Source organism: Anser anser, assembly GCF_964211835.1.
Source record: "Anser anser genome assembly, chromosome: Z".
In the NCBI taxonomy this organism is placed as follows: Eukaryota; Metazoa; Chordata; class Aves; order Anseriformes; family Anatidae; genus Anser; species Anser anser.
Genome location: NC_139723.1, coordinates 31,364,636 through 31,508,814, shown reverse-complemented (window position 1 = coordinate 31,508,814; position 144,179 = coordinate 31,364,636). Strand labels below are relative to the sequence as shown.

Sequence of the window (144,179 nt, the reverse complement as noted above, 5' to 3'; positions counted from 1 at the left end):
CTTTGCTTGCTGTCAGTAACAGAGGAGATTTTGAGAAGATTATAAAGTGGGGCTGGATTCTGGTCCACCCCAGATCTTCCTGGCACAGACCTTTTTACAATGACACACAGAAATATGTGCGAGTCTCCAGTGACTGAATCCTGCTATGAAGGACAAGTCTTGCCACCAAAATGAACAGGAAAAAATACAAGTATGTTTATCTTTCAGGATAGTAACTTGGGAGAACCTTTAACATGGTAACCAGTTTGTTTATCACCCTTTAAAACTCCTTTCCTTATGAAATGCCACTTGGTCTTTCACACTAACTCGATAAAGGATCATTAGTGGGAGTGCCAGAGCTTAATATTCTTTGAACTCCTGATTGTTAGTCCAGATGGTTATTATGTAAGAGGTACAGGGATCTGTGTTCCATGAACCTCCTTAAGACAAAGCATGGAATAGCCATTATGGTCCTTAATTGCCATTAATTTTCTGCTAATGATAATGTAGCCCACCTCTTTATGTTTTCATTGAATGCAAGAAATTTCTGTCTCATTGTAATCTTGTGTATTCATCTGCTACTTTTCCAAATTGTCCTATGATGTCAAGAAGAGAGGAATGATTCTTACATAGTTACAAAATGACAATAGCATAACCGTTCCTGTAATCAGAATACAATAATTGATGTTTTTCTAGCAATAGAAGAGCCGGTGGGGAAAAAAAATGCATTTTCCTTTCAAAGGAAACCGTGCAATTTCCCCGTTGCATTGTGGCATGAATCATAGTGAAAAGTCAAAGCATACCCGAAATACCGGAGGTAAAGAGTAAATCATTTATTTTGCAATAGAATCATAGAATAGTCTGAGTTGGAAGGGACCCATAAGGATCATTGAGTATATGTAAATACATGTACAGTACAATACACATACAGTGCAGTACATGTAAGTAAATAAATAGTAAATGAAGTAAGTAAATAAATTCCATCTCCTGATGTTATAAAAATGAGTTAAAAAAAAAAAAGTGATAATAATCACTGCAAGAAAAACAGAGATAAAAAGACCAGTCTTAATCCATACTTCCCTGTTGAAAATTTGCAAATAAGCCTCTCCTTTAAGTAAACTGTGCTGATTGACAAGACCACAAGTTACAAATGTTTCTTAACAGTTGAAGCCTGCATAGGCCTATGAGATTTTTAAGATGTAGAGTTTCAAACCACCTTTCTGCAAAAGATCTAGAGTATGGCAGAAAGACTATAGACATCCTGCTCATTACTCCTGGGAATCCAGGATCAATCACCACATGGGCTGTGCTGTCCCACCCCCTGTTCTTGACTCTAGATTTATAATCATTTATAGTCATGAGTCCAAGCACTTCTTCCTTTTCTTCTTCCTTATCCTTTAATATATTCAGTATCGTTGTTCTGGTCTCTGCTTGCACCATGTCTCATTCAATAATCTTCCATACCAGTTTGCTGCAACGTAAGATCAACTGAACCAATATATATATGAACACCAAAGTTAATAACAAAATATACTTTAATTCTGTCTTACATAGTTTGTCCTAACCATCTTTCTACGTCTGGGAGCCTTCCCCAACAGCCAAATAGTTTTTTCCCAGTTATTTCATACACTGTCTGAAGTTCACCTTGAATATTATATACGTCCATTTCAATTCTCTGATCTTGGTCTGCATATATACAGCAAATGGTGTTAACTAATACACAGATACCTCCTTGAGTGAAAAACACATAATCTAATGTCATTCTCTTTTGCAGGGTTTCTTGAGATGCTTGTTTTACTACTAATTCAAGGCTGAAATTGTGTTAAGCATAACATTACCCATCTCTTTTAATTCTGATGCTACTAGTCAGGAGATGAATGCTTGAGAAATCTGGTGGAAGCCTGTTCATCAAATAACAAGTAGATTTTGCACAGAGCATTTTGTACTTCTTTTACTGAATTGGGTAAGTTTTGCCTGTCATTCCAGAAGAGGTCTGAATGTGCTGAGATGCCAGGAAAAAAAACATCCTAACGTATGAAGTGCCAGTCAAATTAACAGGCTGTATGTTATGGCCTTTGAGCCATATACCCTCATAATTCTTCATTCCCTGAGGTCTGTTCATATAACAATTCTGACAAGTTGGTGCATGACCAGTAATAATAAAAACACAATGCAAAATCCCAGAGCAAACGAAGCTACAATTTCTAAAAACAATCAAGAGGTTTTTGATATCAATAGGGTCATCAAAGTCTGTTTTCAGAGTTGTAAATTATACTGTTGTCACGGTTTGATCAAAAGAAGTTCCTACAGATCACTCAGCTCTGCTGTGACAGGTGATACACCCCGCGTTGTGTCTGAAGGTGGCGTGATCCCTTTACACTGGGAAGTGCAGATCCAGCTGAACAGGCCCCTGCACTTTAACACAGTGTTAGCAATTGCAAGTACTTGATAAGGTCCATTTCGGCACTGATGAAGTGTGTGTTTTCACTGGCACATCTTTATGTAGATCCAGTCTCCTGTTTTCGAGGAGTGACACTTCAGTGACGGGTTCTGGAAAAGGTTCTTTCAGGTCTGTGGAGAGTCTTAACACATTTCAGTAACACCCAACAATATCAGAATAGAAGTCTGTTACAATAGAAGTCTGTTTTCTGTTAGTTTTAGGTTTGACTGTATAGGAGTTAAGGGTGCTGTTTGAGACAGTCACACGGGTCTGCCCATTAAAATGTCGTTGAGGTGACAACCCATAATTTCTATTCACGTTGCTTCTTATATATTTAATTAATGGGAGAGATAACATATCTGGACATTTCAGGTGTGTCTCCAAAAATCCTTGACAATTTAGTTTTCAAACCAAATTTTTTCCACTCTACAACCCCAGTGGATTGGCGGTGATAGGCACAACGACACTTTGGGTCTATTTGAAGGGCTGTGTGAATTTTCTGCATTAGGTAAAACGTGCCAAGGGAATGATATCTGGTGTAAGTGGAATACCACATCCAGGAATATGTTCTCCCATATTTTTTTTTTTCCCAACAGTTTTTACGTCTGCATGTTTAGAGGAAAAAACATCTACCCATCCTGAGAATATGTCTAAGATGAGAAGGACATGAAGTACTAAGCTTTGGTATGCAGATGTAAGTGCCACAGCTGAAGTTTTAAAGTGATCTTTATTTTCCTTTTTAACTTATTTTCACCTTTTTAACTGGTTCTTTCATTTTGTGCATTTTGTCCTGAAAGCTAGCTGTGATAGGTTTCTGCTGGTGACTTTTTTTGCTTCTTCGTACCACAAAAACTAAGAATCCCTTTGTCTCTATTTATTTTCTTTGAAATAATGGTGAAGCTAAGTTTATTTATCCATGTCAAAGGTTCCTATGTCTGGAAATTACAGTTCTTTAGAATAAGTATAACAATTACACTGCTGGGCAAATTGAACTTATCACTTGATCCCATTTTTTCCCAGTCATGTGCCATAATCATGGCACATGGAATGTAATGACTTTTAGGATCCAGACAAGAGGAACTTTTGTTTGTTTTCCTAATTTGTCTCTGATTTTTCTCAGTGAGGGAGTACAAAGGTAAGGCAAGGGAGTACCATTTCTCAGTGAGGGAGTACTGAGCAAAAAGTTCTGAGTTCACAGCAAAAAGATAGAAAGAGAAGTTTGAGCATCCTCAGGAAGATGGAGATTTAACTTTATCCCCTTGAAGTCAAAAGCTCTCAAAACCTGTTACCTTGGGCTTCTGGGCCCTTGCAAAGCTGAAGAAACACAAAGCTGAGGCTTGTACTTGTAAGAAGTATAGGAGAGGTTTGGATGTCTCTGAGAAGACAGAGCTTTGACTTTATCACCTCAAAACCTGGGCTCATAAATGAGACAGCTCATTGTCACTCTTGAAAATGTCTCTGGAGCTTGATTTGAGCTTTCAGAAGTCTCAAACTTAGCCTGCTGTCATTCAGTTAAACAAAAGACTTATAATTCAGTTTCCCCTTAATTTCTCCCTCCTCTTTATATCATAAAAACAACCTAAAATAACAAGGAATTTGCTTACTGCTGATGTGATGCCCAGCTGGGAGACATGGTAGGGGATAAAACCACATGCAAACAAGAATTTGAAATGAGAATTTCTCACCTCTGTGTGGTGGTGTCATATTGGGCCTTCCCTCCAGTTGCAGACTAGCTGATACCACCAGTGTGCAGGAATTACTGAACACTTAGTGACAAGAACTTGATTTGGCTGTGCAGGAAAAAGTCAAGTCATCTGTAGTAGGCAGAACACAAGATTTCTGACTGGAGACAGGGTCTTGCAGGTTGCATTCCCATCTCTCACAGGCATACCCACAGAACTGAAGATTACTGGATTTTGGAAATGGAGTCTCTGCCCCTTCTCTAGAAAAGCTTTCGTGATGGTGAGCTGCTGTACTGGGTTACGGCATGGGTCACACAGCCACCCAAACACAGTCCTGAAGCAACTGTAAGGATCACAGAAGCACTGAATCACAGAATGGCCGAGGTCGGAAGGGACCTCTGAAGACCATCCAGTCCAAGTCCCTGCCAAGCAGGATCACCTAGAGCACATTGTGCAGGATGGCATCCAGGTGGATTTTTGAATATCTCCAGAGAAGGAGACTCTACAACCTCTCTGGGCAACCTGCTCCAGTGCTCTGTCACCCTCACAGTAAAGAACTGCCCCCTCATATTCAGATGGAACCTCCTGTACTTCCGTTTGTGCATTTTCCTCTTGCCCTGTCACTGGCCACAACTGAAAAGAGACCAGCTCCATCCTCTCAGCACCCTCCTTTCAGATATAACACCCTCTGGTCTTGCTTCGTTAGCTCCATGTCTCTCTTGTACTGCGGAGCCCAGAACTGGACACAGTACTCCAGGTGTGGCCTCACCAGAGCTTAGCAGAGGGGGAGAATCACCTCCCTAGACCTGCTGGCAACACTGTTCCAAATGTAGCCCAGGATACTGTCGGCCTTCCTGGCCACAACAATGTGGGAAAAGGACCATGGTTCCCTTCCCTGGATCTCCAGCTTGACTGTAGAGACTTTTCAGCCTTCTTTTTCCACAGCTGTCCCTTCTGGTCTGTAATCACAGTAGGCTCAGTGGAGAGTTCCCAGATACGTGATTAATACAGGTAATGCTATGATGGATCAAGAAAAAAACATACTTCCTTAAGTAAGAGCTGTCATAATATCCAGGCTGACTATAGATAATTGTCATTATGCGTAAAGTAGGGATGAATCATTTTCCTCAAAGGAAGCTGAATGTGTTCTGTGTTCTGTGTTCTGGCACATGTGAAGTTGCCTTAACACCCAGTATTTTCATTGTAATTTCTGCATGGGAGGGAAGCCTTAGCAGGAGCTCGGATGTCAAAGCAATAGGCAGAGAACTTGCTAGCTGGAAGGTATCTACACAGAGGGCAGAGGTTATGTAGGTTTGCGATTTACTCCATCTCTCTGAGATGTGTCTGAAGATTGTTTTGTCACTTATTGTTTGGTAGACATCAAAGCCAAATGCCACACCTTAATCTCCCTATGGTCCAGAGCTCACTGTGTGAACCCTTTTACATGCACTGCTATGACTTTTACCTTCCCTCAGGGGCTGTCACAACTGATCCCTGTGGTCCAGGATCTTGGTTATCCTATGCATCTAAACTAGTATCTGAGTGTAGCATATATTTGCTTGGTGTTTTTTATCTATTTCTTAATTTTAGTTGTTTATTTATTTATTTTAGTTATACTAGCTAGAAATTTATAAAGCTGCTAAAGAACGAAGTTCTGGAGGGGTTGTGTGTGCTGGAAACACCAGAGTAAGAGGAACAAAATACAGTAGTGAGGATAAAAAGCCATAATCATCTGACTTCGGCATCTGTAAAAATAGTTAATACTGTTCAAATAGAGCACTTTAACATTCTGTATAGTATTGAAAGGTCAGAGAAAGCAATGAATATGACTCACATCTGTTGAGATTTTCCCTGGCACACTGTTATTCATGAACGGGGAAATTTCATTTTCAGACTAAAAGAGGCAAACTGTGTCAAATGAAAGTCTCTGCACTTCTCAGCCCTTTTCTCCTTATCTGTTTGATTATTTGTATTGGAGCAATACCACGCTTGATTTTCCCCCTCTCTAATCCAAAATTCAATCTTTTTTACTTATTCTTAATCTTTTGATTTGTCAGTCAGCAAAGCTGATGTTCAAGTATACGCAACTGCAAGCTGACTGCATATACGTGGACTTAGGTACCGCAGGGGTAGATTCTCTTTGGTACACAGATGGGCGTGTGAAAGAGACTCAGAAAGAGGAGGTACACCTATCTAAGGCTTTCCTGAATTTGGTTTTCAAAAAGTATTTTAATAATCTTGTAGGCAAACGATACATGACATGTAGGTAGGTTTGTTTTCTATCCTCTTTGCTGTTAGAAATCAAGAAGTTTCAAAGTTATTAATAATAACAACAATAAAATTAAATATCTTGACCAATGTTGAATGTGCTTTATTATCCCTGATGAAAGATTGTGCTCACTGAATGTCCTGAGGCCAACAGGTTTGTCCGTGCAGGTGAATTGACTCACCGCAGCACCAAGAAGAGAAGCCAAGCAGGGACTGGTGGTATCTTACTTGTTACTCCTTACATGGGCTTATGTTACTTCTTACATGGACTTCTACAACTCTGGGATCATACTTGCTACAGAAATGTGCCTCTGCTGGAGGACAGCATTGTACTTCAGCACTAGGTACCATTATTGAGTTAGAGGCTGTTGGGTAGATGGCTTGGTTTCTTGCAATTTTGGGTCCCTGAGGGTTCTCAGCATTGCAACACAGTGGGCATTTGCACCTGGGTAGAGGCAGTCCCCACTATCAGTACAGACTGTGTGATGAATTTATTGAGAACAACTCTGCAGAGAAGGACTTAGGAATACTGGTGAATGAAAAATTAGATATGAGCTGGCAATATGCACTTGCAGCCTAGAAAGTCAAGCGTATTATGGCCTGCATCAAAAGAAGCATGGCCAGCACACTGCTCACTCCCTTTATTCTGCTCTCATCAGACCCCACCTGGAGAACTGTGTCCAGTTCTAGGTCCCTAGTACAAGAGAGACATGGACCTGTTGGAGTGGGTCCAGAGGAGGGCCACTCAAATGATTAGATGTCTGGAGCACTTCTCCTATGAAGACATGCTGAGAGTTGGAGATGTTCAGCCTGAAGAAGAGAAGGCTCCGGGGAGACCTTATCGTGGCCTCCCAACATTTTAAAGAAATCTTATAAGAAAGATAGTGAGACAATTTTTACTAGGGCCTGTAGTGACAGAACAATGGGTGATGGCTTTAAACTGGAAGAGGGTAGGTTTACATTGGAGATAAGGAATAAATTTTTTACACTGATGATAGTGAGACACTGGAACAGGTTGCACAGAGAAGCTGTGGATGCCCTTTTCTAGAAGTGTTCAAGCCTCAGTTTGGATGGGACTTTGAGCAACTTAATTGAGTGAAAGATGTCACTGCCTATAGGCAGGAGGGTTGGATTGGTTGATCTTAAAAGGTAACTTCCAACCCAAACCATTTTATGATTGTACTGTTCTATTTGGCTACAAACAATAAAGAAAACAGACATTATGGATCTTGCAGAAGTTTCATAGCAACGTTTGATATGAATTATGCTTTTTGTTCTATACACAGGAAAGGGATTCTGTGAGCAAGATTTGTCCTTCTCTTTAAATCATTAAGTTGTTTTATTATTACAAATATCTCAGGGTCCAAGTTTAGCAGATAAATTATCAAAATCCAAGTACCACTAAGGCAGAACAGACGTTCTTTTTTGCTTTCTGTTTGGAGGTCGTTTGGGTCCAATGGCTGCTTGGTAGAACAGTGAATTCCCACTGTCTGTGCCTGGATATCTCTGTTGTCATGAGTCACCTTGTTACACATTTGGGAGTCAACCAATTATTTTTTATTGGTCTTTGTTCTTTTCCTTGATATCCACCGTGGTAATTTGGGCAGAAAAGTTTGGGAGTGTCCCAGGATTCAGAAGAATCTGGCAGAGCCCTTTTGAATCTCCTTTTCCTTAATCCAGGGAAGTTTCTGCATGGCAAACCGAAGTTTTTTTTGATTGAAGCATTGATTCATTCTTGAGCAGGTATTTCCTGTGGCTAGTGACGTTAGTGTCTCAGCTGGTGGCTTCCCTCTTTCACGTCTCACCTTCATTAGAGCTACACCAATTACTTTTGTTCAGAACTGCACAGGCAGCAGATAACTATTCCATGTTGATCACCTTCCAATTTGTTGCTCTAGCTGCAATCATGACCCTGATTTCTATTTTATGAGCAATCCCAAACCCAAGCAACTGTGTAATCTCTGTAAATGAGAAATGACATAGTCAGAAAGAAAGGGATATAAAGATCCTATATCCACTCACCGCACCACTCCAATTAACATGAGATACCCATGTGAATCTTTGAGTTCAATGACATTATAATCCTTCAACTGCACATAAACTTCTCATTCCTCTGTTTATTTCTTCTAACTCTTCCTAATACTTATTTCTCATACTGCATGGATGAAAGAAACTTCATACAGAAACTTCAGAGAGGCACACACTGATGCTGATTTCTCACAAAAGATATGAGAGTTTTTCCCAAAATACTGCTTTATAGCCACTTCCTTATTTATGCACATATACTTGGAGTGGGTCCCCTCAAACCTTGTTTTATTGATTATAAGGGCCTAGCTGCTCACATTGCTCCACACACTTTGCTTGGCTATCTGGTTCACCACTTCCTCACTTGATTGCTGGTCCCTCCCACGTCTCCCTGTTTTGAAATTAGCTTTTAGCTACTCTGTTTAATCACGGCATTTATTTATTTATTTATACATATATCTATTTATTCTGATACTGGAACCAGGAAACCATCCTACAGAGTACAAACTAAAATGTATTTGCTCATGCAGTAGCTGCAGAATATTTTTGGATCGGTTTCAGGCCCTTAGGAAGAGCTTTCCTGGCATGAAATTGCCCCTTTTGGCTGTCTCCGAGGAATAAATTCTACATGGACCAAAGTCACAATCCCAGCTGAAACAGCAGAATTCATGTTGTCTTTCAGATCTCATCCCAAATATTACATGGGAATTGAAAATATTTATTTAAATCTTAATGAATTACCCTAAGTTGAATGTGTGAGAACCTAACTGAATGACCAGGTTCCTTCAAGTGATCATGGTGCTTATTATTTTGAACTGTGGTGATAATGTTGTTCCTCTTCATGAGAATTGACAGAAATCTACAGACATGTATCCAAGACATTCATTCCCCCTAAGAAAGAAAATTGCCTTGTCTTTCATTAATCAGGGATAACTCTTCGGACAGGGGGTCCAGATGCCCCCAGCTGTTTATCTGCTCCACAAGTATGGTCCTGGCCATTCTCTCGTTCACACAAACCTTTCTAGAAAAAATGTAAATCAATGAAAAAGAACATGGAATGAAATTCCCCAGACATTTTAGACATACTGAGTCCCCTCTTTGAGGTTTATCTTTGATGACAGGTGCTAATCAGAAAAATCTAGGCTACTCCAGCCAAATGGACTGTGGATCAATTCTCTGCACTTGTGCCTTCATTTAACTTGGGTGCACACTGCAGTATTCATTATTAAGAACGTATTTTTTTCCCTGTCCCATCAGAGCTAATCATTAGCTTTCACTGTCATTATCACAGATTGCTCTGGTCTGCACCTGGAGCGTCATTTAGCAACAGCTCCACCAAGGACTCGTACCATCAATGTGGAGTAGGAAATTACTACCCTGGAGGAAGTCCATCTGCCACCCTCACTGGGGATTGTAGGAATTCTGAAATCATTCTTCTGCATGCCAAGGCTGGAAGCATGGGAAAGAGCAGACAGTTCCTCCCCCACAGGAAATCTCTTTACATAGATTAAGCAATAGCATTTTTTGATTGCATGGGGATGGGTGAGCGGAGCTGCCAGGTTTGGATGTTCTCATTCCTCAATCTTTGTTCGTCCTGTGAGTCATGTAGTACTAAACATGTTAGTAAATGAAACTAGATCCAGGTAGATAGAGAAAGCAAATATTCTGCTATTGCCAATGTCTCTGTACAGGACTGGAAATTAATCAGGAATTTCATGAGTATATTGTCTGATGACCTCAGCTAGTAGAATTTCTTTCCTTTCTCCCACACTTCCTTCTGCCCTCAGATTAACATTTTCCAGCAAAGGCTATCATTGGTGAAAAGTACTTCTTCCCTTCTGTTGTGGTTTAACCCGGCTGGCAGCTAAACACCACACAGCCGTTTGCTCACCCTCCCCCCTCCCTCTCTGGGATGGGGGAGAGAAACAGGAAAGTGAAGCCAGTGAGTTGAGATAAAGACAGTTTATTAAGACAGGAATATAATAATAACAATAATAATAATAATAGTGATAATGATAATAGTATTAATAATAATAATGTGTAAGAAAACAAGTGATGCACAATGCAATTGCTCACCACCCGCTGACCGATGCCCTATCCCCGAGCAGCCGGCCCCCCCCACCCCGGCCAGCCACCCCTATATATTGTTTAGCATGACGTCAGATGGTATGGAATACCCCTTTGGCCAGTTTGGGTCAGCTGTCCTGGGTCTGTCCCCTCCCAGCTCCTGCTGCACCCCCAGCCTGCTCGCTGGCAGGACAGAGCAAGAAGCCGAAAAGTCCTTGGCCTGGTGTAAACACTGCTCTGCAACAATTAAAACATCAGCATGTTATCAGCGCTCTTCTCATCCTAATCCAAAACATAGCACCCTACCAGCTACTATGAGGAAAAATTAACTCTGTCCTAACTGGAACCAGGACACCTTCTCCAACAGGATTCTGCTATACAGTGCAATGGGAATAGGAATTTTTGCTTTTAACTTAGTCATGACAAAGAGCTATGTTGTGTTCCAGTTTTACTAAATACATAAGCCAGTGAGAAGATTACTGCTGGATTGAAGCAGGAGTCTCTGGAGTTCAGAAACCGAGCCACTGCTGAATTAGCAAGGTCCTTTTTTTTGAGTGCTGAAACTTTCCCACTCTGCCTGAGCAGAGTAGGAGGTTGAGAGGGAGAAGACAGTGCTTGTCCTGGCATAAGACACTCAACACAGAGCCAAGTGGCTGCTCAGGATGTGAAATGGTTTTAACTGTGCATGAGATGCACAATGCGAGAGAACCGTCTTGTAATTCACAACAGTTTGTTGTTGGGTTTCTCTCAAGTGTGTTCTGGATTGGCCACTTTTTTTCGCAAGCATTTTCATTATCATGTTTAAAAATGACAACTCTACTGAAAACTTAGTCTGAGACCTGCACAGCTCCTTCAGACTTCTTCAGCACTGTACTTGACAGGAAGCAATGAAGAAGTAAGGCATCTTTTCCCTGCCAGTTATCAGAGAATAAATAACATGCCTGACAAACCTCTCAAGTGTCTTCCTCAGGGAATGCAACTCAGAGATGTGCTACACTCTCTTGCCAAAATACATGTGTCAAGGTCCAGTGCCTCATATGTTAAATACATAGGCAGAGGGTCCCTGAATGTACAGCAAAAGCACGTTTTAAATTTGAATGGGCCTGGACTCAACCTTATTTATTAGAGACGATCTGATTGATTAGGTCAACTTGGAATCACCAGAAAAAGCCCACATAAGCCAATTATCTGGGTTCAGAAAGAGTCAAAACAAGGTCTGCTGGTGGAAAAACTACTTTTGCTGAGGAATTTAAAGCCTTCACAATGATAAACATAAATAAATAAAATTCTAGTGCTATTTTAGGGTGGAAATGTGGCCTTACTTCTGCTGTACCGAGGCAAATGTTGTCTCACATACAGAGAAGTGTTTACTCTTTCAAAGCACAAAAAAAGACCCAAAGCCTCACTCCCAGGTACTAATGACTGGAGGAAAGTAGATGGATTTACATTTGTTTTGGCAAAGATACTTCAACATAGCTTCCAAAAATGAAAATCACTTCTGTTATCACTTTAATTGTTACAAAATCCAAGCAAAATATTGGTACCAGAGCTGTGAGTAAATGCAATCTAGGATCTAGTCACAGCTAATTTCAGAGCAATACAGAGTGTCCTAAGCACAGTGGAACCATGAGGTTAGTCACATGAGCTCCATTTTACAGTCTGTTTGTAAGATTTCTGGGGAAGGTTCAGCACCTTCCCTGGAAAGTAGTTTTGCTGTAGCTCAACTTAGCTACAGTGCCTAGAGAGGGTGGAAAGTCAAATCAGGTTCTGGTCTAAGCCCAGTTCCTCTCCTAAAAGTTGGTTTATTATTCTCCGGGTCCCAGGCAGAGCAGAAACCATCCTGGTGATAGTGGAAAGGACTGTATGTCTCAAGTATGAGTAGGAACCTGAGCTATTACAATATGGGGGGATTCAATGCCTGTGGAATATATGCCATCTGTTCCCACCTCTGCCTAAAAGCTCCCTGTCCATCTCAGAGCACTTTGCTCCTCTTTTCCCGTTTCTACTCTGTAAAATAGGATTATTAGTCTACATTTCCTAGAATGATGCAGAGACACATTTGATAATGTCTGGAAGATAAATGCTTGCTGCAATGGCCTGAACTGCGCATGCTTAGGAGGAAGATGTGCTGCTGGCATAAATGTTTCAGAGACTGTTCAGGAACCTCATTTATTTACTTTATTAGATCAGTGAAAATAAATACATTACAAAATGTGTACCGGTAATGTTTAAAGAGTGCACAGTACTATTTGTGGGAAGTAATTATGATTACTGGCAAGACAGAATTAACAAATGTCACTGCAACTGTTTCTATGCATCATGTTATAAGAAAGTTTGTGTTTGTTCTGGCACTTCCTTTCTGCTTTTGTGGTAAAGGAGGAATATGAAAGACTTCAATACTTGCTATATTGCAATCAAAACATTGCACCAGAAGAAAGTAATACATAATGTTGTTGTTCTCCTATACCTCTAGCACAGCAAAGCTTGTAGAGTGAATGAGTTTAAGAGCAAAATTATAAAAGAACCTGAATAGCTATTGTTAGGAATAAACTAATGTTTTTAAAGTGTCCTTGAAATGTGTTTTCCTCTGCTGCAAAGAGACACACATTGATTTATTCGCAGTGATTTTTATTTTTCACATTCACATTAATGTTTCTTGCATATTGATTCCTATCAGTGGTCCAGATGACCTGTCCCCAAAGGATAACAGTATTCAAGGACATAAATGTACTTCATAAAGCCTGTTTTTGTAGGCACAACCAAAAGTTAAAGTCCAAAATTTACATTCCCCTTACCTCAGTTACAAAGGTCTCCATGGAAAATTTCAGTACTGACGGTTTGGCAGCTGATCTCATCCAGACAATGAGCAGCACAGGATACATGACTGACAAAAAGTGGCCCAACAAAATTGTGAGGGTTTTTCACTAATCTTGGGTTGGTAAAAAGCAGCAAGAAAACAATCATTATACTAGATAAAGAACTACCAGAAAATATGTCTTAGCTGCTACTTTCCTATCAGTTTTGCCAGGGAAGAGAATGATTTAGAGCAGGAAAATTTTGATTTTACTTTGTAGTGGTTTTACTCTGCTGCAGCTGAGCTCCACCAAAACTGCTCTTTCACTCCCCCTACTCAAACGAAAACGGGGAGAAAATCCAATGGAAAGAGCTCAGGGGGTGAGATAAGGGCAGGGAGATCACTCAACAATTATCATCACAGGAAAAACAGACTCAGAAGAAAGAGATTAATACAATTTATTGTCTATTACAAGCAGACTAGAGCGCTGAGAAACTCAAAGCAAACTGAAAAAACTTTCCTACCCATCCACACTACCCTACCCTCCTCCCCCCGAGTGGTGCAGGGGAACGGGAAATGGGGGCTGCAGGGCTGGTTCTCACCCCTCTCTCCCAGCTGCCGTTGCACAGCAGATTTACCCCCCACCCACCCTACCCCCTCTTCCATCAACCTGTTCTCCCAGAGGCCCACCCAGCATCGCTCCCTGGCTCAGCTCTGGCCAGCAGCAGGTCCCTTTGGAGCCGTCTGGAACTGGCTCTGCTCTGACATGGGGCAGCTGCTGGGCTCTGCTCACAGAGGCCACCCCTGCAGCCCCCTGCTACTAAAATTTTGCCATGCATCTCCGATGAATACTTTCAGTTTATTTATTTTAGAAGTGGTAGATTTGCTGTTCCAGAATGTCAATAATCTTTCTACTAAAAGGGAAAACCACTGAGATAGAAAGAATACTAACAGAAAATATCTCATCTTGATACTTGAGAATCTTAATTACATATAAAAATTAAGGCAAATCAAAGACAGCAGCAGCAATAGTAATTGCATTCCAGTAAAATACGTAGTACTTTCTTAATGACTGAGGCCATCTTGATTAAAATAGTATTACATAATAAGTAAGGCAATACTTATTCTAGGCTCTGCTACACTGTGATTATAATTTCAACAATAGATGGATTTTTTATTTTTATTTTTTTCTAAATGAACCTGTCTTGGAGTTTTTTTATTTTTTACTTTTTTGTATCTTAACACATGAAAATCTGTCAAATACAAGCAAAAGAAATCAGTATTTAATATGTCCAGAGAACTTAATCTCAGCTATAGGACCGAGCTTGTCTTTCTTTCTCTTAGCATGACCTGAGCAGAACTTGGAAATAGATATGAGACAGAGCAACACTCAATTTATTCTTATTCATTTTTATTAATGTGAAAAATGGGCATGTACTGGAGAGCCAAAAATCATTTTCCCTACCACAAAGACAGCTGGGCTCTGTTGTTATCCTAAAGACTAAACCTGAAGGAGATATGCACGTGGAAGTTGAAGCAGAAGAAATCTGAGTGGAGTTGAGGGCAAGCCATTTTAACTGTAGGAGCACATAACCCATTAGCAGCACCTTGCTATGACACTGTTAACATGTTCCTATTTGAAAGCTCACCGTGACAGTTTTTTGGTTGGTTTTTGTTTGCTGTGTTTTCACAAATTGTTTCAAATGGGAATGAGTTCAGGGAGAAGCTCTGTGTGTTATACGGGGCTTCTCAGACTAGCTGCTCGCAATTTGGAACCTACCCACCTTTTAATCTTGTAACCTACGTTTTGCTAATGGCCACTGGATTAGTTTAGGTGTGCTAAAATTCTTACTGTTCCACAGTACTAGCAGTGAGTAAGTGCTTTGTAGAACTTACTTGGGTTGCAGCACTTCACCATATTTCAGAACAAAAAGGCTGGTCAGGAGGAAGACGTCCTGTCGTGTGGGTCCTTCAGGACAGAATGAGGCATAGTGTGCTGTACTGTGCCAGAAGCAAAGCGTTAAGGAGCTCTGCTGCAACCTCATTCACCACCTGTGCCTCTCGCTGCTGTGACTGGGGAAGACCTGTGAGTGGTTGTGGCAGCCTGCAGGTCTTACTGCTAGACATGGGAACCTACCGTGTTGGTCTGGGTGCTGACTGTGTGGCCAAGAGGCTCAGCACAGAGCCTGGAAGCCTATCTCTGTCCTGAGCATCACAGAAGATGTCAGTTCTCACTCCAGATAAGTTTCCTAAGCTCACAAATACTTGGACTACCCAGAAGGTCTGTGAGTAGCACCTATGCCATTAAACAACTACTCCTTTTCAGATTCAGTCTCTGGCATTCAACATTTGTGCTCTGAGGAGGGGCAGGAGAGGAACCAGAAGGATGCCAGGACAGGAGAGACAGTATAACAGGAGAAACGCTGAGGTAAAACCCATCACCCAGTTCAGCCACTCTGTGCAGGGCTGGAGCCTAATGGGCTGCCCCAAGGTGGGCAGGAGCAAGGAGTGCCTGAGCAGGGACAAAGGGAGGATGAGGGCAAATAATAGATAGGTCTTGTATGCTGCATTAGGTGTACATTAACTTCAGAATAAAGTCTGCTTTTCGATTGTGCCACACATTTGAGAGGACTAGGAGAGATAGGCTGATTATATGCATGTACACATTTACTTAGGAAATTCTCTCTTTAACAGATTATCTGCTTAACTTGCTGGGGAGAAGGAACGTTCCAACATGTCTTCACTGCATGCATGCAACTGCTGTTACTTTTGTCATTATAACATACAGCATGACTTCTTTTAGTTCCATCACCTATCATAACTCTGCACATAAGAAATAACTCAAACTTGTTGACTAATCGCTTACACACACAGTATAAAAAATAAGTGTGGTTGTGAAGATTGATAGTCCCAATAGAAAACCACAAGACTGGGTGGCATTTTGAGGTAAGAAATAACATTTCTGAGTCCCAGGATGAATCTGGGAAGCATGATTGTTAATGCATATGAAGGATGAAAAAAGTTCATTATAAACACCTCCATTTCTACCACCCGCTGCTGTGCTCCTGGATGATACTTGACAGAGCAAGCTGTAGGCAAGAACAATCATTTCTTTGAGTGAAATGTCAAAAATTGGCTGAAGAGCAATATAACTGAGGAGAGATTTTCCCCTCTTCCTTTCCTTTTTTGTGTGGTATGTGAAGTCTGAGCTTTCATGCACTTCAAGTCAGACAACAGGCAATAACTTAAAAGAACAAAGAAAAAGTGTGCAAGCTTTTCATACAATTAACTTTTGTCATTTACCGAAACTATTATGTGAAAAAAGAATCTACCATCACATCAACTAGTTGAAGTTGACTGTAACAGTTCCTAGAGAAAAATAAAAAGAGATTTGTTTTTGCAGGATACTTAAAATTCTCCTCCAGTTATATATATTCAGCTAGGTATATGCCTCTCACTATATATATCTCTGTGTGCACGTAGATATGTGTATAAATATGCACATGGACACATATTTACACTGGTCCTGAAGCACTGATACTGGGATGGGGGTGGTGTCATGAAAAGCAATTGCAGGGGGGAGAGGCCAGAAAGCTCTAAAAGTGTCACTGTCACCTAAGGCAAAGAAAATTTTGCCATAGTCACAATAAACCTTCAGTGTAAAACTTCTCATATTTATGTATGCAGGTACATCCATATGCATATATATGTATGTATAAATGCATATAAAATGCAATCAGTATTATCTCTGATATTTTTACCACCTCTATTTCTGTAGTAAATGTAAGGGAAGTGTGGCACTTTTTAACTACAAATATGGTGTCACTTGTGCAAGAGAAACTTACCACAATCATAACCCTTTATCCTACACTTCTACTATGTTCAACTATCCAGACTTTTTTCACCATCTGGAATTAAAAGAGTCAAACTGCGTGTACTAACTACCTCTTTTCCCCTGCAAATGTGAATCAGAGACCTCTTTGACTCGAATTCTATTTTTTTCTAAAGGTAAAACGAAGCGATTTGTTTTATATTTATATCATCTAGAATTTGGGTATGGTTTGAAGTGGAGCATCTAAAAGTTTATTCTATCTACTGACTTGGGACAAACAGTATCAATATGAAATTTTTCTGTATTTGGAGGTTAAAGTTAACAGGGTTTGGTTTGGTTTGGTTTGGTTTTCCCAGAAGACCCACTCTTCAGTGCCAGGAAAGGACTTTGGGGACTTTGTAGGTTCCACACCCAAGGAACCTACACCTACAGCATGCCTGGAACAGTCACTGCATGTCTATGGGTCAATCCACCACCTTGGTTCAGATGACATTTTCTTTTTCAACAGAAAATTGCTTTACAGCAATTTCAGTGGGGCAGTGGACTCTGCAAGGTGAAGTTGTCACATAACTGTGGTCAAGGAGTTATGCCTGTCACTGCTGTGTTTTCTAGGAGGCCTGTATGTGCTACTCATTCCTCTGAGAATTTGTCTGGAGCAGGCTGACCACAATTTGTAATAATCTGTTAATGGTGCAATTTGTGACACTAAGTTGTTGTCCCAAATCTGTCCCTTTGTAACTACTCAAGAGCTAGGCAATATTATTTAACAACCTGCAATTATCTTTTCAGGCAAGAAGTGGAGAGCAAGAAAAACTAAGAGGCTTTATTTCAAATGCTATGGACGGTACTGCAAGACTCTTGCAGTGAAAGGACACGTATCTGTCTCCTTTTATTATGTTTTATGAATTATGTTTGCCTTGTTCAACAGACTCAAACCTTCCTGTCTTAGAAGAGAGTTGCAAAACCAGAATGGAGGCAGTGAGGATGAGCAGGTGATTTTGGCCATGGGACAAGCCAGCATACAATGACACACAAAGTACTTGCTTTATATTAAAGATCCAAAAATATATATAGCACTCATTTTCTCTAATTTATTAAGAAAAATTCCATCAGAGGAAACAATGGGTAACTATGTCAAGGTAAATTACTTAAAAGAACAAACAAACAAACAAACAAACACACACACACACACGAATAAAATACTGATGTATGGTTCTCTTAGTAAAATTAATTAGATAATATTTTTCCAATCTATTGATTACCTGCAGCTTGGTATTAACAACAGCGTTGCTGTATTTTTATTAAAAACGATGATTTCTCCATTTCTTTTCTCTCTCTTTCTGCATTTATGTGTATGTATGCATATGAATCTATACTCTTTCACACATATCTCTAAAAATATCACACACCCATTTCTGGGTTTACTGAGGAATACCATATACTAACACTATATTTCATTTCCCTACCATTGAAAATTACATGGGCTACAACAGACTTCGAAAATGTTGTGTTAATTTCAGGCTGCTCCTCCTGAAGAGTAATCCAAGAGTCAGAGCAACACAAAGAGGAAAAAGTACTTCTTTGCTGTTGTTACTAGTCTTTTCAGGAGAAAAAAAGGTAGAGAAAGGTTCAGTTAATTAACAACTAGGAAATAGCATAACCTTCAGCTTGTCATCACCTAGTTGAAATTGATAGATGTGGTTAACACAAAATCTCATAATATTAAAATATTATCTGAAGACACTAATCCATGATATCAATTACTTCCAAGCTACTTTAGAAAGTCTTATAACATGGAAAATCACTACTTCACTATGCCACATCCAAACTCCTCTTTTTTTTTTTTGTGTGTGTGTGTATGTGTGTGTATGTGTGATCTTGGAAATACCTCATGGGAACTGTGGAGGCTTTTTCAGAAGTGTTTTAGTGATCTGACAAATTGCCTGTTGCTAAGTCTGCATGATTACCTTGGGCCATGAGTGGACAAAACTTCATCACACTTTCTACAAGTTAGGAAATAGCTTGAGTTATGACTCAAACCATACTTAAGCCCTGCCATTGAACTATCTATAGATGAGTGTGGCAGTTTAGATTAAACTTGTCATGACTCTTTCTTGTATTGCTATACTTGTTAGGCTCCAGTGTGTTTCACTGAAGCTATCATCTATATTGAAGCCTGATGTCTCATGGAAGACCTTGTAAATGAGGATTAAGAGGTGTTTTGTTGTTGTTGTTGTTGTTTGTTTTTTATCTGCATTTTGAAATTTGAGTTTTTCTTTGAGATCACTTTTTGTTCCTGAATATCTTGAAAGAGATTCAAGATGAATGAAGTTTGGCAGTTCCCAGCTTTTTCTAAATGAGAATATTGATGAACATATTGAAAGGAAGTACTGCCAAACTCAGGGTGGTCTTTGCTGCTATTTTTATGCTACTGTAAACACTGTTTTATCAACATTAATGCACTTATGATGAGGTCTTTTGTATGCTTATCCACTGTGCAATGTTTTCCTGAGTATTTCTTTGATAAACAGAAGTACTGGCTACCTTGTTCTTTTCCTCCCTAGGTTATGAATTTCACCCTTCACTGTTGCCGATTGCATGCCCTGACATTTGAAATCCTATTGGAAACTATGTTTAAGTGCTGTAAATGCTAGGCTTTGAGGTCTGGTTTGCCCTTTATTGTCTGATAAAACTTTAACTAGTCATTTCCTGTTGCTTCCAAAATGCCTGAGAAAAGAGACTAATGCCCTCCTCTCTGCAACCTCCTTTCAGGTAGTTGTAGAGAGCAATGAGGTCTCCCCCCAGCCTCCAGTTCTCCAGACTAAACAACCCCAATTCCCTCATTTGCTCCTCGTATGTCTTGTTTTCTAGTCACATCACCAACTTCATTGCTGTTCTCTGCACACTCTCGAGCAATCTATGTCCTTCTTGTAGTGAGGGGCCAAAAACTGAAAAAAAAACCACACACACCTGGCTCCAAGGCCACTTCATCCAGTAACAGATTGACTGACCTGACATCCACTAACAGTCACACCATCACACATCCTCACTCCCTCCAGTCATTGACAAAATGGACATGAGTCCTCTGGCCCCTAGTCCTACTCCAGTGGTTTGCATTTCTTTTCTCTCACTGTGGGCTCTCCAGTTGCCAGCAACTGAGACCTCTAGTCTACCATCCCAGCCCATTTTCTCCCTCTCTCCTGCTGAGGAGGGGGAGTAAGAGAATGGATTGCTGGGCACTTGGTGACCGGCAAAGGTCAACCCACCACACCATGGCTAGGCATCAGTGTACTGGTGGGTGGTGATGAATGATTGCTTTTGTTTCATTTGCTTGATTCATTTTTCCTTCTTCCCTCCAACCCTCCCTCGCTCCCCCCCCCACCCTTACACTGTCCTTATCTTGAACCACGGGGTTTTTTTCCTTGCTTTTGCCCTTCTGACTCTCTCTCCCAATGCATTGTGGGGGAAAAGATTGTGTGAATGACTAGGGAAGCACTTGGTTTCTAGCTAGGGTCATTCTACCACACCTAAAGTTCTTCTAGTTCAGTTCAGAAAAAAAAAAATTCAATATGAAGAGACCAAGGAACATGAGGATCTGTGGATCAGGATGGAGAAACAATATCAAAAATACACTTTAAGATATTTTCAGGTTCAAATTACATGCATAAATTTTCATAACTGCCTACATTTTATTTACATAAAATGGAAACATTTAAATCAACACAGTCTAAATTCAAGCATATATTAGAATAGTTCCATAATCTTGTTGGTTATTATAGCAACATTACAATATTTCACAGTTCCAACGGTATAAATTATATAAAATACTGTCAAGACTAAGTTTAGCAAGATTTTTAAATTGGGTATTTTGAAAGTCATGTTTTTAACATAGTCTTGCCTTTTTTCTGGATGATGTTTATGACTCACCTAAACTCATAAACTAGAAGGCAAGTAAAAAGTAAGTTCTAGATTTTGAATGAAAAATGCTGTCATGAATGCCATAAAATCATAGAAGCATGGAATCATTTAGGTTAGAAAAGACCTTCAAGATCAAGTCCAACTCTCTCAAGATCATCAAGTCCGACCATCGATGTGCATTTTTCTCTATTGTTATTAAAGAAATCAAGATATCCTCACTAATATAAAATATATGATTGTAAGCATGTATATATATAAATACAAGTAACTAAGAAGGAAATAAGCTTGACTGAATACCAGTGCAAATATTCTAATTCTATGGGCAAATTCTCCTTTTAATTATTCATTATTATTATTATTTTAAAAAAAAAATCATGTCTGTTGCCCATTCTAAAAACTTCTTTTCCTTTTGCTATAATCTTTTAATTTACAGAGGTCCATGAGTCACAGTATCACAGTATCACAGATTTCTAGGTTGGAAGAGACCTCAAGATCATCGAGTCCAACCTCCGACCTAACACTAAGTACTCCACTAAACCATATCGCTAAGCTCTACATCTAAACGTCTTTTAAAGACCTCCAGGGATGGTGACTCCACCACCTCCCTGGGCAGCCCATTCCAATGCTTAATAACCCTTTCGGTAAAGAAGTACTTCCTAACATCCAAACTAAAACTCCCCTGTCGCAACTTTCGCCCATTCCCCCTCGTCCTGTCACCAGGCACATAGGAGAACAGACCAACCCCCACCTCTTTACAGCCTCCTTTAAGGTAACTGTAGAGAGCGATAAGGTCGCCCCTGAGCCTCCTGTTCTCCAGGCTGAACAAGCCCAGCTCCCTCAGCCGCTCCTCGTAAGACTTGTTCTCCAGACCCCTCACCAGCTTGGTCGCCCTTCTCTGGACTCGCTCGAGCACGTCCATGTCCTTCCTGTAGCGAGGGGCCCAAAACTGAACACAGTACTCGAGGTGCGGCCTCACCAGAGCCGAGTACAGGGGGACAATCACTTCCCTAGACCTGCTGGCCACACTGCTTCTTATGCAGGCCAGGATGCTGTTGGCCTTCTTGGCCACCTGGGCACACTGCTGGCTCATATTCAGCCAACTATCAACCAATACTCCCAGGTCCCTCTCAGCCAGGCAGCTTTCCAGCCACTCATCTCCCAGCCTGTAGCGCTGCTTGGGGTTGTTGCGCCCCAGGTGCAGGACCCGGCACTTGGCCTTGTTGAACTTCATGCAGTTGACCTCAGCCCATCGGTCCAGCCTATGCAGATCCTCCTGCAGAGCCTTCCTGCCCTCGAGCAGATCGACATACGCACTTAGCTTGGTGTCATCTGCAAACTTACTGAGGGTGCACTGGACGCCCTCATCCAGATCATCGATAAAGATATTAAAGAGGGCCGGCCCCAGTACCGAGCCCTGGGGGACACCACTAGTGACCGGCCTCCAACCAGATTTGACTCCATTCACCACAACTCTCTGGGCCCAGCTATCCAGCCAGTTTCTAACCCAGCGAAGCGTACGCCAGTCCAAGCCCCGAGCAGCCAGTTTCTTGAGGAGAATGTTGTGGGGAACTGTGTCAAAAGCCTTACTGAAGTCAAGGTAAACCACATCCACAGCCTTTCCCTCATCCACCAAGCGCGTCACTTGGTCATAGAAGGAGATCAGGTTCGTCAAGCAGGACCTGCCTTTCATAAACCCCTGCTGACTGGGCCTGATCGCCTGCTTGCCCTGCAAGTGCCGCGTGATGACCCTCAAGATAATCTGCTCCATGAGCTTTCCTGGCACTGAGGTCAAACTGACAGGCCTATAGTTCCCCGGGTCTGCCCTGCGGCCCTTCTTATAGATGGGCATCACATTGGCTAGCCGCCAGTCAACTGGGACCTCCCCCGATAGCCAGGACTGCCGATAAATGATGGAAAGCGGCTCGGCCAGCTCCTCCGCCAGTTCTTTCAGTACCCTCGGGTGCATCCCATCCGGCCCCATCGACTTGCGCACATCCAAGCTCCGTAGCAGGTCGCCAACCATTTCCTCATGGATAGCGAAGGCCACATCCTGCTCCCCATCCCCTTCCACCAGCTCAAGGCACTGGGTATCCAGAGAACAACCGGTATTGCCGCTAAAGACTGAGGCAAAGGCGGCATTAAGCACCTCAGCCTTTTCCTCATCCTTAGTAACTAGGTTTCCCCTCGCATCCAGTAAAGGATGGAGATTCTCCTTAGTCCTCCGTTTCGCGTTGATATATTTGTAAAAGGATTTTTTGTTGTCTTTAACGGCAGTATCCAGGTTGAGCTCCAGATGAGCTTTGGCCTTTCTAATTTTCTCCCTGCACAGCCTCGCTACATCCTTGTAGTCCTCCTCAGTGGCCCGCCCTTTTTTCCAAAGATTATAAACCCTCTTTTTTCTGCTAAGCACAAGCCGCAACTCTCTGTTGAGCCAGGCCGGTCTTCTTCCACGCCGGCTCATCTTTGGACACATGGGGACGGACCGCTCCTGTGCCATCACGATTTCCTTCTTGAGGAGCGCCCAGCCTTCCTGGACTCCTCTGCCCTTCAGAACCGCCTCCCAAGGGACTTGGCCAACCAGCGTCCTGAGCAGCTCAAAGTCAGCCCTCCGGAAGTCCAATACAGCAGTTTTACTGGTCCCCTTCCTGGCCTCGCCAAGAATAGAGAACTCTACCATTTCGTGGTCACTCTGCCCAAGACAGTTTCCGACCACCACATCTCCCACCAGTCCTTCTCTGTTTGTGAAGAGAAGGTCTAGCGGGGCACCACCCCTGGTAGGTTCGCTGACCAGCTGTATCAGGAAGCTATCTCCCACGCTCTCCAGAAACCTCCTAGACTGCTTTCTCTGTGCCGTGTTGTGTTTCCAGGATATGTCCGGGAAGTTGAAGTCCCCCACAAGGACAAGCGCCGACGATTTTGCAACTTCTGTCAGTTGCCTATAAAACTCCTCATCCGTCTCCTCATCCTGGTTTGGCGGTCTATAACAGACCCCGACCAGGAAGCTAGCCTTGCCGGCCTTCCCGCGGATCCTAACCCACAGGGATTCAACCTTATCATTCCCAGCCTGGAGTTCCACAACATCAACATCAAAAGATTCTCTAATGTAGAGAGCCACGCCACCACCCCCTCTGTGCTGCCTGTCCCTCCTGAAGAGCCGATAGCCAGGCATTGCAGCACTCCAGTCGTGGGAGCGGTCCCACCACGTCTCCGTGATGGCAACCAAGTCGTAGCCTGCCTGCTGCACAATGGCTTCCAGCTCCTCCTGTTTGTTACCCATGCTGCGTGCATTAGTGTAGATGCACTTCAGCTGGGCCATCGCCTTCTTCCCCGGCCTAGCCATTGTTTCCCCCGGCACAGCTCCAACAAGCCTTGTTTGAGCCCCGTCCCCCTTCTTACCTAGTTTAAAGCGCTCTCTATGAGTCCCGCCAGCTCCTGGCCTAGGATCCGTTTTCCCCTTGGAGATAGGGACCCGTCTGGGGCCATCAGGCCGGGTGCCAAGTAAAGCTCCCCGTGGTGAAAAAACCCAAAATTTCTGTGCTGGCACCAGCCTCTGAGCCACCTATTAACCACGCGAGCTTTCCATGTCCTCTCTGTGCCTCTCCCTTCCCCCGTAGGGATGGACGAAAACACCACCTGCACTCCCGCTCCCTCCACCAATTGTCCCAGCCCCCTATAGTCCTGTTTGATAGCCTTGAGGCTTCTCTTTTCAACATCGTCACTACCAGCCTGGACTATCAAAAGCGGGTAATAGTCAGAGGGGCGAACCAGGTTTGGAAGCTTCCTGGTAACGTCTCTGACCCTGGCCCCAGGGAGGCAGCAGACTTCCCTATGTGTGGGGTCAGGCCGACAAATAGGGCCCTCCGTTCCCCTGAGGAGGGAGCCGCCCACAACAATCACCCTTCTTTCTTTCTTGGTGGAGGCAGTCCTGAGCCGTGGAGTCAACTTCCTCACCTCAGGCATCCTCCTGGGTAGGCTTCCTACCTCATCCTCACCCACCGGCCTCTCCAGCTCCAGGGCCTCAAACCTATTGTTCAAGGGCACCTGGGAAGGCGGCACCGGAAGGGGAGGGCATCTCCTGCGAGGTCGAGCAGGGACCTGTCTCCATTCCTCCTCAACTCGCAGGTCCCCTCCCTCTGCCCGATGGCGACAGGGCAGGGGGTCCACCCCCCTTTGGAGCGTCTCACCCTGGTCCCCCTCCCTCCGGTCCTGCAGGGAGTCACTCCACCAGTCTATCTCCCGCTCGCACTCCCTGATATCCCTCAACCTCTGCACCTCCTCCTTGAGTTCCGCCACCATGCGGACCAGGTCGTCCACCTGCTCGCACCTCACGCAAGCAGTCTCTCTGCCTCCCGCCGATGGCAGCAAGAGGCTCAGACACTCCCCGCATCCGGAGACCTGAACTGCCGCGTGTTTGGGCGGGCAGTCGGTCTGGGTGTGTACTGACTTCATAGAGAAAGCACCGTGCCTGGTGGAGACCATCGCAGCCCAGCTGACGGGAGAGTGCCGTTGGAGGAGTTGTCCCTATGGGCGGGTGTGAGCGCTCTGCCCTTCCTGCCCGCGCTAACTGCCGCGCTAACTGCCGCGTCACTCCCCCCGTGTCACTCCCTGTTTGCCGTCCCTGTTAACTGCCGCGTCACTCCCCCCGTGTCACTCCCTGTTTGCCGGCCCTGTTAACTGCCGCGTCACTCCCCCCGTGTCACTCCCTGTTTGCCGGCCCTGTTCGCCGCGCTCCCTAAGGGCTGCCTTTGAACGGCCGGGGGGAGGAGCTGTCGCTGACGCTGCTGGCCCCGCCTACGCCTCGTCAGCCTCCCTCACGAGGGCTGCCGGTGCCTGGCGGCTCCCTCACGTAGGCTCGATGCCCGAAAAATAGCCCTGCCTGTCCCGATCCCGCGCTCCGCTGCAGCTCGCGTCTGCCCCGGAGCCGGTCGCCTCGGCAAGTGGCTCTCAAAAAAAATTTAATTATCTGCCGAAGCAGAGCCTCAAAAAATTCCACGACACTCGTGCTTGTTCCTCTCCACGGAAATCTTTAGTAAAAGGCGAAAGATTTATACGATCTGAAGAGAAACCAGAGTACCAGAGAACCAGTCCATGCAGTAATTCCATGCTTTTACTTTTCTGGAAGGACCATGGGAGTCCTGGTGAGCTTTGTGTGTGCTCCTGAGTGTGCATGTGTGTTGATGCTGTTTGTGTGTGTTCTGTGTTTTGTGGCATTCTGTGCTTTGTGGTGTCCTGTGTGGCCAGCCTTGTATGTATGTGTAGTATGGGAATGCTGTACTGGGAATATATGCTCAGCCTTGTTGCTGTTTGGAGCTGGGGGCTTGGAAAGAAAAGATGAAAGCAGAGCAGACCATACAGAGAGCAACGAATAGTCTCACACAGAAACTACATAATGAAAATAGGCAGCAAGAGCCAACTAAGGAACAAAAAGCCCTACACAGGAGTGTCATGAGCATTTCCTCTCTTGATTACAGACCTGAATAATTATATTTCACTAATGCTGCAGTTAAACAAAAGAGACACAGTACATGCCATTGCTTGCTTCCACCTGCTGGTTGAGCATGCAATAATTTCCTATCTCTGGTAGTACTACAAAAGCACTACTTTATGTGGTCTTTTGAGCTTACATAAAAGTTGTCTGCTGCTACAGCCTTGGTGTTTCTTGGAACTGTCTGTAGTGTCAAGAAAAAAATCTCCAGTGTAGTCAGTGAGAAGAAGGAAGAGGAATGCAGGAGCCTGTTCTCCTTTGGTTCTGGATCAAAGGCAGAGGAAAATTTTGGGAAAACTTTCAAAATTGCAAAAAAACTTTGGATAAATCCAACACAAACTAAATCCACCTAAGACCTCACTGTCTTCAGAGCTAACACAGGTAAATTTTAAGGGTGATTAAATTGATGGATTTCTACTACGACTACTTCAGTATAAGGCAAACATTTTCTTATACTGACCAAAGAAAATGATATTATTCATGTCCTTATTATCTCCATCTCTTCCCCAAGTTTTATTAGACAGCTTCTCTTTTTTTTTTTAATTTTATATTTTTTTGACCTCCAGGAGTATACACTAATGCCTATTACAGACAACAAAACCCTAGAAAAAGGAAAAAATGTTTACGGAAAGAGGAAATGGATTATAATTCAATATGTACTTGCAATCAATTTTCCAGGCTACCGAGCTGAAAATGACAGAATTATCTCTCGGTACCCCAAAGAAACCCATAATCTCTACTTGCTGGAAACCAAGAAACTCTGTCAAGAAAAAAAACACTCTGCATGTGCTCAGCCTATTTTACAGGTTCTTTAACACCTGTATATTTTTGTGTCTGTAAGATCTAAGCTACATTTGATCTTGAAGGTGGGAAGAAGTCTCAGGCGTATTTAACAGAACCTTACAGCTGGTATTTCGAAATGCACTGAGAAACACTTGCAAGATAACTAAGCAATGTTAGGGTTATTTGCATTCAAATATGTACTTTCTAGAGATCCTAAATTATAGACGTAACTCTGTGTTGTACTCCTGTGTTTAATCCATTACAGTCAGGCTGCCACTCTTTACAACTGGCAGTACTATGGAACAATTGTGATTCAGGACAGGAGACTGGAGTAGTGAGTTGTGGTGGTTTTACCATGCTGGGTAGATGACCTCCATCACAACTGCTCTCTCACTCCCACTCCTCAAAGGGAAAGGGGAAGAAAATGCAATGGAAGTTGCTCAAAGGTTGAGATAAGGACAGGGAGATCACTCAATAATTATCATCACAGTAAAAACAGACTCAGCATAGAGAGATTAATGTCATTTATTATCTATCACTAGCAGAATAGAACACTGAGAAACTCAAATCACACTAAAAACACCTTCCCCCCATCCATCCTGCTCTACCTCCTCCCCCCAAGCAGTTGAGGGGAACGGGGATCTCACATGGGGCAGCTTCTAGACTCTTCTAATAGAGGCCACCCCTTCAGCCCCCTGACACCAAAACTTTGCCACCTAACCCCAATACACGGGTTCAGAACAGTTGTCCTGTGCTACAAAAACTTTCTTCTTGCACACACCGTCAGGGCCTTTTCAAGAAGGGCTTTGCACTCTCCTTTACAGACAGTTTAAGAGGAGTCATGGGCCAGGTGCGGAGATGTCACCATGGAATGGGTGATCTGAAACATCCGGGTTCTTTGCAGTAGTGGGAATATAACAAACTCAGCGTGCAGACAAGAGTGTAGGAGTATAGGGTGGGAGATCATGGCCATCTGGTTTCTCTGGAAAGTAGAGTACAGGTGGATTCAGGACATCCAACAGAGGGTGGGGCTCCTGGACACTGTGGTTTCTTTTCAGCTGGTAATATGAAGGAATTTAAGTTTTGGAGCAGGTCATCCTAGACACCCAGGTTCCCTACAATGCAAGGTGGGAAGGAGGGTGTAGGGGTGTGAGTCTAGACAATTAAGTTCTCTTTGGCTCTGCTGAAGAAGCGGGGTCTCAGGAGCTAGTGAAGAATCAAAAACGTGGGTTCTTCTAGTGTTGTGAAAACAGTCAGTCTCTTAGAGCAGAGCAGAGGTGATGGTTTAGCAGGACACCTGGGTTTCCTGGAAAGCAGCACGTTCTAGAGGTATTCTCCCCATCCACTCTTCTCACGAGATTGGGATCTTCTCCCAGTCATACCTCTGTTGTTGGAGGGTTATGTCCACTTCCAAGTGCAGTGGCACTCAGGCCAGCCTGGTGTTGCGGGTAGTTTTGCGTCTATATCCACCCAGCTGGACATAGGTCCTCAAGATGGCGTTGCTGAACTCTGTCCCATGGGGGATTTGCATTCCCAGGACAAAGGGCTTCTGATGATCCCCAGATTATATCTGCCATAGTGACTTGGAATTGGGCTGGGGACAGTGTAACCACCTGTCTGGGACTGGGGGAATCTCCCTTCTGTCCTGCACACCCTGCCCAGGGCTGTCTCTACACAGCTCCCAGTAGTGCCCATGGACACTCAGGGACAGAGAACAGGAAGACACAGCTGGGTTCACAGGACAGGGGAACAGGGAGTCACTGGGGACAGGCTGCCTGTGCAGGGGCCCCAAGCCTGCAGCAGTTTCTTCATGCCCTGCCCCAGGCAGGGGTTTACCATGGGCCGAGCTGGGTGAGGCCAGCCCTCACCAGGATGGCAAAGACCGGATTCTTTCCAGCCCCTTCTCCTGCAGCCCAGTGCCCTGGCTTGTCCCAGCTTAGAAAACATCAGCATTTCCAGACAGAGCATGCAGCCTGAACCAAAACTTCCACAGAGCTGGGAGGGACCTTATTCAGGGGGCTGCATGGTCAGGCTCACCCCACCAAGACCAGGTGGGCTGGGTGAGACCATACCAGCATGACCTGGAGAAGATGAAATAACTTAAAACTCAACATTCTCCCATCAAAACATGTATGTTTTGCACTTTCCAAAGTGCAAACCAAATTCTTTGTTGTTTATATTTGAGCTTTTCCAGTCATAGAATCATAGAATCATTTAGGTTGGAAAAGACCTTCAAGATCATCAAATTCAACCATCAAACCTGACCTACTCCCATCACTAAACCATATCCTTTAGCATTATATGTAAAATCTCCCAATGGTATAAAAGGAATATTTAATCTTTCCTCTTTAACAACAACAGTAATAGTATGTTTATTTTATTTTTTATCCTTATGCTTTCAGCCTTAATAATATATTTCATCATCCAAATGCTCACATTTCAGACTTGTGCTTTCAGCTTTTGCAGTATTCTACCCCAAGAGCTTCTAGTCTTCAAACGCAATCAGAGGCATTTAACCACTTCCAACAACTTTTTCTTTCACACAGAATGAAATGTTTTAATTTGATCCAATGCTTTAATATGACCCATTTGCCTTGCAACTAACCTATGTAATTCTTGCTTATCTGCTGCCATTATTGCTCCCATTCTCCTACTACCTCCTAACAATTACAATTTAAATCAGTCAGTGGTAAAAGGAGGAGAAGTATGAAACTTAGGTAAAGAAAGGGAAAGAGAAATGCAGCCAGAGAGACAAACTACAAAATCTGGAATGACCACAAGCATGCTGGTTTCCCTTTTCCTTTTTGCTGTTGTTGAAATAACCACATTACAAGGATTCAGTAACGAGAAAACTCAGCACGAAGAAAAAATGGAATATGATAATATTAAGTTAACACTAAGCTTAAATAAAATAACAACAATGATAAAAAATCACAGTAGTCCCTGCTATAACTCCTCTGGGCTTGGTTACTGTGGTGTTTAACGTGGGAAACTTCGATTTGCAGGTGCACCAGCCTCCTGCTTCAGCCGCTGGGTGGCGGCCGGGCTGTGATGGAAGGAATGGAAACGGTGCAGGAAGGACGCGCACGGCAGCAGCCGACGGCCCCGCTCTGCAGCTCTGCAGCCTCTGTGAGCTCAGAAAAATGCCACAAAGTGCATTTTCAGGAAGGCTGTGGTATGCCCTCAGGGATCGATGTTTAGGTGATCAAAATTCACTGTTTAATGTCTTTATTAACTATCTGGATGATGTGACACATTGCCCATGCAGACACATCAGAGAAAAAAAATTAACATTGTGGGGAACAGCAGTTATGGAAGGTGCTACTTGACAGAGCAAAACACAAAACTCTTGAAATTCAACAAAAACAGTTCTAAAGTCATGTACATGCAAGGAATTGAGGCTACTGGATGGAGAAGAAAAAAAAAAACAAAACACCTGGGAGCCCTGGGGACAACCAATTGTATGTAAGTCAGCAATGAACCTCTGGCATCAATGAAGGACAACCACACCCTGGTCGGGCTCTCTTAGCACAAGTGTAGCCAGCAGATTAATTCCAGAACAAATTTCCGGAATTAAGTGATTCTTCTCTGCTCAGCCCTTGTGAGAACATATGTGAATACTGTGCCCAGTTTGGGGTTAGAAAGATATGGTCGCTCACGGAGTGAATCCAATGGACGCCAAGAAGGGGGCAAGGGTGCTGGGCCACTGGATGTTCAAAGTGAGACTGCGACAACTGGATTTGTTCAGCCTGATGTAGAAAGGTGAATGGGAAATCTTATTGCTGCCTGCAGTTACCCATGATGAAGGCACAGAAAAGATGTAGAGAAGGCAGAGCCTTCGTGAAGATACACAGTAATAGCATGAAAGATGACAGACAGACACAATGATACAGGAAATTTTGATTTATGAAAAATGTTTTAATGCTAAGAGTGATCAAAGATGGGACCAGGACCAGAGAGGCTGTGCCTTGAGCATCCTGATCTAGTTGGCCTTGCTTTGAGCAGGAGACTGGACCAAAGTCCAGTCCTTCCTACCTGCATAATAATTCCTCTTCTCAGGAAAGCATTTGACTTGGTCCATGAGGCTGACTGCTCCTCATTAACCCACTCATGTTCACCTACTTGCAAATGCCTTTGGGTGGTACTTGTTCTGCTTCTGAACACCTGAAGCACTCAATTCCCATAAAGGAGCTACAAAATGAGCTCTTCTGCAACCAACATTTGTCTCTTGAGCCTCCTGAGGTAAGCAATGTCTTCCCTGGCATAGTCATTCCTGTGCAGCTCAGAGTGGTTCCTGTTGCTTTTGCTGGAGTTGGAGTGTTCTGTTTCACCCTGTCCTAGGAAATACAGGTAGTAGGGGATATACCAGCAGTGTTTATTGACACCCAGAGATGGGAAACGCTTAGTTGTTGCCATCCAGGGCTCCATTTTTCCACCTGACCTGAAGAAGAACAGCCATCCTGGTGTGTGTTTGCCTCATTTTGGTGAAGTGGGAGTCATTTTTCTGCTACTCAGACCTGAAGTTCTTCGGCCTCTGGAGCCTGTCTACCCTGTTCTGGAGCTATATTTGCTTTTATGGGAAGGTGGCTGCTGCCCCTGATGTGTTCTTTGGAAGGACAGGGCTCTGCTAGTTGCACAGTGTTTATCCCCAGACAGTAATGCCTCCTGATAAACTTCCAGGTGGCAATAATCTGCAGCAGATGGTAACTGTGGTGAATGATTATAGGAGCTCTGTGGCAGTCCAAGCACTGACAGCTGTGGAGAAAGGTCTTGGGGTCACCTCTTGGTGCCAGTAATGTTCACAAAGAGACGAGGAGTCCCAGTAACTCCACTGCAAATGGTGATTGGGATCTTGGTTACCTGCAATGCCCCACTCAGCACATGGGCACTTCCTTCCTTCTCCCACTCCTGATCTCCAGCTAGAGTTCCCTGCTGTGGAGAAGACCTCCACACGGGGGCCACACAGCCTTCTTTCTCAGATACCTCCTGACCGGCCAGATCCCAGACACAAAAGCCAAGATTCTGACTCCTCTCCACAGAAAAACTTTGTCTTACTCCCCACCTATTCCAGCTCCTGGGACAGCACTGCTTTGAGAGAAGAAATGGCAATGCAAGATGCAACCAAAGGAGATGGCAGAGGTTGGTTTACAACCATGTGCAGTAGGGTGGGAATGCTGTACCATAGCTTCTCTTTGGACCTTGATAAGAGTGCTGCCTAACTGCCTCCACACCTAACAGAAAGGTGACTGCGAAGTCACAGACACAGGAGAAGCTTCTGAGATAGCATCATAGGTCCTCACTCAGCAGGTGATGGTTGAGGTGTTTGACTCTGAGCTGACTTTTTTGTCGAGAACAAATTGTGCCTTCCTCAGGATTTTACTGCAACGCCTGGCTGATGGAAGGGAGGTTCCTTCTATCCAGGAAAATGGGAAGAGCTTATCCCTGAGTCTTTGAGGCTCACAGGACATTCCCTCCACCCTACCCTACCTAAGTCCTATGGGACAGCTACTTGCGTTTCAGAAAGCAGGCTACTTCTCCATCTGTAGAACTTACAAATTACAGTTCAAAAAGGATTTTTTTTTATTGGGGAAAGTTGTTTTTGTTTTCCCCAAAAAATATTGAGATTGTGTTTTTTCTTTTCCAAATATAGGGTAGGTGGTTTTTCTTTTCTTTTCTTTTTTTTTTTTCCCTACCAGAAACATCTTCTTGGTGGAAGACCTGATTTCAGAGGAATGCTGATTTCCCTTCCCTTGTTCTGAAAAAAGGTTATGAAATAACACTAAAAATTAAACATGGTTTTCAAATGGACCTTAATGCCTTTCACCTACTACCAGAACCCTACCAATTTATGCCCAGTACACCATTTTTCTTCTAGTTCTTCTTGGGAGCTAGACCCTCAATTGTCCATGTTACCAATACTGTTTAATATCTTCATCAATTACATGATCATCTTGATCTTTACAATTTTAATATAGAGAGATGGACAATCACCAACAATATGAAGTTTAACAAGAGCAAGTGTGAGATTTTGCACCTGGGAACGGGCAACTCTAGCGATATGTAGAGACGGGGGGCTGAGAGGCTGGAGAGAAGCCCCACGGAAGGAACCTGGGGGTTTTGGTCAACAGCAAATTGAGTGTTAGTCAGCAGTGTGCCCTTGGCAGTCAAGGGAAAGGACTGTCCCTCTCTGCTCTGTGCTGGTGCGGCCTCACCTTGACAGTTTTGGGTGCCACAAAGAGGACATAAAACTGTTAAAGAAAGTCCAAAGGAGGGCTACAAAGATGATGAAGGGTCTAGAGGGGAAGACGAGTGAGAAGCAGCTGAGGTCCCTTGGTTTGTTCAGCCCAGAGCAGAGCAGGCTGAGGGGAGGCCTCATGGCGGCCTGCAGCTCCCTCACGACGGGAGCGGAGGGGCAGGTGCTGAGCTCTGCTCTCTGGGGACAGCGACAGGACCTGAGGGAACAGTGTGGAACTGGGACGGGGAAGGGTCAGGCTGGGTGTTACGGAAAGGTTCTGCACCCAGAGGGTGGTCGGGCACTGGGACAGGCTGCCCAGGGCAATGGTCATGGCAGCGAGCTTGCTGGACTCCAAGGAGCAATGCTCTCAGACACATGGGCTTATTTTTAAGTGGTTCTGTGTGGAGCCAGGAGTTGGACACAATGATCCTTGTGGGTCCTTTCTGACTTGGGATTTTCAATGATTCCATGACATAGATAATGGGATTGAGTGCACCCTCAGATAAGCTGTGGCTGATTTCAAGCTGAGTGGTGCAGCTGATACACTACTGGCAAAGGTATGTCCGTGCACAGGGACCTTTACAGGCTCCAGAAGTGGATCCATGAAGTTCAACAAGGCCAAGAGCAAGATTCTGCACATTCATTGAGGCAATCCCCAATATCAGTACAGACCGTCTGATGAATTTATTGGGAGCAACTCTGCAGAGAAGGACTTGGGGGTACTGGTGGATGAAAATTAGCTATGAGCTGGCAACGTGCACTTGCACCCCACAGAGCCAAGTGTATTCTGGGCTGCATCAAAAGAAGCGTGGCCAGCACACTGAGGGAGGTGATTCTCTCCCTTTATTCTGCTCCCATCAGACCCCACCTGGAGAACTGTGTCCAGTTCTAGGTCCCTAGTACAAGAGAGACACAGACCTGTTGGAGTGGGTCCAGAGGAAGGCCACAGAAATGATTAGATGTCTGGAACACTTCTCCTGTGAAGACATGCTGAGAGTTGGAGACGTTCAGCCTGAAGAAAAGGCTCTGGGGAGACCTTATAGTGGCCTCTCAAAATTTTAAAGAAAACTTATAAGAAAGATAACAATTTTTACTAGGGCCTGTAGTGACAGAACAATGGGTGATGGCTTTAAACTGAGAGACGGTAGATTTACATTGGAGATAAGGAATATGTTTTTTACACTGATGATAGTGAGACACTGGAACAGGTTGCACAGAGAAGCTGTGGATGCCCTTTCTCTGGAACTGTTCAAGCCTCAGTTTGAATGGGACTTTGAGCAACTTAATCTAGTAAAAGTTGTCCCTGGCCATGACAGGAGGGCTGGACCAATTGATCCTTAAGGTCCCTTCACAGAATCACAGAATCATCTAGGTTGGAAGAGACCTCCAAGATCACCCAGTCCAACCTCTGACCTAACACTAACAAGTCCTCCACTAAACCATATCACTAAGTTCAACATCTAAACATCTCTTAAAGACGTCCAGGGATGTTGACTCAACCACTTCTCTGGGCAGCCTATTCCAATGCCTAACAACCCTTTCAGTAAAGAAGTTCTTCCTAATATCCAATCTAAACCTCCCCTGGCACAACTTTAGCCCATTCCCCCTCGTCCTGTCACCAGGCACGTGGGAGAATAGACCAACCCCCACCTCGCTACAGCCTCCTTTAAGGTACCTATAGAGAGCGATGAGGTCGCCCCTGAGCCTCCTCTTCTCCAGGCTGAACAATCCCAGCTCCCTCAGCTGCTCCTCATAAGACTTGTTTTCCAGACCCCTCACCAGCTTCGTTGCCCTTCTCTGGACTCGCTCGAGCACCTCCATGTCCTTCTTGTAGCGAGGGGCCCAAAACTGAACACAGTACTCAAGGTGCGGCCTCACCAGAACCACAACCCATTCTGATAACAACCCATTCTGTGACACTAAGATTCTGTGCATTTTGTTTCCCAGTCTGGTGGGGAAGACTATACTCTCACATCTTCTCTTACTATTATGAAGTTTGTAAATAAGAACTTTACCAGAAACATGTTTGGAAAGTCACTTAGGTGAAGCTAATTGTGAAGGCATTCCTCCTTAAGAGAAGTGGTAAACAGCAATTGTGGCTGTAGGGCTACCAACCTTGGCAACATCAGTGTCTTTCGCCTTTTAACCTGTTTTGACAGATTTACTGTTACATTCTGACTCCTTTGTTTTGCTGCTTTGGTCTCTTAAGGTAGGTTAGAGCTGCTCTACTTGCTTTATTGTGTTGCAAAGGAGACAAAGCATACAAAAGGATCTCATCTAATAGCTGCTCCTTAGTTAAACATAAAGTTTGTGTACAGGTAGGAGGACAACATGTTCTTCTGTATGTAGCATGAATCTGTTTTCTTACAGTAAATATATTTCAGCTTTGTCATGTTACAGGTAGTCTCATAGGTTTGTCTAAGGCCTACTGCCAAGCGTGTGTAGAGCTATTCCAGTGGAAATCTAGAGGACTTGTAAAGCAAGAAAGGTCTGAGCAATTTGAAGGTGTCTTACCCCATGATGGAATGAAGCTATATTTCTGATGTTGCAGCAAGTCTCCAGGTTTATATTGCACTGGACATACAACATTTTATTCATGTATTAGCTCATTTCTTTACTTGGTCATTAATGTTGCCTGCATTTGCTTTTGCTGATGCTTTGTGGTGACTGTAAATTCTCTGCACTTCAGAAAATGTTGCCTGTAATAAATCCAAAAATGTGTTTACAATAGGTAGAATGTACAACATTACATTCTGCAGTATTTTAAATCAGTGATAGACAAGAAGACCTGGAATAATGAGGCCTCCACTTCCAAAAGAATGATTCCTTCAGATCTTTTGCAGATTGCATGTGGACTTCAATATCTTCCATGTATCCAGAAGGCAAATGAGTTTTCCAGCAAGTGGATGGAAAATGGTGCAAAGATAAAATAAATTATTTATTTTTTCTTTTTACATTTGCTTATGTTTCTTTTACTTTACCCTGAGATTTAATTTTTAGAACTGGGAAGGAAAAGTAATTTCCTGTAAGATGTATGGAAAATCTTTTGCTACTGGAAATGAAGCAGTTTTGGAAAGCCATGTATTCTTGAGTATACATTTACACATACATTTATTCAGTATAGTTCCCCATTCTTCACTTTGAGGCTTTCTTTCCCATTTTGAGATGCCCACTTGAGGTGTGCCATGTTAGTAACACATCGTAGATTTTAAATTCAAGTATCAGAGACAAACCCTTTATTTTTAGGTCCAGAATTTCTGGGTTTGGTTTTATAATAACTGACAACACACTAAGAGGTGTTATACAACAGCAACACCATACAGATATGTTTCAATTGATTCCTCTTACTCCATTATTTTCATTATGTGAATGCTTGGCTTGTTCTTGAACTTGTGCATTGTCCTTCTTGAAAGATGGAGACTTACTGAGTAAATCAATAAGCCTTTGTTGAAATATGCTGCTTACCTACGAAGTTCTATTGCCCCAACTATTGGAAAAATATAACAAGAGGCTTCGTTTTATCACCATTCCAGAAATAACATAAAATGATAGTTTCATAACTATCTTCCCATGCAGATAATTAATTGTTCCCACTAAATGGAACTGCCATCTTCTAAAATGGTAGATGATATTTTTACTTCCTTCAGCTTTAAGAAGATTTAACCTAACCTTTGAAACTCCTTTCTAATTCTGGTATGACTCACTGTGTGAAAAGTATTCAGCAAACACAGATAAGACATCAGTTTATGTACTGAAAAACTTGCCCAGGATGAGTGCAATGCTGCACTGGGATGGCAGGCTCTTGTGTCCATATGCTTCTGCTGATTTCAGGTGAATGACAGAGAAGAAGAGTTTTACTTGGACTGCTAGATCAGGATTTGTTATTTCTGTGCAGTTTTTTCTTTTCCCCATTATTTCTGAATATATGTGACAGATGATTGTTGATCTTTCATCACTGATCTTACCAAATTCTCTCATATATCAATGGGAAGAGAAAACCAGCTGAATCTTTTACATTATTCCATGACATAATGTGGTTGACATGCATCAACAGATGTCTCATGTGGTCCTTACCACATTTGTTGGTATCTTAGTCCTTTTTTTCACTTGCGTTGCATGCAATGGGAATTATAACTGAGTTGAAAAGTGTGTCAGATTGGGCAAAATCATGAATTTTTGCAGAATCATGGCCATTCACTGTGTAATTTCAGGATATAAATTCATCTGTGAAATACTAATGTACATTTATGTCATGACATGCATATTAATAACAAGACTATTTTAAAACTAGAACATCAATGACATTTGAGAATGCACAAATTTCCCCTATATTACAATTATATAATCACTGCAGAAGATTTAGTCCCTTACGTTTAACATTTTTGCACTGTTTTTCAGCAGTCAAAAACACTATTGCAACTCCAAATGAAAATTTCCTTTTTTTTTCTTTTCTGCTAAGTAACATTGCCTCTGATGTCCTTGAAGTGTGTACTCAGCTGCTGGCTGGAGTTTTCTTTTGAATTCATATAAATTGTCCATATCTGTTGCTGAACAGAGAAAGACCTACTCAGCTCTGGCAAACAGCAAAGATGATACTGAATTAACAAGGTAGGAATTTTTCCATATGAATTATTACTTAATTTGTCTCTTTAACTACATGACATGCTCTTTTGTGTGAATACAACCTGACTACTGAGCATGAAATGAAAAATTCTGAAACCTTGAATATTTATAAAAGATAATATCTGCTTTTTCTCCTTAGGTGAATTCTTCATTTAAAAAAAAAAAAAAAAAAAAAGAGAGAGAGAGAGAGAGAGAAAAAAAAGAAAGAAAAAAAGAAAGTGTCTTGAATTTACTTGTACTTTTACTACCAGATTTACAGCATGATAATATGAAAATTTAGGTATTAGGAGGCTGTGAATAAGTTTGATAAATGTGCCCATCAGCAAATCATTCTGTTACAGGGAAATAAATTTGATGTAAGACTATGGGAAAACAGTATACCACCGATATACTTTATACCAGTACATGTGTTTCCACACATGAATTGACAGTTTCAACCTTTCCTGCTTCTTATAGTGTGTTTTGGTGCTCTACCTTGCTGGAACTTCAAATGGAAAGAAAACACTTAGGAATTTTTGGAACTTCAAATGGAAGGAAAACACTTAAGATTCAAGACATGCCTCCAGTTATCCATTCAGTCAGCACAGATCCAGCTGGACAATTCCTTGCATGTTGTGCTGAGCTGCTATTGTCCTCCCCACCCTCATTTTGCATCGTCCTGTATATTATATTGTGATCTTATGTCAGTTCTGCCAATAAAAAGTTTGGAAAATAATCCTATCTCTGTCTCTGTTTTGTTTTTTTTTTTTTCTTTTGTGAAGCTTGAGAAGTGAGACAGTCTCAACTGGCAGACTGGCAGCATGCGATCCTAGAATCATAAACTAGCAGTGAAACTACCACTTACAAAATTCCAATTATTCTGATGTTGTCTTTAGAGCCTAGTCTGTCCTGCTTTGCTTGTGAGGTGACAGATAGATACCAATGAAACAATAGATTATAGTGGTCATACTGTAAATTCTTCATACCATAAACCAACTTATATTGATTCTTTGCAATAAATACTACTATTGTTAGTCACAAGAGAAAGTTATGATGAAAATTCTATCCAAGTGGCAAAGTAAAAATGTAAATATTGCAATGGAAATTTCTTTGAGAAGACAAAGTTGAAATGAAATTCCTGGTATAGGCTATCGACTGGTTACTTTACTTTCCATTTGGTTTGTCTTTCTTCTCTACTTTAGAACACAATTTAAATTTTCAGAATTTCTCCTCACTGTTTGCAGGCTTCTTTCCAAAAATTTTTACCATCTACAACAATTTCAGGCAACTTTGATAGGCTTGAACTCTCCTTCCTTTTAGGTTATGTTGTACTCTTTTTCCTAGTCACATAAGAATGAGCTTACAGAAGTCCAGCTTCAAAGTGAATTACTCTAATATGAAGAAATGCAATCCCCTGTTATTTGCCCATTCTGAGAATTCCTGCAAGCTAGTAGATTGATTCCATGCTTCACATACGAAAAACTAAGCGATGGCAACAAGTCAAAAGAACCATTGTTTGTTTGTAGATGACATAGACCGTGAAGTAAGTTCCTCAAATCAACATAGACTGCCACCCCTTTAAAGGTGGGGGGAAAGGGAAAGGGGCGTAAGATTGCCTCTGAAACAGTAAAAGGCTGATAATTTTAAAATGAAGCATGGTGGGATAAAAAATTCCCTCAAGGATCTAGAGAACCATTGTCCCATTATGGGTCACGCGGATTATGATGAGATCAGATGCTGTATCTAATGGATGCTCTATTAAAAGCCCAAATCCTGGGTGGCAGTGAGGGAGTGGTGTAGGCACCCTGCTGGGAAGAGGCAATCTAGGGAAATATGAACAGTGTAGGGATAGTCAGCTGCTGGAAGGAACTGTTGTGCTCTGCTTCTACCTGAATTTAATTAAGTCATCAAATCAAGGACATAAAGCTGATCAAAAGGTATTTCAATGCATTGGAAGTTTCTACATAAATAGTCTGTATCTTTTCAGTGAGTATCTTTCATCAGAGAGCTGAAAACTCTTAGATATTTTCAGCACTAAGTGCCAACAGATTTTTTTTTTCTGTAAAATTTTTTTGAAGATACCAAATTCATCATTTGTTGTAAAACAGTATCACATTGTACAAGAGCAGAATCAGAAAAAAAAAAAAAAAAGCATTTGGAACCTGTTTCATATTACTTTATTTATTTATTTATTTATTTATTTTTAATGCAGTTAAAGTTTGGCTATGTCAGACAGTGCTGCTGTTGGACACCATATTCTTTCTCTTGGCCTGGTCTTGACTGAGATAAAGTTAATTTTCTTCATGGTAGCTGTCATGGTGCTGCGCTTTGGATTTGAGGCCACAACAGTGCTGATAACACACTGAGGTTTAGCTGTTGCAGAGCAGTGCTCCCGCAGAGCCTGAGGTTCTCCAGCTCCTGATGCTGCCCTGCACTGGGAGCTGGGAGGGGACACAGCCAGGACAGGTGGCCTAGACTGGCCAGAGGGATGTCCCATGCCATGTGGGGTCACGGTCAGCAATAGCAGCTGGGATAGAGAAGGAGGAAGGGGGGACATTTGGGGTGACGGTGTTTGTCTTCCCAACAAACCATTGTATGTGACGAGCCCTGCCTTGCTGGGAGCGGCTGACACCCACCTGCCGATGGGAAGCAGAGAATGGGTTCCTTGTTCTGCTTTGCTTGTGTGTGTGGCTTTTGGCTTACTAGTGAGCTGTCCTTATCTCAGCTTTTCTCACTTTCACCTCTCAGATTCTCTCCCCCATACCACCTGCGCAGAGAGAACGAGCAGCTGTCTGGGGCTCAGCTGCCTGCCAGGGTGAAACCACAGCAGTACCTCGGTGCTCACTGTGGAGCCTGAAGGGTTGGAGTTGATGAGAAATTTGATTGGAGTGTTGGAGCTTACTAGACAAAATGTATAGACATTATCACTGTTTAGCTGCTAATTGGCAGGCTCCCACGCTTGCCGCAGGGCTTGCTTGCTGCCTAGTGCATGCTTTCAGTGTCTTAAGGCTTTTGCCAGCTTTGTTCCAGCATTACCTGAAATCTATACTGAATGATCAGCTTTGGTCCCTCTAGCAAGTGGCATACAGCAGAGAATTCTGCCCACTGGAATTATTATTCTGTTCTAAATTCTAAATTCATGAAAACCTTCGGGGAAAAACTTTTGAAAAAAAAGGCCGGTACTACATGGTCCATAACATCAAGAAGAGACATTTTGACCTTACATCAATCTGCCTGCTATACCTAAAATAGCTGAGTATCTTGCAGAAAACAATAGGATTTCAACTGTTCTTAATATTTCGGTCTGTACCTCATTCAAACTGTTAGATTGGATGCCTCATTTCCTCACATTTGTTCTGACCCTAACACTTAGAATTAGACTATTAATTTTAATTTAATGTATCTGTACTATAAATCTTTAATGTTAACATATTGTTCTCTCTTTGAACCTTTCATACTTCAGAGTGCATTAGAGTTCATCTTTTCACACAAAGTAGAAACTTTATTTAATGTAAGACTGAGGTTTTCACATAAGCACACTTTTAAGTATTTACTAGATTTGAGTTAACTGATGTTAATTCCTTAATCCTATACTTTATTCCCAAGCCTTATTTCCTTCACTTTCTTTGACAGCCTAGAAGGGTCAAGGATTCTGTGGAAGACTTATTCACTTGTTTCACTTTAAAGGTCTAAAGTAAGAATAAAAGTTGTAAAATTATATATTTTTAAAGTTTAAAACATAGTTTTGACAGCTCTTTTTTTTTCTTTTTACAAACTTATGTAGAATTTCATCTTTTTCTCTGTCAATGAGAACATTGAGTCCAAATTTGACTTTTAAGCAGAAAAATTATACTGAAATAAAATAAATGAAGGACTGATCTTAATCATAATTCCTATAAGCATGGGACCTGAAATTACAATAGATAGAGCTTAGAATGAGCTTTGCCCTACATCCTTTTCAAATGTGGAGACAAAATTTTACTGTGCAGCAAAGCTCAAAGAGAGTGCAAGAGGCAGCACAGAGATTGAGCAGACCCTAAGAACAGGGACAGGCTTTATTCAGTTTTTTACTTGGAATAATGTCAGATGAAGTGCTTCATTCCAATGGCCCCTTTTAATGCACAAGCCAGATATGGAGCCAGCCTGCAAATGGGATCATAAATATTAAAACTGATGATGCATGGCACTAGCTTGATGAGAAATAAATCTTCTACCCCTGGCAAATTATATTTCTTCCACAGAAGATACCTTTCCTATAATGTTTGAATTTCATTTCATTTTTGGAATCCTCAAAACATCTGAAAAAAAAATGTTTATTCTATGTTTTATAAGTAAATCACTCAAATTCATGCAAAATGAGATGTCATGTTAAAAACTTTCTGTGTTACATTTTCCAAAGCTGCTTCTCAGTATATTCATAGGGCTGAGAGTGAAAGACTAACCAGATTTCTCTGAAGGTGAGGATTGTCACGGAATAAAGTTAAAGAGGTGAGAAGAGGAATATAATTTGATTTTATTGTGGTATGTACCTTCTTTTAGGATGATGTACCATAATGTTGTTAGGACTAAACCATTAGAATCATGGACATGTAGAACAATTCAGGTTGGAATAGACTTCAGGGGGTCACAAATCTTGTTTGAAGCTCTGTTCAAAGCATTGCTCAGGCTGCTCACGACTTCAGCCATTCTGGCCTTGAAACTCACCAGTGTTGAATATTTGTCAGAGTCCAATACTCTGACCAAGTTATTTTCCATATTTCATGCATATGGTGTGTAATGTTTAATACCAATTTTATTTATTTGATGACAGTTGATGTTCTACAGGATTCTTAATTTAGCAGTGATACAAAATACACTGAAACCATAATACAAATGTAAGTACACTTAGCAAAATACAGTGATTGCAATGCACAGTTCAGTCACAATACGAATGTGCACGTTACTGTTGCCCATCTTTGCTGAGCCTTCTTCCATTTTAAGGGTTTATTGATCAGTCAGAAGACAGTACAGCCCCTCTGGACAAGCTGCAATTGACTGTCTTAATAGTGAAAAAGGTTTTCCTTATTAGTATATTAGTATTGATATTATTTATATAAACCTAAGGAAAAGGACCAACATGCTTTTGTTGTTTTGGATTAAAACTGAATACTTCAGAAACCGTAAAAAAGTGAGAGCAAATCCTTCTATCAATTTCAGATATCTGATAGTAACTAATAGTTATTTATATTTGAGTTATCAAGCACCTCCTTTTCTATTAAAAAATTACATAACAGTTCTTTCAGTTCATCTAAACTGGGACAAGAGATGTAGTTAACTGAGGTCATTATTTCCTTTCAACGTTGACATAGTTTTCAAGACAACTGGATCCTTTCTTATCAATACCTGACAACCATTGAATGTTGCTAGATTACTGAAGTATATTTGTGTGAGAAAATATTGCATTTATTACCATCTTTAAAATCTGTGTTAGCAATCTTACCAATATGCGTGGCTGTTGGCACAAAAATTATTAATTAGTAGCTACAAAATATTCTTGCATTCTCAAATGAAGCTTCCCACATGCAAAGTTTTAGTGTCAATTATTTTTGTAGTGCTGTCTTAACTGTATAGCATTCATCACAGTACAATTCCAAAGAAATATGAAAGAAGTAATTTTAGTGCTCTGTGTTATGAATGACTGTACTTTTGGGTAAAATAATAAGCAGCTTGTAACAAAGGCATTGAGAATGATAGTACTAAATTATTACTTTTAATACCTTGAGCTGTATATACTTGTTTTTCATATGTACTGTAAAGCACAAAATTATATCATAGAACTGTAGCATATAGTAGTAATTTCTATCTGTTTGCAAAGTTCTGGAACAGCTTCACATAATGTAGCATTATGTAGTAGTAATGTAAAATGTAATTCAATTTAGAAATAATTATTGCAACTTTTTTTTTTTTTTCCAGAATTAAATATGCAGCTAAATAATGCCAGTTACCTATGTTTTAGTCTACCAGGTCTAAATTCCAGAAAAGCTCTGCAAAGCCCAACAAAATTGAGAGTAATTATGCCTCAAACACCCTTTTCTTCTGCAAAATATTAAAAAAATATATATTATTTTTCAATCTATGTGTATGCTTTTGTGCTTAAGGCTTTTCATATAATTCTGACTAGCTGAACAACACATACATTTGATGTGCAATTTAAATTAATTTACTTGATTATTTCATGCTTTTCTGTTTTAGGAAGCTTGTAATTTGAAAATGCTCCAGAATTTCCTGTGAAAGGAGGTAGAAAACATTACACAGCAGAACTTTTCACTACCTGAGGAAGTTCAGCTACAGAAATGCAGTGATGACTTCTGAAACAGCCTAGCCAAGACAGACTTGTTTGTTGAAACAAACCAGGAATAAGATTTTCCTCTTTGCTTTCATTTCCTTTTATTAATTAATAAGCATTCTTGTTCTGTTACATGATTTCTCTGTATCAAGTTTTTCTTTAACTTACTGTTTTATTTTAGTGCTGAGCTTGCTGCATTGAACAAACTGAAACTCTAAGCTAATGTGATTTTGGATTGATAAATTTCTGTGGAGTATATTTATATTATCAAAAATCAAACTACAGATTAACTGCTATGAAAAGCAGAAGATGTACAACATGAGCTGAACTGTTACATCTAGGAGTCAAATTCTTCTCACAGTTTTACTCTGAGATGTATCATGAATCTACTGGTGAGACACTGGAATGTTACAGTGGCAGTTGTCCAAGTTATACCAGATGTGCCATTTATGTAAGTGCTGACAATGTGGATTCTTCTGTATCCTTCTAGAATGTTAGAATAAATATGCAGTTACTTTCCTCTTTCAGTCTCCAGCAAATGTTAAGCTGCAGATGTGTATTTTAATTGGTACATGCATCTGCATCCAAACATATCCAGTAATTATGTTCAGATGACAGGTTTTAGAGAAGGTTATTGAGAATCTGTAGTCAATTTGTTCCTAGTAAGCAGATTTTTCATGCTCAGATATATCAACTGGTTTGATTTGCTTATCCCTCTATCTAATTTTAATTGATCTCTTAAGAAATTACATCGAGTATATTGGAATTCACTTTCCTGTTGTATTTTATAGACTCTGACTTCCCACTTGCTTGTGTTTGCTATGTAGCTTCCAGGCCTGCAAGCAGTGCAGTAAGTTACATTATTAGAAGACAAAACACAGCCCTGTGGAGATAATGATACAAGAGGTTGTTCCAATTTTGGCTATGGGAACTGAGCTTGGAAAGCAGATCTTGTATTCCAGACTTTCAGACTGCCAGCCACTTGGCTTGTCCTTCAGTGGATGCTCGCAGGCTCCAGGGAAAGTGCAGATACTCTGTGCTTAGAAGTTGTACATCCTGAACCCAACTGTTGTGGTTTACCCCACCAGGCAGCTGACCACCACACTGCCCTGCAGTGGGATGGGGGAGAGAGACAGAAAGAAGGTAAAACTCATGCGTTGAGATAAAGACAGTTTAATAGGACACAAAAAGAAGAGAGATTAATACTAATAATAATGTTAAAAGAATATATAAAGTGAGTGATGCACAATGCAGTTGCTCAGCACCTGCTGACCGATGCCCAGCCAGACCATTAGCAGGGGCAACCTCCCCATATGAATCCCACATTTTATTGCTGACCATGACACCACATGGCATGGGACATCCCTCTGGCCAGCCTGGGCCAGCTGTCCTGGGCCTGTCCCCTTCCAGCTCCTGGTGCACCCCCAGCCTCCTCACTGGCAGGGCAGCAACAGGAGCTGAATAGTCCTGGGCTCTGTGCAAGCACTGCTCTGCAACAACTGAAACATTGGTGTGTAATCAGCGTTATTCTCATCCTAAATCCAAACCACAGCACCACACCAGCTACTAGGGAGAAAATTAACTCTATCTCAGCTGAAACCAGAACTCTAATGTATGGAACACCAGAACCAGTTGTTTGTTTGTTTGTTTGTTTCACTGGAGGTAAGTTTAACCTGACAAAGAGAGAAAAATAACAATCTGCATTTAAGGGAAACAGTGTACCTTCAAGAGTAAAGAAAACCCACCATACATTGCATACTGACCTCATCAATGAAGTGAATCCCTTTTCAGAGAACCACAACAGCCATGATGTATTTCTGATACAGAAATACAGTAATGTATCAGTGCACACTGGCCACAGTCAGTGCCATATTATACAAATATCTCTGAAAACTGAGCTTTATTGTCTTTAAAAATTGTGTCTTTTGGTCATGACCCTCCTTCAGCCAATGGTTTCTAGTCTTTGCCCACTCACAAGAGATATCTGTGACATAGGTATGAGCATCAGAGAAGACATTTTTCAGAATAGGATAGGATAGGATAGGATAGGATAGGATAGGATAGAACAGAACAGAACAGAACAGAACAGAACAGAACAGAACAGAACAGAACAGAATAGTTCAGTTGGAAGGGACCTCCAAGTATCACCAAGTCCAGTCGCCTGACCTTTTCAGAGCTAGCAAAAAGTTAAAGCATGGTGGCACCAAGCACCTCAATAGAAAGCCTGTTCCAGTGTTTGCCCACCCCCACAGTACATAATTTCTTCCTACTGCCCAGTCTGAACCTCCCTTGGACAATTTTGTGCCGTTCCTTCGTGTCCTGACATCAGTGACCAGGCAGCAGAGACTGGCTCCTGCCTCTGTGCTTCTCCTCCTCAGAATCACAGAGAGCCATGAGGTTGCCTTTTGGCCTCTTGTGCAGACAGGACAGACCAGGTGTCCTCAGCCTCTCCTCACAGGACATGTCTGCCAGCCCTTTTACCAGCTTTGTTCCTCTCCTCTGGACACATTCAAGTATCTTAATGTTCGTTTTATATAACGTGGAGCCCAAAATTTCTCAATGTATATGAATCTTCACATAAACACTCTTACAGAAATAACTGCATCCCTTGGGTAAAAGTAGGGTCATTTCAGTAGGATGGCTAACCAAATTGTTTGTCTGAAAAGCTCCTGTCTTCCTTAGGAGAAGATTACTGTTTCTCCTGAGGCACACTCTTGATGATCACTAAGTCACAGTTTGCTCCTAGACCAAAACACTGTCTGAGAGCCTAACTGGTGCTGAGATTCTGGTCAGGCCAGATGAAAACACTGCCTTCCTCTTCATGTTGTGGTGAGGTCTCAGACTGTGTTTTGTCTGTGTTTTTTTTCAGTGCAGTCTTGCAAGTTCAGCTGTGGAGATCAAAGGGATGACAAATATGGACACACTTCAGACAGGAATTCCTCTGCTTCTTGTTAGAAGTGAAGGGAAAACTTTAACATTGCAGGAGGTACATTTTTAAAATAATATTTTTGAAGGACATAGGTATTTTTGGCTTGTCTTACTGATCTGTGGCAGAGCTCCAATACTCTACTGAAAACTAAAACAAGTATTGAAAGTATTGATTGGTCTCATGCAAGTGAGCTGGTGGTTCTCAGGACATACCGAACTGTTGCTTATTAGGCAAAAAATTAATAAGATTATTATTAATAGTAATAGAGATAAAAGTAATAATAGTAATAAGGCAAGCTTTTTGAGTGTTTTGTGTGCGTGTTGTCCCTTATCCTCAGGTTATTCCTTTCTTAAAATTTTTGTTACCCTCTTGGAGGTCAGAAACTGAAGATAGATAGATGCAAATCTGGCCAGAGAAACTTTTAAGTCTTTTTCATTACATATAACTCTAAAAGTCAATGTAAGAAAGAGAATATCATGCTGAACTTCCTGCTTGCAGTATAAAGTAATAAATATGGATATGCCCAATGTGATCCATTTACAGATAAAATAAATTTATTTATTTTTAAAAAGAAATGCAGAAATATTTGATTTCACTGGCAAAATCAGGTAATAATTCCAGGCCTGGAAACACAACAGCATCCTGGCTTGTATCAGGAATAGTGTAGCCAGAAGGACCAGGGAGGTGATCATTGCCCTGTACTCTGCTCTGGTGAGGCCGCACCCCGAGTACTGTGTTCAGTTTTGGGCCACTCACTACAAGAAGGACATCGAGGCCCTGGAGCGTGCCCAGAGCAGGGCTACGAAGCAGGTGAAGGGCCTGGAGCACAAGTCCTGTGAGGAGCGGCTGAGGGACCTGGGGGTGTTTAGTCTGGAGAAGAGGAGGCTCAGGGGAGACCTCATTGCTCTCTACAGCTACCTGAAAGGAAGGTGTGGGGAGCTGGGGGTCAGCCTCTTCTCGCAGGTAACTAGTGATAGGACTAGAGGGAATGGCCTCACGCTGCGCCAGGGGAGGTTCAGGTTGGAAATGAGGGGACATTTCTTCTCAGAAAGAGCAGTCAGGCACTGGGACGGGTTGCCCAGGGAGGTGGTGGAGTCACCGTCCCTGGGGGTGTTCAAGGAAAGGTTGGACGTGGTGCTTAGGGACATGGTTTAGTGTGTGACATTGGTGGTAGGGGGACGGTTGGACCAGATGATCTTGGAGGGCTTTTCCAACCTTAATGATCCTTTTTCTTGGCATTTCTAAGCAGGTGGTTTGAAATGTATATATAACAGGCAAAGGTAGTTGACCTTCTTGGCCTCATGAGCTGGACCGTGGAAACTTCATGCAGCCAAGAATTCCCCAAAAGGTACCACGAACCTTTCAGAATGAAAGGCAGAAGTTCTGGGAGTGGTTCCCAGCAGCTTCCCAGAGATCCTGATGCTACACTGCAGATAGAGCTTAGTAAACAGCTAAGTCCTGGCATAACCTCTCATTTATGAGCATGATTACCCTGTTGGCTCCATTTCTCACACAGTTAGAGGTTTGCATGTCTAGTTGCCTCCCACCAACACAAGTCCATCACTACGCATGTTACGAGAATCAGATATGACTGATTAGGGCCCCTCATGCAGCTAATCACCTAACATTTGGGCTTTTCATGCCTATCATCCTGGTAGGCTGGGTACACTGGAGGGTTTGGGATGGGATGGGACGAGATGGGACGGGACAGGACGGGACGGGACGGGATGGGATGGGACTGGGTGGGATGGTGTGAAGCAGTTGGTGGCAGGGTTACCTGGTTATCCATTCAAAGAAGACAAGATTTTGTAAATATCAGGAATGAGCAGACCAGGAACGAGAAAGTCTTCTTCCAGCAGAATACTTTCTTCTGAACTCTTAATACTCACCTGTGACTTGCAATACACTCTTGTGTCCAGCATGAAAGTAGCCTTTTCAGCAATTGGATTGGACGTGGTAGGAAATTAAAGTAAGTGGCTTAGATACTTGCCTTCATTTAAGACCCATTGACTAGATGGTTAACTTCTCAAGAAAAGCCTTGAAGTTTTGTAAATAGGAAATTAATTAACAGATTTTTTGGTGTGTGTATGTGTCAAGTGCAGTTAGGTCAAAACATTAGTTGCTATTATTAAATGCTTTTTAACACTTTTCTTCTTTGCGTTCATAATGTCTTTTCTCGTGCTTTTCCAGTGTGCTGGAATTTTCCAGATGATTTATGGAATGTAACTCAAAAGAGACTATATATGGAGAATTTACAAGTGACTCTTTGGGACTAAACCATGATCTGCTACCTGAGCCTTACATCTGTAAATTGGAGATACATCTTAGGAGTCATGTGGCCTTGTATTTTTCCTTCTAAGTAGTCTTGTGCTTTTTATTTTTTATTTTTTATTCTTTTTTATTTTTATTTTATTTTATTTATTTATTTATTTTATTTATTTATTTATTTTATTTTTATTCTTTTTTTATTTTTATTTTTTTTTCTTTTCCATTAAAAAACAAGGTAAAGTACATGATTTTAATCTTAGTATTACTCTGCTAGTGAATACATTGCTAATGGTGTAATAAATGACAAGATTATCATGAAATTTCCAATGCAAAGCAAGTAGAAAACTACTTTCCTGCCTCTCTCTATCCTATGCTAGGAAGAAATGAAACAGAGAGCTATTCCAAATTGTGCTCAGCTACCCAAAGAAATGACTGTCCCTGTGCTACGGGGTAAACAGAAGTTTGCTGGAGTGGTTACAGCATGATGAACTGATATTTTGGTTAATATTTAATGTCAGCATGTTCTTGGGGATAGTCTTGTCCCAGCTGCTGTTCATCAGCTGTAATAATGTCACGTAAGGCCAATTTTGATGTAACACTACTCTCTGATTTGCAGTTCTTCCACTTGCCATGCAATAAGGAACCCAGTGCCTTCGCTGACCTTTTTTATTCCCTGGTTCTGTCAGTTGGTACACGCAGAACAGCACAGAAGTTCTGCTCCTTGTTGAAATGATCAGTGTTTCTCAGATGTTTATTTCTGTTCTCCACTCTGTTTATGGTCTGGAATACTGTTCCTTCCCTCTGTGATCTAATGTGCCTGAGTTTTAATACAAGCTACTCCAGCTCAGATGTGAGTGCCATAGCTGGCTATGAATTAGTTTTCCCAGGAAGGAGAGATTGCCAAAAGTCAGAGTGATAAGTAGCTGGTGCTATTATGCTGTATTACTTGTTGTGCTACTTACTGAAATCTTCACTGACTTTCAAATATTGGGCAGATTGCCAGATCCTTGATAAAATGCAGCATGCATATAGACTTAGCTAATCACTTGAGCTGTGCCCATTAGCTTCTAAAACAAAAACTGGACTGTCCTGTGTCTTGATTGGATGTAAATTCAGAGGATTAAAAGTGAGTGAAAATATGATTTTCACCCATATATGGGTGAAAAATTTACATTACAGATTTAAAATTCTGCCTGTTTCTTTAGCTTTTTATAAAACCCATATTATTCTCATTTTCATGAAAAAAAACTGCAAATTCATAGAAAGTATCTAATTCCAAGATATTTTCAGAATGGAGACATGAAGTTTTATGATGTTTTACCCCTAAGTCAATATGAGAGAGAAGTGTCAACCATATTAAATGAGTCAAGCAAAATTGCAGGAAATATTATGTAAGTTAGGCATTGATCTTGTCATGTTCTTTAATGTAGCCTTTAAGTGAAGAGAAGATCAAATAAACAAACAAAAAAACACAAACAGAAAATGTCTCATATAGATGTGACTTGTATCATACTTTTGTGCTGACATCAGGCAGAAAAATCTGCGGCCTATGAAGTCTACGTAAAAACAGTTAGAACCTGACCTCTTATCTTGTTCCAGTGTATAAAAGAATAAAAACCTCTATGCTTTGACAAGCAGCAGCCATCTCGAAAAGGAAGGAACCTTCTTTGTTGAATTATATATACATAAAAGATAGTACTATGATATTTTAGCAGGAAAGCATAATGATCTCCATAGCAGTTCTGCAGAACATGAAAAATGTAGATGCATATTTTACTTTATGTAATCACTTTCCTGCACAGTTTGTTAAGAACAGTTTTCAAAGCAAGATTTCTTGTGTAGTCTTTTCAGGTTTGGCAACTACCGCACTGTAGAAACATTTACATCACTACATTAAAGAAAACTCTAGACACTGAAATCAGTTTAAAACCTACAATCCAGATAACATAGGGAAGATTCAGATAATACAGATAACACAGGAAAATTAAACTGCATACTTGAAAACAAAAAAAAAGTCCCTTTATTTTAAATAGATTCTAAAGCCTTTAAAACACATTCTAATAAATAACTATTTAAGACTTAATTTTACTTGTCAGACTCATCATGTTTGATTCTAACAATACATCTTGATGAATGAGCAGTCTTAACTGCACAAGCTGATCACAAATTGGATAAAAGCTGTAATGAACTACTTACATTTCATTTCTCTAGGCTAATGAAGATGGATGTGGAAGGTGATACAATCAAGACCCATGATCTGTCAGCTCTTCTTCATGCTATAGACTGGAACCCAAGGTGTCAAGATATTACTTGGACAATTGAACTGAACTTAAAATGTTGGTATTTGCCTGCCTGCAAAATATTGCTATTAGCCATGGTTGGCAGGACATACTGAAAAATAAGATAAAGGTTAATTATGTGATTATTTGTGATTATTAAAAATACTTATAAAAGTAAGGAGGTTTCTGGAGAGCATGGAAGATAGCTTCCTGATGCAGCTGGTTAGAGAGCCTACCAGGGGAGGTGCCCCGCTAGACCTTCTGTTCACAAACAGTGATGGACTGGTGGGAGATGTGGTGGTCGAGAGCTGTCTCGGGCAGAGTGACCACAAAATGTTTCAGTTCTCTATTCTTGGCGAAGTCAGGAAGGGGACCAGTAAAACCGCTGTCTTGGACTTCCGGAGGGCTGACTTTGAGCTGTTCAGGACACTGGTTGGCAGAGTCCCTTGGGAGGAGGTTCTGAAGGGCAAAGGAGTCCAGGAAGGCTGGGCACTCCTCAAGAAGGAAATCTTAATGGTTCAGGAGCAGTCTGTCCCCACGTGTCCAAAGACGAGCCGACGCGGAACTAGACCGGCCTGACTGAGCAGAGAGTTGTGGCTCGAGTTTAGAAGAAAAAGGAGGGTTTATAATCTTTGGAAAAGAGGGTGGGCTACTCAGGAGGACTATAAGGATATTGCGAGGCTGTGCAGGGACAAAATTAGAAAGGCCAAAACTCATCCGGAGCTCAATCTGGCTACTGCCGTTAAAGATAACAAAAAACGTTTTTACAAATACATCAACATAAAAAGGAGGACTAAGGAGAATCTCCATCCTTTACTGGATGCGGGGGGAAACTTAGTTACAAAAGATGAGGAAAAGGCTGAGGTGCTCAATGCTTTCTTTGCCTCAGTCTTTAGCGGCAAGACCGGTTGTTCTCTGGATACCTGGTACCCTGAGCTGGTGGAAGGGGATGGGGAGCAGGATGTGGCCCTTGCTATCCATGAGGAAATAGTTGGCGACCTGCTATGACACTTGGATGTACGCAAGTCGATGGGGCCGGATGGGATCCACCCGAGGGTACTGAGCGAACTGGCGGAGGAGCTGGCCAAGCCGCTTTCAATAATTTATCGGCAGTCCTGGCTATCAGGGGAGGTTCCAGTCGACTGGCAGCTAGCAAACATGGCGCCCATCTACAAGAGGGGCCGGAGGGTAGACCCGGGGAACTATAGGCCTGTTAGTTTGACCTCAGTGCCAGGGAAGCTCATGGAGCAGATTATCTTGAGTGTCATCACGCGGCACTTGTAGGGCAACCAGGCGATCAGGCCCAGTCAGCATGGGTTTATGAAAGGTAGGTCCTGCTTAACGAACCTGATCTCCTTCTATGACCAAGTGACGTGCTTGGTGGATGAGGGGAAGGCTGTGGATGTGGTCTACCTTGACTTCAGTAAGGCTTTTGACACCGTTTCCCACAACATTCTCCTCAAGAAAATGGCTGCTCATGGCTTGGACTGGTGTACGCTTTGTTGGGTTAAAAACTGGCTGGATGGCTGGGCCCAAAGAGTTGTGGTGAATGGAGCCAAATCCAGTTGGAGGCCGGTCACTAGTGGAGTCCCCCAGGGCTCAGTGCTGGGGCCAGTCATCTTTAATATCTTTATCGATGACCTGGATGAGGGGATCGAGTGCACCCTCAGTAAGTTTGCAGATGACACCAAGTTAGGTGCATGTGTCGATCTGCTCGAGGGAAGGAAGGCTCTGCAGGAGGATCTGGATAGGCTGGACCGATGGGCTGAGGTCAACTGCATGAAGTTCAACAAGGCCAAGTGCCGGGTCCTGCATCTGGGGTGTAACAACCCCAAGCAGCGCTACAGGCTGGGAGATGAGTGGCTGGAAAGCTGCCTGGCCGAGAAGGACCTGGGAGTACTGGTTGATAGTCGGCTGAATATGAGGCAGCAGTGTGCTCAGGTGGCCAAGAAGGCCAACAGCATCCTGGCTTGCACAAGAAGCAGTGTGGCCAGCAGGTCTAGGGAAGTGATTGTCCCCCTGTACTCGGCTCTGGTGAGGCCGCACCTCGAGTACTGTGTTCAGTTTTGGGCCCCTCGCTACAAGAAGGACATGGAGGTGCTCGAGAGAGACCAGAGAAGGGCAACGAAGCTGGTGAGGGGTCTGGAGAACAAGTCTTATGAGGAGCGGCTGAGGGAGCTGGGATTGTTCAGCCTGGAGAAGAGGAGGCTCAGGGGCGACCTCATCGCTCTCTATAGGTACCTTAAAGGAGGCTGTAGCGAGGTGGGGGTTGGTCTATTCTCCCACGTACCTGGTGACAGGACGAGGGGGAATGGGCTAAAGTTGCGCCAGGGGAGGTTTAGGTTGGATGTTAGGAAGAACTTCTTTACTGAAAGGGTTGTTAGGCATTGGAATGGGCTGCCCAGGGAGGTGGTTGAGTCGCCATCCCTGGAGGTCTTTAAAAACGTTTAGATGTAGCCCTTAGTGATATGGTTTAGTGGAGGACTTGTTAGTGTTAGGTCAGAGGTTGGACTAGATGATCTTGGAGGTCTCTTCCAACCTAGACGATTCTGTGATTCTGTGATTCTGTGATTCTGTAATCAACTTCCTTTCATTAGATCAGATATTTTTTAAAAAGAGATTAAAAAAACCCTAACATATGAGCCATGATTTGGAGAATTAAGCTCCAGGAGCTCTGGGGTAGTGTTTTAATGTGATGTGAATTCCAACCAAAGTCTTAATAATAATTAGGAAATAGAAGTTATTCAATTTGTGTAAACAAGTTTGCAGATTATATTTTTCAGAATTGAAAATCTGAATTTATTCACTGCAGAATAATACAAGTCTTGCCAGGGTAGACTTCTACTGTTTCAAAGGTAAATAACAGAACAGCAGTCTACTGAGGTATATTTCTGGCTAGTAAAAACAATTTAAATTTATTGACTTTTTGACTTGTCATATGTCACTGACAATAACATTTCAGAAGAATATTTGCACTGCCAAAAATTTAACTGAAGTAGTCTGAATTATAGCTAGTCTGAACGGTGATCAGAGTAAGAAAGTGCTTTTATTTTGCTTATTTTATATTTGCTTTTATTTTAGTGAAAGAAAACATTTTTTGCTTCCTGACAGATGTTCCCCTGTAGTACTGTATACTTTTTATTCCTTTTGTTCATGAGAGATTAAAGTGCTGGAACTGACTAGTACCAACAAGTAGTCTGTATCCTGAACTGTTCAGTGAATTGTCTTTAGTGACATATATTCTCTTCTGATTTAAGTGATTTGCAGCTCCTAAAGTATGCCATGAACCTTCAAAATGAAAATGTAAATACTTATAGGTGTCTAAATTGATGTCAAATCTCTAAAATCCTATTAACATGAAAATGGTCTGATTATCACAGGTGGTATTCATCTCCCCCACTAACTTCAAGGAAGCTGTAGGTGGTTGTCTTCTCTTTAGATGACTTCTGATAGGCAACTCAGTGTTATTTGAGGTATATCTTTTCCTCTGAGTATGAGTAAGATGTTTGTGACTTCCTATTAATACTTTTTGATAGTTTATATGCTTTTAGACATACTAACAAACAACCAGAAAGATAAAATATTTCAAATACTCTCACTAAAATTTTATCTTTCAGTACTGGGCCGTGACTATCTATACTGCATGATATAAGCTAGTATCCTCACAAAGTACTGCTGTAGACAATGGTTCTTACAGTAGTATGTGTATCCCCTTTTTATTTATACAGAGGGATATCTAATATTCCTAACTGTCTTTATTTTTTTGTCTTTGCTTTGAAAAATATCTGCAGTTCACAACATAGACATTCAATTGGCTAACGGGCAGGGCCCAAAGGGTTATGGTAAATGGGGCTGCGTCAGGCTGGCGGGCGGTCACCAGTGGGGTCCCTCAAGGCTCCATTTTAGGGCCGGTACTTTTCAATATTTTTATAAACGATCTGGATGTAGGAATAGAAGGTATTTTGAGCAAGTTTGCTGATGACACCAAACTTGGAGGAGTTGTGGACTCGAATGAGGGTGGAAAGGCCTTGCAGAGGGATCTGGATAGGTTGGAGAGCTGGGCGATCACCAACCGCATGAAGTTCAATAAGAGCAAGTGCCGGGTCCTGCACCTGGGACGGGGAAACCCTGGCTGCACGTACAGACTGGGCGATGAGACGCTGGAGAGCAGCCTAGAAGAGAGGGATCTGGGGGTCGTGGTAGACAGCAAGTTGAATATGAGCCAGCAGTGTGCCCTGGCGGCCAGGAGGGCCAACCGTGTCCTGGGGTGCATCAAGCACGGCATTGCTAGTAGGTCAAGGGAGGTGATTGTCCCGCTCTACTCTGCGCTGGTGCGGCCTCACCTCGAGTACTGTGTGCAGTTCTGGGCACCACAGTATAAAAAGGACATGAAACTGTTGGAGAGTGTACAGAGGAGGGCTACGAAGATGGTGAAAGGCCTGGAGGGGAAGACGTACGAGGAACGGCTGAGGTCACTGGGCCTGTTCAGCCTGGAGAAGAGGAGGCTGAGGGGAGACCTCATCACAGTCTACAACTTCCTCGTGAGGGGGTGTCGAGAGGCAGGAGACCTTTTCTCCATTAACACCAGTGACAGGACCCGCGGGAACGGGGTTAAGCTGAGGCAGGGGAAATTTAGGCTTGACATCAGGAGGGGGTTCTTCACAGAGAGGGTGGTTGCACACTGGAACAGGCTCCCCAGGGAAGTGGTCACTGCACCGAGCCTGTCTGAATTTAAGAAGAGATTGGACTGTGCACTTAGTCACATGGTCTGAACTTTTGGGTAGACCTGTGCGGTGTCAAGAGTTGGACTTGATGATCCTTAAGGGTCCCTTCCAACTCAGGATATTCTATGATTCTATGATTCTATGCATCTGACAAATAATTACTGTGTCACACAGAAGTTTTCTGGAAGCTGAAAATGTATGTTTCTTATCTGTATCTATTGCTCCTGTTTCTTAAACGTATTCATTAAGCATTGGCAACAGGTACTGTTATAGATCATATATTGGGACAGAGAATTTTATACGAAATGTAGTTCTTACACTATTAAATTCTAATTAAAATCAATGTGAATTTCTTACTAAGAAAACTGCCAAAATCACGTTTATTTCAATCATGATTAAAGTCATGTGCAAAATTTAGTGGGTGCTGAAAACTGTCAAGTATATCTGTAAGGAGGATCTGCTGAAAAAAAAAAATGCTGTGAACTGCTTCAGAAGTCTTGTCAAAACATAATGCTGTAACTACCTGCCTGGGGATATACTTTGTTAACTACTTAGCTGGAGGAAATTGAGTACATATATTTTTTCCTATTTCCTTTTGCTCTATTGTTAAATGTTATTTTATTTATTTATTTATTTTGGTGTGTTTTATGGTGTTGTTAAGAGAATGTATTGAGTTTATATGGCAAGGTTTTGGTAGCAGGGGGACTGCAGGGGTGGCCTCTGTGAACGGAGACTAGGAGCTGCCCCATGTTAGAGCACAACCAGCTCCAGAAAGCTCCAAAAGGGACCTGCTGCTGGCCAGAGCTGAGCCAGGGAGAGACGCTGGTTGGGCTTCTGGGAGAGCAGAGTTACAGAAGGGGAAAAAAAACTGCTGTGCAACAGTAGCTGGGAGAGCAAGGAGTGAGAACAGCCCTGCAGCCCCCCAGGTGAGTGCAGCAGGAGGGCAGGAGGTGCTCCAGGCAGGCAGCAGCAGTTCCCCTGCGGCCTGTGCAGGGAGAGGCCCCTGGTGGAGCAGGCTGTCCCCCTGCAGCCCATGGGTCCCACACGGAGCAGATCTCCACGCTGCAGCCCGTGGAGGAGCCCCCGGTGGAGCAGGTGGATGTGGCCTGGAGGAGGCTGCGGCCCATGGAGAGCCCCCGCAGGAGCAGGCCCCGGGCCGGAGCTGCAGCCCGTGGACAGGAGCCCACGCAGGAGCAGGGGGTCTGGGGGGAGCTGCCGCCCACCCGTGGGGGACCCGTGCTGGAGCAGTTTGCTCCTGGGGGATGGATGGACCGCGTGGTACGAAACCATGGAGCTCAGCTGCCCAGCAGGGTAAAACCACCACAGACAAGGAAGTGAATGTGACATTGCTAAAAGTTTTTGGATGCAGACTGAAAGGGTGAGGAACATAGAGACTTTATTAAAAAAAAGTGTTCCCATAAAGAAATGATTTGCTAAAGAGAAGCAGTCCTACAGAAAACACATGACCATCTGTCGCTGTCCTGCTGTATGAATTTAGGTCATATCATTTCTGCATTTTGCTATCCCCAAATCCTCCCTTCCCCTTCTGTTCAGACTTCACAGTCTATTTAAACTTCCCCTTGAAATTTTTCTCTACAACAGTGCTCTGAAGTGGACTCTTCTCACTGAGTTAGCCTGCTAATCTCACTTGAACTAATAATGTCAGAAACTGGGGAAGACGAGCATACTGTTTTTCCTCTTTTGCTACGCAGCAGGTTCTCAGTTTGGCTCTTTCCTCTAGACAGAAGTACATAGTGTTTTTTTGTTTTTTTTTTCTTTTTAATTTTAAAAAGGTGAATTTCAAAATAGGTGACATAGGTAGTATGCAATATTACACCATGCTTCCTCCCACTCTTTTGCCCCCCAGATCAGTGAGTAATTGGTAAAAGCTCAGAAGGATAGCTGACTTATTCAAAAACCCATAGCACAGCATTTTAGAGAGCTTCCATTGGTATGTTGCTTTAAAGATGTTTAGCCAACAAAGTATCCTGTATACTCTATTCAATTTAGTTAGGAATTAGAGTGTCCTTTGAGTCTTACTTTTAAGATTGCTAAAAATTAATATGTTGAGGCTTTCAATGGAAATAAATTGATTTATTCCTGTGAAATGCTCATGAGGTATACAGCTGCCTCACACAATGAAATGCTGAGATCTTGCAGCTAGTTTTTCAAACATGTCTAAGGATTTTACATGCTTCAATATGGATGCCCAACTTGAAAGATCCTTTTGGCCCTACACGTACAACTCACTCTGGAAGGTGTGAGATGCTCTGCCTATCACTTGACCACACAGTTGTCTCCAGCTGCTTTTCACATTGCTGTGTATGGCTGATCTTCCACATAAGGTTTGGCTGAAATGCTTTCATTAATGATCTTGTTTTTCATGCTTTCAACATAGAAACAGTGTTGCTTAAATCTTTTTGGACATGGTGCTTAGGGACATGGTTTTGCAAGTGCATCTGCTTTTAGCTCATTTATCATTGAGCAGTATATAGGCTGCAAAGAGGTGAGAATCAGCTATAGTTCATTGTCTGCATGTCACTGCTGGAGAAGAGCTCTGCCACTAGCAAGTAAAGGTAGATAGCTAGTGCAGAAACTTACAGCCATTCATTATAGCCAGTTCTCATTTATACACCCTGGAGAAAGAAAACTGCTAACAAATAAGGAGAATGGAGGAGCTGCTCCTTGGTAGTCCCCAATATGCTGCATTCCCAAAGTAGTTTAGGGTCCCAGAGTTTGACAAATACTACCATATATAGCAATATTTTACTTCAGATTTAAGCAAAGATGAAAAATTTACAGCCAATTACACCTCCTAATAACCCTGCAGTACAAGGTAGGCAGGATTTAAAAATGTGTTACTCACTGTCAGTAAAAGTCTGCTTGTTGACAGTTGTTCCTTCCCCTTAGCCATTATCAATTTCTTTGATGTTCACTTACAACCAGAGGGTTTGCTACTGGCAAGAGCCAGTTATTGCTCAGTTAGTATTTCTCCATTTCTGTAGCTGATTTGTTCCATGGTACAGTCGATGTTTTCCCTATATCATTTTGCAGGAAATTACTGTAGAGTGATGTATTTAGTGGTGGTAAACTACTATCAAGGCTTTGACAAGAAATATTTTTTTTTTGAGAAATGTGTAGTTTACTGTAAAAACTCAAAACCAATTCTAGTAAGTGCATCAGTTTTCCTGTAAGTTTTTACTATTTATCAGTATCAGCCTTTCCACACTTGAATGTACAAGGCATATGTTAAGGTGGCTCCAATTTCCTAACAGGTGAAGCTTATACGTGTGCTGTAACTCAACTATATTGTTCTTAAGATGATGAAATTTACCAAACAGTGAGCGGATCTCTAAGATAGTTAGGCAAGTTAAAATATTTCAATATTGCCAGAACAAGACAGGTTAAGATTCTGTAGATACTGTGTTTCTGCCCCACAACTCACTGGTAGATTTCTAAGGGAAAGACTTAAAATAAAGCTCCTATGATGTCATCTCACCTTGCTGGTGTAAATAGAGTTTTTAGAGCTTTTTTTTTTTTTTTTCCTGCCATAAGTTACTGAATGGAAAAAAAGCTCTTCTATTCAGCCTGGCAACTATTTTTGGATGGTATTTTCTGATGCTTATGGAAACAGCAATTGATGAAAAGATAAAGTTAAGTGCATTCAAATCTCAAACCAATCTACGTTTTCTAAAACCATCACAACATACGTAGAGAGCTCAGAAGCTCCTTCGTGCCTAAATATTTTTCATCTTTTTCCCAGATTTCTCTTTTACACTCGGATCTGTAAGCAGCTAAACAATAGAGTTCGTGAGCCTTTTTAGAAGGGGAATTCCTTTGCAGAAACCTCTGTGCAATTTAGCCCACATTTCCGATGTGGCTCAGGTGCCCACTATAATGCCATTGAGCTGACTGTCTAGAGGAGGCAGCATGCTCCCACCGCTTCCCATACCCAGTCTGACTTGCTTATAGTCAGCTCATATTTCTGTGGGTGCAACTGCTGCTCCTCTCTGCTCTGCTCTGCGAGGGCATGCTCAGAAGCCTCTGGCACAGAAGGAGCTTGTGTGTGCCAATGCTGTTATTTAAATAGCAGTGTCCCTCTGGCACATGCTCATCTCACACAATTTTTTGTTAAAATATGGAAGTGACGTCTCGTCTGCTGGTATGGTGATTTTATTTTTCTTTTATTATCTTTCCCAAAGAAATGTGACACTATTGTAGTTTGTAGTTTGTCTTATATGGCAATATCTCTGCTTGAAACATACTGCTGTGTATCGGTGCTAAGCGATCCCAGGCAGTTGTTGCACAAGCAGCGGGCCACCCCTCACCTTGTTAAATGGTGATTACATTACATGTTCCTAGTGTTGTATCACCTCACAGCACACTGGTATTTCAAAGTACGTATTCTGCATTCCAGCTGGACACCCCACCAAGCGTTGCACTGTTCCAATACTATGAGCATCTGGTGGTATTCACTCAGTGTTTTGCAGTATTTCCTCCAGACATGAAAAGTGCTTTAGAAGTTTTAGTCACAGCATAGTCCTATCTGTCTTCTTTTATCACATTGTCCATTCTTTTGCTCCAAAGACATTTTTCAGTGCCCAGCCAAGGTAGCACCTGATGAGTGCTAAGGTTTCCATAACAGTGAGCACAAATAGGCTGCTGCACACACAGCTCAAGTCCTGTGAATTCCTCAGAAATAGGATGGTAAGACTCTTAGATGTTACTCTTGGATGTCACCCTCAACTTTGTATTTAATTTTTGGTAGATAAGAGACTGCCAGGGTAACCATAACATTCCTGGCAGTATGCCACTTACTGTTTGTTGCTGCTGATATGTCACTGAAGGCTAGAAACTACTGTGGCAAGTTCAAAGCTGGATGCTCTAGGAGAGCATTTTCTATTCACTGTTCCCAGAAGCTTGGTCCAGGGTTCCTGAACCATCACTTAGATTCTCTCCTATGTTTCTCACACTGGTAATGAGGGTGGAGGAAGCAGGATAGAAAGCATGGCCTTTTAATTATGGTGGGGACACAGTGCCAGATATGCTGCGGGTATTGCGGGAAGCTAGCTAGGATGTTGCAAGAGCAGACTAGTAATTGCATATGTGTACTTGCAGTTGGCCATTCCAAGGAATGTAAATCATGATTATTTATTTATCTATTTATTTTGCAGAAGACGGTGTTGGAAATGCAATGTTGCAGTGAGGTATCCCAGTTCACCAAACTGTGACAATTAAAATTACTGTGAAATGCAGAGCTCTTTTTCTCCTCTACCTAGATGGCAGCTGGCAGCTGTAGTGGCGAGATTTTATTGAATCATAAAGGTGATGATTTTACACTTGGACAGAAATCACCACTGTTGGAATGAGCATAGTCTTGCCATTAATGTGCAGGTATGTGTGTATGAATTCCATGGTTTCAGTTGCAGGGAAGATAGCAACCTGTTGATTTCTCCATAACAGGCTGTGGAAAAACTAGTCTTCAGCCTGAAAAGTATGGAGTTAGTTGCTGAGGTTTTGTAAATCACCGTAAAACTGCTAAAATCAAATAAAACTACACCAGTCTAGCCTTTTGTATCAGTAGTGTGGCCCCTTAACACAATCTAAAATATGCACAAAATCTTGAAAACTAGAGTCTAGCTAAAAAGTTTTCAAAAACTCATGCATTTAAAAACATTGCAGTGAAGGAATAAAAGCAGGCAGAACTTGTCTTAACTCCGAGCGACTGACATTTTACATTATTTGATTCTTGTATAAGTTATGCTTTCTTTGTCTTTGAGTCCCATGACAATATCTTGTTTCACTGTATGACTCAGTCTCAAAGGAACCACTAACATGAAAGGTGCCAAGTTAAAAAATGGAGCACCAGCCATTTTATATGAGCATGTGATCTTTGGATATATCTCCTGAGGAAAGCTGAACCACAACATGGCTTGTTTCTTAGTGCAAGGGCTTGTCAATACTTGAAAGCTGTTCCAGGTTAACTTATTCAGTACTAGAGTGTCTTAAGTCCACAAAAATATTTTATGCATTATTGGTCCTTTGCCAACTGGTAGTTATTCTCTGCCTTCAAAGACGGATGTGGAGGGATCATGCATTGTGAACCCATATAAAATTTTGGATACCTGACAGAACTATCCCTCTGGAAAACCATATGGATTCTTTAGCTATTTGGGTCAGTTTCTATCTATACTATCCACTGCTCTGAGCTTATCCTGACCAAGTGGCGTGCTGATTTTTAAAACAACATTATTTTGTACACTACGCATAATTATCTTTTCCAATTGTCACTACAAGGAGAGTTCACATACCTCTATGTGAAGGTATAGCTTATCTGTGACTATTTACTATTTGTAATTTAGATTGCATTGAATTTCTCTGTAGAAATCTTGTAATTATACTACTACTCTAATAACCAGAATCTCATAAAATCAGTGTTTTTTATGGATGTGGCTGTGAAACAAATGTATGGAGAGACTTCCCAATGAATGGGATGTGAAGTATAATGTTAAAGCAGTAACAGTTGTCTAATAAGTTTCTCGTGAAATGATAACTACCATCACAGTAGCACACAAGCCCCAACAGGCTTCTTGTGTAAATGGACTAAGTCCAATCTATTGCTTAGAGTGACTGTTAAGAATGAAAAAAAAAAAAAAAAAAAAAAAGAGAGAGAGAGAAAAGCATTAAGTATTGCCTAAGATAGAGAAAATGAAAGGGGTTGTATTAACTCCTGAAATTGTTTTCACCTTTTATTGAAAAACCTAACAGAATACTTACACTCTAATTAGAAGTAATGTTATCTCTTTTCAACTTGGTGTTATCATATTACTTGTTATCTGCCTTCTTCAATGATTTGTTTGTAAAGGAACTTTGCCAACATATATATGGATTTCAGTGGAAGAAATAAAACACCAGCAAAACTCACCACAGGAAAGTGGAAGGAACTTTAGCTGCTGAATATATACTTAAATCAGAGCTGAAAAATACTGGTGTCACTTCATGCCTCCTTGTTCTCTTGAGCTGCTGCAACTTAGATTAGCATGGGTTAAAATGTACCACTGGCCTGTGCATCTTTTTTACAGTATTCTGTGATCTCTGTCCTTCAACCTATGTTGTCTGACTGAAAGCTACATTTGCAGTGCAAGTAAAAGCTCTACAGCTTACTACATAATTTAAGACTATGAGAGAGAACCACTAGGCAAAATTATTTTGCTACTGAAGTTTTATTCTCATTGTTTTCTTACAATTTTCTCTATTCTAAGAGATTCATTCTTCATCAGATTTTGCAACAGTTGCAACGTTTTTTACACTCATGAAAGCTTTGCACAACTAGAAACAAAATAGTGATGTCAACACTGAACCTTCCAGAAAAGTATGTACCACAATATGCATGTGTTCTGTAGCAATACCCTGACTATCCTACTATCCTCTGTGCTTGTTCCTGCTGTATGGAAGATAAATAAAACATCAGCCAGATGCCACAGCCTTCTGTGCTCTATGGACATATCCATCATAAGACAAGTTTTCTATTTTGGGTGATGCAGCAGTCTCATATTTCCTATTTCAACACTTCCATGATTTACACCACTTTGTTTTGTGATACCAGCACAAATACAAATAAACATGTGACATCAAGAGCTACAGTGCTAGCTTTACTCTGCTTCTTATAAGTGGGTGATAATTTCACTTTCATTTCATCTTTCTTTTGCAGTTTCCCAGTTTGCAGAAGCAGAAAATAATACTAATCATTGCCCAATGGAGTGCTTCAAAGATGAGCTCTGAACATGGATCAATTTTTAATTCTGCAGTATTATTACGGCTATGAAAAACAGGATACTTAAGCATCCTTTTTATAATTTACTCTTTAAGCACCATAGTTAAAGTTCTCAAAATTCTTGACTGTTGCTGTGACTTGATTGCTGTACATGTCAGTCCGTGTTGACTTCAATAGGAAAAAAGTCTTGCCAATGTCGAGTGTTTTCAAAATTAGCATGGATTTATTCTGGCTACATTTCCTACTTTATAAAGCTTCTTTCTCGGGTTTATTATGGTTTCCCCCACTATTCAAAAACAGCTATTTTCAATACTATAAAATTTCAGTTAGTGATAGATAAGAGGAACTGACAGCCTCCTGAACTGAGCTGAGAAGTGAATTACTGGAAAGGAAGGGCTAAGGCCATACCTGTAGAAAGCTGCAAAACCGAGCTCCAAGGTGGGGACTGGCATAGAAAGCTGTGCAGGTTTGTCAGCTTACCCCCAGGAGAGGTGGAGAATCTCCCTTCTCTTCTTTGCCTTTCACTCTGAGCTGAGGTTGCTCATCTGCACGTTCCTAAGCCCTCCTTTTTACTAATGCTATCCAGATTCCTTGCAGGTTCCAATAAAAATCTGTAACTCAGAATTAAACTATCCACTGATTTGCTGAATTAGTTTTATGCCAAGTTATGGAGTTGGAAGAGCTGAAACAGCCTGCCAAGGGAAATGGCATGCATCAGAGCTGGTGCAAAGTAAGCAGGGAGAGCATCAGACAGGTATAGGCAGAGGGGAAGAGCTGAGCAGGGAGAAGGAGGACATTGCCATTTGGGTAAGTGGCAAGCTGTTAGATCGGCCTAAATTATCATGCATAACTGTATTCTAATATCATCTAAGAAGAGTCAGCTTTTCAATCATGCTATGTAGTATTTTGATCACAAAAGTTGGCAAGTCATTTCTGTGTTACTTGGTGTATGTATTAATAATACATGATAATTTCTTGTTAGAACACTTTTTAAAATCAAAAATAAGATGTGAGTCTTTACAGTCTAGAGGTAAGATACAAATGTTCTAGAAATATTTCATATGGAAGAGAAAAAACAATAGATTTAATTTTATGGCCTGGAAGTTTTTATAGTGTTTTGTTTCTTTTTATGACTTAACAAAAACAGCGAAGCATATAGACCATTTACAGGCAACCTGTCTGTACTACAATAAAATGGTCTAATGTGCTAACCCATGACTCTTCCTCCTGAGAACACACCTAAGATTGGCTCTTGGTCTGTTTTGTAGCACTGTAATCCATCAAGGGTCTTATGTGCCACTGTCATTTCTATGCGGCTGTCAAGAATGGAACTGCAAATGTCACTTTGACAAATCCTTCTTCTCGGCCACAGAAAATACAATATTTTCTAGGCTCTAAGAAAATATACACTTATGCAATTAAAGTAAATTTTTTTTGAGCAATGGAATTAATAAGATGTGGTTGTCTTTATATCTCTTGATTCATTTCAAGTTCTTGATTGAAGATGTTCTTGCAACTGGTTACTGAAATGCTCCCTGTCTCTTACGTACTTCTATATACAAAATTATAATTGTTCCTGTGCAAGGATTCTCTGGTGTTTAGTTCACGGTGGAATATTTTTTCTCACCAAGGCACTTACAGTAGTTTCCTCTCTTAGATTTATTTTCATGTAACTGTTAGAAATATCATTGCCTTTGAGATGTTTTCCCTATCATAAATGTGTTGTAGTCAATCAATGGTCTCAAAACTTCTGAAAGCGACACAGAAAGAGGCCAAACTATTCAAAAAGGTAGATCGAGGAAATATTGCCGATAAAACACAGCAGTGACGACTCTGTGGAAGGACCTGCTTATCTCATGTATGAAAACACCCACAGAAATAAATAAATGGATGGATGGATGGATAGATAGATAGATAGATAAAGCTATTGTCTATTTTGAAAACATAATGCTGTGAATTACTTGGGATAATACTCTGAGTAAACGCTGGCTACCAACAGCTGTACTGGCTGGAGGTGTGGGAGAGGGTGTCAGAGCTATGCAGTTGTGAGTACAGCAGTGAAACAATTTCAGCTTTAAACACAAAGCCTCACATTAGGGAGAAAATTAACACATTAACCTGTGATATCAACCACAAAAGTCAAGGAATAGAGAGAACTGCCCCCTTTCTGCTCAGGCTTTAGGCACAAAGATCTGTTGGGGCAATCTTTGCATTTCCTCCTAAGGTTGTTGGCCAGATGCTTCACCAGTCCCACATCTGAGTGTGAGCTACCTCTGACATATTTTAGCAAGGCTGGTGAAGTAACTTGCTTGCCTTTGAACCTCTGCAGTCCTGGTAACTTCTCAACTACAAACCTCTATGTCCCATTACAGCGTACAGATCTAGCTGTACACAACTGGAGACTTTCCACAGTATCAAAGGCACCCAACTGTCTACCTGATGCTTGTGCTGTTCATAGGGTCAGGTCTCTGTTTCTCTGACCAGAAAAATAAACCAGAACAAAGAAGGTCTGAGTCATGTTTCCTGGTGTTTAAAAGCTGAAATATCTCAAACATTGTTTAGGGAAAGCAGGTCTTCAAAGATGAGAAAAAGGCAGGCTTGCTAGCAATCCCATGGAAAAGACTCAGCTAAGATATTGCTGAATGCAGGCTGCCAAACAAGGGTGAAACATAAGCTGTTGCAGACATTTTAAGAGTGCTCTCAGGGCTTCAAGCATTTAAATAAATGTTTTGTTCTGTATTTTAGGAAAAGAAAGGAAAAAAGAGACAGCATGGTAATTGTTGGTTTAAAGACAGAAAAAAGAATTTAACATTCTTCACTTTTATAAATCACTTGTACCATTAGAACCATGACTAAAAACTGAATTTTACAGTGAAAAGGATCTCTAACTTTTGGACATAGATTTTTATCATACTTTTTGATTTTAACAGCTCCAGCAAAACTGGAGCTTCAGTTCTAATTCTGCTCTAAATGTGATTATATAAATTATATTGAAACTTATTCATCTAATACTGGATGGATATGAATAAGAGCTATGAAATTACCTCTATACCTAACTTTATCTGTATGAATAGTTTTCACTGTATTCTTTTGAAAATTGATTTTAATAGGAACATCCAGATATGGAAATTTCTACTCAAGACCATGACCTTATTTTGGCTCTTCTACTTCACAGAGATGTATCGTGCTAATTAAGGATTTTGGATTGAGAAAATGAAGAATGGTGAAAGGAAGTGATTGAGAGCTCAGAAAAGTCACCCAGGCCTCTCTGCAGTCTCTGTGTGACACCGTGTAGGATACCAGTGCTGCAGAGTCAGCTGTGGTCTTATTAATGCTTTGTTAATGTATTTAAATACAGGTCAGGCAGGGTTAGTGCTTAGAAAAGCAGCCTCTCAGGACATTTAAAGCTGTTAAAAGAAATGCTTTGCTGTTTTAATAAGTTGGTAATGTAAAGTCTTTCTTACAAGGATGGGCTGTTGTGCTGTCTTATTAAAAGGAGTGTCATGCTGCAGCTGTGAGAAGATCGCAGCGAGCGGTCATTGAAATCATACAGCAGCCTGCCTAACGTTGGGGCTAGTATTTAATTTTAAATGTGAAACATAACCAACACCTAGTTTATGGTCAATGCAGGTAAGTCACTGAGGTGTGGAAAAGTGCCTGTTCAGGTTTATGAAGCAGTGACCACAGGAGTGGTAACAGGGGTCTAGCTCTTGTGTGCCTCAAGCCCTCTCAGAAAGCTGAGGAAGAAACATAGGGCCAGACTTTGTTTTCTTCTCTTTTTTTTTTTTGGCAGAACAAACACGGGGCCTTTAAATCCCGAGCCATCTCGCCTGAGCCACCGGCCGAAATTCCCCGCCTTGAAGTGCACAAAATGGCACCTTACGCCGAAAACAGGAGCTGGGGGCAGGCAGGCACCCCCCACCCCCGAGGCCTCCCCACGGCCTGCGCCCCGCAACCCCGGCCTCCACAGACCGCCCAGCCGGCAGGAGGCGGCGGGGCCCCGGGGGAGCCGCTCGGCGGGGGGCCGCGGCCTGGGCCTGCCTTGCCCGCGGCCGGCGGAGGGGCGGTGCCGGGCGGGGACTGCAGCCGGCCCGGCCCGATCCGCGGCAGGGCAGCGCCCGGGGAGCGAGCATGCGGCGGCGGGGGGAGGACGGGTGAAGAGCGGCGGCTGCGTCTCCTCCTCCTCCTCCCCCCTTGTTCTCCTCCTCCGCTCGTCTCGCCAGGGTTTCGCCGTCGGGGCTGCGGGAGGAGCCCGGCAGGAAGATGGAGCCGTTCCCCAGCGGTGAGTACGGCGGCCCCCTGCCCGCGGCTTGGGACGTGTCCTCGGGTCTTGGTGTTGCCAGGGTTAAGGAGCCGCCTCCTCCTCCTCCTCTTCCTCCTCCTGCTCCGTGCCCGCCGCTCCCCGCCGTGGTCGCAGCTTTCCTGGTGCAGCTCCGGCGCCCTCGGCCCGGAGCGAGGCCGGATCGTGCTCGGTCGGAGCCGAGGCAGCGGCAGCCAAACATGGAGCCGGGGCACGGCGCTGGGCACACAGCAAAGATCCGTCCCGGGCTGCTGCTGCTGCACGGCTTGGGCTGGCACACTGCGGGCATGCCGGCTGGCCCTACCTCCAGCGTGAGGCAGAGTTTGCTGCAGTGCATTTTAATTTCTCAGTGACCGGACAGAACTTATGACAGATTTAGGGGGGAAAAAAAAAAAAGCATGCAGCAAAAAGTAACTTTTCTGTGTTACTTGAGAAATGTGTCATTATTACTTTATGCTTCCACCTTCTCAAATACACTAAAACTACAACTTGTACACCTCATAGTTTAAAATCAGAAGGTTAGCAGCCAGAACTCTGGGGTTGTTGGTTTAACTACCGATATTGACTCTTTTTCTTTCTTCTTTTTTTTTTTTTTTAACGATACTTCTGTGGAGGGGATGTTTTGCTATGTTGTTATTGCAGCTTGTACAAGCAGTTGGTATTTTGTTTTTCTACTTAATCCTGGCTTTAGATCTTTCAGCTAATTGCAGTCACAGAGTTGTAATCTACGCTCCTGTACTCACGGTGAAGAGACTTCATCTTTAATGCAGTTCGAGAGGGAGTCGTCTCACGAAGTCTTTTTCCCTCCTCTTAAGAGAGGCAGCCATCGTGTTGCTGTCACTTTAAGATCTGTTTGTCATAACCCTGTTCCTGCATTGTGCAACAAAACACCAAAAAGGTCTGCTCTTCATCAGTGGAGATGGAAGTGGTGTCGTGGCCTGAACACACAGCTCGAGGGTGCTTTCTGCAGAGCTTCCTGACTCGGTTCCCTGAAGTGAAAGCTGTGGCCCAGAGGTGGTGGTGAGGCTGTTGGGAAGAAAACCTGGAGCTGGCTGGCATTAGTCAATACGTTTCCTCCAGAAAGCTGCCTCTGCTGGAAGGGAGTCTAAAGAGAATGTGCAAAGATTAGAGCAGAGATGTTGCTTGTTATTTTGATGATCTTTGTGTGTGTTTGGTGCTCAACAGCAACTGCTGAAATCTGAAGTGAAGAGGAGGCTTACACTGTTAGTTTTTGAATGGAGTATTTGTTTATGTGCTGGTGGTCTGGAAGGCAGATTTGTAGGCATCAAATCTTACAAGCAAACTGTGTTGCACAGTAACTGAAAGGTTTTTGGTTTGGTCTTACATGGTAGTAATGAGTTCTCTTTGTCGATCTATATGTTGACTTCCTGTGTGAAATGTTGTGTAAACTCAAAAGGAAAGATGACTATCACAGGAAGCTGAAAATGTTGTTTATAGCTCTTGAGCTCTATGGGGTTCTTACCATTCTAAAACAGAGGGAACAAGTTGAATCTTAAGGTTTTCAGGAAGCAGTTTAGTTTCCCTTGCAGAAATTAACAGCATTTAGCCCCCCTTGTAGAAATTACAAATAGCATTTAGTCTCCCTCCTTTTCTTCTTTGACATCATGTTGTCCCACCTCTTCACTAGAAGCCTAGGTCCAGTCCTGGCTGGAGAGATCTCTGCTACTCTTTCCCGGGAGTGTAGGTGGAGGTATGTTTGAGGTCTTTAGCTCTGGAGATCTCACAGATCTATTCTTAGGGCCTGGAATAGCTGAATTAGTGAATGTTTCAGGAACATTTATGCTACCAATAGCATTTTATTTTTAACCCAAATTCTTCTATTTTAGGTAACCGTTCCTAATTTGAGACTTTTCCAAAAATGTGAGTAGTTAGCGTAATTAGAAGTGCATGCAAGACTTTGTTTTTGTTGCACATGATTTTTTTCTATGTTGTGTGATCTCAAATCCCTCTAAACTGGGAACTGCAAAGTAGTGAACAGAATTCATTAATTCTGACTAGTAATTTGTTACCTAAACTGTTTCAGGAAAAAAAAAAAAGTGAAATGTTTCCAGTGATAACAAACGAAATTCTGACTAACAGGGATATGTTATGTAATTTGGGGCATGTCTCTTTTGGACAATATTGCAAATTATTTTGCAAGTCTTCTGTTTTTACTTTTAGATTGTATATATTTCTGAAAAACTATTTCACAATTTCCTGTTTAATACCTTAAGCTTTAATTTTTTTTCCCATTTGACATGCAAGGAAAATAAATGTAGAAACACTGCAACAGCATGTTTCTCACTTAAGATAGGTGATGTACAAAATGAAGGAGGTACACAAAGAGTAATTTGTGATAATATGCTGAAATGCAAACAACAATCACTTTCATTAACTTTTTTGAATCATTTTAATCTTTTTCACAGCAAATGGAAGCTTTAAATGAAAGCTCATTACGTAGCTAAACTGATGAACAAAATAAAAAGGTTCTCATGGGAATAAGTGCAGAATCCTTTTGCAGAAGGAAACAAAAATAAGGCAAGCAAGGTAGCGAAATAATTTGTGGAAGAAGATAATTTGCGAAATTTATTTCAGCTTGTTCCTGCCAATGCTGAAATGTTTTCTGACATTGTATCACTAGTGCTAGGAGGAACATGTAGGAGATCGCAGGAGCATGCTCTGTGTGCGTAGTCGAAGTATTGGGATAAGCCTAAGTATATGCTTACCCTTAACTGTCAGTATTATATGTTGTTGTGTCATGGACCAGAAGGCATCCTGTTTGTTTAGGACCTAATAGTACAGATTAAAGCAATACTGAACAATCTGTTTTAGCAGGATGATAGATAAAAAGTCTAAGATGTCTGTGCTAAGTGCCTTTTTTCTCCCTTGTTTTACATATCCCAGCGTTTTGCTCTAATCAAATATTACCAACAACAATTTTCTGCTTCCATTTATATGTTTCTAAATGCATCTTAAATTGTTCAAATCCATGTTGCTAGATGGTGTCTTTTCACAAAGCCATGTTTTAACATCTGTAGCTTGTGTTCCTGTGTCAGCTAAGCTAACCTAGAACCCCTTTTCTCAATGAGCTGGGTATTTGTTTGCTTTTACTGCACTCCTATGAGGTCTCTGTCTAGCAGCGAATGCTTAGAAATAAATGAAGTAATTCAGATACAGTCTGTGTAGCTGCGAGAGGTCATCCCTCTCTTAGCTGCATTACTGTATATACACAGACAAAGAATTAAGTGCCCTGTTCTGCTAGTACTTTACTCTGCAAGCTTGGATCTGGATGCATTGTGTTAGCAACATAACTGGGACAGAGTACTCCAGCGTCTGTTGTAGAAAGAAAAGTAATGAACATATGAAGAGAATAATAGAGTTGAAAGAACTTATAAATCTGTCTAAAGTGTTTTCTCTTGGCAAGAGCAAACACTGAGTTGGAAAGAGACTGAAAATGTCTTGCCCTGCTAAAACTACATCTGAAGTTCAGAGCATGAATGTTCAGCATGGGTTGCCTGTTAGTACATTTCTGCTGAGGAGATGGTATTCCACTTGCGAGATATCTAATGAGTCAAAAATGTTGAAACCTTTTGTTGAGCTCACTGCCTGTTGTCTGGAAAAGTATTCCAGGACTCTTTTTCTGACAACATGGTGCACGCATAGTCCAGCTTGATACTTAGGTTTGATATCCAGTTTGATACTTAGGAGGCCACAGGCACATGTATGAGATAAAGCCCTATAATGACAGCTATAGAAAACGTTAAACTAATAAAAGCTAGAATAAAAGCCTGTTGATCAACTAAACAAGCAGCTAATCAGAATATTTTTTCATATCCATTGTGTATGATAATTACCTACTAAAGAAGCCAGAATTACGTCTATTTAGTGCACGTCTCTTTTTTTTTTAATGATGAATTCAGCTTAAGCTTTCCTTGTCCTCCATCACACAGTGATTTAAATAAAGTCCAGTGAATTTCCAGCTTAGCTGGACAGTGAAGTACATTTTTGTTCATGATGTACAATAGCAGAGATCATGTAGAAGAACAAAAATACTAGGTTTTCTTTGAGCGAAAGCAATACTAATCCTTTGGCTATGAGACAAATTTGTTTGCAGGTACTGCTTGGACTTGTGCCCAGCAGTACCTTAAAATGAGATCCAATGAACTTTTGAAACACTCCAGCATCTTTATGAGCTGGTGTTTATGTATCTAAATATTTTAGAGTCATAAGTACATGCTAATAGCTGCATTTTCACTATTTTTGGTACTGCTTTAAATAGTGGAGGTATGTTGAACTTAAATTGTAAGAACCACAAAAATATTTTGTACCCTGTAGCCAGGAAGAAAGGAAGTGAACAGATGGAGGCTCTTGAAGGGAATGTGGAGAGAGGGAAGAGCCCTAGAAAACTCATTGAGCTGATCACAGAGGTAGGGATTTCACGGTCATAGGATGTGCTCTGCTCTGCTTGCCTCCTTGAGGCACAGATGATGTTTTAGCCTGTGATGAGCATTGTCTCGTGAAAGAGGCTCAAACAGTATCTCAGTGCCCAGGTCTTTGGTTGGTTTGTTTGCGGTAACATACAGATGCCCTGGTCTTCACTACAACTAGAGACAGGAGTCCTAGTCCCACGGAAATTTGAGATGTTTTGGTGTTTTCTTGTTACTGTGGAAATAGTGTTTTAGTTTTTTTTAAGTTTTTCTTTCCTCATGAAGTTTCACTGTTTGGAAGATCCTGTTTCAGACCTCCTTGTTGAGCGTGGCTGAGTGCAGAGAGCTGTTTTTGGTCTGTAATCACTCTTTGACAAGGAAGGAATCGATTCTGCAAGCACTCAAGTTCTTGTCGAACTGTACATCCGTGTCACAGTGTCCCTGACTTTTAAGGGGAACCACTTGTGGTTAAAGCTAAGAATGTGCCTCATTTGCTTACTGCTCCGGGGCCAAGCACTGCTGTAGTTTTAAGCTTTCCTTTTGTGTAAAATCTGACACTTGAAAACAACTTCTGCTGCTGTAATAATGAATTGTTAATACATCGATAGTCATTTGTGATTGTTTTTCATGCACGTAAACCAATCTTTCTGGAACAGCCAGGCTTGTATTTGTGGGAGCCCAGAAAGCTCCAGAATACTTTAAAACCCTCATTGCTTCTAAGCTGAAGCTTCTGCAGGTAAAAGAAAAAGACAAAGAATAGGTGTGTTTTTTTTGTTTGTTTGTTTTTTTCAGAAAATGGAACTGTGAATGCAGGCTGTATGAGCTGTCAGTTTTACTATCCAAACTTGTCGCTGACAGGCATATTAATGAGGTCTTGGCACAAGTGAGTCTCTTAAGTATGAAGATGTGCATGAGTAAAGTGCTATTCTACAAACAACTGGAAAGTGGTTAAAGGGACCATCACAGAATATCCACTGCAGCAAATAAAATGTAAATGAGAGGAAGATAAGAGCTAAATAATGTTGTTTAAAGTGTGCAAACTTGTTAAACTTTGGAAAAAAATAAAAACAATTCAAGGAAACAGTTTAAATTTTCCTTCATGTCTGTCTTCTGTGGTCATGATGCTGTGATGCTACTATGACAGTGGTCTGCATTGCAGTGGTGGGAGCGCTGTTTTTGTTCTGCATTATGTACTCTGATTGAGCTAGCAGGCTCCATCACAGCAACTGACTTGTTGGCAACTCTGTTGATTGATTTGGCAAAAGTTCAGGCTGCTGCTGTGCTGGAGGGATGGTGCCTAGAATAGAAGAGGCTACGCTAAATGTCAATATCCTTTATGTTCCTTGTGATATTTTTTTTTCCCTCCTTTGTGTATGAAAAGCAGTGACAGCTATTAATGGGCAGTATCTGAATGCAGGGAGTTACAACTTTTCATCTGCAGAAGTAGTGGTTGTGGGATTAAGATCAATGAAAGGAAAAAAACACTTGTGGAGCAGAACTGAAGCATTAGTTTAAGTGGATGTGTCATTGACAGGTCTAAGATTTACAAAAATTCTTCTAAATAAAAAATGGTGGTTAGAAATATGCTTTGTCTAGAGAGGAACTGAGTTGTGTCCCTCTCCCCCTGTTGTGTCTCTTCCTCTCACCTTGTTATTTTCTTCCTCTTCTTGGCAGCAGTTTGTGTTTTGAAATATGTGTAAATCTAGTAACAGTGATGAAGCCAGGGTTACTTACGGTTCTGGTCAGAGCAACCCAGAGTACTCACAAGACTGAAATACCTGCAGGTGGGCATGGATTGTCGATTGGAGCTCTGGCAGGGCTGGCTCTAGAGTGACCCTGCTGGTATTTCTGCAGAAACCTTCCACAAACCCTGCAGGGCATGTTTATCTGATGCACAGATCGGTCTGGCACTTTGCGTAGTCAGCAGCTCTCCCACCTGCTTTTCCTGTGGTGACACTGAGTGAAAGAGATGATCCCCCGGGTACCTTCTGAAAAGTGGCTGATATTTGGGCTGTCTCCTTTCCGGCGAGGCGGTGGCTGTAATGAAGCTGATTTCAAGCTGACAGTGAGTATGTGACAGCTCTTGGAGCAACTTAGATCTCCGTATTTCTTGAGCTACCATGCAGGCATACTGCCTTTTTTCTTGGTTGGAGTGCTTTGTCTTGTCGTAAAGTAAGTCTGACAGATACTCGTTTGCTGCTGACTTACAGGTGTTTTTATGCATCGTAGTGTATCGTAGGAGTTATCAAATGTGTATCAAGTAAGAATAGCAATCCAAAAGGCACATCAGGCTTTCTCGTTTGTTGTCGATGGGTTTTCTTGCTTGTTTTAGAACCTGCTCAAGATGAGAGGGTTTGATAGTTGGAATTTATTCCTTAAGAAAACAAACAAACAAAGCCAACTAGGTAAGCACTGGGTTGTATGCAGTCTTACAATATGTCTAACAATCCACTAGCTGCAGAGTTCTGTATTTTATTTCTACAGAACAACTGATAACTGGCTGAGAAATCTTTTCTAACTTAGCTGTGAACAGCCTGGCATTCATCAGCCATGGCTATATGTAGTCAAGAAGATAGTCTACAGCCCCGAATACGGGAGCTTCAGAAGCTCAAGAAATTTAAGACAGCTTCCAGTGAGTCCCCAAGGCTGGATGCTTTTTCATTAGATCCCTGTGGTCAAAGATTTTCTATCATTTTAATTGCAAAACATAACCTTGATCAGGTTGGAAACAGGAAACTAAAAGGCTATCTAATAACATTAATTTTCAGTGCCCTCTTTCCCTTATGTCCTTGCATTTTGCCCAATCAGTGATTGAGGATAGAGTGCTGCCTTAATGCTGCTGGGGCTCGTGTAAGGTTTCCTCTCCCAGCAGCTAAAGAGGAGTGTCACTTAAAACAACCTTCTGCTCTTCCCTTCCCTCCACCTCCCCCTTACTTTTCACTGTGGAAGCCGAAGTCCTGCAGATTGAAAACTGACAACATTTGGCAAAGTGTGAATGGACATGATGTGCCTACGTTGGATGTCAAAATCTGGACGAAGCTTGAATTGGGTAGCTTTAAATTCTCCGGTAATCTCTACATACCTCCAGGGAAAGTTATATACTTATATTTTTGCCAATTGAATGGCTAAAGGATTCAGTAAATGATAGTCACTCTTTTTTATCTTCTGAAACATTTTATTTTTATTGACAGCAAAAACTGTAGTGATTTGAAATGACATATCAATAATTGTGTGCCAGTCTACTTAAAACTTTATTGCTAGATGTTGAAATGTAATTGATTCATGTGGTTCTTCAGCCTGAGGTCTTGCCAAAGAAAATGTGTTTGTGCTTTCCTTAAAAATCAGGAAAAGGCTTTAAGGAAGTCTTTCAGAAGCACCCAAGGCAAATAAACAGAGGCTTAAATGAGATTACACTCTCAGCTCATGTTTCTTATGGCAATTTAAGATAAGAGAGGGTTTGAAAACACATAACCATGTATTGTTTTAATTTCCATCATACAGCCTTGTTGGTGGAATTTTGCTCTAAGCTACATGCAAGAGCTTGCTATTGAAATATTTGATCTCGCATTTGTAAGTGGAATAAAAATAATTACAAAACAAAAAGGCAAAAGTAGGCCTTCCACTACAGGCAGGTGGAAGGGAAGTTGAATAGAGAGAGACCTTGTATGGCTTGGATCCTAGGTTGCCTTGTTTATTTTGGTTTGGAAAGTGGCATTTATCCACCTTTACAATTCAGGAAAAACAGTTCAAGTTAGGATCATACAAAAAATTGTGTTTTTTTTTTCTTTTTAAACTAGCATCTGCTTTGTGCATTTTTTGTTTGTCCTTCCCTTGTGACCCAATTAAAGAAGCAGTGATACATACTTAACGGCACAGATTCCTGTGAACCTCTACCAGTTTGGTTGCTCCTGTAGACTTGCTTGTCTCCTGAAATCAGTCTCCTGCAAAGTGGTGTTTGTCACTAGGATGCTGCCAGTACTTTGTGTCTTGGATGGATTTCCTGTAGTGCCTGCCTTTTGGTGAAAGCTTGCAGTAAAATTGTACAGAGGGTGGTCAGCACGTATGTTTGCACTTCAGTAATAACACCACAAAAAGCAACAGAGCCTGTCCTGTTTTTTATGACTGCCAAATGGAAACGTCTTTGTCTGTGTGGGTGAAGGGTGCAGACCTCTTAGCTATAACTGAAAAACACCCACTTTACTTCAGTGAGATAGTGGTTTATGTAAGGCTTTTAGAATTTATTCCGCCTGTGTCAGTGTTCTGTTCTGTTTTCTGTACTTAAGTAATACTAAGAGGACTAGTAAATGCTGCTTTATGCTCAAAGCACAAGTGGCTTTGATGTTTCTCTTTCTTCCTAAATGATTATGTTGATTATATAAAAGTACATATGCTTATATGTTCAGATGTGTGTTTTTGGTCTATTAAAAATGTGTAAATGTGATCTTGTAACATCATGGGAGGTAAGGGTATGCTCTTAGCCCACCTATTGCTTCTGTTCAGCAAGGCACATGTATGATACAAGGATTTCTGTAGGAATACGTCGTATTTCCTAATATTTCTTGATTGTGTTTTCTTCTATTGGATTATTCCCTTCTGAGTTCATTAAACCAAGAGAGAAAGTGGTGACACTAGTCCTGGAGCAGCCTAACTTGATTTTGTTTTTCAGAAATGTTTTTCGTATGAAAAGGTTCTAAAAATAAGATTTAACACATTTAAAATAACTGCAAGCATGAAATCTTTTATTTCTGAACTGAAATATACGTGGCTTCCCTCCTATGGAAATGTGGGGCTTGTGCCCCCGTACACTGCTTGTACCAGTAAATAAAAGTTCTGCTTAAGCTTTCTTCTTCTTGTGGTTTAACCCTGGCAGGTAGCTGAGCCCCACACAGCCTCTTGCTTACTGCCTGCAGTGGGATGGGGAGAGGGCCGTAAGTTACAGTGAGTAACCTCGCAGGTTAAGATAAGGACAGTTTACTAGGTAAGCCAAAAGCCCCATGCACAAGGAAAGCAGAACAAGGAACCCATTCTCTGCTTCCCATCTGCAGGCAGGTGTCAGCTGCTCCCAGCAAGGCAGGGCTCGTCACATACAACGGTTTGTTGGGTAGACAAACGCCGTCACTCCAAATGTCCCCCCTTCCTCCTGCTTTACCCCAGCTGTTATTGCTGACCATGACCCCACATGGCATGGGACATCCCTCTGGCCAGTGCCTTATCAGCACTGTTGTGGCCTCAAATCCAAAGCGCAGCACCATGACAGCTCTCATGAAGAAAACTAATTCTATCATAACCAAAACCATCGCAATTTCAAAGGGTGCAACTTGCTTCAAAGCAGAGCAATCAGAAACCTTGGACTGTAGATAGTTAAAATTTTGCATTGAACAGCAGTTGCCTTTCTGGTTTAAGAGTAACGATTGTTTGGAGGCATATGCGCTTTATACACCATAGCAGTCATCTGTGTACTTACTGACATGGAGCTCTGAATGTGTGGCCTCTCTGTAGGTACATAGTAACATATGTAAAAGCTATCTTAGAGAGTAAAGTATGTTCTGGATATTGATTAAATCCTCCCTTTGTGGGTCTTGCCAGCTGTGCATATTTAAGAGAAAATTACATTATGAGCTTCGTAGTGTGCGCATGTAGCTCTCTATTAGATTGTCCCTATTCGTTGCCAGTTGCCTTTGAGCCATGCCTGCTGAAAACTAAGAACTTGTAATGCTATTTATGAAGGTTACATTAGTGGCATGTTAAATCTGAGACAGGATTTCAAATGTCATGAAATTTAGATATGATCTGGTAGGAATAGTAATGTCATCACTTCCAACCTTGTTGGTTTGTGTTCTCTCTCTCCCCACTTCCTCTCTTTCTCTCGAGAATTAAGACATTTGTTATGTTTGCATGATTCTCAGATTTAACACCAAAGTGCTTTATGTTGCTGCTGTACGTGCTTGCATCGTTCCTCACTGCTCCTTCATTTATGTATTTTTTTTAATGTACTGTGTTGTTATGCTGAAAAAACAGTTACAAAACAGGCATAAAAAATGCAGTATTGGCTTTTCTGTGAGAGCTGGCTCTATCAGTTGTGTTTGATGCAGTTGAAATGCTGTCCCTGAGACTGTACTAATCTGTCCTTTTGCAAGTTGTTTACAGTGTCAAGGGGGAAATAGCCATAACGGTGGGAGGTTTTGCATGAAGTCTAAAGCTAGATAATGCCAGTAAGGCTGGGGGAAGGAAGTGTGTGCTGTGCTCTCATGGTTACGTCCTTGGGGAGGGTGGAGGTGGGAAATCATTCTCTGTTGCAGACTTACTGCTATACTGTCTGTAACGTGTGCTGTTGTTTTTTGATGCTGAAAGCCTCATGAAGGAAATCTGAGTTTCCCACGTGCTGTTGCAGAGTGTTGCTATTAGGCCACTAGGAAACATGGTAAGTAGTGCATAAATTTCACAGACAGGTGGGATTTTACCTGCACAGCTCTTACTGATCATCAGAAGTGGACCCAGGTCTGTACATGGCTCTGGAAAGGTCTAAAACTTGGCAATTCTTTTCCTTCTTTCAAATAGAAACACTTCAAATCCCAAATGGTAAGTGGAATAATTTTCATTGGGATTTTGGTAGAGAGAGAGCAAAGTTGTGTTTCAGTTTCTGTTGTTGTTTATGGTTTTTAAACTTTCAGGGCTTTTTATCAAATTGTCTTGGCACTGGGTGATAGTCATATGAAACTTTCTTTCAAGAGACTTTATTATATACGTACAGACCAAGAAAGACATTTGCGGGCCCAGTCTGCTCTCCTGGTAGTGGATTCCTGTGGGTTTGTCTTGTATCACTGTTTTCAGAAGGTACTTGAATATCCTCTTTGTTTTTTGAACATTAACTTTGTACCTTAACTGAACCAGTCATTTTGTGTTGGTTCCACAGCCCTCGATTGTAGGTATTAATTGCTGTCGAACCAACTGAGGTACTTGTGAGGGAGTATGGAAAATCATGTAAGCCCTTTTTGTTTGTGAGTAAAATCCATAAGCGGTTTGAGCTCACTCTCTAATGCCCAGTTCTGAAGGATTCCTGTCTCTTGCCTCTGTGTAGTGACTAAACACAGCTCAGAGCTTGAAAATTCAGAGTAGGGCCTGTAATGTTTCCATAGATGTTTCCATCCAAAGCAAATATTTACAGTCATGCCTTGGTCCTATTTATAATGAAGAAGTTGGCACGAACCTTTAATGAGCACGTACTCGTGCACAGCTCTGGTTTTGATCATGTCTGTCTGAGGAAAACCTGTCATTCTGGAGGTACTGTCAGCTCAGGGTGTTCCTCCCACAAATGGAAGATGAGGGTATATGCCTGCATCTACATGAAGAAGCCACAGAGCTGGGATATCCGTCAGGCTTTTGCATGCCCTTTGTCAAGGAGTTGTGGGTGTGTTCGTTGGATCCTGCTCGTCTGGAGAAGGGTGCTTCAGCTGAACTCGAGCCGTCTCCAGAAGTGCCATAGGAACTGGGGCCTTGTCGCATGTGGGTGCATTTGGGACCTCTGGGTGCTTCTTTTTGCATGATCAACTGGGAACTGCAATTTTTTGACAGGCTAGATTCTCTATTATGACCTGTAACTTTTGGAGCGGTCGATTCTACATTTGCAAGGTTCTTTTCAAGTGTCTTTTTTTTTTTTCTTAGAGAGAGTTCCCTTTGCCATTCTGTTGTCCTGTCTCCAAGATGGTAGGTTAAAGGAGGGCAAAATAATTTCAAGTAGGACTTCTGATTCCCTGAAATTCCACCAGCTATTTGTATCCGTGTTTTTAAGCTGACTGAAGGATATATAAATACGTTTTCTCACTGTGAAGAGGTGTTGATTTTTAAATTACGTGAATGGCATTGCGTGCTTTCGTATTTTAGCAACAGCAAATAATTGCTCTGTATAGCATTAAATTATAATCTTTTTCCTCAGAAGGAATTTGAAATGCATGGAACAGTTAGGGTGACTTGGGAAGGAAAACTGTAGTCAGAATCTTAGCATGACTAACATGCTTGTTGGTATTAGCTTTCTTTGCTGAACACACTACTTTGAAAAGATGAAATGAGCTTTTCTCTCTTTTTTTAAATAAATAATGGACTTTTTTTATAGACTAGTTGGAGACAGCCCAACGCACAACAGTGCGAGGAGGTACTTTACATTTTAGAACGAGCAACTAAACTGATGTGACAAGAAGTAATGATCATAAACCAAGAAGTACTTGGTTTAGAGCAGGCTGAAAAGATTTTTACTTCCTGAGAGAGATGGATGAAGCTCTGTGTTACAAGTTTATGTGATTATGTTGTTATTGCTTGTGATAAGTAATCTGAAATTCATTCCTTGTTGACAAGGGAAAGTTCTCTTCAAAACTGGAATGATAAAGAAATGGCAAATATGATGTCCAGATTGTGATCGAGTAATACTATGTATACTATTTCATTTTCTTTTAATATATAAAAGTACTATATGACAATCTTCTACTGTGTATAATGTAAAATTGGATATTTATGATTTTCATTTAAAGAGTAAAATGAAAAATCTTCCTCCCTTAAAAGTACTGCTTTGTTAAATTGTTTCACTCTAAATACCTGGTGGATGTTTACCCACTAGAAGAAATAATGTAATGCAGTCTTCAAGTGGTGATGAAGCACTGTTCCCACAAAATACAGCTTTGCAGCCAAAGGAGGGAAAACATGTAGATTTTTTTTCTTGTTCACTGCTCCAGTAATGAATAGTTGTATCTTTTGAAGAGCAGACTTCATAACTAAGGGATTTTTTACACGCATTTCTTGGGTGTGTAAATCTGATAGTGTATGCACACAGAGATCTGAATGTCTTAATCTAAGAGTTTACATTTGTCATCTGTGGGATCCATGCTCTATGTCCCTGCATAGAACTTCTGTGCAAGCTTCAGAGCTAGAAATCTCATAATGTGAGGAATTCACTTATATATGGACTATGAACAAATAGAATTTTTTCCACCACCCCGTTTCCTCTGTGGATTGGGGGAGAATCCAGAAATATTACTGCTTGTCTGGTGCACTGAAGCACAAGGTTTTGGTTAGGATTTTGCATAGGTTTCCCAGTATGTGCAGGGTTATTACATGAGAACTTCAAGAGTCTTGTGCCCGTCCCTTCCTACTCTTTCTAAAAGTGACTTCCTGTGTCCCAGGGAGCTGTGTCTGTGTACTGCACGTGAAAATAGCAACAGGGATTATTTACTGGCTGTGCTGTAAATCAGTTGTCCGTGGGCAAAATCTAGAAATCATGTAGTGCTTCTGTTAGGTGGTATTACAGAAACACAACAGAGCAGTTTTTAAAATTAATCTTTGATATTTAAGTACTTTTTTCCACTTAAATGTTTTTTTATTACTTCCTCCAAAGCCTTGAGGCATTTATTTGCTCTGCGCTTCTCTGAGAAGTGTTTACATATGTTCTTTCAGTGCCGTCCTGAAAAAGCATTCCTTTCTTGATAATGTCTTTTCCCTGCTTAACTGCTTAAATATTCAGATACATGCATTTGGCAGTACAGCATTTTCAGGCATTGCCGTAGGCACCTCAGTGTTGATTGGTCACAAAACAAGGCAGCAGCAAGGAAGAATTTTTAATTGGTCTAAATAAAAAGATTGTCAAGTTTTGCTTCTTCTGTAAATACAGATGCATTACTCATGTTAATGCTACTGAATTTTTTTGCTTCCCACCGTGAGTAGGTATGTTTGATTGATCAGGACTGTAACTATTAAGTATTATGTGTCATGGCATTGTGCAAAGAAATTGAATGTGTTTCTGGGAAATTCGTGATGCATTGCATTTAAGGTAGTATTTTTTGACAGCTGTGGTAAACCTGGAGCTCAGTTGTCAGGCACTTGTAACAACCAGTACAGTAGCAGGCAGTAATTGCTGCAGAGCTTCAGTGTGCAAACAAAGGCTCAACCATACCCATACTATAGGCTCAAAAGAGAGGGTTAGGGCAAAAGTGGGGGATAGAGGAAAGAAATTATGTTCCAAACCATCGTATCTGGACAGGCGATCAGAGTTCTCGGTTTGTATCCTTTCAGCTGGGCCTCACTGTCTTGTGTTAACTGTTGTTGTATTTGGATACTGTACCATATACAGGGGCAAGTATTGCTTCTTGTGACGGGGAGAAGGAAGAAAAGTGTCTGATTAGTATTTAGTTATTATTAGTAGTAATTAGTATTCTGATTAGTATTTAGTAATGTAATAACTATTTGTTTTTTTGTGATTAGTGTCAGTTTTTATACTTGCTGAAACCTTTGCAATTACAAGTATTTTAACTATTAAAAAGATTTCTGCAGTGGGTGTTTGGTTGTGTGTATGTGTCAAATATATTACTAACAATGGAATCGAAGACCTACAGAAGTCTTTTAAAGTCTACACGCAGTCTAAGGACTCAGTTATTTCTGAAGCGGCATCAAGTCCTCAGCCTCTGTGCAGGCAAGCTGAGATGCTGTGTCAGAGGGGCAGAGCTGAAGTTAGTTAGAAAGCAGAGGGTTTAGAAGTGGAGGGAGTCTCTGCTTCGAAACTAAAGTAAGGCAAGAGTTTGTTCAGAGTTCTTGACCAACCCAGGCTCTTAAATAAGGAAACACAAGTTAACTCCTCTGGTTACTGCTGCAGAAAATAGGCATACGGTGCTTCTAGTGAATCTGTCCACTTCAGTGCTCAGAGGAGTAGGATGAGCCTCGAGCAGGATCACATCTTCAATCATTCATCTTCTGCTGGGTTAGCAGTAAGAGGAAGCCCAAGACCTGCTTCCTCAAGAAGAAGACGAACAAAGAGGGGAACACAAAGCTTACAACTCTGGGACATCTTGGACACAGGTGCTGGGGAAGGATGGAGGATGAAGGATGGAGAATTTGGGGGATGTGGTGAGAGGTCAATATATCTTTCTGCTAAGAGGTGGAAGTGGTGATCCAGGAAAGGGAATAGACACAATGATGTTCATTATGTGCTGTTCCACCGGGTTTTGATAGCTGGGAACACAGTATGCTGTAGGCAAAGAAACTGAGAAAGGCTGTGAAAGTTCAGCAGTCTACTTGATTAGGTCTGATAAGACTCACCTTGAAGTGGTGAGTAATCAGTGAAATAGACCAGAAGGTGCTAATGGTAAGGTAAAGAAAATGTAGGCTCGGTTTCAGGTTTCTGCACATTTTGTGGAGAATAGGGACTACATGCAAAGTCTGGATTGACCATCAGTTGAGTTGGCCGTTTGTGACGGAGAGGACCGGACTACATAGCTCCACTGGCTCTGGGCAGTGCTAAATTCCTCCTGTCAAGTCTTCAGATTCAGCAGGGATGGCTGGGAATTCACCTTGACAAGTAAGAGAGGTGGTCTCCTTTCTAGTGCCTCAACAGGTGATGAAGTTACTGTGTGCTCAGTGTTTGGGTGGACTGAAAGGCTCCATCCCAATCCTCCTGTCCCGGCTGTGGACTTTAGGGTGATGGGGTCTGTTTATTTGTACTGTTTGCACTAGCTAGCTGTTTAAAATCCATATTCTGCTTCATTGATACACTCCATGCTCGGAAAGCATGCTTTTCTTTCACAGCCCCTGATGCAGCATCAACAGAGAATTAAAGCATAAATCAAAGTATGGATTAATTCTAAGTCCATTTGGTTTTGACTAATTGACTTGTATCTTCTGTATAATTCTTTCTTCAGATCATGACGTGAAAATGGTTCACCTAAGCAAGCAACCAGTCCTAAGGCTAGAGATAATGTGGAGTGCTACCAGTACTACATGGCCGAGGGGACTTTTCTTGTCCATAATTCATGAGATTATTAACTATTTCTAAAGCATTATGCCCCAGGTTTCTTACAAAACTGAGGTTAATTCTGATTTGATCAGTAGGTTTTGAAATTGAGAAGACAGAAGGCAACTCTGATGCTGCATCCAAACACTGAGCGCCTAAAGAAGGCTGTAGGTGGGAGGAGCTTTAGGTACATGTAGGCTGGGTGGTTATTGGCCCATGCAGCCAGGAAATCATCACTTATACTTGTATTCGTTGAGAGCTTTGGGGGGGGGCGGGGGGGAACAGATCTCATCTAATGGTTGAGATAATGTCAGCCACGCATTCAAATCCTGTGCAAAAGATCTTAACATACAGCATAGAAATAAGACATAATAGACAGGTATCACCCAAATGCATATCCAAATAAAAAGGGAAGGGGGAATTAGAAGCAGCAACATTGCCTCAGTATTCATCACTTTTAAGGATTTTATTCGTACAGTCTTAATTTCTCTTTCATTAGTCTATTGATATAAAATACTGTAAAAGTATTAAGTTTTTAACTTTTGTATCTTGATCTTTTTTGTCTTATCTCATTTGCTGAAGTGGTGAAGTGGGGTGGAGTGTTTGAAACACTTCCTTCCCAGCTTGATTCATGAAACTCCTTTCTAACTTACCTGATTATGCGGTTCATAAGTAGCATTAACTAGGGGAGTTGACCTTATTTTTGTCTTTATATTTTGAAAACAAAAATCAAGCTGCTTTCTTTGAAAATGTTAACTATGAAAGTTTGTGTGCATTTTCAAAGGCTACCAATTCCAGTGTTTAATTGGAGATTTACCAGCTAAGTCCCTGCTTCTCTGTGAGCCGAGGCTATTTTATGGCTTTAAACTGTTGAAAAGATAAGATACTGGATAAGTTGTACCTGTTGTCTTAAGCTCAAACATTGGTTTACGGTAATGAAAATTCTAATCAGTGCTGTTTGGAACTAGTGATTTTTCTTTAATTGGCTGAAGAAAGCAGTCTCCACTGAGAAAATGATTGCACTTTCTGAAATATTTCTCACCTTTTGCATTTATATAGAATTTCCAGTGCAGTATGTAGGATCTCAGTTTTCTGCAAAGTGCTTTTGTATATCAGTGTTAGCACCTGTGAAGTTGAACCTATGTTTTGGAATGGTGTTTTGGGCTGCCAATCTCCATTCCTTCCCCTCACCTATGGCAGGAACAATAACTGCAACAATAGTTTTGGCTGATAATAAAATCAGGATTTGGAAGAAGATGTACAAGGAGTCCAGTATGGGGTGTACGAGTGAGTGTTCCCCTCTTCCATGAAAGATTTAATGCTTTGCAGTTCAGGTTTTTAGAGATTGATTGATTGATTTTCCTGCTAAGCTGTATTGTTAGTAAACTAACATTAAGAGGAGCAAACCTGGCCATATAGGTTTTATTTTTACAATTCAATGATATATGTAGTAAGTAACTCAATGTAAGTTAAGGTTTATGGCTTTGATTAGGTAAATGTGAAAGATGGGTCTATGCCAAAATGAGTCAACAAAAACTTTAAACAGTATATTGTGTTGCTGTTCTAGAGTAGCGTTCCTGAAATTTTAATCAGGACATTTCAGAGATATGTGAAACATTAACAGAACATTTTCCTCTCCTTGTCCTCCTTTTATTTGAGGTTGTCAATGCAGGTTTGGGGATAGGCAATTCAGGAGACAGTGTGTAACCTTTTAATAGTTTTGCCAAATTCTCATTGTCCCAAATGTCTGGAGTCACATTTTAGACAACTCTTCAATGTGAAAAAATACATTTTTGTTCCTAAAGTCAAGTTGAGCCTTTTTTCTCCTGCCAGGCATTATGAATAATTTTTTTCTAATCACATGCTTAACGATTTGTACACTTAAAATGTACATTTGTTTTAAAATTGAAATCAAATTTAAACATTGGTTTAATTTCAACAAGTCCATATAATCCTTGAAAGCTTGCTGGGTATCATCTCTGCTGTTTTCCCCTACCTTGTTTTCCTCCGCCCTGTTTTCAAACTACGTAATGCAAGTTCCTCTTTTTTTATCTTTCACACATAGGATGTGTGAAAAATTTCACTATGTAAATCTAAAGTAGGTATATTTTCGTTTTTGCTTCTCATAAGTACAGATGAATACTGTACTGTAACATGTTTATCCTTTACTTAAAGAACAGATTCTGCAGCAAATATGCATTATTTACAAATGAATCTTACTTACAAGTTTTGTAGTGCTAGGTATACGTAGATGTTTGCACAGAGAATATTAAAGACACTAGCTCAGAAAATTGTACGGCTTTATCTTGTCTATAATAGTGTGGGTTTTTCTGGTAGTGTAATGCTTCCAAAACTTGCTTTTCAGATACGATAAAATGAGACTTAATTCACTAAGTAAAATATGAATATAGGTTTTACAGCAAACATTCTTCTGATATCTAATTTTCAAGCTTTTTTTCTTTCCTTGACAACAGTTATATGAACAGTTATATTTCAGTTTATGTTGAAAATACTGCTTTTGATATAAAAGAGTGCAGTGACTTCACATACGTTATTTCCGCAGTTTCTTCATTGGCTCTTCCTTGTGCCATGATGTTAGTTACTGAGAGGGATTAAATCATTTCAGAAACAATAACATTTGTACAGTCTTTGTGTACATTATTACATATTTATATACATCATATTTGTCCTGTATACATATACCTTTATGCCGTTTGCCTGAGCTGAAGAGTGTAAAGCGAATTTTCTGAATGCCAAAGGAATGGTGGAGCCTTTGCTGTGTGGAGCAGTATTTGTTCTGGCTGGCACCTTTTCCTCAGCCTCACTTTACCACCATGGTAGCAGGTTCATTGCTTGCTATCTATGCTGATACCTTGCAACTGTTTCACCACTGATTCTAGCAAACATGACCATTAAATAAACAACAAATATAAAACAGATCTTTAAAAGGAAAATAATACCTTGAAGTTACTTTTTGTCCTGTTGTATGGTCTTAAGAAATGCCACATCTTTCCTGGAGAGAAAACTGATGTGGTTTGTTTGTGGGATTTGATGTTTGGTGAGCAGCTGATGCTGTTAAAGAAAAGCTCAGCAGTGTAAAAGATGGGTGTAAAAATTAGGTATCTAAAAAGTACTGTGGACCTGGATAAATGTATCCCCATTGATAAACATCATTAGCTCTTCCTGAAATCATTCATTGCACAGAGTTATTTGACATAATATCAGTGAGTTGCTTGTTTGAGGACTGTAACTTTAGTGCAGCTAGCTCTTAGTACATAATTTGAGTTGCAATGTTCAAGCTGTTAGAATGAGAGCTCTGCTCTTCTCTGCTTCCATTGAATCTTGGGGGTTGACTGAGTTTGTGTGGGTTATGTTGTTTTAATCAATAATAGACTAACTAGTTCCCTGTTGTACATTTCTTGAGTTTTCTTGGTACTGGCACAGCTGAAATAGCAGGTACTCCTGTTTTCACTGTCAAAACATCAAGGCAAGGGAAAGACATTGACCATTAAATGCATAATATGCCAAATTTATAAATTTATCCATCCAGTTTTGCTGAGTCACTGGACATTTCCCTGGAACATGCGTGGCTTTGTTAGTGTCTGCTTATCTGAGGATGGTGTTCTCTTCCTTCCATACAAAGTGCCTCACTTTCAGCCTCAGGTAGCAAAACAAGTCATTTGTTCATAGTTTCTCTGTGTTCCCTGGTGGGCCCTTTTCGGACACACTGGCAGATTAGTAAGTTCATGTTCCTACACAACACTAACTCTGTACCTCTCTCCTATTACTTAAAATGCATAGAAGTGGTTTTACCTGCAGTGGGAATCAAATTTTACTCCAGCTTAGTAGGCATGCTTTACAGAGAGAAAACCTTTTGGTCTGGCCATGAGTTTTACTACGTCTGCTCGTCTGTGACAACATGCTGCCCAGTTGCTTTTTGGCTTCCTGGTTGTTCTGGGGTAATGGACAGTTTCCTGTGCTTATCTCTGTGATAGGGGCTCAGTTGCTGCAAAATGATAGGTGCTACTGTAATTATTTTATTTCTTTTAGTAAAAACACTGCATGACACCTGCACATTAATTGAAGATGATATTGTGATGAACTTACAGTCTCAAAAAGTGATGATGGTCTGCCTAACTGTACCAGCGGGATTGATTGGATTTATTTTTTAATATTTTAACCTCTTAACTGGGATATGCAAGGCTGAAAAAAAAAAACAAATGTCACAGCATTTTCTACGTACATTTTAAAAGGGAATAAATCTGGGGAATAGACCAATTAAATTAATGTAAAAAATTAGAGTGAGTTTTCAGTTTCAAATCAGACACAAGACCTGATAATATATATCACCATCACTCATAATGAGATTTGTTACATGTTGTTGTCTGAAGCTTTTATACATCGTCTGAGAAACAAGATAAGGGACCTTCTTCAGTGTAGTTTGTTCTGATTAATTACACGTATTTCCAGAGGTTGCTTGATTCAAGCAGCACTTACAAAACAGAATACTTGCAAGGGACCTACACAGATCATCAAGTCCAACTGCCTGACCACTTCAGGGCTAACCAAAAGTTAAAGCATATTATTAATGGCATTATCCAAATGCCTCTTGCCTCTTATGGTCATTTCCAACCCTTCAGTCTGGAAAAAGAGAGGTCGTGATGCTTTGTGTCCTTAAGTCATGCCACTTTTTAACACCTAGATACGACTACACTGATCACATTTATATAGTAAGTTATGCATTATGTAGTACATACAGCAAGCTTATTTTATTATTGGCCTGTCGTGTTGTAACTACGTGTGAATTTCATTTGTAAGCATTCTTCTCTCTTTAAAAAAAAGAACAGACTGGGCTTGTTATGGTCCTCTGAATATTGCAGTGTAGAGATCTGTCCCAACAGATTTTCAGGCACCTGTGTTCCAGGACTAAAAAAACCTTTTCATGAACAGCTGTTTTGAGAAAATGTCTGTTCTCTTTCATCTTGAAGTATAATAGGATTGCTTTTCTGGATTAGTCTATCACATTTAAGTTTTAACCTTGCATCTGCTCTCTGGATTGCTTCTAAACCACAAGTATTCCTATTTTTTTCTCCTATATGTGATACAGATCACATTGAGGAAGATATTAAAAAACACTACATATAATGAATTTCTGGAAAAATAACGTAAACTCCTTTTTACTTTGGTGTGTTTAAGTTTTTAGTTGCGGCAAGGGGAGCCTTAAGAAACCAGGTCGAGTGTCATTTCATTAGTGCTAACTAGGGAGCAATGTTAGGCCCAGCCCCATGACTTTTGTTTAACCTCCTTGTTCACTGTAAGACCGAGATTATGTTTAGTAAGGGTTTAGATTTTAAGTCACCATGCTGGGATGACAGAACTTTTGTAGTGCATTTCAGCAGCTTGGGTCCATGTTTCCTTAGCTGTGAATTAGTGTGAGCACAGTGCATCTGGTGTACCTACAGCTGATAGGGCAGTGGTTCACTGGAACCATGCTGCTCCTGTATAGGTTAAACTTCCCCAGTCTTGCAATTATTCTTTTTTTTTTTCTGCATTGTAATTAGAAACTGAATTAATCAGCATGAGTCACTGAATTTATGTTTGCCCCTTGACTATACTTGTGTTTGTGTGTAAGACAGCAGGGAAATGTGATGGTTGCAATATTGTTCTTTGGGCTGCTGCGTACTCCTTATGGCTTGTTGCAGTTTAAGAGTACCTTTTTAGTCCTTCTTGTGGGCCTTTTAGCTGACTGTAGTAGCTCATGGGTTTAAATGGAAAGGTCATAACAGTTCAGTCCCCATGATGGATGACTCACACTCTTGTCTTCCTACACTAATCCCTGTGAACCATCAGGAAGCAAACACTCTACAGTTTATCTGAGCATAAATGATTTAAACATATTTGCCATGGTTCCTCTTTGAAAAAGTAGCCTGACTTCTATGCTTCTGTGAACACGTACGTCAGCATTAGTAACAGTCAACATTCTGATATTTTGTCTGCATGCTTTTAAGTGGAGAATAGAAGTCTGGTGATGCCATTGATCTTCATTGCAGTTCTGATCTCATAGCCTGAAATCAAACTGGTAATCTACTGTGACATTTTGCAGCATGGCAGAACAACTGAGGCCTTGGTTGCTTCTAGTGTTTGCCAAAGAAATCCACGGAAATTGGTTTTAACTGTTGTTTCCCTAGAAACTATTCTTAGGTGTTAAAACTATGAATTGCCTTGAAACTAGATTCTATTTTAGTTTTTCTTATTTTCTGATCGGATTTTTCATATAATTATTTTGACCTGATGAATTACTAGTGCTTGCATGCAGGTTTGAAAATTAAGGTAGTTGGCTTTAGAAGAAACTTAACTTGAGAATAATTTCTTCAAAAAGCAAACTGTTCTATGAGCAGCGGAGCTGATGAAGCCTACTTTCTGCCAGATTTATGTTCTTTATCTGTCTCCTCCTTCCTTCTGCAGTGCCTCCCCTGTCTTCTACCTCTTTTGCTGGCCATGCAGCTGCAGCACTTGCCATGGCTGGGGTTGGAGCTGTGTACTGACTGGCTGCTGCCTTTGCAAGTGGTTAAGATGTGAGTCTTAATACCTGCCCTTCCTGTATAGCAGATGTAAATTTGGATGTCTTCTGTGAGCAGTTCTGGGGTGGGGTCGGGTTGGGACTTGAAGGAATTTGGTTATCCTTCAGTCTCCTTTCAAATGGGATTGAAGCTAGCCAGTGGATTTGAAGAGCAACAAGGAACTGCTAGAAAAGCCCTTCTTGTGTAGAATTATAAAAGATCTTCCGTTGCACAATACTTTCTTTCCACTTTTTTTTTCTTTCACTAGTTTGTCTGTATGTTTTCATTTGTAACTTAGCTTTCTGTCCTCTGTGCTCTGCGGGGTCTCCAATTTTCTATACAGAATCACTGAATGGTTCGGGTTGGAAGGGATCTTAAAGACCATCCAGTTCCAACCCCCTGCCACGGGCACGGACACCTCCCACCAGACCAGGTTGTTCAAAACCCCATCCAGCCTGGCCTTGAACACTTCCAGGGATGGGGCATCCACAGCTTCTCTGGGCAATCTGTGCCAGTGCCTTGCCACCCTCAGAGTGAAGAATTTCTTCCTAATATCTCATCTAAACCCATCCTCTTTAAAACTGTTACCCCTTCTCCTGTCACTACACTTGCTGAGTTTGTTTCTTCCTATCTTTCCTGTAGGCCTCCTTTAGGTACTGGAAGGCCTCAATGAGGTCTACATGGAGCCTTCTCTTCTCCAGGCTGAAGAGCCCCAATTCCCTCAGCCTGTCCTCACAGGAGAGGTGCTCCAGCCCTCTGAGCATCCTTCTGGCCCTCCTTTTGATTCATTCCAGCAGGTCCATGTCCTTCTTGTGCTGGGGGCCCCAGAGCTGAACACAGCACTCTCGGTGGGGTCTCATGAGAGCAGAGCAGAGCCGGGGGGAATCACCTCCCTCGCCCTGCTGGTCAAGCTTGTGAGTAAACATGCTCCAGCTCCGAAACAATAATGTTGGACCACTGAACTGAAATCACACCCTAAAGGCTTGCTTGAACAAGAGCACTATAATGAGAAGTTTCTGTCCTCAAGCCCTTTTAGAGGTTGCTTTTACCTAGAGGTTGGAGAAGGTGATCTTTTGAAATCACTTCTAACCTCAGTTGTCCTGTGCCCTTATGATCCTATTCATGGTCACAAAAGTACATTTATGCTGGGACAAGGAGTGAGCAGGTACATCATAATGCCAGCAAATGCCTTGCTTTCATCCATTTCCATGTTGCTTGTTCAATTCACCAGTGCACCTTCCTTCCTCTTACTGTTTTGTATGGGTACGATTTTTGCCCCATTCACACACACACTTTTTTAAGCCTTTAGAGCCCATTTCTGAAGCTATCTGAATACCCTGTCAGTTTGATCTGAAAGAACTGGCAGAAAAGTATCAAGATTGATAAAAAATTATCAGAGGGCTGAAACACCTCTCCTGTGAAGACAGGTTGAGGGAGTTGGGGTTTTTCAGCCTGGAGAAGAGAAGGCTCCGGTGAGACCTTATAGCGGCCTTCCAGTGCCCGAAGGGGGGTCTTACGAGAAAGATGGAGAGTGACTTTTTACCAGGGTCTGTGGTGACAGGACAAGGGGTAATAGCTTTAAACTGAAAGAGGGTAGATTTGAATTGGATATAAGGAAGGAATTTTTCATGATGAGGGTGAGGCACTGTCACAGGCTGCCCAGAGAAGCTGTGGATGCCCCATCCCTGGAGGTGTTCAAGACCAGACTGGATGGGGCTTTGAGCAACCTGGTCTGGTGGGAGGTGTCCCTGCCCATGGCAGGGGGGTTAGCGCCAGGTGATCTTTAAGGTACTTTCCAACCCAAACCATTCTGTGATTCTATGATTAACCTCAAATGTTGAAGGGGACCTTAGCTATATATATATATATATATATGTATAAAAAAAAAATCTTTATTATAGGTGCACTGATGTCCCTCTATATATAGATTGGCAGTAAGTACATTCTTGCCAGAAATTAGTAAAAGCCTTCTAAAACCTTTTCAATAGGTTCTAGATTGAAAGAAAACTTTCTTTCTCATTCTGAAAATGATGTACAGTATTGAGATGTGGTATGATTATTGTTTGGCTAACAATAGACCCCCATGTCTGAAAGAGCTTAGCTTCATATCCAAAGCCGTGCAGTTTGACAAAAGTTTTGCCTACTCCTTTTGAAGCTGTGAAGAGGCACTATTCTAATTAACTAATTTGCAAGAGCCTAAAAAGTTGGTAATGGGATTTCTTGCACTCTTTGGTTGAGAAATCTCTTCCATATAGATAGCTTTTCCATTTGGGTTGTTTTGTTTTCCAGACAGCTCTGTGGTGTCCAGAGAAAAAAGCTATCAACAACAAAACCTATCAACAACCTTTCTGTGTTGTTTACAGTGCTCTGGATGAAATACAGTATGAGGGAAAAAAAAACAACAAAACTCCTAGTTTCTAAGGTTGCAACTTCTGTCTCCACGTCCAATAACCTGTATACAGTTCTTCTCAACAGTGATTTTTCTACTTTTCACTGAGTGGGTTAAGTGAAAGGTAACGTTTTACATAAACAGTTGCAGATGTGCGGAAGTTTGATCAAAATATATCTGCACGTGAAGAATGAAGGTACCTGATGCTGGTAGAATGAAGTCATCAATTTTAACTATAATATTTATATTGCCTTGGGAGATGCATCATTTTTTTGGGTGCTTATTAAAAACAGTAGCCTAAAAAATGTAAAGTGGATATTTTATTTGTATAGCTGCCAGCTCCTTGGCAAATATTCTCCTCTAACAATGACTTAGTAACTAGCATATTTAGAAGCACCTTAAGAACAGTATTGGCTGCCTGTTCTTTACCCTGCAACATAAAAAATATTTCATTGTACCTAATTTAGTTGAATACAAGTAGAGTTATTTGGGGTAGGAGATGTGTAGCCAAGGCAGTGACATTAGTGAACTGGGAATGAAATGTGGTGATCCCAAACTATGGTGCAAGATGTGACTGAGTATGTGCAACGGAAGCATCTTGAAGCCCAGAAGGGAGCAAGATACTGAACCAAAAGGCAGAAAAACTTGGCAAGGTTTATTGAAAACAAGCCCAAGGAAGAAAATTGAAGAGCTCCTGATGATAGTATGTGTGGTAACGGTGTTTCCTGTTCTTTACCTTAATAAACTGTCTTTGAGATATTATAGTAATGCCTTTTGTTTATGACGTAACATACGCTCTTCTCTTTTTTCAGATCAAATTCAGTTACCCAGAAATATGATTGAAAACAGTATGTTTGAGGAAGAGCCCGATGTGGTTGACTTGGCAAAAGAGCCTTGTTTACATCCCCTGGAGCCAGATGAAGTTGAATATGAACCAAGAAGCTCACGGCTCTTGGTGCGTGGCCTTGGGGAGCATGAAATGGATGATGATGAAGAGGATTATGAGTCATCAGCAAAATTGCTGGGAATGTCCTTCATTAACAGAAGCTCAGGCCTCCGGAATAACATGGCTGGCTATAGACAAAGTCCAGACGGATCATGCTCGGTGCCCTCTACAAGGACCATGGTGGTTTGCACTGTTGTTCTTGTGATTGCGATTTCAGTAATAATGGTGATTTATCTTCTTCCCAAATGTACCTTTACCAAAGAAGGCTGCCATAAAAAAAATCGTACAATGGAACTAATATACCCTTTGGCAACCAATGGAAAACTGTTTCCATGGGCAAAAATGAGACTTCCTTCTGATGTTGTACCACTGCATTATGATCTTGAGTTGCAGCCAAACCTTACTACTCTGAAATTTTCAGGATCTGTAAAGATAGTGGTTAATGTTCTCCAGGTAACTAGGAAGATTGTGCTTCACAGCTCAGGACTTAATATCACCAAGGCATCCCTTACTTCAACAGGAGGAAGTCAAGCAAAGCCAGTTGAACTGCTGGAATATCCATTGCATGACCAAATTGCAGTCATGGCTCCTGAGGCTCTCCTTGTAGGACAGAATTATACTGTCAACATAGAATATTCGTCTAATTTATCAGACACCTACTATGGCTTCTACAAAATTTCTTACAAGGATGAGAATTCTAAACAAAGGTATGCACGCAAATATTGCTTCTCTCTTCTGTCATTTCTAGATTATGCTTTAGTAGAAATAACAAGGGTAGCTTTTTCTATTGAATGTTTTGTACAACTGGTTCCTAATGGACAAAGTGAATCTTTAACCTCCTGATGTTTTAAATCTAGAGATTAAAAAAAAAAAACACTTTATTCTTATGTTGCTGACACTTTAAGCAAAGCTCCTAGGGAGATGGAAGTTATCAGCGATTAAAATCAGCAATGCCTGGGAACTGTCCTTCATGGATGAGTTCATTAAGTCAGGGCAGCTTCTTCCTCAGTTTAATGTAATGCTGTATGCTGCTTATAGGTAGTTATAGCATGGCTTTTTTGTGTTGTTGTTGTTTAATTGTTAGTTTCTTTAGTGAGAAATGTCCTTAGCTAGTTGATAGTACCACCAATGTGGAGAATGAGGGCTTTTTACAAAGAAGATTAACGAAAATAGCTACCCACCACCAGCTACTTCAAATGGTCCTTAGCATGATTGTGTACTTAAGATTTTTCGTGCCTTCGTTAACATATAATAGTCCATGCAGATTTTCTAGAAACAGTGGTGCAAAAGAAAGATGAAAAGAGCACTATGGGTAAGTTCACTTGCTGACAGGAAAGTAGATGTGAAGGGCCTACAAAATGGCTGTTAAATGGAATAAACACTTACCAGCTTGTTCTAAGAAATGCTGAGACCTAAACAAAAAAAAAAAGTGAAATGGTACATAAAGGGAAAAGCATGGAAAAGAGAAAAAAAATGTCATCAGCGTTACAAATTCTTTTAACAGCAGAGAATTTGTATGGAAATGCCCCAAATACTTATGAGTAGATTTTGTTTCCTGAAAGGAGAAGGCAAACTTTATAATTAATACCACTGAAGTTGTCCTCTGGAGAAGGGATCACACTGATATTTTACTTATTTTCACTGACTTAAAACAAGACTCTTAGAGTTATTGCTCTGTTTTTATACTTCAAGGAGTCTCACTAAAAAAACATGTGGCAAACTGGTTATAATTTTTTCTTTTTCCAGTGAGATACAATAACTACACTGCTCATGTTTGAATTATTCAAGTCCCTCAAGGGTAGCCATCTTTTAAAATAAAAACTGCTCAGTGTAAAGATGATTTCATAGACTGTTAGGAAGCTGCACAACATGTGAAAGATATATTTCTTATTATTCTGTAAATAAAAAATAGTATATTTCATTTCAGATTCAGCAGGCCTCTCTAGGCACTGACAAGATATTTAAACTAAAACTGATTTATTTTTCAGAAGTTTACTTACCATTTGCTGTTAAAACTCCCCATAGCTAGGTCCTAGTGGATCTGTAACATACTGCTGAAATGTACAAGAAAACAGGTTGTCTGCAGCAGCTGTCTTCAAATATATGCAAGAACTGGTGGAGTATAATTGGGTTCTTGAAGTGATCAGCAGCTGTGGAGTAATGCAGAAACTTTCTCCCCTTCACTCCCATGCGTTTCTGCTGGTCCTTATGTGAGGTTGTCTGGGGGAGTTTCTGTAAGAGATCAAGATTTTGAAGACAGAATTTTGGTTTAAAGCATTTCTGATCTGTTTCAATTTGCCCAGGTCTGATGAAGATGCTTTACTGAGGTACAGAGGTTCAGATATCTAAGGTGGCACACTGTCAATAAGTCTCTTACGCTCAGGAGGAGCCCTTTCATATACTAATACATGATATTGTATGTGTGATGATTAGTGAGAACCTGCTGCTTCCTGGGAAGCTGCTGCTATGGCTCAATCTTCTGACAATATAACAAAAATGCCAAAAGTCTGTGTTGGAATTCTTTAAGTAATAAAAAAAAATCACAAAGGCTGTACATTGCATCAGAAGAACGTAATTACAAGATGAAATGAAGTAGATATAAGTAGCTTATCACAAGCCCTGAAAGACATACAGTTTCATTTCACTCCATATTTCATGGTGATAAGAGTAGAGTCTTGCAGTAAGATTGCAGAAGGCAAAAATAACATCAAGTGTTGTAAATAGCTACTTCTTGAGATTTCATACTTTTTTGTAGTCTGATGTAGTTGAAGCTTTGTCATCTTGCAGTTGCAGTAGTAGAAAGAGCTTGTATGTGGAGAGGAAAAAGAGAATCTTAGTAAGTTTGGAGGATTTTGTCCACCTTTAGTCTAGTGCTACCTGCTTCTGTTCAAAGACAGGATGCTTTAACTTACATATTTTTCAATGAATAGTTTCCAGTAAATTTTACCGATTATCATCATTTCCATTGCCCTACATGCCTCTGTTTCCCAGGGTGTTTGTTGTCTTTGTATGCTTACAGTCAGTGTTTTTAGGAATACAGGCTATTTTGACAACATGATTTTTTAAAAAAATATTAAACAGATTGTATCCTATTTATATTTTTATGCAAAATGGATCGTTGCGAACTTCAGGATTGTGGTTGATGGGAAAGAGAGGACTAAAGTTGAAAGCAGACCAGGAGAATAAATCTTATGAATTGACAGTGACATGCCTCCTCAGAAAAGCTGTAGGTCCAAAATGTTGGAGTCAGAGTAAAATAAAAGACAACCCCCAAAAGCTCCTGGGGAGCTTGGCAGTAGGTTTAAAATAGAAACTGTTTCTTTGGTAAATGGAAGACAAATTGGCGAACTTCATGTTTAGGTTCCAGGGTTGTCCTGGGGGAGCAGAACACAAGTCAGAGATACTCTCTAGAAAAAGCTGTAATTTCTGGAGCTAGTTAATATCAAAACACTTGAGGAGGTCCACAGATGTTTGAGAGGTTCTCTTGTGATATGACTAGTTGTTGTGTTAGAGGCAAGACAGTGCATGAATTTACATCCGCTAGCTAGCAAAGCAAGCAGGAAGACAGCTGAACTGCAAGAGCATCCTCAGCTGAAGGCACAACATTTAGATGGAAAAGCTTCCCTGTTGTTATGTCTGCTGCTGAGGTTTCAAACGTTTTATATGGTTGGCATGTCCACTGATTAAATTTGTCTCCTTTAAGCTTTGTTCCCTCTTTCTGGAAAGATCACTGGTCTGGTGACTGTTCTTTAATTGCATTAATTCAGGTATAGGATAAGAAAACAAGAAACAGCCAAGGAGATTAGTTCTCCAATAGATAAGTTTGGTTGGTTTCAAAAATACTTCTTTATAATCCTAATGAAACATTTATTCTAAATGGACCGACCATATTATCTGCCATTTGGAAAGCTTCTTCCATAGCAAGCAGTTACAAGGTTTGCGGGGAAAGATGACTGTGTACAATCAAACATAAACTGTCATTTATCCTTTTCATAACTCTTAATTTGCCCTTCTCTACTCTCTTCATTAGGTGGTTTGCAGCAACTCAGTTTGAACCTCTGGCAGCAAGGTCTGCTTTTCCATGCTTTGATGAACCAGCATTGAAAGCTACTTTTTTAATCAAGATCAAGAGAGATGAGAAACTTACTGCTCTGTCAAATATGCCAAAGGTACTTACTTTTATACAGGAATTTTAGTAGAGCTATCTCCTAGGTAATCTCTGTAAGTTCTCTGCATTGTGTTTGCTGCATTAATGTTCGGGGGGTAAATTAGAATCATGGGATCATCTAGTTTGGGCCTTGAGAAGATAAACTGTACACTCTGACTTTCTTATAAAACAAATGTCTGTTCCTCAAGGACTTGAGCTAAGTAACTCTGGGGGAGGGGAACGACTGATTAACACACTATATAATATAGGGATGTTACTGTAGTGACAGTTGAATGGCTATAGGAGGGATTCCTGCTCAGGGTAAATGAGTTGTAATCTTGTAGGATTTTGTTGTTGGCTACAACAATCACAAAAGCACTTAAGGTTTTCTTTGGAGGTTTCTGTGTTTGCTGATATTGCACATTTGCAGAAGACTGGAATGTCTTTATCAACAGTTTCTGTATCATTAGTAACTAGGAGCAGTCTCTGTTATGTCTGGTATAGAAGGATGGACTTTTGAGCACGAATGAGGCTCAAAAGTAGGGTGTAAACAGTCTGAACCCCAGAATTCAAATAAGGATCTGAAATTCCTTCAGGTAGATCCTTTCAGTTAAAATCTTCTACAAGCATATCTGAATTTTATGGTGATGCTTGATGCCATTAAGTGTTTGGAGAAACCTTAATAGAAACCTAATTCATTTAGACAGACCATCAAGACTAACTTACTTCCTAGTCTGTATCTGAACTAGGTCCTCTCTCATCAAAAGCATAACCACCTTTTATCACCCAATAGAAACTCATGAATATTGATATTAATCTAACTAATAGTGAAAAAAATTATGCCCTCAGTGTTGGTGAAACATATATGTATACTGTGCCAGTATACATGGATTTCAGGAGGCTGTCAAAGGCTCAGATGCTGGTGTAGCTGCCCCATTTTTTGAAAAGCAAACTGATAATTGTACCTATGTGAAACAGTGTCTTCCTCATACAAAATGAATGTTAATGGATTTGTGGTGATTCTCAACAATTACTTCAATAGGATTCCAGCACCTTGGTTTATATCCAGGTCTAAGAGGACATTATCGGCTGCTCTCTTCACTGAAAGAATCACTATACAAACTGCTTGACAACTCTCCTTTTTTTTTCTGTTTTTGTAAACAAGAAAGGGCGGTTACTTGCTTTCCTCTGCCAGAAGTTGGACAAGTGGTTAAAGTAATTTTCATAAAACAGCTTCTATCATTTTTTATATACAAACTATTGTTTGTCATTGCTGCTTGTGTTTAGATATTGCTGAGCAAATTGCAAATAGTTGCTTGAAATTTATTCTGTTCTTAAGCATACCTTCCACAGATCATGAGTACTGACCAAGAATGTTTGTGTTTGCAACTCTTCTACTGCACCACAGTATCCAAAGTTGGAAGGGACCCACAAGGATCGTCGTGTCCAACTCCTGGCTGCACACAGGACTACCTAAAAATAAGCCCATGTGTCTGAGAGCACTGTCCAAATGCTGCTTGTGCTCCAGCAGAGTTGGTGAAGTGATCACTGCCCTGGGGAGCCTGTCCCAGTGCCCGACCACCCTCTGGGTGCAGAACCTTTCCGTAACACCCAGCCTGACCCTTCCCTGTCCCAGCTCCATGCCGTGCCTCAGGTCCTGTCACTGTCCCCAGAGAGCAGAGCTCAGCGCCTGCCCCTCCGCTCCCCTTGTGAGGGAGCTGCAGGCTGCCATGAGGCCTCCCCTCAGCCTGCTCTGCTCTGGGCTGAACAAACCCAGTCACCTCAGCCACTCCTCATGCATCCCGTCCTCTAGACCTTTCATCATCTTTGTAGCTCTCCTTTGGACGCCCTCTAATAGGTTTATGTTCTCTTTATATTGTGGCACCCAAAACTGCACAGTGTTTGACGTAAGGCTGCACACGCGCAAAGCAGGAAGTATCACTTCTTTTGACCAGCCAGCAATGCCGGGCCTGATGCCCCCCAGGATATGGCTGGCCCTTTTGACTGCCAGGACACACTGCTGACTAACATTCAACTTGCTGTTGACCAAAACCCCCAGGTTCCTTTCTGTGGGGCTGCTCTTCAGCCTCTTATCCCTATTCTGTGCCTATATCCAGGGTTTCCCTTGTCCCAGGTGCAGCATCCAGCACTTGCTCTTGTTAAATTTCATATTGTTGGTGACTGCCCAGCTTTCTAATTTGTGAAGATCTCTCAGTTAGGCCTCTCAACCCTGGAGGGAGTCAACTGCTCCTCCTGGTTTATTTTCACCTTTGAACTTACTTAAACTTACTTACCTTCAAGTTCTGCATCCAAGTCATTAAGGAAAACATTGAAGAGAACCATCCCCAAAATGGAGTCCTGAGGACCCCACTAGTAACTGGCCTCCATCCAGATGTAAACCCTATTTACTTTAATTCTTTAAGCCTAACCAGTCAGCCAATTGTTTATCTATCATATCATGTATTTATCTAGTTGTATGCTGGACATTCTGTCCAGAAGGATACTGTGTGAGACAGCATAGAAGGCCTTGCTAAAATCCCCCCCAAGTCACATCTACTGTCTTCCTCTGGTCAACTAGATGGGTAACTTCACGGTAAAAGGAAATTAAGTTTGTTAAGCAGGACTCTCATGAACAAATGCTGGCTATGACCAATGACTGCATTGTCTTTAAAGTGTTTTTCAGTAACTCCCAGAATGATCATCTCTATAACGCGATAGTTTTCATCTCTGTTAGAATTATCTGGTATACCTATGGCATCAATGAGAGGGCTTAGTTGCCCTCTTGACTGGTAATGACTGGCAGATGAAATGGGGGAAAAACGATGATTAACTCTGCTTCACTGTCATATGTGGTTAGGTATCTAAGGAAAATGGTTGGGGATAATTCAAGATCAAGGATGGTATTTTGGGGGGTTGCTGGGTGCTACTATTTTAGTTTATCTGTCTTTAAGTTCTGTGTTCTCCTTTAACATTTACTTATTTGCTTGACTTTTTGCTTCATTTTGGAAATTTCCCCTATTCAGGAATCTTTAATTCCTCTTTGAAAGTTTGAAAGGAATTACTGGTCTGCTGTCATTTAGTATGTCTGCTAATGCCAGTTGTGGTTGATAATAGATTTCTCCAGAAGGGAAAGCAAGGGCCCTCACTGTAACAGAAGGCATGTTTACTTCCCTTGTTTTTCTCTCACAATGTGTCTGTGCAGCACCTCCATTCTGCTTTCTTCAGTAAATGCTTTGTTCTGTCATTTAATCTAGCCGCTCCATTGACTTCCCTTTCTCTTCTGACTTCACTTAGATTTCATGTCTTTTGTGCAAGGTGTTTGTGCAATATTGTTTGTGCAGGAAGAAGTCACCTGGGAAACTACTGCATTTGTTTGTGGTATTGGGCAAGGCTTCGAAAGTTCAAACTATCTTCTTGTAGATTATGCAAATGGGTCACTTGATGCAGTCAACAGTAAGCATCAGTATGTATAAGCAGGCTTTTCTACCTTCCTGAGAGAATCAGCAGCTGAGCTGCTTGTAGCTGAGGCTCTGTGTTGCTAAGACTTGTGACTTTTGAGCTCAACTGATCCAACCAATATGCCTGAAAATGCAACTCTGTATTTCCTGTTTAGTGAGTTACTGCTTCTTGTCAGAGGATCTTCCTCTAATTAGTCAGACTCCCAGACCTTAAGACATACAATTTAAATCTGGAAAGAATGACAGTTATTTGCCTTCACCTTGCATCTTTCCATAACGCCGGCCTTGCATTGCCAGTCCTGCAAGGTATGTGCCTGTGGCATTTTGCACTGGGGAGGGAGCCGTTCCCCATCTCATTTGTTTCTGCTCAGCTCCAAGCGCTGTTAAGCAGTTGGTAGCTCTTTCTGTGTGTGTGTGCCACAAGTCATCATCCACATGGAGAAAACATACTGATAAGGTGCTTTTACAGTTAGATCATTAATGCATCTTTTTTCTTCCACCTCACTTCAGGACACATTTACATGTAAGTTCCTAGCCTTTCTTACCGCAGTGTCGTATTCATTGCATTGCTCATTTTTCAAGGAGGTAGGAAGCAATTTGAAAAAATGGAGATTTGGGAAATGTGTCCTTTTACTCCTACTTGCAGTGAAAAATGGGTTGGTATTGCACATTTGTATCATCTTAAACGTGGATATTATGGATTTTCCCTATTTATTGCTTTAACTACATACTTAGCGGTTCCTGTACTGCATTGAAAATGTGCGTGCCTTTCCTTGTTCCCAGCATTGTGATCTACATAGAGTCATTCTTCAAGTGATTTTTATGGCACTCCTGCATCTTAAATTCCCTTCTGAATATGTCTCTTGCATCTTTTTGGCATTTTGACTACTGCTCATGTTTGTCATACCACTTGAGTTACCTTCAAATCTGCTGCTGCTGCTTCTGCCTTGAGTACTACATCTCTTCAACTACCTGTGAGTGCCATAGGCAGAAGATTCTGTCCTTTCAAGCTAAGAATTCTCCTCCTCTCCCATCTTGTCAGGCTTTTTCCATCATCTGGTTCTCTGCTTTTTAGTCCACTTCTGTCTTGCTGCATTTGTTCCTGGTATCTGATACTTTTCACTGCACTTCTAGTTTGCCCGCTATTTTTTTCTCTGTACCAATTACTGAGCTTGTTAGAGTGAGAATGTTTTAAGAGCACAGCAGACAAAACATTTCAAAAACTTATCATTTGCATTTTTTCTTGTTTCCATCTCTGTTTTAAAATACGGTTATTACGTTGTTTTTGTGATAAAGATTTGAGAAGGCGTCCTTACGTGAAACAAAGAGAATATCAGAGAAAGACATAAACAGCAGTGAAGTTGTATGTTTAGTGTTGAGAACCAAAGGCAAGTTCTCATGTCTGTTAAGTCAGATTTAATTTGATTTTTATCAAGAAGTTATAAGAACACACAGAGCAAGTGAATTGATAGTTTTGCTAATGGACAGTATCTCTAGAACAATTACTCATTTGTGTTTATACTGCAAACAATATTTTTTCCTCTCTCCTCAACTCGATACCGTGATAACTTGATCCTGTATATTTCCTCATTTGTTGTTATGATATCTAAACTTGCAGTTAGTGGGTTTAGAAGTGGTCCCTTTGGGTTTTGTAACTTGTCAGGAAAGCTTGCTCTCCCATGCTTGTGAATTACAGTAAAATCTTTATTTTTTGTGACTGTACAAAACAAAGAAATTAGACAAGCGTTTCTGTGGAAAAGTATGTTACCTCAAGAACATTCCTGGCATCAATGAGTTCTCTTGTAGCAGTACCAACTTTTATACGCAAACCTTCTTTTTATTGGCATGTTTTTTGTCCCTGATCTTCCAAGTGCTCTAGCACATGCTGAACTCCTACCTATCAGGCTTAGCCTGGATTAGATATTCTGTTAGGTAGCATGGGATCCCAATGCAACACTTCAGGCTAGTGAGCTGATCTGTGTATGCATAAAGAAAGAAATACCAAATGTGGATAAGGTTATCTTGTTGCATAAAGCATATTCCATTGGTGAGATCATTACTAGGATAGGCCCTCTTCTGAAAATAAACACTTAAACAAACTTCTGTTAGGAAAAATAAATAACTGAAATTTCTCCTGTAATAACTGCACGTCTTGGGAACAGGCTGTACTGGATGGAGACAATTAAGATCAGATTCTTTACTCTATCCAGGAGAATATTAAAGGGTGAGCTTCATCGATTTCTATAAATACTTACATTAGCAGGAGATCTCAGGAGCAGGATTTCTCAACTAGTGTGTGCACAGCTAATATGGCAATATTTAATGGCTGACACACATTCAAGCTAGAAGTAAACTGTATGAGTTTTGGGCTTGTGTTTTGTGATTTTTTTTATTTTTATTTTTTAATGAGGATAACTGACTTGAAACAGTTTATTTGCAGCCACAGCAGACACTTTGTCCCCTTAAGTACAGTATCACTTTTTATGATAATGAAGTTGTAGTATATATAAATTTATGAATGTTTTGAAGAAATTCAAGAAAGAAATTCTGTTCGTACATGATGGCCAGACAGGATGATTGTATTGCTCTGCTCAGGATTAAACATATATTCCTCTTTCAGGCTGCCAGTTTATTTTTTGTGACAGTTAAATGTTAGGTCGTTGTTTGGTTTGAGACAGTCTTGTCCAAAGCTAGAGTTATTGTTTCTTTTAAATGCTCATGGTTTCTGGAAACAAACATATTTATGAAGTTTCAGAAGACACATGTACTACTGTCACTGTCTCCAAACCTTTACTATTCTGCATTAGTGATTTTTATACATTTAGCTGTTGTCTTTATGTAATTTCTTTGTGAAGGACTATACAAAGAATTACTTCTAGGTGTAGAGCTTGGATTTCCAGGATTAATATTAAAGAAAAACGTCTGCATTCTTAAGAAGTATTCTTAAGATACACAATGGTATCATACTTCAGAAGGTTGAGTGGGCAGTTACATTTGACAGCGTGTGTTTAAACTGGACATGTTTGTGCTTTGAAGTGAATGAGACCTTAGGTTTTCTTAACTTTTTAAAATGAAATTTCTTCCAATTGGTAGGGGTTAGGCAGAGGAGGAGTCATGCTGTGTGTTTTTTCTTTGTTTATTTAGTATGCTTAGTTCCTGTTCTTGAAGAGATGTCTGGGAAGAGACAAATATTTAATCTGTGCAGTGCCTGTATTCTCAGACTTTGCTGAACTGTGCCTGCTGTGCCTACTATGCTGAACTGTACCTACAGCCTGTGCTGAACTGTGCATACAGTGGATTAATGCTAATCTTGCTGTTGATTTTGGATTATACTAGGGGTTTTAAGTATGAATTAAATGAGATAGAGGACGTCTCCAACAGTGCGGTTGTCTGCTAATACTGCATATTAAAAGCTTGATAAGTAATTTTGAGTTATATAGGCTTACGTGTTCCATGTCTCCTCAAGCTGTGTTACACCATGGGTAGATTTTGGGTCTTACCTGTCCTACTGAAACATAACCAAAATATAAATTTATTCTTCAGGTTTGCTTATAAACTGTTCCTAGCCACTTGTGAAATAATTCTTCAATTTAACACTGATTTCTTGCATGCTTTAGTGTTCTTTTGTCTACATTAGTAATACTTTTCTTTTATCTGCAGAAAGCCACTACTCCTGTGACAAATGGAATTGTCCAAGATGAATTTTTTGTGAGTTTGAAGATGAGCACCTACCTGGTAGCCTTTGTTGTTGCAGACTTGAAAAACATCAGTAAAGAAACTAATGGGAGTCTGGTACGTTTATTCCTCTTGTAAGTTCCCCCCCCTCCCCTTTCCCAGTGCAGCCAAAGAAAACAAAACCATTAAAAAAAATCCACAAACCAACGAGCAAACACAAACTTTCTAGAAGACCTAGTGACTCCCTCCATGAACCCCCACCCCATTTATTTATTTTCTTGTTTTTTTTTTTTTTTTTGATACTTATCGTAGGTACAGTATTATGCTTATTTTGGACAATGACCATATGCTTTAGGCTGGATTGATGTCAGGGCTTATACCAGACTGAGAAGACTTCTGCAGCGTGGGACTCAACATCAGGGCTTATTAGTAGTAGGAATTCACAAAATCTAAAACTCCTAAGAGCTTTCATAACTGGAAGCTTTTAAAACATTTGGTTTTAATACTTGATCTGTGAAGGATTAATGTCACGGAACCAAGAATGGTTCAAAAGATGTACAGAAACAGTATGGTTCCCAAGGGAAGCAAACATACTATTTACATCACAATACACTTTGTCGTATGTGTTCAGATAGAGCAGCAAATATGTTATATAAAAAAAAATACCTAAAAAAAACCAAAACCCTCTACCTTTCAATAAGTCAGGTTTTTATTTATTTATTTATTTTTATGGATATGGACTGCAGAGTAAGTGAGCAGTTTCTGCAATGTGTGCCATTTAAGTAACTAAATATGAAAACATGATAATACTAGGAGTTGTTCCTTAATCTTATTTTAAGAAATGCAGGAGTTTCAGGTAGGCAGTGATTTTAATGACTGTAGCTGGAACTGTGTGGAGAAATGTTGGAAGTGTCAGTAGGTACTTAGAAAGAGCCAAGAGTTGTGTGGTGTTGTAGAGGGAATAGTAGCACTACAGAAGGAGAAGCCCTTTCCAAAACTACTAAAAATTGCTGTCTTCCAGGCTAGTGAAGCAATGTCATGATCTATATCTCTTTAATCTAGTATACAGAAGTAAGGATGCTGGTCAATACAATTTAATTTTGTTTTGGAGAAGTATTTCTAATTATAGTTGAATAGGATGGACTGCATATAATGTAACTTGAAAAGGTGAATTTTTTGTGCTTTTTTTTCTTTTTCCCTTGTGGCTGCTATTCAGCTCTATAGCCTTTTTCCTGGGAGGAAATTGATTGCTCTACAAAATGTTTCATGTTTGCAGAGAGAAACAACTGTGTGGTGTGCTTTCCTTTCTCCATAACAGAATTATTTGCATGGGTTATTGGTATCATAGAACTATGTAGGAGAAGAGAAAAAGAAGAAATGATGTATTCTGTCTGAGGGAGGGTGGTTCTTCACTGTCCTTCTCCTTTATTCTTACCAAGCAAGGTTTAGCAAAACTAAGGAAGTCTAGCAGAGCTTTAGAAGGCACCAGACAGAAACAGGCTAGCAATGTATAGTATTTACTAGCTTAATGACAGGAAGTCTGAAAACGATCATACCAGCTCAGGGTAGAGTCTAGCTAGTGAGTTCTTTGCTTGCCAAGAGTGTCTAATAGTCCAAGAGAGACTGTAAGAACACTTCCAGACTGTAAGACTGTCTTTTGTGTTTGTGTATGCATCTAAATGTGGATGAACCTGTAACCTAATCAAAGCTATTTTCATGATAGAGCCACTTCTAAAGCTTTTGTAGCTGTAAGTTTCAAAGTCTGTTCTCTTCTCTGTTTTGACTAGGTATCTGTCTATGCCATACCACAGCATATAAACCAAGTAGAGTATGCTCTAAACACGGCAGTGAAACTTCTGGAATTTTATCAAAAGTACTTTTTAATAAATTACCCTCTTGAAAAATTAGGTAAGTTCTTTTGAACTTTTTTTTAAGCACAAAAAGAAACCCTAATAAATTCTGAGAAATGCAGGGGAACTTTAATTCTTCTCAGGTGTCTTTTAAATAAATAAATACATAAGATGGAATAAAACATCTCTGAAATAAGGTTGCCCAAACATTATTTTCAAAATCCACTACATGTTTCATTAAGTGTACATGCCAAGTGATCCACAAGCCAGAAAATTGTGAACTTTTGAGAATGGGTTATTTATACTTGTATGTAACATCAAAGAAACAATTCAATGTACATTTAATGTGATGCCCTTTGATAGGGAGATAGAGAATTCTCAGACAGAACAGTGTTCACCAGTGTGAAATCTGTAACCTGACTTCTCTGCATGTATTACTGTGATTGGAAAGGTTATTAAATGCAGTCATCTAACATGCCACTTTCAGTAGTGGCAGCTGCATTTCCTGGTTACTCATGTGCATGCAAGATCTAAAGGCAGTGTGTAGTGCTTTAAGTTGTTTGTGTAAGAATACTGCTAAAGAAACACGGCTATAAATCCATGAGGCTTTCATGCTTGAAATGTGACTGCATGCCCACACCACAGGATTTAAATAATGATTTTTTTTTCATGGATTATGTAATAGAATAGATAGACTTGAAATATGCTTTTAACTAGCTGTTTTCAATAGCTTCTTTCAAATCTTTTCCAGATCTGGTAGCAATTCCTGATTTTCAGTCTGGTGCAATGGAAAACTGGGGCTTGGTCACCTTCCGAGAAACAACACTGTTGTATGACAGTAAAACTTCTTCAGCAAGGGATAAAAAGCTAATAACTGCAGTGATAGCTCATGAGCTTGCCCATCAGGTATTACTAGATTGGGGAGGTCATTATTTGTTTTTGTTTGTTTTTTTGTTTGTTTTTGAATGCAATCGTGTTTATTAAATTCACATCTGCTTCCACTGCTACTAGGTTGTGCATTTTATCTTTTCCGAATACCTGCAAGAGTATTTTCTCCAGTGCAACAGGCAGAGTGCAATTCTGTCACTGTCTAATTACCGAGTTATTCATGCAAAAGCATGCTGTGGTTTTGAATAAATTTGTTTTTGTCACAAAATAAAGCTGAGGATGGATGGAGTGTCACTGTACTCCTTTGATTTTATTTCAGAAAAATAATTGGTTTTGGTCTTTTGTAGTGGTTTGGCAATCTAGTAACTATGGAATGGTGGAATGATCTCTGGCTGAATGAGGGATTTGCCACTTTCATGGAGTACTTTGCCATGGAGGAGATTTTTCCAGAATTACATTCAGTAAGTGTTTTCTATAACTAGACTTGTTGTACCTTCATTAAGATCTGCTTTTTAATGTTGACCACGAAGGATTGATATTTATAAACTCATATTAGAAGTCCACTTTGAGTAGCATTCATATCTCTTTATTTTGTATTATACCTCTCCTTCATAGGGCCTTTCATTATATTGGAAGTAGGTTTTCATTTGTTTGTTTGAGTGGGTTTTGTTTTTTTTAAACTTTGGTGGTAGTGTAAATACAGTCTTTGTGTTATAGATAGGTTAAAACTGAAAGTTTACAAGGAAAGCCCAGGTATGTCATTGACCAAGGTTTTTTTCTCCACTTTTTCCAGTAGCCTTAGGCATCACCAGAGCTTTAGGTTACTAAATATGCCTGGAGTCACTTTTGTCTTTCCATCATTATGGTAATCATGTCTGAATCAGTTTGGGATTCGCGAGTCAGGGACTGGATTTAAAAGTATGTTACGGTCCGACCCAGTGGATGCTGATAGCGTGGAATTACACCACATACATTGTACAAAGCACTGCTCCCAACGGGCACTTCTCTTTACAGACGTGTCTGAAGGAGAGAGAAGGAAGCTTTTTGGTATAACCTAGTGTTGGTTTAAAAACTCACTCAGCTTGTATGGCTTCTGAAAAGCTCTGGAAAACGTAAGCGATTTAAACTTGATCATTCCCCTCTTGTTGTAAAGCATTCCTGTCACCGAATTCAGGCCAAGAAGGGAAGACTGGTGGAACTACATGGAGGGGGCAGTGGAGAGACTACCTCCTCATCCTAGGTAAAGGGTATCTCCTAGGAAGGGAGATAGCAGGGCTACAGGTTCCACTTCAAGAAGTGCTTATGCAATTTGCGTTAGTCATGGGATTAAAAGCCTGACTGGTACTGACTGTTTCCTACTTGCTGGATTGTGTCCCCAGCATCCTAGCTGGGTGTGAATTCTGAGTATTTAATTCACCCTTCTTTTACTACATTAAGAAACTTGGGTTGCAAACTTGGTTCAGTAGAGTTTTTTCTTGGAACTAGGTGTTAAGTTTTTTCATTTGGTTTTTGAGTTTGGTGCTCACCGAAAGTATGCTTCCAAAGTTGTCCTGCTTTTGAGCATGTGTGGTGAGAGGACGACAAAAAGCTACCCTGGTATTCTAACAAGAACATACCTCCTTTTCAGTACTTCGTTCTGAAAGGTGCCTGACAAGGTACCTTCACCTACATCTTGTTTCACCACTTGGTGGTGCCAAAAAGTGTTTTGTTGAACACAAAAAAATCAGTCCAAACAACTGCATTCAAAATGAATAGCTTTAAATTTTCAACTTCAAAGGATTTCTTGATTGTCTCATAAAACAGGCCTTTCCTTCATTTTCTGTAACCCATTAAGATTCACTCCTGCTGTATGGAAACTTTAAAGAGAGTTGCTTCGTTAAATCTCAGTGAAATGAAATAAATAGGAATGCAATCAGCTTCTTTAAAAATAGTTTAAATGTTTAATTGTCGAGGGTTGTTGCATTATGGTAACAATGTATTAAATACCCATATCCTTCATCAAGAAGGAAGAGGCTTTGGTACTGGGATCGCTAGATAAGATGCTGTTTACATGCGCATGAGCATCATTGTAGTCAATAATTTTGTTAGACTTCGGGCATTAACATTGTAGCACTCTACAGAAATAACGCCTTTGCATTCCCTCCAAAGTGAACTAAAAACATAGAGACAAATTGAGCACATACTTATTTATTAAGTACGTTTATTATCCCTAGTGTTGAAGATATATTACTGGAACAAGAGCTTAAGGGTCTGAATGATAATGTAAACACCAGCGTGAGATTCCGCTACTGAAATCTGGAAGGAAAATATTAGGTGTCATGAATACTACCCTGACAATTCTTCTGCTGCCTCCATTGGCAAGAAGGCAAGCAATGGTGTTTCAGACTAATGGAAGAGCAAGGCAAAGACGAGTTTTACTGTTCTGCTTGCCATGTATGTTCCAGCTTCTCAAACACTTGTATGTTCTACCTTCTCAGACACAGATGTTTGTCTTGTAGGATGAAGATTTCCTAAATCTAATATTCAAGGCTATGATGAAGGATTCAATGAATTCTTCACATCCAGTCTCTTCTGCTGTTCAGTCGTCAGAGCAAATTGAAGAAATGTTTGATGCACTTTCTTATATCAAGGTAACTTCAAAAATATTTCAAAATAATCAGAAAGTGATGTATTAACTACCGTAAAAATGAATGTGGGATCAAGAGTAAGTAGGCATGTACTGGCAGTTGTTTGGGAATACCTAGGATCTTTCAGAAGTGTTTCTGAGCATCTACATAATTTTAAATTCATATTTAAAAAATAAATAAATAAAACTATGTACCTGCATTTGTGTCTTTACTTAATGTACTTCTGTTTGGTGCATGGTTCGGCACAAAGTAAAATATTCATGAAGATGTAAGAAGGGACCCAATGGGTGAAACAAATGTCCAGCTGTTTATATATTCTGTTTGTGATAGCAGATTGTAACAATATCACAGGATCCTAAGAAAAGAGTAAGAAAAAGGCACTTATTTGACCCTCTTCCATCTTTATTTATTTATTACTCTGCTTTTTGAAAACGATATTTTAGAGACCTTCTGAGTGGAGACTTGCATTCTGGAATGTAAGGTGATTCTACAGCATATCCTGGTTGTCTACAACTATATTATATCTGTTTCTAATCAGTAGTGAGGGATATGTATGAGTTTGTTTTTTTTTTTAAACTTCACAGTGCCTCACTTAGAAATGCATGGGAAAGCAAATAGTTGCATTTGCCAAAGTTTTACTTACTATGTCTCAGGTTTAGATGTCGTGTACCCTGAGTTTGGTAGTATGGGAGGAAAGCCCTTTATCTCTTTTGGATTAGCTGTCATTTTTTCAACACCATGGTTGTAGTCTCATCTAATATGAAACTAGCTCTAATGAGCTAGTGCTCATTAGAAAACTGCGTCTTTAGAAATGCTGCATCTTTCTCTGCTCAGTGATGAAAAGCACCTCCTAAAGCTGTCTTGGTTTGTTTTCTCTTTCTTAGCTGGTCAACCTGTTGTCTGGCATCCCTGAGCATTCTGAGATGCCAGATGGTCTTAACCACAGTGATGTGCATCTGTTTCTTTTGGTCTGTGTTCACTGAATTACAAGAACAGAGATGTGATTTTTCAGCTTCCCATGGTTGTGAAGTAAATTTGGTTTCTGTCCCTAAGTTGTATGTCAGAAGGCATGGCTGTTATTTCAGGCTTCAGGGTTTCTCTCTCAATTAGTTGCCTTCATGGTGAGCTTCTGGAAGCTACACAACATTCATGATCGTGCCTGTAGCTGCGTAACTTCTGCGATTAGAATGCTGTCAATCTTTGATCAAAACTGTGTGATTTTAATGGAAATATTCTCAAAGTGATTAGGTTGGAGTTTCAGTCCATTAGTAAAACGTTATATTCAGACAATTACTTTATTAGTTTACTGGTACTAGCAAGTATGTGCGCCTTCTCCATGGAGATGTAGCAACCTACATCTTGGAGTTTAGGAGTTAAATGAGAAGTTTAGCCCTTGCATTGCCAGAAACGGGTTTTTCATGGCTGTCTTCTTTGTTTCAGAGGCGTTCGTTGCTTAGTTCTTGCTACATTCACATTGTGTTTGTATTCCACTACTCTTGGCCTTGTATCTTAGCTAATGCCCTTGGCAATTTGAGTGGGAAGGCATTTATAACATGGTTCCTAATCAGCCAATAGGGTGACTGTTACTGAATTATACAACTTTATTTTGCTGTACTACAAACTGATACAGGTGAATAGGTGGCCTCTGCATTTTATTATCTGAAATAGAAATTGTTGTATGAAATTATTTTAGCCTGCTAGTTTTACAGGCTGTCAATAACCCATCATGGTGGGTGAACAATCCACCTACAACAACAGTGTGTTTGGTTATCTTTGACAGAAAGAAAAACAGACGTAGAGCTATAGATTAAGTATGGATTCATGCAAGAGAGGAAATAATGACCATGTTCTGGAAGTCTATAGTAAGGGGTATTCCTACAGTTTAGTGAATAATTAAATCAACAGAGTTCAGGCAACTTTCAGTTTCAGGCAACATATTACTTTACAAACCAGAATTCAAGAGTGTATGAGAACCGTACATGCTCCCATGAAAATCTACCTTGTAATGTTTTCTTGATCCTTTCTTTAAAATATTATGAAAAACTTAGTGTACCTTTATCTTTTTGTGATATGCCTGCTCATCTGCATTTAGGTGTACAGTATGCAAATCCTTAGGTAACTTATTTACTCGTGGCTATGATGTAAGACCATTTCTATGGAAATAGAAATGCAGCTGTTCAGCTATCTCAGTCATGTCTACAACAACAAAAACACCTTTCTGTCTATGCATTCCTGTCCACTTTGAAACTGGAACTACTCTTAGCTGAGTTGTTCAGTATAGATGCAAGTCATATAACTGTTGAAGGCTGTCTCATAAGTGCAGTTCTGTATCATAAAGAAGAGTATTGCTAATGAAATAAATCAGCCAGCAGAGACTTACCAATTAGAATGCAATATTTGTTAGATGATAATAACTGGGAGGGGGTGGGAATTCAAGCATTACTAGCCTGTTTTATATCTGTATTTGGAGTCTCTGAGATATTCAAAATCTTTTTTCCAAAGCAACTGGGGAAAAAAAATTCAAATGGTATTAGTTCTTTTTGTAACCATATTTGAAGTTGATGAAATATTCAAAAATACTTTTCCAAAGCAACTGGGTGTTAAAGGTAATTATTCTGATAAAATAAAATTTGGGATAAAAAAAAATTGGTATAAAATCTGCCACCTTTTTATACCTTTATTGTAGTGTGAAAGAGGTACAATATGTATATGCTCAACAAGTTCTGTACCTTTTAATTTACCAATGTTTTCTTTTTTCTTCCCTGTAGGGGGCTTCACTTCTGTTGATGCTGAAGCACTATCTCACAAAGGATGTTTTCCAAGCTGGCATTGAGGTATATTTGCATAATCACGACTATAGATCTGCCCAGAGTGATGACTTGTGGGACAGCATGAATGAGGTATTCATCTTTAATATTCTGCTCGTGTTTTTTTACTTCTCAAAGTGTGTTGTGCATTTTGGTTTGTTTATTAATTTATGAAGAAAATGGGATAATATACTCCAGATAAATGTTATGAAGTTCATGCTTATTGTATTTCCATCATATAAATATGGAGATTGTTGTAGCTTCTAGGACTCCATTCAGTATCATCCCAAAAAAGTGCTGGAAGTGGGTAAACACTACCATATCTACCATGTGTGGACATGTCATCATCTATATATATATATATATACATATACATATATATGCTCCCTTGAGGTGCATTGTTGGTGTGTTAAGGCCAGAATAAAACTGGTCATCTTAAATGCAGGACAAAAGTTTCCTTTCATAATGGAGCTGAATCCAAAGTCTGTCGATAAATATTTGCATCCTGAGACAATCTTCACGTACCTTTGTTTCAGTGGAAGCTTCTGTTTCAACAAGCAGAGCTGGGGTTATATGGAAACAGATTTTCAGATGGCCTAGTTCAGCCACTCTCAGATGGGAAGGCAGGCAAGATGGGTACACAAGAGTGAGGGCGAGGGTGTGAAAGCAAGGCTGCGAGAGGATGTGTAATGGAGAGTGAGTAGTGGGAGGGTGAGCAGGGGAGGGCCGGGGGGGGAGGGCACAAGGAGGCAGGGAGAGGGCAGGGGGCTTTGGGTAGGGGATAATGTGCATGCAAGGGGGTAGAGCGCAAGGGTGAAAGAAGTGGGGGAAGAGTGAGAGGGAGGGAGTGCAAAGAACAGAGCACTTGATGGGGAGAGTGTGAAGGAGAGCATGAGGAAGAAGAGAGAGAGAAGGAGAGATCAAGGCCAGGTTGGATGGGGCTCGGAGCAACCTGGTCTAGTGGAAGATGTCCCTGCCCATGGCAGGGGGTTAGAACCAGGTGATCTTCAAAGTCCCTTCCAATCCAAACCATTCTGTGATGCCAACAAGAGTGAGCTGCTAGGTATCCCTGATCTTAAGCTGTTTGGATGAAGGAAGGGAACACATCTCCCTGTCTCTGTTCTGTGTGGTATGTATTAAATTCTCTGAAATACACATGAGGTTTCCTCATAGAGACTGAGTGGTAGGCAAGATATTAATGTTTAGTTCTGGTTGTTGGCATCCATCATATGATATCTAAACTTTTGCAGAACTGGAGCCATTGTTAGTTCTTGTCGGGGTGGCTCTAAATTTGTTTATGTAGTTATCCACAGTCACTAGTTTGCCAGCTAGTGATGGATTATTTTTGGTATCAGACTGACTCTCTTATGGTAAAGAACTCTTGTTTTAAGTGTTGGGGTTTTTTTGTTTGTGTTTTTTTACAATGAAAAGTAGATACGCCTCTCCTAAATGAAACCTCTGACCAACCCTCCAGCCCTTCACACATACTGCAGGGGCAGCTTCATCTGCTGAAAGTTGCCTTTCTGTGATGTGCTTACACTGTTCCCCTTTTCCCGTGTGTCCATAGCTGGTTGTACCTCGTTTTGTGCCTGAGTCTTTGGGGTTTGGGATTTTTGTGTTTGTATATGTGTTTTTGTTGATTGTTGTTTTTTGTTGTTGTGTTGTTTTTTTATGTAAGTGTAAATACTGTTAATTCTGTTTTGATTAACCTGCACCTCATGTACACTCCTATGTCACTTTTTGCAAGGCTCGTGGGTTAGCTGGACTGGTCTGGTATTGCATCACATTAATTTACATTGAGACCTTTAATAAAAGTCCTTCCCTGAGAAGGTACCAGATTTCTTGCACTTCCTTTCCATTGGTTTTCATCTGTTGCCTCCTTGAATTCACTGAAATGTACTGTCCCTGTATCCATTTTCATTTGTTTTGGTGTTCTGTCCGCTTATTTGTATTTTTCTACTTCGAATTCTTAGTTTCTTTTGCTTTTGTAGGTAGTCTTTCACATTCAGACTCTCAACCGGTCATACTCAGGCAGTTGGTTAACAGTCATACCTACCCAGGCTGTACGTCTCATTGCTTTTACAGAAAGGTTAAGGCTGACAGGGACGTCTAGAGGCCATCACGGTCCAGCCCAGGTACAAACCATCTCCAGATGGCTTTTGAATATCTCCACGGAGGGAGACCCGATAGCCTCTCTGGGCAGCGTGTGCCCACGTTCAGTCACCAGTACAGTACAGTAGTGCTTCCTGATGCTCAGGAACCTCCTGTGCTTTAGTTTGTGCCCATTGCCTCTGATCTCGCCACTGGGCACCAGTCAAAAGACCTTGGCTCTGTCCTCTTTGCACCCTTCCTTAAGGTCTTTATAGCCACTGATGAGATGGACCTGAGCATTCTCTTTAAGCTATAACTAAAAAGCTGAATGTGACTTGAACTGAAGACTTGAATCTGTACAGTGAGTAATAAGATGCTGACAAGGGTAACTAGAGAAAGACAGCATGGGTTGGTAAAAGGTATATGCAACTTAAATAATAATGTATTAATTTCCTTATGTTCCTGTTAGCTCCACCTAAAATGTATTTTTGTAAGTTAGAGATAGCATTGTCTTTCTCAGGTTGGACGATTATCTCTGCTAGTAGAGAGGCAGTGATATGTAGACAGTATAAAGTACTTGACCCTCAGTGGTGATGTTGTAGTGCAGACAGTTCTTGAAAGATTAGAAGAGGTAGGAGGTTAAGCTATACAAATGGTGGTAGGTGGGATGCCAAAAAAAAAATCATACAAAAAAAGCCCTGAATGTAAAGAATTGCTTTACTGTTTTATTATACAAACACCATCACTTTAATTCAATTTCTAATAATGATTTCAGAATTTAAAAAAGATCTTTAACATGCATGTAGGACATGCAGGATCTGAAACATGCATAAAATACCAGAATACCAACAGTGAAAGTGAAAGTGAGGAAGGTGGGTTAGGTCTGGGGAGCTTACCATAACTTCCTTTTCCAGAGCATTCTTGTCTCTATTTTCTCAACATACCAGTTTCACCTATCGAATGTTTCTAATTTCTCTTTCCACTGCTTGACAAGGAGTGTCTCTGCTTGAGAAAATAAAAAAATTTGTTCCCCTAATTTATTGCTCATGAAATTTATAGTCTCAGTGTCAAAGTGACTCTTCACTAATACAGAATGTTGCTACTACTTATGTGGTAAGTTAAGGAGGGAGATTTTTAAAATGTTTGTATTTTTGTAAAAATTTTAAAATTTGCCATTTTCCTGTTATACTATGATTGTTTTTTATAGATCACCAATGGAACACTAGATGTAAAAAAGTTAATGAAAACGTGGATTCTGAATAAAGGATTTCCTTTGGTGACTGTCGTCCGAACAGGAAAGAATATCTCTATACAGCAGGAAAAATTTTTATATCGTGTGGAACCAGAAAATTGGACATCAGATGCAAGGTAATCACCCTCTTACTACTTTCCATACATTAATATATATCGGCAGATAACTTTTTTGTATCATGTACCTTTCTTATTTGTGTTCAGGGGTTCTGGTATTTTGTCTGAATGCTGGTAGTAATAAAGACAATTTGCCATAAAAGTGTATGCACTTAGCATCTGCCTTGAAAAATAACTGATTATCCATGCCTATTTTCACCCTAGCAACTGCTAAAACTCTGTGAGCTTCCTTTGTAAGCTCAGTTTTTTCATTTACATGTTTTTCTGAAGCTTTTAAATTTAAATTAAAACGGTACATTGCAGAAGTTGCTGATGCACTTATTTCAGAGCTTATACTCCTTTCTGTCAATATTCAGTGTGCGTCTTGCACATTGTTAGAGCGAAGTATAAAAGCTAGAATCAAAACTTTCTTGGTGTAAAAATTTTAAGAGGGTACTAATGCGTGACAGCAGATGGCTGTCTCATTGAGTTTCCATTGTATCAAAAAATAAAACGTACATGTATAAACACTGAAGAAGCAAAAGTGAAGAAATTGTTAATTGTGAAAATAAATCTGTTACAAATACATGATGGTTGGACGAGATGATCTTGAAGGTCTTTTCCAACTTTAATGATTCTGTGTTAATGATTCTATGGTATCTTATATTAAGAACCTTAACTGTATTTCATAGCAAACCAAAGTATGTAAGCTTGAATCCTTTTGAGATTTTGGGGGTTTTATTCAGTTGTTTGAGGTCTTAACAATAATTGAGTCCTTAGCATCATCTTGCAGAATCAGCCCTGTGAAAGGGCCTGTCTTTTGAAATGCTGTAAGTTATGGGGCTATGTTTTATTTTTGTTGTGGGGAAAAAGGAAAACAATGTGTGATTGAAAGGGAAGGGAAGAAGGAAAGGATTATTAGGCTTAATTATTCTCTGTCTAGTGGATGTCAATTGGGGAAGTGCATGAAAAGTTTTTGAAGAAGAGTACTCTGAGTCATTCACAGTAATGGTCAAAATTGGAACACATGTACAGTTTGTTTTGCCTCACTTTAAAGCTGTATTTTCCTCTAAATACACACGTCATTATCATCATTGTGAGACAAGTTAGCATTTATTCTTCCAGTTTGCAGTTCACTTGGGTCAGTCTTGGTGGTGTGCAGTCAGCTATGGTTTCTATTACCATGATTTGGAATTTGAGTCTTGTATTTGAATCGACCTAAATTTTTTTTGAAAAATAATGATACTTGTAAAACTTAAGGAAGACTGAACACTGGACTGAAATAAAAATAGTACTGGCCAAATTTTTGAGATGTTCTGTCCACATGACTTTGGACAAGGTACTTAGCAGGCTGGAACTGAGGAAGAAGTACTAGGAAATTCATCCACTTCTCAACATGGTGGGAATAAAAAAAGAAATTGCTGTATGTGTTGCACATGTTTTCTTTGATCACATTCTGATGCCATGCGTGTGGGGTTTACACTTTGTTACACAGCATTATATGGTTCTGGTACTTTTATTATATTAAAATGTTTTAAATTAAAAACTCAGCAAACCTTCAAAACAAATAATGAACTGTAAATAATATGTCAGTAAATATTTGCTTTCCTTTGCAGTTATCTGTGGCATATTCCTCTCACCTACATGACTAATAGGTGCAACTTTACCCATTGCATTAACGCATACTTACTGGACCAGAAGTCAGGTATGTGACTTAACTTTGGAAGCAAGTTACTTATGCGTTGCAGATTGCAGGTCTTTCTGAGCACACACTTGCATAAGATGTGAAGATGAAGACACATAGTATAAAGTAATTGCAGAGATCTGGAGCCAGGTACTACTATTAGTGTCATCAAACAGTGTCATTAGAGAGATGAGTTCCCATAGCTTTTTATGTACAAGTAAAAGGCAGCAACTGAGACAGAAGCAGATTTGCAGTTTGTTAAAGCCTGTACTTTTCTCATCACGGTGCATGCACAAAACATTTTGAACTGCATGTCCTCTGGAGAGTGAGTACTGTGACAGTTGCTCTGCCAATATACTGAAATGTAAGGAGGTCATTTTCCACTCAAATATTACTTACTTTGTTTAAAGTTACAAGAAAGTATTCCACCTGGAATAGATTAAGTTCTTCAGAAAGCTTTTGTACAACTTGAAATTCTTAGATCATTTCACATAAACCCTGCTTTTGCTGCAGCAGTGAGTTTGAATCCTAAATTGCTAGTCCATATAGCTTTTGTTTGTTTTTAATTCAGTCCTGTTTTTCTCCATGCCAAGTGAATAGCTTCTATACAGTTTTACGTAGTACTATGTAAAAATCATTTTGGCCGTCTCCCCGTTGGTTCCATTGACTGAATAGCTTTTCTCTTATTTAGGCTGGTCTGGCTCACTGTTTTACATCTGCTTATGTATTTCCTTCATTGAATTTACAATTCAGCGTATTTAACTTGCAATTATATTTAATGCATAAACCTATCTCCCACCTCTGCTGTTCAAAATAATACCATAGAAAATTAAAATAAAATGCTTAGAGCTGCTCCTGACATTTTTGCCGTTTACTGATTTTTACAAATTACCAGCCCTCCAACATGACTCTAGAAATACTATAATTAAAGAAAAAATGTATATTATTTTTTATTGTTCTGACATGCTTTTACAAAACACTCATTTATTCCTGGCCTTTGTAATTTGAGCTGGAGGTTTACAAGCAGTTCTTATGAATTATCAGAATGGAAAAATAAAGCTGTTTAACGGAATGTGTTTTTGATCTTATTAGAATGAATAGGTAAGCAGACTGATTACATCTTTTTGACCTTAAATGTCCCTGTTGGCGCTCTCATGTTCACCTTACTAATTCCTCATTGGCTGCAGATACTTGGATGTATAGGATATGAGAGTAGGAGAACAGTACAAAAGAGTTTATGGTAGAATTTCACTAAATTTCAAAGGCATCACAAATGCTATGTACACTGACATTTTTGGCAGGAATTATAGAATCAACTGAAATAAAGAATTTTGTTTCCTATATCCCAAAAGTCCCTTTTTTTTTTGTATCTAGCTGACTCTGAATCTAGAGCGTGTCCTTTCATCCAACTTAATGTCACCAGTATTTGTCTATTTATTTTTCTGATGTGTGTCACTGTTTATATGTATGTGTTAGTGGGCAGAGAGGAAACCGGGGTGTTTAAAAGGAGAACTGTACAGCAAATCTCGTACCTAGTGAGGCCTGCAAAGGCCTATGAGTTATTAACTGGTTTGCTTGTGCAATGTTAATAGACACGAGAGTGGATATGGATTCAGTATGAAAGCACCTCATAAATTTACTTATGATCGAGTCAAAATTCTTAAAACTTAACTTGTTCCTATCCTGTGCTATCTACCTTTTTAATTTGAAAGCATGCTTTCATTTGAGATAGTATAGCTTAGTCTCTCTCCTATCATCTACTGCTGTGTTACTATACTGCTGTGTTACTATGAGATCCCTCTTTCACTTTGCTGTGAATAGTTTGGATGTATTGAATGTTTGGATGTATTGAATAAACCATAACATCCAAACACTTCGTGTGACTAAGGTGCTAGCTTGTTCACTTCCTGAATGGTCTTCTCTGATTGTTGCCTTGTTTTAAATACGAAAACCTAAGCGGGACAGATTTCTCCTGAAACAGTGCCAGTGAATGGGAAACAGTACTCTCATTCCCTTGGATAAGTTAGTTAACTGTCATGACAGAAAATTTGTTAAGTAGATCCCCAGCAGTGTCATTGACATAGTGCAAGCTGCTTTCCAGTTAAAATGAAAAATAAACAAAAAATAATGACAAAACCTGTGTGCCCTGGGCATTTTGTCGCTTTTTGTTTTTATTTTTCTTTCCACATCTAAAACTACCAAAATTACCATTTACCAAATTAAGCTACTTAGTGTACATACTGGAGCTTCCACAACAGTATTCAGTAAGCTACGTTTGGCTTTTAATTCTTTTTGGTGGTAGGATCATTGGTAGAATACAAAATTACTCGCAAGCCCTGACTGTAAATGTGCTCCCTTTGTTCACTGTCTTCTTGAGCCTGAGGTTTGATCTGGCATGTTGAAATAATTATCCTGATCTCAAGAGCAGTAAGATGTGTCCAAGCTATCCTGTACAGTCCTCATCAGTGACAAATGTTCCAATTTCTGTTTCTGGGTAGGACAGGTTTACCTATTAAAATTCTTCACTGTGCTGTGACCACAAGGCATTATGTGCCCTGTTGTTTTTCCTGTGTTGTTTTTCCTTTGTTGTATTCTAGAGTGCATAGATGCAACTGGGGTCAGACTATGATATTATCCAGTCAGTCAGATGTAGCACTGAAGGAAGATGTACAGTCTAGTATTATAAAGCTTTCACTCTGAACATTTTTGCTAGCTATTCCCTCTCATAGTAGGGGGAACTAGTGAGCCAGAAAAGATTTGTTAACTCTCTAGAACCAGTCTACTTCAAAGATCTGGATTTGAAAGAACAGGTGCTACACCTTTGTCTGCTATTAACTGGTTGTCTGTTTGTTAGCCGTCATTGAACTTCCAGAAGAGGTGGAATGGATAAAATTCAACGTGGACATGAATGGTTATTACATAGTACACTATGCGGAAGACTGGAAAACACTGATTGATCTGCTGAAAAAAAACCACACTGCTCTGAGTGCTAAAGACAGAGCTAATCTGATCAACAATATCTTCAACCTTGCAAGGTAAGGTTTTTATACTGGAAAATGTATTTTATATGTGTTTAAGTTTTCTCCAAGTCAAACAAGAATCAGATCTGGGTTCAGATGAAGACTGCTTCAGAGGAGTTTTAATTCAGACTTCATTAGCCTATTGAAACCATTCACCAACTTAAAAAAAAAAAAGTTATTTCACTGATGAATCCGTATTGGTGTTACATGTTATCTCCCTGATTTTTTTATCAGCATCCTCTTATTTAAATCACATAAACATATGATTGCTTCCATTGCTGGAAGATGTTGTTTCCTTTGGTGTCTTATAGTCTGCATAGAAGGCTATTTTTCTGCCCTCTGTTAATTAATATTTCACCTTAGAGAAGCAAGCTGTTTGCTGCTCATTTTTTTTACTGGCTCCTATATTGTCTTTCTCCATTAGCACTACAGCTGAATGTTCTGGATGGCCTTTTAGACAGCTGTTTCCTGCATCCAAATACCCTCTTTATGATAAATATTTTCTGAAATCAGTTTTACCTCTTCTTATCTATTTTCATTTTTGTTAATTGAAGGCATGTTAGCGTCACTATCTTCTTGCTGATATTATATGATAAAAACCTTGACATCGAAACCATTTCTTATTACTTTATTTATCAATTCTTCTGCTAGTGTAATGAAGATTATTGTGACTTGGGTAAAGCAGGCAGCATCACTTAAACCATTTTAATGTTTGTGTTCATTGACCTACAGTCTAGGAAAAGAGCCTTTGGAAAAGGCCTTTGAGCTGATCGATTACCTTACAGAAGAGAGCAGTACCGCACCACTCACTCAAGCTTTGTTTCAGCTGAGTCTTATCTACAACCTTTTAGAGAAAAAGGGTGAGCAACAACTGGCAGCACGTGTGATGGTATGTACTATTTTCTTGGAAAATATGGTTTAAAATAATTTGTCATAAAGTTGTTTACAGTTTAATTAGTGTTGACTGTTGAATGTATTATTCAGTAATTCCATGAAGATAGACTGGATTCTAGACAGTTCTTAGTCTTACATGCTTTTGTTAAATAGAAAAGATCTACTGCAATGCTACATTTTGTGGACTGACTTTAGTTTTTTTTCAATGTTTTTTTAGGGATTGTAATGCAGTGCTAACCCAGTGTTGTGTGGGGATTTACAGCAATAGGTATAAAGATCAATTCAATACAGAGTCTATGACACTTTCTAGTACGGAAATGTTATTTCCAAAAATCACTAAAGTGGATGGAGATCATTGATCCAATTGCTTTACATAGGTACAGTGAGGGGAGGAAAAAAAAGCAAAGTTATTGTCTGTAAAAATAAAAATACATTAATGGACACATTGTGTCATGTGACAATACACATTGTCCCATTCCAGATATGTGTTAGACTAACATGATACAGTGCTACAGGCATAACAGTGTAGTCTCAGTTCTTGCTGTGGAAATGTGTTTCATTTGTCTGTTCTGCCTTGATATTTAGAAGCCTCCTTTCTGTATTTATCCACAGGTTTAAAACGAACCTTGGAAACTTGAAAGAAACAAAAAAGCAACTGCTATATTTTTTTTTCTTATCTAGTATTTATTCAAGGATTTTACCAACCATTATCTACTGTAAAAAGCAGCCCAAGCTATGGTTGCCTGCATTTTCTATTAAATTATAATAGTTTATATTGGAATGTCTCAGCTGAGATGTGCTAGTTGGTGGGGCGCCTTGTTTTTTCCAAGCTACAAAACTAGAAAGGCATAAAGCTTTGTCTATGCTAAACTAAGGAATGTTAACTGTCACTTGATGGTGTTAAAAGCAGTTAAACAGACAGAACTTGTAGTTAGTTGAGATCATGAGCTGACTATGATTTTGAATTCCAGTAGCTGGAAAAATGGTCTTCAGTTTGACTGTGTAACATAAATGTAGACCTGGCCTGTCTTTCAGATCCGTGTGGTATCTGTTATTTATTCATATAGATAATGGGGCAAAACTACTATGTTTAACTTACACAGTTATAAAACTTAACTTATAACTTTGTATGTGGAAAATTCTCTTGGGAAGAATTAGTTATTGCTAATAATTTTTCCTCCTTTAGTATAGAATAGAATACCTGCTTGGAAATAAAATTGACCAACAGCATTGGACAGATAATGGGACTTTGTCTGAACGAGAGCTCCGGTCAATACTACTAGCTTTTGCCTGCACCCATGGTATAAGACAATGTAGAACAGCTGCCACTGAGATGTTTGAGAAGTGGATGAAGTCTAATGGAACAATGAGGTACCACAAAAATGGGCTTCCACTATTCTACCTACCTACATATTATCCTGTTACTCTGCTATCTGAATATTGATAAAGCTCCTCATTCACTTACTGTTGCTTGTCTAAAAGTAGTTGCAGTTTTAAGATGAGAGGGAAAACTGTGCCAGATTTTAAAATTTTGTTCTGCAGTCTCCAATGTGACTGCAAAACCATCTACAAATTGTTTTCATCTGTGTTTCTTAAGCTGCGTACTCAAGGATAATTACTTAGTAGCAGCATCATAGTATACCTTTGTCTCTTGCAGAACTCATTCTTCTCTGGTTTCCTGTGTGTTTTGTGCCGTAGAAAATGATACTGATTTTTGTACCATTTGCAGTGCTTTCATATGACTAATATAATTTGCTTTTTCCCAGTGAGTTAAAATATTAGAAAGGCATGAATTCATGTGTCCAGCAAACTTAAAATTGCTACAGAAATAAATTGCAAAAATGAGAGGCATCTCTTTCAAGCTAATCTTTTCATTTTGTAACTTTTCTTCCTTCTTTTCTCAGATGAACTTTTTTGTCCCCCCTTTTTTGTTTTGTTTTTGTTTTTTTGATTTTTTTTTTCCCTGTAGTCTGCCTAGTGATCTTATGAAAGCCATATTTATAACTGGAGCCAAAACTAATGAAGGCTGGGAATTCCTCCTAAAGATGTACTCCTCTTCAGTTTCTGAAGCAGAGAAAAGCAAAATGATCGAAGCCTTGGCCAGCACAGAAGATGTCAGAAAGCTGATCTGGTATGAAAGACACAAAGTTCTATGTTGTGTAAATTAAATGTTGTGTTTTTCTTTTTAATTGTTGAAAAGGAAAAAAAAATCTGAATACTAAAGAAAATCTAGCCAGACATTTTGTACGGGCTTCCATAAACATGACAAACCTGTTATTTTTCACTTCAAAATAATGTATATAATAGAGTAGGTTAAAAAGATGAACTGTGGCAAGGTGGAATATACACAAAGAAAAAAATGGACTTAAAAGCTTTGTGCTATTGGTGAAGAAAATTGCAGATTTTGTGATAATGGTAAAACAGATTGCTCACTGAGTCTTCAGAGATTGTTACATCTTCATATCCAAGACAATAACTGTTTGTGTGTGTGCGCGCTGTTTTTTAATATTTGTCTTTCTTTGACCTTACATTATGCTCTTACACATTTTTATAGACTAAATCTTAGTATTACATGGAGGACACTAAGTGTGTCCTGGTAGGTGATTACTGTTACTCCTGCTTTTCTCTCAACTTACCTGTGAATTGTTTTATCTTACAAGTTGTGAAAATTTACTCCATCTTTTCCAACAGCAATGAAAATTCAGGTACTTGGTTTAGAGCTAAGATCACTCTGTTCTTGGAAACTTAAACTAAATGAATACAGTGGTTATAAAATGTAGCATCCGTGTGCTTTAGATGCCAGAAGATGATTGCTGTTTGATCTTTTACATAATCTTTTCCATTGAATTCAGGGCTACTAGTAGAACCACATGAAAATATGAATAAATAGGATTTTTTTTTCCTGTCCTTTTTCATATGCTTTGTCTTTTAGGTTAATGCAGAACAGCCTTGAGGGAGAAGTCATCAGGGCACAGGAGCTTTCACATATCGTAGCAACTGTTAGCCAGAGTTTGCCTGGATATTTGTTGGCCTGGGACTTTGTTAAAGAGAACTGGGAAAAACTTACAAGAAAGTAAGGCTTTTGATATAGCTTTTCACACCCACATTGCCAAAAGGACCACTATTATGAAGTGCAAGTGAATAAATAGTTTGCTTCATATAAGATGACGTTTATTATAACTTTAAAGCCTGTTTTAAAATTAGACTTTGCAAAAGTAAAATGGACAATAAATTTTAATCTCACTTAACAGTTGATGGAACATTGAGGCCTCTTAGAACCTCACAGTTATTCTAGAAAATCTTGGTTTGAATTTCTGTTAAGAGTGATGTCTCAGACTAAGATGGCTGCTGGAGCTGTGGGATGTTTTGTGAATCAAATGCGTTCACAAGTAAACCCAGGCAGTTCATTCAGCATCTATTTATTCTACCTTTCTATATAATCCAAAAAACAAATAAGCAAAAAAATATCCACTTGCTTTAGAAATATGTTCCTCTTAACTGTTCTTGAAATTGCAGAGCTGGCCTACGAATCTTCAAAAAGCTGACAGTACTTAGAAAATGATATTTCTAAATCCTAGTTGTGATTTGGAACAGTTTCACATTGTTAAAAATGCTTCTCCTGGATGAAAATTCCTGCTTGCTAAAGCAGGAGTAATTAATAATCAATATTACAAAATTACTTGGCTTGAAATGATTTCTGGAGACAAATTTGATTGCTTATTCAACAATTTGATTGTTGAATACATACCACAAAAGTAGACATTTTTCTTCGATGTGTGGTGTCCTCAGTTCTTTAGTGTTTTGAGCTGGAATAGAAGTTTGAAAATTTTCCTTGTTGTTGGCTCTGAAGTTGAATTTTTATAGGGGTTAGGTATCTTGAGGCTTGGACTGCTAACACCTTGTATCTCTTCAAAAAAAAAAAAAGAGATGTAAACTTGAATTTAGATGCTTCTAATGATTTCCAAATACTGAAACAGAAGAGGAGTTAGAAATAAGAACGCGTGCATATACTGAACCTGCATGTTAAAATGGCTTCTAAGTTTTTTCTTCTTTGTATTTCAGGTTTCATCTAGGCTCATATACTATCCAGAACATCATTAGTTCATCAACTTCTCAGTTTGCAACAAGGGTGCATCTACTTGAGGTCGGTGGCTTAATCAATCAGAAAATCATACTTTCTAGTGCCAGTGCTGTCCTCAGATATTTTGGGGTAGAGGAAAACAGTTATTTACTGTCACTAAAGCCCTCTTTCAAGGATATACAGCTATTTCTATCCCAGTGTCAGACATGGGAAGTATGTACATAAGCATGTTGAAGATTACATTCTGAATCAGCAGTAGAGCTGAATATACACAGTCAAGCACAGCTATCTGTTCATATTGCTCTGGTTTCCTGTTCACTGGAACGCTCTGTCTCCCAAAATAGTCATAACAAAATTCTGGTTTAGACCGCGTCAATAATCTATGCTTTCTGCATCTGTGGAATGGCATAGGGAGCCATTAAGATTTGTTCTAGATTAGTTTGGCTGTCAACAATCCCAGAGAGCTGTTGTGCAGGTTGAGTATAAGCTAAGATCCAGGTACTAGTTGTTAGAAATTTGAGTCTTAGCTCACAAGGCCCTGAATGTATGGTGTCAAGAGTGGTTTGTGATTTAGTCTAATGTTTCATTCAGAAAATGGGGTAGAGATGGCTTCTTATTGTATGAGCAATAGGATTTTAAGTGTAAGCATTGACAGTTAAAATGTTGGGTGGAAGTGGGGGTCATTCCAGAGGACTGCATGGGGTCACTAGCAACAATCAGTTCTTTTTCACACACAAAAAAAACTCTCTTTCTAGAACTTTGAGTGCTCTGTGATTCCTCTGTAATTAATGTGATGAGTTGAGTATCTATTTATTGGTAAACTAATTTATTGAAACCAAATGGGTTGTTGCTGCTGTTCCCATGAAAGATGTTCTTGCATTTTGAGAAGCCAACTCTGAGAATTTTGCTTGCTGCGTGTGTATGATTCTCTATTTCCAGCACATGTGTAGCCTTTGCTTCTGTACCTATTTCTGAGGTCTGTGTTGATTTTTATTAACATTTGCTTTTTCTTTATTTTTCCTTGTTATACAGGTGAAGACGTTTTTTGAATCAAAGTCAGAAGAGAGTTCTAAACTGCGTTGTGTAAAAGAGGCACTTGACACGATTCAGCTCAATATCCAGTGGATGGAGAGGAACTTAGCAAAGCTACAAAAATGGCTGTAGTGCACGTAACACTATGGAGTGTCAGCCATTTAGGAAATCTGTGGACAGTTGCTCTGTTTCTTTTGCAAAAGCCAGGGTGAAACCAAGCATTGCTGCAACATTGTTTGCACTATTAGAGAGTCTAGATAGCTCAGGGCATGTCTCACATAAATTTTGATTTCCCTTGAAGCATTTATGAGCAGGATGTATTTATTCTGAAACTGTTTTCATCTATAGACCAAACATCTCCATAAATTATATTATATTATATGAAATTTAGTACCCTTTCATTTGGTTGTCATGTTCTAATTTTTCAGCAGCGCGTTGATATTGACAGATAAGAGCAGAAAGAAAGAAAGTTACCATGAACTGTTAGCTTTTTGCAGACTGCTGGGTAATTAGTAGGGCTTTGTTAATGCAAAAATACAGGTAGTTTCCACATTTGTAGATAGAGAAGCTGTTGTGAAACAAAGTCATGCGTAGGATACATAAGTATTAGAGGATCTCTTAAAGTACAGCAGTTTGAGGAGAGGTAAATAAGGTCTGGATTTGAATTCAGTTTGGACTTTTGATTTTTCACTGTGTTTAGGAATTACATGAAAAATAAGAATAATACGTCATGCTAATCATACACACTTTGATGTTTAAAGTGGCTGGGCACTAATAGTCTGCATGGAAGGGAGAAAGCCAGACAGCAAAAACAAATGTTTTAGAGATGGAATTTCCAAAAACATTGATGGGGCCTTGGAACTTTTACTCTGGATTTATTAGACATTTTTGAGAACTGTGTTGTTAAACATTGGAGTGTAACTGATGTTGCTGCATAGATCTGTGAGCAACTGCACAAAACTGCCATGAGAAGTTGTTAACAGGCTGGTTTATCTGTTAGACTGACTACTGATTTGTCTGCTTCTGACTACTGATTTTTAATTTCACCACTTGTTCCAGATGTCCTGCAATAAGTCAGTGTATCAGCCACTTCATTTGGTTAAGTTTATGCTTTTTTTCCCTTGCCTGTTACCTTTGATATCACAGTATAATTTGTGTACATTGCTTACTCAGTATAGCTTTAGAAAGCTTCTCATTTAGATTTTAATGGTTTGTTCTACTGTTGTGAAAAACCTTGTGTGACAAATCTTCATACTCTTTAAAAGAAGGGGATCTAAATCTTCGTACTTCAAAGGAAGGGGATCTAAATCATCATACTCTTTAAAAAAAAAAAAAAAAAAGGGGGGGGATCTAAAAGCAGAGACGTGCCACATTAGAAAGCCAAAATACCAATTGTACAATCTTGTCTTTCAAAAGTAGTGAGAGGCCATTTTTGAGGTATAGCATGTACATAAAACATATACAAGAGTAATCATACTTGTTTATGTGGAGTTCTGATGTTTTCAAATGTTCATTTCATTACTGTTGCACCTTTTGTGGATTCATGCAAGCAGATTCAGACCCGTTGTCTTATCAGCATCCAATATGTGATCCAATATGAAAACATTAATGGTTAAAAGTTGAAAATTTTGAACAACACAAAGTTTGAATTTCAGTCACAGCAAATTCTGAAGAAGATAGTAATTTGAATGAGAGTTAAATTAGTGGACGTGAAAATTTGTCACAGGCAATTCAAACTGAAGGCTTTAATTGATGAAATTGCAGCACTGGCTGCTTATTTAATTAGAAGAAATTGTAAGCTGTGATTGCTTAAGCCATGCCATACTTTTCCCATCCTTCCAGAATGGGAGATTCTTTCTTGGAAAAGAAATTCCTTATGTTTTCACCAGTTCACATTAAAAACTACGTCTGCAGTTCTAATCTTGAAATTATTAGAAAGTGTGTTAGATTCTCAGAGTGCACAAACGTTTGTTTGCCCCAGAGGCCCAGAAAAGAGCAATTTTCACAAGTACTGAAGAAAGAATGTAAGCACTGAAAATAGGTCATACTATCCTAATTCCATAAATTATGCAATTAGAATGGTAATTAGCTATGCTCTCTGATTATTTTTTTTACAAACTTCCATGTCTTGTGGTATTATTTGTTTATTTTAAACCTTTATGCTCTCTGCAGAAATACGAATTCCATATTTGTATATGTGTGTATATATGTAGTTGTCATCTATTTTCCTTTACAGTCACTTGTTAATATTAAATGAGAAAACAGTAGTATGCTTTCACTTTTCTATCCCCCTACGCTTCTTTTTATTTCAGCCCTGACTGTGGTACTGAGGCATATAAAATTTCAAATGGAAACTCCAGAGGAAGATCCCATCTTCCTCCTGATTTCTGCTGTAGGATTATAGCAGTGTAAGGTTTTATTCAGATGCTTTACTGATAATTAGTTCTTTGCAAGGAAATAGCATGCAGCTGAGTTTTAGATTGCAAACTGTACCAAGAACGTCTGGAAAGTCAGGGGAGGGGGGGGATGGTTTTTGAATAATTTTTCATTTCACTTTTTGCTGCATTTGATGGCTTTTTTTTCTAATAGGTAATAATTTCAGTGTATCCGTTGTAGAGGTTTTTAAGTTATTTTTCTGTCATGGAGTCTATAACCTTAATAAAAACTGTGCTGGAGTCCTTCTTCCAAGGGAAATGCTTAAATATACTCCTCTGTTATTGAGATTATTGGGAACTGATGAAGGGTGGAATGGCTAAGGCATGAGCAATGAATTGCCCTTTAGAGCCACATCTGTCATGCCTTACTGCAAAGGAATGAAATCTTGCTAGTTCCTTGAGTTTTCTTTGGCTTCTGGTCAAATGAAAAACATATTGTAGCCAATAGGACCTCTTTACTTAATTTCCATAGTATTTTCTAGCTAAAACTTACCGAGCTAATGTTTTTTATATATCTTACGCCATTCTTATTTTACAGCAGAAGAGCTTTGCAGTGAAAAGCTGCGAGTTCAAATGCTACTAGCTTTGTATCATCTCCTGCAATGTAAAATTACGGGGTTTAATAAATTGGAACTACAGTATATGTTCAGATGGGCTACATCAATTACTGTCTTCAAAGCCATTATGTACTGATTGTCTTGTTACTTTCCAGTATCCTCTGTTTATAATGAATGCACTTCTTATTTTAAGAGCTAATTGCGGTGAAAAGCAAATATGCATGTATATATTTTTTTACTTCTATAAATAAATACTTTTCCTATGTAAAATTAGCCTACCAGGAAAAGTATAAGCAAGCAGTTGAGCTCTTAACTTTGTCTCTGGAAAAAGGATTGCTCCCTCTGCCAGCTCAGCTTTTATTTTTATTTAGAGATGGAAAAAGTGCAAGCAGTATAGGAAAAGCATGAGACTTCTTCTAATATGTGAAAAGACGGTAACATGGAATGAAGGAGTTTAAAATAGGTCTAGTTTTTCTGTGTAACTGGTCATAGAGGCAAATAGTCATTGTGCCTTATGGCTTATAATTGAAGTGATACACTAGACAGTATGTTAGAATAAACATCCTGTTTTCCTGCAGGAGCCAACTGAGGTCTTGTTCTTAGAGGTTGAGAATTGTTTCTCTGAGCACTATTCAGCGTTGCTAACGGGAAAGCAGACTACAATTGCTGAGGGTTCGTCCTTATTATACAGATTGTTTCACAGGTAACTGAAGTTTGTCAGAGGGAGTACACTGAGCAGTGTTGGCTTTTGTTGCATCCTATAAATACGATATAAAACTGTACTTCAGCATATAAATTTTCCAGTTATGGAACTACTACATACATGAACTTTCATAAAATAATGTTGCATCTCCTCCTAAGTATTGTATTGATGTCAGGCTCATTCTGTTGTAAACTAATCCTTCTAGAAGAAACTAAAACTTTCTTCTTGTCCACTCCTATATGGAAATCACTCATTTGCTAGAGAGACAGCTTGTTTGGACTGGAATTTCTGCATTAATTATCAGACTTGGCACTCAGAATGTGTAGAAAGTTACTGTCTACCATAGAAAGGAGAACTGTTCAGATCTTGTAGTATTTGAGACACTTAATTCTGAACATACATTGTAGGAATGATCTATGAAAAAACTAATCATGGGAGTAATAATTTTCTTTTGTTGGCTAACAGATGTAGGAAGTGTAACTTGAATCTGTATCTTTTACCTGTTCTCCCTTTGGTGGAACATTCCATTTTCTGACAGGTTGTACCATCCTTCCTTTGCTTTGCTGGAAGATATTCTTCTTTGCACTCTGAAATTTAAATTAATGCTCAGTAACCATTCTTATTTGTATGCACTTGTTGCATTCAGTCATGTATATTTTAGCTTTTCCACATATTCCTGATTCATGCGTCATGTAGTACATTCAGTTCTCAACATGCTGAACATTTATTGTTTGACATTTTGACAAGTGCATACATAAACTTATTTTTAATAGTTATATTTATACCTATCACTTTCATCAAGATGCTACTAAATGTTCAAAGATTTCTGTTACTTTTTTATGTCATGGAGTCACATGATTTCTAGAGGGGAAAAAAGTACATTTACCATAGTAAACTCTCAGGTCATATTGCTAAAGAATTTCAATCTCTAATTTTGCTGTGTTGTTTAAACCTGCTGTTGTAGTAGATATATTGACTTTTATATGTGACAATTTAACTTTGTTTCATGCAGAATAGGAGGCAGGCATCTTTTTTTTGAATTAGTAATGGTGGCATTAAACAAATCACAATACTATCTTAAGTATATAGTTTTATAAAAAAAATAGAGTGGCTCAAATGGATTGAAACACAGTAATTCGAATTGAACTTGTAAAAATGAAGTACAGATTTTCCATTCCAAGAATTGGAGACTGGAGGAGTTTGAATATATAGTGTAAAACAAATTTTTGCAGTGAGAACTGAGCCCTGTCTTCATTAAGGCAAGGTTAAGTTATGTATCCCTGAAAAATACCTTAAAAGTTAATTTGGAAATGCTGTATACTGTAGGTACTTGTAATGGGTTAGTCTTTGTATTTTAAACACTGTAAAAATATATAAGACAATGTAAATTCACAGGTGTCTGAACTGTGAGTGGTAACATTTCAGGTTGTAAAATACCTGCTTTCAGATGGGGATTTGAATATTGTTTGTGTGTGTGTGTGCGTGTGTATGTATTGATAGATATAAAATATGCAAAGTTGTCTGTTTCATTTGTAAAGGGAAGAGAAGCTTATTTTCTTTATATTTCAGAGAAATGTTTTTGCATATTACCAGCACTGATTTGAAAGGCATGTGTACTGCAAACACTATTGCTTTTTGTGAGATGGAAATAAAGTATTTCAATATAAGCTTTTCTTTGTGATAGTTTTAAAAATGTCATAAACAAGTTTTGTTTGAAAGTTCGTAACACCTTAAAAAAAAAATCAAACTCTGCACCTCACTATTTTATCTGCAGCAGAACTTTATGGATAAATTCCATCCATCAAAATCTCACCAGTATCTAATTACAATTAAAAGGTAAAAGCCATTTTTGGATTTCTTTCTTATCTTAACCAAAAGACAATAACACTAAAAGATTGTCATATGAACTTGAATTGCTTGAACAGTAGAGTACTTTGACAGTTCAGATTCTCAGCGTTAGAGCTCGCAGTCCTTAATCTCAAGACAGGTCTTGGCACTTGTGTTTAAAATTGTTTAAGCAAAGGTTGGGATAAGTGGAATCCTAGGAGAGCAGCAGAAAGAAATTGGAAAAAGTGAAAAAATGCTGACATCTCCAAACTGAGGGAGGAGGCCAGGTGGAGCAGCTGGGACTGGAAGTATGCACTGTCAAATTTTCCCAGGAGGCAGCAGTAAGGAGCAGAGAAAGCTCTTTGTCAGGTATAGGACAGAGGAAAGTTCATGCAATTCCATGTGCTCAAGAGGGTGTGAAAAATTTCATGGGCCTCTGATCAGGAAAAAAAAAAAAGTGTAGTGAACTGAGAAAAGCATGGGAGAGATTGAACTGAAGCCTGTGGCAGGCTAAAAGTATAATTAAGGTTTGAGAAACATATTTTGGGTAGGATGGTATAATCTCTGCATATTGATGTATTTATTTATGATGCTGGGTAGGAGATTGAATAACACACAAAAATATAATGTAACCTGAGAAAGTACATAAAAGATATAACAAAAGTGAGAAGTTGTTTTAGCTGTTTGCATTTTCATGTGAATAGAGAATTCTTTGAAGCATAATATACTTTGGATGAAGATTTGCACCCAATGCAATTGATAGAAAGGGACACAATTTCATCCCCCTGTGCTGATGGCTGGGAGATTCTTGGTTCAGGCACTGACTGACGCAGGAACCTGAGACCTCCTCCTCCTCATGCAGTAACACAAACTGCCTTTCTAGTTCTATTCTGACTCGTAGGGACTCTTAGTGTGAACTCCATACATTAACTTCTTGCTTTTCACATTCAAACATACTGTTCATACGGGAAAAGAGCTCTATTTAAAAGAAGGATTTCTGACCTAGAAGGCAGTAGGTTTTCAAGTTCCTGTCATAAACAAGGAGTGATCGGTACCCTAGCAAAAGCAATTTACACTCTGGCTGCAGAGGTCTGTACTCTGATGTTCTTTAAATCAGCTGTTGGCAATAACCTGGGTGTGGTGGATTGGCCTTGGCTGGCCACCAGGTGCCCACCCAGCTGCTCTCACTCCCCCTCCTCACCAGGACACAGGGAGAAGGTAAGACAGAAATCTTTCTGGAGCAAGATAAGAGGCAGGGAGATTGCCCATGACAGTATTTGGTAAGCAAAAGAGACCCAGATTAGGGAGAGTAATTTAATTTATTGCCAATGAAAAACTGAGTATGATGGTAAGAAACAAAATTAACATCCGCTTCCCCCACAACTCATCCTTCCAGGCCCAGCTTCACTTCTAATGTTTCTGCCTCCTCTGCCACCTAGTGTTAAGTTGATGGAGGATGGTGGTTGGGTCCCTATCACTTCATCTCTGCTGTTCCTTCCTCCACTTATACTCTTCTTTTACTCCAGCATGGGTTTATCCCATGGGATGCCATTCTTTGTGTTCTAGTGTGGGTCCTTCCAATGGGCTGCAGTCCATCAGGAACAGAGTGCTCCTGTGTTGCTGCAGGGGCTCTCCATGGGCCGCAGCCTCCTCCAGGCCACATCCACCTGCTCCAGCGGGGGCTCCTCCACGGGGGGGCTGCAGCGTGGAGATCTGCTCCGTGTGGGACCCATGGGCTGCAGGGGGACAGCCTGCTCCACCAGGGGCCTCTCCCTGCACAGGCCGCAGGGGAACTGCTGCTGCCTGCCTGGAGCACCTCCTGCCCTCCTGCTGCACTCACCTGGGGGGCTGCAGGCCTGCTTCTCCCACACCTTCTCAATCCTCACTCTCCAAGCAGCTGTTGCCTGGCAATTTTTTTCCCCTTTCTTAAATTTTCTCTCATAGAGGTGCAAACAACCTCACTTATTGGCTTGACTCTGGCCAGCAGCAGGTCCCTTTTGGAGGTCCTGTCTGGAGCTGTCTGTGCTCTGACATGGGGCAGCTGCTGGGCGCTGCTCACAGAGGCCACCCCTGCAGCTTTTCCACTACCAAACCCTTGCTATGTAAGCCCCATATGCTGGTTTTGTGTCAATTTGTAATGTTTTTGAATGTACTGTACAGCATGTAAATAAAAACCCGTAGACTTATTAATTAATTAATTGATTATTTTGTAATGTGCTACAAAGCCTTAGTATGCTTATCTGGGTAAGGCTTTGTAGCACAGTAACAAGAGATGCAAGCTCACTCCCACTGGTGGAAAGGTGAAGAACATGCACTGTAACGTGCTATCATCCCTCAACCCCTTTCCATCACTGCTGAGGTTTAACCACCCAAAAAAAAAGGAACTGAGCTGGTAAAGATGCATAGGCTGCATTTTTAACCCACAGAGAGGGAAGTTCAGGCACATTCAAGATACTATACCATACTAGTGAAAATTACTTCTCTGGAGTAACAAGGTAAGGAGAAATCTTTCAAGCAGTTTCTAAGAGGCAGGAACTGTTGTAGCCAGACACGTTTTGGCTAAGCACGCTTCCTATTTTATATGTCAGGTGAATCTGTTTCTGAATGGTTAAGTGATTTTACTGTAGCTGCCAGATTTTCTGCCTCACCGTATGTGTATCTCTTGCTACTCTATATCTGTGTACTGTGTAAATATGCCTTGCATGGCTTTGTGCTGAACTGATAACACCAAGTTAAATTGTCATAATGAAAACCAACTCTTAATTATTCCAGTAAAATCCTTGTGTGGCTACTGATATTTCCATCTTAAATAAGTAGTATAGTGAGACACTTGAATGGCTTAAATCTCTGGCTAGAACTACAGTTCAGAAAGCTGATCAACATGAAACTGCCAGAGATCATACATCTAATATGAAAACAGTGGCTTCTTAGCCACTGCAGGTCAAAAGTAAATTGAGAACAAAACAGTCAGAGTAAAGCTGCTTGTGTTAAAACATAGCAGGTGTCATTTCCTTAGTACTATGCTGGGATAAAATGTCACAAGTAGCTCCACAGCATCCAGTAGGTTGCGTTGCAGTGAAAATCTCAACATGCAGCTCATTAAGGAGATGAGAAAATTTGAAGTCCCGCCACAGGCCCAGACACGTATTGGCACAATGTAAATAAGCTGGAAGCTTCCAAGGGCAGAGACCTGTTCTCTGCGGCAGAGGAAAATCTCCGTGACTGAGTGGTTAGAGGCCTAGAGGCCTGCCTGGCTTGTATTATCACAAAGGCATGTGTGCTCTTGAGAGGTCAGAGAAAAATCAGTGGCAGGTGTTTTAATTTCCAGACTTTGTGACAATGTTGGAGGGCAAATGCTTTGAGTTACAATGAAGCACAGTATCTTTAACTCTCAAAAATGGTTGTTGCCTTTTTGGGGAAACTTACAAAACCCTCCCAGCCGCTAGAAGAAAAACACTTCTTAATGCATGTTAAAAATATTTCCGCTCTTAGCTCTTCCCATGTATTATTACGCAGAATGCCAGTTTGCATTCAGTGAGGTGTAAAGTGTTCTCAGTTTCTGTCTTGGCTTTCAGAGGAGTCATTAACACTTAGGTTCAGTATGAATACATATGAGACCTATATATCAAAATGCAAAATAAGTAGAGGCATCACAGGGAGAAGAGAATGCTTCGGTTTTCCTCAGAGTAGAAGGTAGGGGGAGGAGGCAGAAGGAGTTCCGTTAGCTAATATTCTTAAACATCTTAGTCTCTTTCTAGACACTTTTTTAAAAACCCAGTGGTTAGATATTCATACAAAAAGATATGTATAAATAAAATACTTTTTTTGCTCTGCAGTCCAGCTGGCAACCTTTATTTAACTATCTCCCCCACTTTATGCCCCCTCAGGAAAACAGAAAAGAGACATGATTTTTAAATGCATGAAGATAAGTTGTCTCTTGTTATCATTGTGTCTCAATTGTATATTAACATAATTTTAGTGAAATTCTGCACATCTCTTGATTTGTATGTGCATTTAATTTCACTTCTGTAGTTCAGGTCATTCATGTGCCTGCCAATGGTTTGCAGGATCAGGTGCTCTATCACCTTTCCGGGGATCGAGGTGATGCTGACTGCCCTGTGGTTCCCCACATCTTTCTTCCTACCCTTCTGGAAGAGAGGAGTGACAATTTTTTTCCTCCAGTCTCTGGACACTTCTCCCACTCACTGTGATCAAGCAAGGATTATTGAGAGTAGCCTCGCAACAACATCTGCCAGCCCCCTCAACACCCATGGATACATCCCATCAGGGGCATGAACTTATCTGTTCTGAGTTTGCTTATGTACCTGACCTGACCCTCTTCCATCAGGAGTACATCTTCCTTGCTCCATCCTTTCTCCCTGGTCTCTGGAAGCTGTGATTCCTGAGGGGTATTCTTGCAGGTAAAGGCTGTGGAAAGGAAGGCATTCACTCCCTCAGCCTTTTCCATGTCCTGAGTAAGAAGGTCTTCCATTTCTTTCAGTAGAGGGCCCACACTTGACCTAATCTTATGATGCTAATGTACTTATAGAAGCTCTTCTTGTTATCTTTGACATCCCTGGCCTGATTCAATTCCACTTGGGCTTTAGCTTTCCTAGCTTTATCCCTGGATGCTGAGACAATGTCTTTGTATTCCTCCCGTGTTATCTGTCCATGCTTCCACCCTCTGTGTTTTTGAGTTTGTCTAGGAGCTCACTGTTCGTCTACTCAGGCCTCCCAGCATTTTTGACTGGCCTCCTGTTCAATGGGGTAGATGTCTCCTGAGCTTGGAGCAGGTGATCCTTGAACGTTAAACAGCTTTCATGAGCCCCTCTTCAGCCTTATCCCACGGGACTCTTCCAAGCAGAACTTTGAAGAGGCCAGGGTCTGCTCTCCTGAAGTCCGGGGCTGTGAGATTGTTTTTCACTGTTCTCCCTGTCTAAAAGATCCTGAACTCCACCACCTCATGGTTGCTGCAGCCAGGGCTGCCTTCGACCTTCACGTTCCCAACAAGCTCCTCATTGTTGGTGAATATGAGGTTTAGCACGGAACCTCTCCTCATTGGCTCCTCTATCGCTGTGAGGAAGAGGTTATCAATGAACTCCAGGAACCTTCTGGATTACTTTTGTCCTGGAGTGTTGTCTCTCCAAGGGACATCAGTGTGGCTGAAGTAATTTATTGCAGTTTGTGTCAAGAAGGGAAGCAGTAATGGAGTGATCCTTGACAACAGAGCTCAGTGCAGCAGCAGCATGGGGGCTGTAGGGAACGGGGCTGGGGAAATGGGGACATATTCTCTTGGAAGATGCTGAAGACTACGCATGATGTATTTTTATATTTTGTAAACAAGGAGGTTTATTTTGAACGTAGATGACTCAGATTGCTGATTCACCACTCACTTTTAATTCCGTCCTGTACCACTGTGTATTCTGGTGTGCTCACTGGATGAAAGGGCCACAGTTACACAGGCAAACCTATTGTGGTCCTTCACATAGACCTGACCCTCACAGAAAACACCATAACTCATAGCTGTAACTGTTTTTTGTCATGTATTTCGAACTCCAATTTTGTTCTAATGGATTTATTCCTCTGATTCCTGTCATCTTGCACCACTTGCAACCTGTTTTGTATTTGTGAGTAGCTAACAGGGATGGTGCCAGTGAATAGTGCTCAGGGCTGTTTGGCATCATTCCTAGATCAGTGGGACCAATTATGTCTGTCATGCACATCAAAAACATTCTTTTTTCTTTTGGCATTCTTTTTTGCTTTCTTGATCTTTTTTAAAATTGTGTGATAATTTGTATAAATATTTACACTTCCGCTCAGATTCTGTCAATATATATAGAAATGAAAGACTTGCTGTTCACTAAGCAGCTTAAAAAATAAATTAGGATTCCATCCTTAGCTGCAAGTTTGGCAAGATAATACACTCATTTGCTCATTCTTTAGCTTGGGCTATAATGAAATTACAGGAAGAAATGAGGGAATCATTGAATACCAAAGGTTGTTCTTTAAGCAAAATTTCCACACCTCTTTAGTAACTTGTAGTTTGCCCTGAATAGCATAGAATAATAAATTGGCATGAGTGTGAGAGGCCTATTCTTTCCTCACTGTGTTTGTAGGTTGTTTTCTTCTGTTTAATGTAGATGAATTTTGGCACAGCAGGTTCTGGTCTCCAGGAAGGGGTGTATATGGGTTATATGGTTCTGAATTGCAGAGCTAAAAAGTGTGTCGTTTTTATCTTAACCAGACCAAGCTATTGCAGAGAGAAACTGGTGGATTCCTACTTTAGAGCAGTGGTGTTACGTTTATGAGCAAATCCCTTTATGGCTGAGACAGGAACAGGTGCTGGAATAAAGGAAATAACTTTGACCAAATATGAAAAATCTGTTGTGGAAAACAGAAAAATGTATTTGGGTACTTGCACCTATAGGGAATGTTGAGCTCCTTATATAAACTGACATGCAACCTATTGTCTACAGACACCTAATTACTATTTCAACAGAACAACAGAGTGCACTGATGCTCTCCTGTTCTCAAATAATCACTAAGCTACTAAATTATATCGGAATATTAAACAAAAACTCTTCTTTCTCCAAACACTAGCATCTCATTCTCATTCTAGAGCCTTTGTCTGCAGAACTTACTGTACATCCAGTGATGATCTATTTTTTGTCATTGCATTTTCAAATATTCCTAGCAGACTGAAATACCTTGCAGTGTCTGAGGTAGATAAAATTGACCATGCATTATAAAACCAAAATTGCATGAAACATGATGGTGGCATTAATTATTTTTGCTTACCACATAGGGGCTGCAGGAAGTTTGATCCATAAAGTGAGTTCTTCTTGATGTCTCCCTATTTTCACCTGTTCTCTATTAGATGGAACGTTCCTTCCTCTGATGAACTGGATTTTTTCAATGCTGGAAGATGTTATCTTTCATTGCAGTCTGAAATTTCAAACAATGCTGTCTCACTGTTACATTTTTGTATGAGTTTCATGCATCCGGACTTGTGTGCTGGACTTCAGAGTTCCTGTATCATGTTTCACACAGTTGCTTCATTCCACCACATGGTAAATGTTACTGTTCCACATCTGGGTATATTGTACAGAAAGATATGTATGCTTGTAATTACTCTTACATTACACTGTTGTTTGTACTTACTGATTTTTACGGAGATGCTACTTCGAAGTTTAAAGAAGGAAGGGGTGGTAAACACAATTTGCAGGACTCCTGGGGAGATCTAGAACATCTGTCACGAGGGCCATAATGGTGAGGGAAGAATTTAAATGTCTGAATTTTTAGTGTTGCTTCAATCTACAGATGGAGTGGAAACACAAACAGTTGTATGCCGGCTAAGTTCTGTGAGCAAAATATGGTAATTTATTCAGCTTATGGTGGTGGTCATTAAATTGCTTCACAACAATGAATAAGTTTGCCAGTATGATGCTGTACAGAATTTCTCATTATACAAAAACTTCTAAATATTTAATTCTGTTTTTACCTTCTAATAATTCTCTTAATGGTAACATTAGTGTATTACCCAGTTAATTAAGACATTGAGGTGGTTGCAGGAAGGGAGTAAAGTAAGTGCAGTTGCTGTCCCAGACTCTCTTTGGTCACCTGCTGTGAAGAGTTGTTCCACTGCTGCTCAGTTTTGTGTGACCTGTGTGATTTCACCAGCTCCTCCTTGTATCACAGCTACATCTGCTCCAGGGAAGTGCCTTCCCTGTAGCCCTGTCATAAATCTGTGTATAGAACATCCTGAAAAAAGCAGCCCAGTCATCAGCTCCTCCATGCTTATTAGGGCCTTAAAGGTGTTGATTATTGCCCTATTTCTTCTTCATTACAAGCTGGTAACAAATTGCATAATTAATCCAGTCTTGATGATCATGTGAGGTCTGACTTTTAATATATGTTCTATGCAATATGTAAGATTCAGCATCTGAGGAGGGACTGTATACAGTTCAAACATTGCCAGAGCAGAAGAAAACACTGAAATCTTGCAACAGTTTGACAGCTTGCCCATAGACTAAACGTGGGCAGGAAAACAGACCAATGGGAAAATCATCACCACCTCCCAGTTAAAATGTCAAATCTATAAAAGTCTCAAAAGCTCTACTACTCATTCTTTGTTCACATTAAGGCAGACCCACTGCTATTGAGCGAAGAAGTGTTTTCTTCTGAAAGCACTAGCACACAGTGCTACTGAGAAACATCGCCTGTGCTGGCCTGCAGGACTCCATGCTCAGACCAGCTCTCTTGGTCCTTACTTTTCCGTACATTTTGATGCGTGAGGTAGCTTAAAGTTTAGCTCTAGATGTTGGAATCCACTTTTCACCCACCAGTCTGCTGATATTGCCAAAAACTGTAGTAGGTCTACCTAGGTATACTCTCTAAGTGTGGCTGCTAAGACTGAAAACTGCCCATGTAGGTTGTGTGAGATAAAGGAAGAGGGGAATAATATAAACTTGGACGGATGGTGGAGTGTGTTGGGTAGATGAGAGAGCAGCAGGATTTCTTTCCTGTGATGTATTATGTTCCTGAGGAGGAAAAAAAATATTTTTCAGAATCCGGAAACAGTTGGCAGTTCCAACAGTGACCCTCACTAGCAGCTGGGGACAGGCCTTTCTCATGGGTCAGCTGTGAAAAACAGCCCAGAGAGGAGGCTGGAGCGCATGGAGTGGTGTCCTTGCCATGCTCACATCCCTGACAGATGGGCATGGAGGCAGGTATATCCAGCACCTGGTGCATGAAGATCTTTTGGCTGAGATCACTGGGAAGCCAAGGCCACCTGCAGAGATAGGAACTGCTCACAAACATCTAAGAGAGAATATTTAGAATGAGTCACTAGGTATAAAAATGAGAGTGAGCAAGCGTGGGCGCAGGCTTGCACCGGGAAGTGCTCATCAGTCACAGCTGCACTGTCTTTTCTGCCTGGTGCAGGGCTTACAAGCAGTAAGTGAGCCCTTCCCTGAGTTTTGGGTCCTCTATTTTCTGTTTTCCTGAAGTGACGATAATGGCTTCCAAGAGCTGTTCAGAGGCTGGTGTGTCAGCCAAACCAGCTGCCAGCAATGCCAGCAGAGAACTGCATTAGTGCTAGCAGCAGACCTGATCAAATAACAGCTGCTCCCGATTATAAGGTATTTAATTTTTCTGGGAAGGGGACAAGATACTAAATTTCCTTTTTTCTTCTTTTTCTCCCTCCCCCTGTATTAAACTGGATTTTTGTGAGGTGTGTTTATTTGTAGTCAATGACACAGTGGGCTGTAAAAAAGGAATTTTTCCCTACTTGTGACTTGGATTTCTGGTGAATTCAGAATTTTGGAGATTCCTAGGGAAGAGCCAAAAGAAAAAACAAACAAACAACAACGACAAAAAAAACTGACTCCTATGTAGAAGGCTTCTTGTGATGAGAAAAACATACAACCCCCCTAATTTTGGCTATCGGCCAGTGGAAAACTTGTCAGTATGGTGCATAGTCTAATAGTCACCTCTCTGCAGATTTTAGAAGAACTCTTAGGCCATCACAGAGTAATCGTAATCTACTCCCATCCTATTGGCCTGGATGTTACAGATCCCTCTGTTTTCTGTGTTAGGAGCGATGTACCAGAAATATTTTGTTATCCCGAGCGTAACTGGGAAATTAAGGAATACATACTGTGATATGGTAATTTAGACTTTCCTTTTGACCAAGGCAAAAAGAGTAATTTCTAAATTTGTGGGTAAAAGTTAAGGACCAGACCAATAAAGGGCACCTTGTGGACGAGGTCTACTGCAGGCCACTTGATCAAGGGGAGCCCGCTGATGAGGCCTTCTTTCTTCAACTACAAGAAGTGTCACACTCGCACTCTCTCATCCTGATAGGGTACTTCAACCACCCAGATGTCTGCTGGGAATGCCCCACGGCAGGCTGTGAGTAGTCCAGGAGACTCCTGGAGTGCATTGAGGACAACTTCCTTGTCCAGGTATTAGACAAACCAACCATTGTTACTGGACCTGTTGCTCACCAGTGCAGATGAACACATTAAAGAGTTTAAGATCAGAGGTAGTCTGGGCTGCAGTGACCATGCCTGGCTGAGTTTGTGGTCTTGAGGAATATGGCCCTGGCAAAGAGCAAAGTCAGGACTCTGAACTTCTGAAGAGTGAAATTCTAGCTGTTTAAAGACCTATTGGAAGAGATCCCCTGGAACACTGTCCTCAAGGACAAAGGAGCTGAACAGAACTGACAGCTCTTTAAGGATGTTTTTCTCAGAACACC

At 40.3% G+C, this 144,179-nt stretch overlaps 1 protein-coding gene and 1 long non-coding RNA gene across 5 annotated transcripts; both read left to right on the top strand.

Moving 5' to 3' along the window:
* Positions 1-60,581: 60,581 nt before the first annotated feature.
* On the top strand, positions 60,582-66,796 carry LOC310889501. The gene is made up of 3 exons (XR_014576591.1): positions 60,582-60,797; positions 61,810-62,029; positions 64,347-66,796. It is a non-coding gene; the product is annotated as an uncharacterized lncRNA (long non-coding RNA).
* A 1,436-nt stretch (positions 66,797-68,232) lies between these two features.
* On the top strand, positions 68,233-133,759 carry LNPEP (leucyl and cystinyl aminopeptidase). 4 transcript variants are annotated; one of them, XM_083817038.1, is made up of 19 exons: positions 68,243-68,691; positions 91,369-91,478; positions 94,665-95,505; positions 98,829-98,967; positions 106,064-106,195; positions 107,866-107,986; positions 108,680-108,834; positions 109,164-109,277; positions 111,315-111,446; positions 114,212-114,343; positions 117,549-117,709; positions 119,305-119,393; positions 122,227-122,407; positions 123,125-123,281; positions 124,473-124,657; positions 125,256-125,417; positions 126,219-126,359; positions 127,349-127,430; positions 128,400-133,759. In XM_083817038.1, exons 3-19 carry the CDS (start codon positions 94,688-94,690, stop codon positions 128,529-128,531), a joined length of 3,033 nt encoding a protein of 1,010 aa, XP_083673164.1. In that variant the 5' UTR covers positions 68,243-68,691; positions 91,369-91,478; positions 94,665-94,687; the 3' UTR covers positions 128,532-133,759. The 4 variants fall into 4 exon arrangements, with proteins under 4 accessions (XP_083673167.1, XP_083673164.1, XP_083673165.1 ...); XM_083817039.1 differs by lacking the exon at positions 91,369-91,478 and having other exon boundaries at positions 68,531-68,691; XM_083817040.1 differs by lacking the exons at positions 68,243-68,691; positions 91,369-91,478 and adding an exon at positions 79,413-79,557.
* The last annotated feature ends 10,420 nt before the right edge of the window (positions 133,760-144,179 follow it).

What these genes read in the sequence shown, in the direction of transcription:
- LNPEP (XM_083817039.1), top strand. An exon ending in AATATCTTCAACCTTGCAAG is followed by an intron (nt 122,408 to 123,124) that starts GTAAGGTTTTTA and finishes ATTGACCTACAG; the next exon opens with TCTAGGAAAAGAGCCTTTGG. An exon ending in GATGTCAGAAAGCTGATCTG is followed by an intron (nt 125,418 to 126,218) that starts GTATGAAAGACA and finishes TTTGTCTTTTAG; the next exon opens with GTTAATGCAGAACAGCCTTG.